The sequence below is a fragment of the Sceloporus occidentalis genome, unplaced genomic scaffold (assembly GCF_023333645.1).
Source record: "Sceloporus occidentalis isolate IW3139 unplaced genomic scaffold, rSceOcc1.0.p SCAF_25, whole genome shotgun sequence".
Classification (NCBI taxonomy): Eukaryota; Metazoa; Chordata; class Lepidosauria; order Squamata; family Phrynosomatidae; genus Sceloporus; species Sceloporus occidentalis.
Window position 1 is genome coordinate 10984737 of NW_028317005.1, and position 122015 is coordinate 11106751.

The 122015-nt window shown below is 41.0% G+C and overlaps 3 protein-coding genes across 4 annotated transcripts; 2 read left to right on the plus strand and 1 right to left on the minus strand.

Annotated features, from left to right (window-relative positions):
- Positions 1–13666: 13666 nt before the first annotated feature.
- Positions 13667–39654, minus strand: LOC149300396 (polyhomeotic-like protein 3). The gene is made up of 15 exons (XM_089485335.1): positions 39582–39654; positions 34328–34458; positions 33503–33661; positions 32294–32368; positions 31286–31444; positions 29932–30033; positions 26956–27196; positions 24373–25229; positions 22994–23150; positions 21127–21371; positions 20357–20516; positions 17986–18100; positions 15848–15995; positions 15540–15768; positions 13667–13821 (listed from the first exon to the last, which is right to left on the minus strand). Exons 1-15 carry the CDS (start codon positions 39652–39654, stop codon positions 13667–13669), a joined length of 3006 nt encoding a protein of 1001 aa, XP_089341461.1.
- Positions 39655–43444: 3790 nt separating this feature from the next.
- Positions 43445–76997, plus strand: LOC149300397 (protein kinase C iota type-like). 2 transcript variants are annotated; one of them, XM_089485308.1, is made up of 18 exons: positions 43445–43524; positions 54196–54317; positions 55328–55417; positions 56815–56865; positions 58279–58364; positions 59598–59735; positions 60974–61028; positions 61810–61868; positions 66840–67016; positions 69709–69806; positions 71200–71286; positions 71565–71700; positions 73639–73726; positions 74068–74193; positions 74546–74625; positions 74740–74829; positions 75646–75761; positions 76910–76997. In XM_089485308.1, exons 1-18 carry the CDS (start codon positions 43445–43447, stop codon positions 76995–76997), a joined length of 1767 nt encoding a protein of 588 aa, XP_089341434.1. The 2 variants fall into 2 exon arrangements, with proteins under 2 accessions (XP_089341434.1, XP_089341435.1); XM_089485309.1 differs by having other exon boundaries at positions 59598–59732.
- An 18113-nt stretch (positions 76998–95110) lies between these two features.
- LOC149300398 (ski-like protein) lies at positions 95111–112851 on the plus strand. Its single transcript, XM_089485392.1, has 6 exons — positions 95111–96157; positions 106469–106548; positions 107150–107382; positions 110517–110650; positions 111293–111517; positions 112690–112851. Exons 1-6 carry the CDS (start codon positions 95111–95113, stop codon positions 112849–112851), a joined length of 1881 nt encoding a protein of 626 aa, XP_089341518.1.
- The last annotated feature ends 9164 nt before the right edge of the window (positions 112852–122015 follow it).

Below are 122015 nucleotides of genomic sequence, written 5' to 3' on the forward strand. Positions count from 1 at the left end.
CTCCTGCAAGTGGTATTCAATGGGTTTGGACGGGCCATAAATCTTGTTGTTGGGACCTGTTCCAGCACATTTTGGACAGGTGGCTGCTATGAAATTGTATGAAAATTGACCAGTGCTAATTAAACAACCAAATCTATACTTTTTAAAAGGCAGTCAGTCATAGGTCATGTTGTCAGTACCTGAATACTTCTCAGGTCAATCACACTAACTGCAGCTAGACTTTAAAGATGTGGGAGTGAGAATACCCATCAATTCAGGACCCCAAAAACTGTGCTGGGGAGGAAAAATTAATGAGAAGCACCCAATAATAACCACCATGACACAGAAGCTCATGATGATAACCCATGTTAAAGCCACGGGGAAAACTCATAGGAGGCTAAAGCCTGTCCCGCCCGGGGGAGGGGCCCTTCCTTCGGCTCAGGTGTTAATGCTGAACACTGTAGTAAGTGGCAGAAGCCCGGGAGTAACAGCCGGCTGTACATGTCGGCAACACGAGAAGGTTTGGTGGTTGTGGAGAGGTAGAGATGACGTCACACTGCTATGCACAGTGTATTTACTCCTGACGTTCCATGAGTCCGTTTATAGGCTGTAAGCGGGGGCTGTAGCCGCGCACGGAGAGACCTGAAGCGGTCTGCTTTAGTAACTCGCTGCTGTTGGCGGAACTCGTTCGGAAACCGAGCTGTAGCTGCGCCCCCTCCCACCCGGGGAGGACTGGGACGGGAGGTCGCAGGGGTGCAGCGCCGGGTAGTGCGGTAAGTAGTGCACAGCGGTGCAGGCAGCTGCCCCAGACCGTGAATGGAGAGAGGCTGTGAGGGGTATTGGGGGGGTTATGGGACACAGGCTGGCCGGGTGCTGCGGACACTAGTGTCAGGAAGTTCGGTAATGTGTGACGCAAGCTGGGGATCATAGGGGGAAGAGAAAGATATAGCTCTGGGAGTTGTGGGGAGTACCCCTGTACCCCAATAAACACTGATTTATACTATAGTGAGGGCAGACAGGCTCACTACTAAAGCCAGTGAGACCAATTCATTGGTTGCTATGGAGACAAGATCATTAAGTTTTTGTGGGTTGTTTTTTGTTGTTGTTGATTTTTGATAGATATATATGGGAATTATTTTTGTTGAGTGTGGTGTGAGTCCACAACTTGTAAAGTTTATAGACCGGATGAATGGCGATCCCTTTGAAGTGTGATGCACTTTTGCCCATGACTTATAGCATAGGACCTGAGCAAATACGCATTATTCGTACACAGAAGCCAGGGAAGCGAAAATAACACAATGCTTCCGTGACACTCACCGTGTTTTATGTGCGTGTTAATTAGGATGACCGCCTGAGTTTAGCGTATTTACGAAACAGGGTGGCTTAGGATGCAGGCGATGGAGTAAACAGGTTAACCATCATCCCAGCGTTAAACGTGTATGAGAAAAATAAACGAGCGATTCCTTGTAAAGTCTTAGAGGATTAACACACCGTGACCAGGGATATTGTACTGTGTAAGGTGTATACAGGTAGCCAAACGGCTTTCCAGCCATTGCTAATTAAGTACTTTGCGGTACCTCTTCGCTAAATCGCTTTACACTCCCTCGATGGTTTTGTTAAATAGCTAATAATTCCATGCTTGCCAGGAATTGACAGATTCTCCTGGGACCCTTTGGTGACATCGCCATCTGTCGCTGACTCCTTATCCATTTACAAGACGTGTCAAAGATGGTAACCAACTTCAGCACAGAGTACATCATAAGTAATGTCGCCTTGGAGTCTTAAAGTTCGGGAATTCTTGAATATTAAATAAAGAATCATTAATGTTGAGCCATCACTGGCCGTGGAACACTCCTTAATGGTGGCACAGAGTCCGTTTCGTCTAGTTTTGTGTAGTCTGGTTGGAGCCAGGGATACGTGAAGTGTCCATTCAAGGACAGCGGTGTCTGTGGCAAGGTTTGTGAAGGTCCATAATATCGTTAAGCATCAGCAAAGTAACGTCGGTTTCACGGTCCCTGCTATTCAAGTCATCGGGGAGAAATTCTGCCAGGTATCTCACCTGTCAGTGGCTTCCTGGCATCCGTAAGGCGCTGGGCATTTGAACCTGCGTTCACGAGCCCCTGTGCTTTACCTGCTTGTGACTGAGCCCAGTGGGGTTTCTTTTGGTTTTGAGTTGTATAGATCCCAGGAAGATGTGCAAGGAAGCAGGCCTCAAAGATCACTGACCCAGGGTATGAATGTTTGGCACGGAGACTAAAGGGATTTCATGGTTCAAAGCATCATCCAGCTACATGCATGGTCTAACAATATACCCTTTGTGTATGTAGAAATACAGTAAATATGTTTATGCATAGAATATGCCAACCTAATAACATAAAGGTAGTGTTTTGTTCAAACAATTATTTTAACAACCCCGTACCCCTCCCCCCACCACCATTTTCTCCATGTTAGCAAATTCCCCATATTTGTACAGAGCGTACAGGTGCTAGCCCAAACGGAGACAAGCCAGGAGCTTTTACATGTGAATGCAAAAGATTTTGGTGTGAAATCATTTATTTTCCTGTCCAATGTAACACAGCCATATTGTCTTTGAGTGTCTGCATGTTTTGGTTATAAATGCTTCTAATGTATGGTTCAGCACCAATTGAGGCATATTCACACAAGTACCGTGCTCTCGCCTCCATGTTCCTGGGCATGGAAATGTTCTTCGTGGCTCTGCTTCATACGATGGTCAGACGGTGGTGTTGCACAACTTGGTGGACGTACAACGTAGAGTTTTGTTTGTTTGGTTTTTTTGTAAAATAATTCCTCTAAGTAATCTTTTGATCTTCCTCAACTGTAATTCTACACCAAGCTCTTCTGCAGAATTAACCGTTAATAACGTCAAATATGGATATTTTGAACTACGTGTTTTTATTTTGACCCTTGTTATGGGACCCTTTTTTGGTTACCCCCTTTTCCCCCATCAACATGTTTAGGTATTGACGTGTGCTCAGATATCTTCAATTTGCCCTGCAAATCCTCCCCAAAAATATATGCATGTGGGATATTTCTGTAGTCCGTGGATGCAGTTGAACGAGTTTGGCTGGATTTTCCTGCCGCAACACATAACCTGTGCAAAACTCCTAAACAAAACACAAGTGTAGGTGGAAGAGATTATTTCCACGGCTACCTTTGGCGGTGACTGGTAGCCAAATGGCTGCACATAAAGTGTCCAAATACTCCTGATGAGATACTCTGGGTTGCCTGCTTTACAAAAACATACTTTTGTGCGTATCTTTTGCTTTTTTCTGTTCGAAATTAGAGTTTTGAAACCGTAATGTACTCCTTTTAATATGTGCCCCATAACTGCTGGGGAAGTATGGAAATTCTATATAACTTATATATTTAACAAATTTTGTGATGATTCAGAGTAGGAAATGTATGACTTCTAGTTTTTACTAAATCATGTTAATCATTCAATTTGGTTATCAAAAGGAACCTCCCACTCTCCTTGTAACCTAATGGAAAACTGCTTCACCTTTAACCCATTCGTAGCCCATAGTGAAACACCACCTCTGAATGAAACGTGTGATTAAACCTATATGTAGACAAATATTTACTTAGAACAACCTGTCCACACCAAAAGCCGTTCCCAGTATGCTCAGTATATTAAGTAATCTGTATATGTGTGTGTGTATATATATATATATCTATATCTCTCTAACCCTGTATGTTTTGTGAATTTGCAGGAGGAACATCTCTAGGAGTTGGCCACGATGACAAAGGACATTGTTTTCATCAGTCTGTCTGAAGACGACATGTCGGAGTTGGATACAATGAATGGACACGAGCTCCTAGAGGGAGACACACAAGTTCTTGAGCCCAGCTGTATATTAATCTTGATCATATCGGGCAAGATTGTCATGAACATGTTTGTGTTCGGTGCAAGGCAAAGGAGCGTGTGTTCCAGCTTCCTGGGATATTTTTGCATATCGCTGGCACTTGTAGACTTCTTACTCTTGGTGATGATCTCCAGCATTCACTATTTCCAGGATTTTGCACTATGGGGTGTTAGGTTTACAAACTTTCACATATGTCTGCTGACGCAGATCGTGTCCCATGTTTATGGGATTTTACATTATCCCGTTGTTGTGTCTGCTGCATTGGATTATTATTTGACTATTTTGAGGTCTGTAAAACTTCCAAGGATCTGCTCTGGCCTCCTCTATCCTGCTCTCGTCCTGCTGTTATGGATGGCAGCCTCTTTCTATGTTCTTAATTCCCCTGTTGGTTACTCCAAACTGGAGGCTGGGATAACAACGTACCAATGCACGTTCTACATCAGCAAACAGAGTTTTTACTTATCGGCTGCTGTAGTAAGCACCATTTTCTTGGTCCTTTTAATCTGCTGTTTTGAAGTTGTTACCTTTGTAAAATCTTTGAAAATAAGCACATACATCCAAAAAACTGTGATCCTCTTTTCATACGGAGCTGAGTGGCCCATCCGAGGGACTAAACGACTAATGACTGTTATCCTTTTTTCATTTTTGGGCACCTGGGCACCATTGGTTATCCTGCAAATGATTATACTAATACTGTGTTCACACATCCCGGGATACATGGACATGAACATCCCTTGGCTGTTCTTTTTGAATAGCTTTCTCCTGGGGATTTTCTATGGGATTAAGTATCCCGACCTACTACTGACAGAGAAGATTATTCTCATGGATCCATTTATTAACTGGAAATATTCTTTTCTAGCTTTTATCGACATTGGACAAAGCAATGGAGATGGTTCCGTCACCGAGCCGTCGCCTAAATGTCTGCTAGTTTAGGACGCGTGTTAAAATGAAATGGCTAGAAAACGGCTAACGTGTCACATCTGTGTCTGATCTTTAAGCGCAGACGTTCTAAAGTTTACACTTGATTCTGGCAGATAGTGAAACTAGCAATAGTCAAAGATTTGCCTTGCCTTTCATATGTTTGTTTTCTCTTTATTATATTGTACATGTTTAAAGCGTATCAATAAAACTGCCCGATGGTTTACAGTATGTGACTTTTAACCTGTGATTTATTTTACAATACTCCTTTTTTTTTTTTTTTATTACATAGTAGGAGTCTCTGTTTTGTAGCCTTGCCCTTTAACACACATAACTATATGTATGATACTGTCAAATCATTAAGCATTCTATAACTTTTTTCAGGTTCAATGCTCTTTGGAGACTCTTGTGTATTTTCTCCTCTCACAGCATGCTTCTGGTGAAGAGGGTACCGCAGCATGCTTCTACTTAAGGTGGAGAGGGTACCGCATCGTGCTCCCACTGAAGGTGGAGAGGGTACCGCAGCATGCTCCCACTGAAGGTAGAGAGGGTACCGCAGCATGCTGCCACTGAAGGTAGAGAGGGTACCGCAGCATGCTGCCACTGAAGGTAGAGAGGGTACCGCAGCGTGCTCCCACTGAAGGTGGAGAGGGTACCGCAGCATGCTTCCACTGAAGGTAGAGAGGGTACCGCAGCATGCTTCCACTGAAGGTGGAGAGGGTACCGCATCGTGCTGCCACTGAAGGTAGAGAGGGTACCGCAGCATGCTCCCACTGAAGGTGGAGAGGGTACCGCAGCGTGCTTCCACTGAAGGTGGAGAGGGTACCACAGCATGCTCCCACTGAAGGTAGAGAGGGTACCGCAGCATGCTTCCGTTGAAGGTAGAGAGGGTACCGCAGCATGCTTCCACTGAAGGTAGAGAGGGTACCGCAGCATGCTCCCACTGAAGGTAGAGAGGGTACCGCAGCATGCTTCCACTGAAGGTGGAGAGGGTACCGCAGCATGCTCCCACTGAAGGTGGAGAGGGTACCGCAGCATGCTTCCACTGAAGGTGGAGAGGGTACCGCAGCGTGCTGCCACTGTAGGTGGAGAGGGTACCACAGCATGCTCCCACTGAAGGTAGAGAGGGTACCGCAGCATGCTTCTACTTAAGGTGGAGAGGGTACCGCAGCATGCTTCCACTGAAGGTAGAGAGGGTACCGCAGCATGCTTCCACTGAAGGTAGAGAGGGTACCGCAGCATGCTTCCACTGAAGGTAGAGAGGGTACCGCAGCATGCTTCCACTGAAGGTAGAGAGGGTACCGCAGCATGCTTCTACTGAAGGTGGAGAGGGTACCGCAGCATGCTCCCACTGAAGGTGGAGAGGGTACCGCAGCATGCTCCCACTGAAGGTAGAGAGGGTACCGCAGCATGCTTCCGTTGAAGGTAGAGAGGGTACCGCAGCATGCTTCCACTGAAGGTAGAGAGGGTACCGCAGCATGCTTCTACTTAAGGTGGAGAGGGTACCGCATCGTGCTGCCACTGAAGGTAGAGAGGGTACCGCAGCATGCTTCCACTGAAGGTGGAGAGGGTACCGCAGCATGCTTCCACTGAAGGTGGAGAGGGTACCGCAGCATGCTTCCACTGAAGGTGGAGAGGGTACCGCAGCGTGCTGCCACTGAAGGTGGAGAGGGTACCGCAGCATGCTCCCACTGAAGGTAGAGAGGGTACCGCAGCATGCTTCCACTGAAGGTAGAGAGGGTACCGCAGCATGCTTCTACTTAAGGTGGAGAGGGTACCGCATCGTGCTGCCACTGAAGGTAGAGAGGGTACCGCAGCATGCTTCTACTTAAGGTGGAGAGGGTACCGCATCGTGCTGCCACTGAAGGTAGAGAGGGTACCGCAGCATGCTTCTACTTAAGGTGGAGAGGGTACCGCATCGTGCTGCCACTGAAGGTAGAGAGGGTACCGCAGCATGCTTCTACTTAAGGTGGAGAGGGTATCGCATCGTGCTGCCACTGAAGGTAGAGAGGGTACCGCAGCATGCTTCTACTTAAGGTGGAGAGGGTACCGCATCGTGCTGCCACTGAAGGTAGAGAGGGTACCGCAGCATGCTTCTTGCACATGCTCAGTAAAATCCCCATTTTAGTCAACTGGAGCTGAGCTGCAACTGAGCTCAGCAGGAGGAGTAGCAGCCAATCACATGGATGCTATCTGAACACAAGCATACTTGCAATTGGCTGCTGCTTCACTGACTTGTGGTGGTACACATGGGCATGGACCGCTGATGGGGTGCCAAGCTCCTGAAAAAACACTTTTTGTTTTTCCTCACTAATACGGTCCATGGTTAAATTTTTCTAGAACCAGCCATGGGCTTGGGCTATAAAAGGCATTTTTTTCTTTTTTTGCTTGTGTATTGTCACTGCCTATATTCTCGTGTACATAATGGAAATACTACAGCGAAACCAGGCCCCTGAAAAATCAGGTTTTTGTCTACATGCTGTGTTGTTCCTGCCTGTCTAACTTGTGCTTTTCTATAAGGGTGCTGTGCTTTAGCTCTTATGCAAATACCTGTATTTGGTCATTATGGATAATATCTTGATTTCTAAGAATGAAAAAGCAGAAGCGACTCAAAGCCAGCACTTAATCTATTTTCCATTACCTGGAAATGCCTACCCTATGTGTGCTGAAATTCGTAAAAAAAAAATACATCGGTAATGTTTTATTCCTTTTTCTGTTTACGCTATCGCGCAAACTCCCTCTTAAGTAGATAAACCACTCTGTCTTGCAGAACTCATGCGCATGTAAACCATTCATTTAGAACAAAATAATAAACAATGAATCTAATGTTAATAAACACACAAAACCACATTAGTGTAATGTTTTTTTATTCATAAATCACTGCATACATGAATTAACATTTCAGTGTATATGGCTACTAACAAGTGTTTAACACAAGTTCAGAAAATAAAGGTACAATCACAGCGCTAAGCCGCAGAATGAATACAAGGTACTAGTATTGCCGTTACTGAAGGTGCTGTTCCACCTACTCCACTTAACCTGAAACTTTCATAACTAAATGGAACGTTAGAAAAGCCATACTTACGGTCCAGTATGATTTGTACCGGTGTGAAAATACAGCAAAAATAATTGTGCCTAATTCATAATATCTCAGGGAAAGCTTGTCATGTGACATCGCTATCTAGGAGAACTTGTGTACAACGAAAAGTGAAATCATAGGATATGCCTCTATCCAAGCTAGTTATGTTATATAGTTATACTACTTGTTATGTCCTGTTTACCCATGTACAGCGCTGGAGAATATGATGGCGCTACATTAAATAAAAATATATTTTATATATTTATTAAAATACCGTTAAAGTTTATTTGCTTAACATGCTAGAGAGTTTGGTTATTGTTTTGTGTACGTGGAACAACACCATTAAAGTGTACAAAAATGGAGATTTGGCTACACATGTCCATGCAATACATAAGAAAATTCTACTGAAACGGTTTTGGATATTGTAAAGTGCATGCTGAAATGTATTCTTTAACTGAAAACATGATTTTCAGATACTTGAGTAATATTAACACACTCAAACATCAAAAAAGTACATTTGTAATTCAGCTGGAAAGCTAGGAGCCCCTAGTTTCATGCCATCACATATACTTTGAGTGGGCAAAAGGCATCCTGAAGGATGGTCTTCGTCATGTTTTTCCTTCCATTAATACAGACTGTCCCCAAGCTGAGTGATCTCTTACTAAAAGGAATTCCAAAAAACACTTTTGTGAAGGTTTTCTTGCAAATATAAACTGTAGCAGCCTACTGAGGAGAGCGCTCCAAATGACACTAAAGATGTAGCTGGCAGAAGGCCAGTCACCACTTGGTCAGTATCGTAACTCCAGCTGCCATAATAAACTAGTATATCAAACCAAACACTCTGGCTGTTGACCATCGAAGATATGTACAATTTAAAACATACTTTTAAATATCATGCAGGTAACATTTTTTATACACATACAGTTAGCTTTCTGACTCTTGTTTGTGTACTTTTTCAGTGATCTAATAGAGAAGCAGACTAGTCGTTCCACATGAGATAAACAAAGCCTGTTTACTCAAAAGTATGATTGGGGAATGCAGTAAACATGTTCTGCTGGATGGTGCTGACTGTGGACTGCTATTCCAAAGCAGGGCTTCTACAACAGTTTGTGACCAAGAACAGGGTCAGACTGGCAAAGGGTGGATGGCTCTGGCACTTTTAGACCAGTGGCCTCCTGATGAGATAAGCGTGACCGGCCGCCGGATACATGCAGCCACGCACTACATTTCTATGGCCACGGGTACGTGGCTTACTAGGCCTGTTTGGGAAGGTATAAGACCCTATGAACAACTGCCTTGCTGTGCCAACATGCCTCACAAGACTAGAGTCTTGACCGGTGAATTATGCGTTCATGTTGACTTGCTAATTTTTTTCTGAAATAAACTTCTATAAGTAAAATATAATAGAATTCTTCTTCATATGTTATATACACATTGCCTTTACTTAAACATATTACTATCCTTTTATTTTTCTTAAAAACAAATTTACCTTCAAAATACATTCATAAAGATCAGCAGGTGCAAACCATAGAAAACGGAGAATGTTCAGTGCTCAGCTAGCATACATGTGGTAATTGTTTAAACAGTAGTGTTACAGCACACGTGCACAAAGCACACTTTGCCCTTTGAGTGCAGGAAGTTGGGACGCATTTTTCCCCCTGTGGGACAGAAGGCCAGTTTTTGTAGCTTTGCTGCACTTATACTTAGGTGGGCTTATAGACAACGTACACTAGATATTGTGCATCCCATCATATCATTGAACAATGCAAAGAAAACACAAAGGTAATTTTTCCTCTATTGTTTCCCATAGGTTCTAAGCTAAATATTACAAGTCATAGAAGCGGAATAAACTTTCTTAAAAAATCCCAATCCTTTTAGCAAAAGTGAGCAATATTTGTGGTTGCACATATAGAGTGAGTAGATTCCCATCAATCCTAAGTGTTCCGTTTTTCATAGGATCAGTGATCAGTAAAAATCAGTGGAAGTACGCAGAGATGGGTGGTCCCACCACAGACCTAGTCCTCCTGTCCCTGGACCCTTCCCCACCTTCAGGCCCATGCCTCCTAACCATCATCCACATCCCCAACACAGTTGTTCCGATTTGGACACCTGGAAACTTGTGGGGTATGGATTCCACATTGTATCCTATGTAAGTACATGTAGTACTGTTCTGTCAGTGTCAGGAGGAGATTGGAAATAAATATTTCCTAGGACTTAATGGTAAGCAGACAATGCAATAAAGTGTCAGGAAAAGCAAGCAGGTTGATAAATGACATCTACTGTCACATCTACTGTTTCTCTCCCCTCCTCAAAGCGATACATATTTAGATCCTTTAGTTTCTAGAACTGTACACAATATTCTAGGTGAGGTCTGACCAGAGATCTGTAAAACGGCAGAACCACCCCCTGCTATTAATGCCTCTGGTAAGCATGCTTTGCACCTTGGACCCCTCCATGCACTATTTTTGTATGCAGTAGCTCCAGCCTTCTAGGCTAGGTGTGCAGTGTATGTGGAGAAATCGTTATCACAGCAGCCTAAGAGGCTGGAGCTTCCTTACGAAGCACTCTTTCTATATATTTTTAACCACGATTGCACAGAGCATGTTTGTTTTGTTTGGGTTTTTTTCGTTTTTGTGCCAGTTTTTATTTTGCTATGAGCATACATGGGAACTCTCTGGGTTTGACCCGGAGATTGCGGCGTGAAGCACCGCTTCTCCGGTTCGAGACCCGCCCATTTTCCCTCTAAATGGAGGTGTTTCCTGCAGAAGTCAGGGGGACCGCCCACTGACGCCAGGGGGACCGCCCACCAAGGTCATGGGACCGCCCACCGAGGTCATGGGACCGCCCACCGAGGTCATGGGACCGCCCGCTGACGTCAGTGGGCAGTCCTGGTCGCGTCCTGCAAGGGAAGGCTCCGGGTAGCTGGAGCTCAGAAGTTCCTAGGTATGGCTATGAGTACTGCGACACAAAACAGAGTATTGGATATGACATAGGACACCCAAGAAGCCATGGTGGAGCCAGGTCCCCCGAAAACTCCCCGCTTTTCTGGTGAGGTGGGGAGATAGGTGGCTCTTTTGAGCGCCCCTCCTCTATTGAAAATCCAGTGGTCTCTACCCCTTGCAGGGAGAGACCAAGAAGATCTGGCCCTCTTGCAGGCCTTTTGGCTGTGGAGGAAAGGGGGCACATCTCTATATGGAGTGAAACTTCATAGAAAAGAAGGAGACCTGGTGTCCTCCGTGGCCTTCTGGCATGATTTGGCACTAGTCACTTTTTTGTCTTTTCACAGTGGAGCCACTGACCTCAGGGCTTCAATAGAAAAAATAAATTGCCCAGTTTGCCAGATGGCCGGTCCAGGTCTGTTATCCTGGAGACATTACATGATCATCAAACCATCATTTGTATCATCAGGTGATGCCCCTGGTTTTCTTTTTCTATTAGGTTTTTTGTACATATACACAAACCACGTGGTATTCATATGGGAAAAAACTATTTAAATGCTAAACTAAACAGAAACAAATAACACAAACAAAAAGTTTTTGAAACACTGCTGCAGACATCTCCGGACCAGGGATGGTCAACAGGTTTCTCTGTTGTGTCACTACAACAACCATGAAAACCACTAGCCTTATCGTTCATCTACTATAAAATAGTATTCATTAACATTTTACATTGTGGCATTAGATTACATGATACAGCTTATCTGCCACGGTATTTAGCAATGCTCAGGTAATGACCTTGGTAAGTTCCAGTTTCTTTACATATAGTAGAGTAAAAGACTCATAGACATGGAGCAAAGTCCCTCAAAACCACTACAAGTAGCACAAACTGAGATAGGGCTGAATGGTTCATTTCTGCCATCAAATGAAATGTTTCTCAACATGAGAAAACAGTAATGAAATCATTTCATATTTTTTAAACACAATTGTTCTGCCACAACACAATATGATTAGCTGATTTTTTCCAAACTATTTTTTTGCTCAAATAATACTGCCTTAAAGATTGCCTTTAATATGTAGTGAATGCACATGGTTGCATATTTACATCCATAGCTAGAAATTGCCTAATGCCCCCCCCAACTTCAACAGCTATTCTGTGCCATGATTGCCACACACTCCCATCTCACCCCACTTGCACAATTACACATCTATGCTCGTAAACACACACAAGTACACATCCATCCATACATATATACATATAACCCACCTACCGCCCCTGCAGCTTTCCCTCTGGCTGCTTGCGCACACTGTGTGAGCAGCCTCGTTTTCACACGTGACCCCAATACGCTCCTGTCTCCCCTTGGCGGTTCACAATAGTTTAGAAAGGGCCCTTCCGAACTGGATCAGCGCGGTCCGGATCAGAACGGCCCTTTTTAAACAATTTTACGCTGGTACAAGGAGACAGGAAGAAGGGGTCGCACCGGGCCCCCTAGAGGCACTACCGCTGTATGCCAGTGTTTACATTAACAGGCTTCAGTACGCAAGCCTGCCCACTCCTCTATACTTTATGAGGGGCGACTCCAGTGAGCCCAACTAACTCTCTATAATGTATAGATAATGTGGGTAGATTTCTCCTTATCAGCTCAGGTATACATCATCATACACCCCCAACTTTACAGGTGCCCAAAATGGGAAAGGGAAAGTGGGGGCAAGTCCTGTTAGTGGGGGAGACAGGGAAGATAAGAAGATCTCACCAAGCAGGCGATGCACCCCACTGCCCACAAAGACAGGACTGTGTGGCAACTACCCAAGACCGAGTTCAGTACCTCCAAACTGATTGTCCCATGAAAACCAGGACTGTTGGAAGGTATGAATTATCAGCCCAGAAGCTCACGGTGCTTGGTCCTTCTTAGTGGACAGTTTTATCAGAAATCGTACTCATCCGCAAACCTGCAGCATAGTAAATAGTATATGACTTTGTACAACCATGTCCAAAAATGGCTGCCATGTTTATCAGGACACATGTAATTTTTACCCATTACTGACCCAGCACAGGTAGAGTGCTGCCCTGCAGTATGTGGGATGTATAAACACATGGAAGGGAAAGCAATTACTTAATGAAGTCATTGTTTCCCTTCTCACACCGTGAGGCTTTCCATTGTGTGTGTCCCAGCACAGTGCTACTGATTCAGTAAACTTCTTCTTTCGATTCTCACCAAGGTGGGAGAGAAACGATATCACTGGGTATCTATGAACTTTTGGCAATATAAGCAATATATCAGCGGTGTAACAAACCCCCTACCCCTAAACGCAACAAACCGTCGCAATGATAAAGTGACCAGAGTGGAAAGATCTGACAGCAGACGACGAAGCCATAACAGCACACATAGTCCCACGACCGATATGCATACCTCTTCCTGGGGCTCGTCTTGTCTTCCTAACCCAGAAACAACCCTTTCCTGCCCCTGAGGGCCAGCCCTAGGAAGTACCCAGTATGCTAATATGTATTTCAATTGAGCAAAACTATAAATCAGTGGAATGTAAATTACCAATAAACTGCTTACCTGTGATCTCTTACTTTTAACACTATTTGTCATAACCGAGACCGCTACGGTTCCGTTAAAATGACATGGATAGGATGAATCTTTTGTTTATGCCAAATTATGCCCAGTCATCTGACCCACTTTTTGATAAACGTATTCTGCTTCACTGGAGACTAAACACCCAAGATCACTGAAGCTGATGAATATGAAATAGCTTTAAACAGTGATGGGTACAAAGTTACAAAACTACGGACTCCTAATGTAACTTACTTGGAAACGACATTACTTATTTATGGTCAGTTTTGTTGTCTACACCTTCACTACCGACTACGTCTCTTTCAGCGAGTTAATCTGGGCGCAGATCTTCAAGGCAGGCCCTAATTTAATATTCATGGTGCTCATAAGATGGTCTTCTTTCAGTAAGAGAAGAGCCTGTCCATCAATCTCCTGTATTCTGAACTCCTCAGCAATATCATGACACCCTACAAAGAAACAAGGAAATTGTTATAGTAATAATAAAAAAAATCTCAAGGCCGTAATTAGTGATTTACTGAGTTTTTCTCCTACACCTGAATCCACGACCAAGAAGCATCTTTACTAAAACTTTTATACTTTTTCTTGTAGTTACCCTTCTGTCAATCTAATATTTTAGCCCTGTTTACGGTGCACTATATTTTTTTTACATTTATTTATTCTTTTGGGCATGGTTAGGGCCTTAGCATGATCGTTTTACTCTCCTCCGCCCCCTGACTAAATGGCCAAGAAGTAGCACAACAGGCCTGCAGGTTGTTGTTTTTTGTTTTTTTTATTATTATTATTTTGTTAGTAGTTTGTGTTAATAATTGGCAGCCCTAGTTTGCCTTTAAAATAAGGAGTGACAGTCAATCTGTCTGTGGCCATCTTTGGAACGTAGGCTATATTGTGAGTGGGTTCAGTTTTATGGCCTATAGATAGCTTACTCCAAGTTAATGCTAATTGGGTGTCACTTTACTCTTTCTTTATCATCTTTTGCATACATAAAAAGAATTAGTGCAAACTGGCAACAGCCATTGACTGGGTGAACTTCACTTTTGCCATTAGCTTGGTTCTGCTCCAGACAGACATTCTCCCGGACCTTCCATGCCTGATCTCAGTCCCTCTCTAGACCCACGCTCCTCCATGCTGGAGCATTTTTGGAAGCCTCTGTAGTCTGTTTCCCCCTTGAATACAGAGTATGTGCAGGTATTTCAGGGCTGTCTCGCGCCTCACACATTAGTAAGCGAGCATTGTGAATATTACATCATATCCTTCAAAGCTAATTCACTAGTATAGAGGTCAAATGGACAGCACCTGCTGCAGCTTGATTTTCTCTGCTTTGCTGCCTTCTTCTCCACCACACCTTTTTTGCAAATCTTTTGTGGTTTTGGGAGTGGGGGCGTATGAAGTGAAAGAAAACCAGAATTTCCAGCTTTAGTGATTTTTTCTGATAGTTTCTTTTTCAAAAACTCCCTTTAGCTTTTCACGTCTCTTTACAAACTGTTTTTCCTTTTTACTTTATTACCGTCTCAGACATGGTGTGCGTCGGTCACTGGCAGAATGTGGAGACAAAAACACCACATATGGATGCCAGGTGGATTACATGTATAAACGTATTTCTTCTGTCACAGAATTCAATGCACATGCTAGGTTCTGTGATAGATTATACGGCATAGTGGGCACGTGTTAACAGCTCACCCAGAGGCCTGAGGCCTGGCATGGAAACTAAAATCTACCCATTTTAATAGAAATTTTCCAGCACTCTTTGTGATAAATGTATATATGGAAGTGTATACTTTACCTAGAGCAGACCACCTTTGTGGTCAACAGACATACCTTAATATCCATAATCCATGGTTTATTGCTAGCTTCATTAACACACTACTAATATAACATTGGGTCACATAGCATACTGTCTTTGATCCTGAGCATCCAAGAAATGCTTTTCATTGTGTAATGATGATGTCCTGGCACCTGGAGAACACTCAAGAGCAGACACAGGTGGTACTGCTTACGGCAAGTGAAGATGGAAAGTGTTTCACACATAAGAAATGCCTTCCAATTACCCCCTAGGAACCAGTCTTCCATGTTCTCAGGGCTTATTTGGTGAAGGGACTGGTGGACACTGACTGGTCGGTCTGTACACCACTTCTAAAAGCCATGCTAAATTTATATTATGACACACCTGGCAAAGAACGTACGAAAGCCCAAACATCTTCAACTGTCCATAGGGATGGCTCGGTTTCTGCGTCTGGTGGCAGCTCAGCGTCGGGTGGTGCGTTTCTTGTCTGAAGGAGACGTAATTCATGTTCTCTCTCACTCTGACGCCGTAGGCGGGTGGTCATAGCGACAGGGACAGAATCTTCTTGGGCATCTGCCATGACTTCATCTGTATGTGAATATGCTGTTGGTAGCTGTGATAAACAAGGTTCAGCTTATTAGTAAAGAGACAGACGTTTTCTGGAATAATGGGGTTCTTTCCTTCTTACGCACCTGTCTTAGGTAGTGCTCTCTGACTAACCCTCCAGTGCTACTAGGACGCCTCCCACGGCGCCCGAGATTCCCTTCCATCTTTCTACTCCACCTACTACTTTTATCGGTCTTGAAGAGTCCAGATCTTTTTGTGCCATTTACATTGTACCTGGGTAGAAATATGCAAGGATTTTTAGTCTGTTTCTTCAAACGCGAGTATTGCAATGACATATATGCATTCAATTTACACTATACATATTTTCCAACAATAATGAAGACAATAAGCCAATTCTTCTACCATTCAAAATGAATACTGTACGTTACTTTAGATCTATGAGGGCGACATTTTATATTTGCTGAAGATTACATTTGGTCAGAAAGCATTGGCTGTGGTCCGATACTCTTAAAGTAATTATGTGATATACGCATGGATGCACATTCACAAGCCACTTCTACAATACACCATCTGCACTCAGGTGTCACAGTAACCTACACCGTTACAACAAACCAGCTGTGCTGGGGTGCCCAAATAACCTACACCGTTACAACAAACCAGCTGTGCTGGGGTACCCAGATAACCTACACCGTTACAATAAACCAGCTATGCTGGGGTACCCAAATGACCTACACCATTACAATAAACCAGCTGTGCTGGGGTACCCAGATAACCTACACCGTTACAACAAACCAGCTGTGCTGGGGTACCCAAATAACCTACACCGTTACAACAAACCAGCTGTGCTGGGGTACCCAGATAACCTACACCGTTACAATAAACCAGCTATGCTGGGGTACCCAAATGACCTACACCATTACAATAAACCAGCTGTGCTGGGGTACCCAGATAACCTACACCGTTACAATAAACCAGCTGTGCTGGGGTACCCAGATAACCTACACCGTTACAACAAACCAGCTGTGCTGGGGTACCCAGATAACCTACACCGTTATAATAAACCAGCTGTGCTGGGGTGCCCAGATAACCTACACCGTTACAACAAACCAGCTGTGCTCAAGTAATTCAGGTAGTAAAAAAACAAACTTGTCTTTCACGTGGGCCTGTCATCCAAAAGAACACATCAGGTAACTGTATCTGTTCTGTTAAAATATACACTTTTGTTGGTTTGTAGGATATACTATCATTTACAGTTTTAAACCACATCCTTGAGGTGATCTTTAAAAGATATTTAGCCCTGCTTACCTGGCAATGTACACCCCACATGGGCTTTGTAAGTGAAACTGACGCACACATTTAATTACGTAGACAAATAGTATTTTGTGCAGGTTATTAATATCAAATCTAAGGAACCACCCAGTTCAGAGGTTATCTTCCATTCTTCTCCCTACGGTTATTATTCAATTAATATTACTATTTATTTTGGTGTGTTGACAGTGTGCTAGAACACAACCCAGCTTTCTGGAAATTATTTTTCAATCTCAGCTGCTTTCCAAGAAGATTGTATTTCAATTTTAGGTGTAGAAGACAAAACCAACGACTACAATAGGAAAAGCAGAAAAGAAAACACCCTCAAACCATACCGCACTCACTTTGCATGGACAGTATTTCAATAGTGTTCCCAGGAGATGGCTGTCTCTGTGTTAACAAACCATGCTGAGATTTTCCATGAAGCTACACCTGTCCACGTTCAAAGTAAATAACGTTGCTAATTACCCTGCTGTTTTGAGTATGAGAAAAGGTTTCAATTATCCTTTAAATCCCCGTCCTGCCGGTTTCTATGCATACATAATAGTCATAGCCAAGCAACTTCTGCGGGGATGAACTGGGGCCAGCGTGCCCATGACAATAATCTCGAGTGCGGAACAGCAAGAGCCCACATAATGTGTCCTCGCGAAGGTTACTTTTATATTTGTACATCTGCTACGTGATGCGAAACCTGGCTAGTGTTCCTATGTTATTCTATGCGGCCTATGTACAAATTTGTGTAACATTTCTCTGTACGGCACAGCAGTGGCAGAATCTACATGGCTATGCATGAAACAGCGGCGTTTATGTATAAGAACGATCCTGCTGCAATGTCTCAAGAGTGATTTCCTCACCGCTGTAACCGACGAGGTTGCGATACAAGCAATTTCATAAACTTTGCATCTACACGTAGCCCTGATTGTTTTACATATATATTTTTTTTCATTCATGTTACCTCTTTGCACATGTCTGAGAACAGAATCTTTTTGATCTCAAGAACTTGTTGGGATATCCAGTCTTCCCACAAAATTCACATTCCAAGAGCTCTCCATCCGGCTCATCCACACCTTCTGCAAACAAAGAAAAATGTCTTAGAACCAGGATAGATTTATATATATTATATAACATACCGTAATAGCATATTAACCATCATTTAGTAAGACGTAGTTTAGCTTATGATAATTTGTAGATATCTAGTGCAACTAAAGAGAAAACACTTCAAAAAAGTCATTGTTGCACACAAATATGGTCCTATCACCACAATATCGGTGGAAATCGATCAACTGTGGGGGGTGACTTGTTGCTATGTTGATAAACACATTTGCAAATGATCACTTTTCATACATAATCCCAAATATCTTCATTTACTTTCTTGAATTTCCTAAATTTTGAGGTATTGGATGTCAACTGCAGGTAGTTAGTGACATTTGCAGTCCTCAGTCCTTGTAATGGTAAGAAAGGTATCATGGCTCATGCGCTTTTACAAATATGTAACATCTGAATGATTAAGAAAATTGAGAATCACTTAAATACAAAGCAAGAATTCAGCAGATTGCTCAGAATCCCAATTACTACCCTAAAAGAAACCAAATCCCATTAACTACTAAAATGAGGTACGTGTCAATAAAGGCAATGTAAAACACAGACCACAGGTTAATAAGCAAAAAGGTTTGATGAACCTCGATCCACCAAATAAACCCCCAATCCAGGGATGTGATATATTTAATCAATGTAGTACACAATACTTCATATGTCACAGTGTTACCTTGAACCTCACCATATTTATTAAATAACGTTAACAGCATTCATCAAACCTAGACCACTTTGTGACATTACAATTAATCATGTTACTATACAGAAACACTGGGGCTTGATCACTGAATTAAGGGTATGTTGGTATTACACAATATTTGTGATTCATTTTGTTAAAATGTTGTCCTATTTTTTCCATGGAATTACATGCTAACCCACGCTTTCTAATGCCAACGGTGGTCTCTTGTTCTCCAAGCTGTTTTTAACCGTATTAAAGCATTAAAACCATGCGTAGTTTTCCTGCCATCAAACAGTGGCAACTGCATCAGTCAGTAGAATAAATAAATGAAATAAAATAGTAATAAATCATAAATCAGTATGTTTGCACCTCTGGCACCTGGATGACAGCTACTGTCAGTGACCAGATTGGACTGACACACATGATACTCGGAAAAGTGAACAAACCTGTCCTAAGGCAACATACCGGTAATTCAGAAGGGCAATGCCGCTTTTAACCTTATCATTGTTGTTATAGATATTTCTGATTGTGGTTCTTGGTAAAGTGTTCTATAACACCATCCATCTTCACAGGCAGTCATCACTTACAGTCAACACTGAACACACAGCCTCATCTCTTTGTGTCCTACCTTTGCCAAAAAATGTATTCAGTGTCTCTGTATTTTTAGTTTCATCGGTTCCATGTACGTTGTTCAGATAGCAGGTTTTATTGTATTTGTAGAAGAAAGTAAATGTGATTATAGCCCAGCGCCTATAGCCAACACCAGAAGCACTCAGTATCATTGTACTTGTGTTGCCACCTCGGTACATAGAGCTCGTACAATAATCCTGTTACACACATCTCCATCTTTGTTGATAAATCTCTTATGGAAATTTCATTTAGCAGGGGTTCCATAATACGTACGCACTGGAATATGAGCTAGACTGAAACAATAATATACGTGTATATCAATTTGTTAGATGAATATTATTTTAAAAGGCCGTGTCCACGGGTAATGATACAGCAAAAGATTGTACTGAAAGCACCCATTTTCTTAGGGATATCATTACCTGCCTGCACCTCACCTGCTAAATTCCACCGTATGATCTTCAGAGTAGTTCTTTGTTCCTGGGTCTGGATTTTGGGACTTCTGTTTGGGGGTACACCAGTAAGACTGGGGTTAGGGAAGGTTTCGGATTAAACTGAGGAAAAAACACTGCCCCAAACATCCATAAGATAACTTAAATAGAACGAATTGTCTGGGAATATAGGCAAACTTTCATGAAACTTGAATCTGTATGCAGTGAACAAAATATTTGTTTTGCTTTATATGTACAATTTAGAAACACGTTAATAAAAGTTGTGGGGCAGCTCCAGGAAGATAGTTTAAAAGAGGCTGAAATTATGAAATGGCTTCAAAAAATGTTGAGTTTTAAAAGGATAACCAGAAACAGAAACTTATCTTCGTAAGAATATTCAGAACTCTCTCCAAATTGTGTCACAGAATCAGGTTTGAAACTACAAAACCTCTTGGCTATCTGTGGAGGTACAGCATTGCCCATCAATGTGTACTAACCCTCAGTGGTCAGGTCTTCCATGTCTGTGTCTGTAGTATTATCAGGAAGCTTAGCCATGCTTTGATTTTCAGGTTCCATGTCGGCGATGTTCATGATGGTCTCATCTGGAGGGGTTTGTCCTTTACAAGTCTGTTCCACCAATAGAGAAGATCGACTTACCTATAGGGCAAACACGGTTTCAGAACAGCATGCAGGTGATACATCCAGTAATGGAGAGAAGTTGTAGGAATTCTAGTCCAAAACACATATAAAAGCTCAAAACTGTAGTTGGAATGGCACAACAGTACGTAAAATTTCTTATGGACTGAATGAATGAAAGGCTAATCCAAAGTATTAAACCCCTAACCATTTAGGTTTTCCCCCAAAGCAAGGAACATACTGCTTGGATCAACCTGAAGGCAGTGAATTCTTTAAGTTATTCATAATATTTAAAAGCATGTGCACAAAAGATACATGAAATCCCAACTAAGGACAGCAGACAAGTTTCTGCTGACAGCGACCTATTGGCTATTGGTAATACTGATGGATTATCATATTGACGTCATGATATTCTAGGATCAAGATTAAAAGAGCTCTGAGAGTTTGGAAAACTTTTATACAATCCCCCCATATGGAAAAAAATTATACATAGAATACTTAATCCATCTGACATAAGCAAATTTATAGGAAAGAAACAACTTAAATCAGTATAGATCAAATCCAAGTAATAACAACCTAAAAAAAAGCACATTTGAAGCACATCATGTATTGATGTCTGTAGGGTACTTACAGGAAATGGTTCTATGCCCTCCTGAATTACAAAACCCTCTATAACGTGGGTCAGGACCTGTGGCCGCACTATGGCCTGGGGAAGTTTGTTGTCTAGGACTGGAATGCTGTTGGGTTTTAAAGCACTATTGGTTCTTGTTGTAGCAGCCGGCAGCAGAAGCGGAGGGGCAGGGATGGAGGCATGGGAAGAGTCAGACGGAGACTTGATTACTGAGGCGCTCGCAGAAGATGCCAAGCTGGGCAGCCCTGTAGGGTTAAAAGAACAAAACTCTACACATCACCTTTAATTTATTCTCTTACTGTAGCTGTTGTCTCATGCAGATCTACTGAAAGCAAGAAAGGCTAGTACAATAGGGTTGAGAAACACAATGCACTTCTATTAATTTTGACTTTGATACCAATGTGGTCATTTTTCTTATATTTTCTTATTTAAAACAGCCACATTGTTAAAGCTGAAAGAGCCAAAATGTATTATTATATATATATATTCTGAAAAGTGTGCAATATTTATAAAAGTATTCATTGAGGTAAATAAACAACAAATTAGCCTGTTTTCAGTACATCTGATAAAAAACATACATACTTTTACTTCAAATATGTTGAACTGGCATTTAACGGTTTAAAAATAATCGTAGTACACACAGTATATATACACGTACATACATACATACATAGACTACATGACCAAAAGTCTGTTGACATTTGACCATCGCACCAATTGAAACGTCTTGAAAATCCCACTCGTCTGAGAAGGCTTTCCACAATTTTTTTGCGTGTGTATAGGAATTTGTGCCCATTTGTGAGGTCAGGCACTGATGTTGGACGAGAAGGCCTGGCTTGCAATCTCTGTTCCAGTCAATCCCAAAGGTGTTTAATGGGGTTGAGGTCAGGGCTCTGTGCAGGCCATTTGAGTTCCTCCACACCAAACTCATCCAACCATGTCTTTATGGACCTTGCTTTGTGGACAGAGACACATTAACGCTGGAACAGGATAGGGCCTTTTCCAAACTGTTGCCACAAAGTTGGAAACATACAATTGTCTAAAATGTCTTTGTACGTTGTAGCATTAACATTACCCATCGATGGAACCATGGGGCCCGAGCCTAGCCCTGAAAAATAGCCCCAGACCATTATCCCTCTTCCAACAAATTTTACAGTAGGCACTTTGTCACTTTGCATTCTGGTTCTCCTGGCATCCAACAATTCCACCGCCATCCATCTGACTTCCAGCTCAGTGCCACTTCATGATTAAGCTGTTGTTACTCCTAGACTTCCACATCACAATAATGGCACTTATAAAGCATTGGGGCAGATCTAGCAGGGCAGAACGTTCAGACCCATTCTACTGTCAATGTTTGATGGCTCCCTATGCGTTTGATTTTATACATCTGTTGGCAATGTGTGTGGCTGAAACACCTAAACTCAGTAATGAGGAGGTCCACATACTTTTGGTCATATAGTGTATATACAGTTTCTTAGCTGGATCACTAAGTCTTCACAAGAAAATCCTGTCGTTTTGGGTCTGTCAAGCATCAGCTGTAAGAGCCAGTGAAACAATGTATTAACCTGTCGCTTTATTTTCAGGTTAAATGAAAAACGCATTTAATTTTTCTACTTTAAAAGAGCCACTTACGCCTTAGTATTTCCAGATGAAAGGAACAGCCTTGAGTGGTTGATGTGTCTCCTGATAATAACTATTATGTACTCCAGATCACCAAGGAATTTGGTGTGTGTGTGTGTGTGTGTGTGTGTGTGTGCGCGCATTACAATGACTGAATTCCATGTAAAGCTGGTTTTACTGGTCCATCCCACTTTTGCTGTGGTGTGTAATTGCAAATTTTTTGTTCGGAATAAAACTTGATTTCTACCTTGCAAAATGTGATCGACTGGAACCTCTTCTCCACTTCCAACAGGAAGGGCTGGTGGAGACATTGTTGGCGGAGTGGGGGTATGTGTAACAACACGGACACACTCTTGCTGAACCATCGGCAATTCGTCCGAGCACACATTCTCTACCTGGTAAACCTAAAAGCAAAAAGATCCCATACAAAAATGTTAGCGATAACCTATTTGAAAAATACTTATTTCCAAACACATATCGCATTCTATGTTTGTACATACACCCTGTAGATCAACTTAAAATACACATTCACTGTCTCCAATAAAACTAAAGTCATGTAAAAATTGATAATTATGGCAAAAACTGTTACATGTCCAAATATGTACAAAACAGTTTTATTTCTATTTTTTTATTTTCATCTTTATTAATAAGTCAATCTACAATATTTTACATGATTGAATTTATGTTCCCCTCTGACGCCCTGCTCAATTCAGGTACAGTAAGTGCATGGTCAGCTCCCTCAGTATAAAGCCATTATATGCAAGGATATAAGAATGATATGCAAATCTTTTTATATATATATATATACATAATGTATCCACAGCATTACAGCAGCTGTAGGAACTTGCCGATTGGAAATTTAACACAGCTAATGCAGGACTATAAGCAGAAAAGAATATTGTTAAATGTTATGGAAAGACTAAGCAGCCCCTCTGTAGTATAATGGTAATGCAATAAAATAAATATACTTATTGTACTGGTGTAACTTCTGCCATTAATTTGTGTTATCTGAACGGTCATCATATGTAACAACTGATATCTATATGAGAGTCAAAATACACAGAAAAGGTTACCATTAAAAAAATATAGCACACAGAAACTCATGGCAGATAAGAACCATTCAGCCCATCTTGTCTGCCTGTTTTTCCCTAATGTAAGACTCAGACCTTGGTCTTGTCTAGAATTTAAGATATCTTTATGCCTATCCCATGCATGTTTAAATTCCCTCTACCACTGATATGAGGATGTTCCACTTATCTACCTCCCTCTTTAGTTTACCCTATGAGCACTCAGACCTCACATAACGCCCGTCTCCTGTACTTCTCCTGTATTTAAATTGTCCTATCACATCCCTTCTCTCTCCTTTTTCTTCCAGGCTGTACTGATAATTTTTATTCTACAAACCATTAGCCATTTTAGTAGATGGAGATGGGGTACAGAACCGTACACAATACTCTAGGTGAGGTCTGAGCAGAGATCGTTAAAGTGGCAGAATATGTCTTAAGCTTTGTATTTTAAAGATGCGTTTTTGTATATACATATAGTTGGAGTCTAATAAAATGTTGTGCTCTCCCTATTGTGTTCTCCTGTTAGTTGTCAGCAGATGTCCGCGCATCAGTTACTTACCACCGGTGCTTCTGGTTGTGCAGGTTCTATGTGTAGGTTTACTGCAACAGTTTGGGGTGGAGGAAGAGCCTGGAATGGCAGCTGAACCAAGGCTTCTGCTGCAGGAAGCTCTTCTTCAGAAAGCAACGCATTCTGCATCAAAACTTGACCAGGTGTTAACATTTCGGGTTGTACTGCTATGGCTTGCATGGTCTGCAGGGGCAATGGTTGCAGCTGGGCAGGAGGGGACGTTGGTAGTTGTGGAGAGGAAGCTCTTGGTGGAGGCTGTTGGAGTGCCGATGGCTGAGATCGTGTCACTGGTGACATTATCTGCTGCCCAGATGACACCATATCTTGCTGAAGTAAAGGTTCACGGTGAGGTCCTGGTGACAGGGCAGGTGTAATGTGTGATGGAAGAGCTAGCTGTGGTGCTGAATGTAATGTGTTCTGAGAATGCTCTCTTGAAGGAAGGGTTGACTGCACCAGTAGAGGTGGCTGAGACTGTATGAGGGCCTGTGGATGAAAAATGATCGAAGGAGACTGACACAGGTTTTGATTTGGTGGTGGAGATACCACCACAGATTGCTGAGCCGACTGAGACAGAGTGGGGGATGGGGGTGGTGGGGTTTGAACTGGGGTACAGTGGTGTGAATGAGCGCTGCTGTGGATGGGCATACTGGCGATTGGTATGCAGTGCTGACCACAATGGGGCTCTGTATTGGGATTATGCAGGGTAATCGTTTGGATTTGATGCCTGTGTTGAATCTGCTGCTGCTGCTGTAATATCATGTGATGATGGGGCAGTTTGGAAGTGTCAGGATGGAGTGGTATTGCTGGATATTTGCCCAGAGAGTGTGGATGAATTGGAGAATATGACACTGTAAGAAAGAATGACAATATTTACCAACAAATCTCTCTTTTCTACAATGCATATGTATTGTCAGCATTAACCCAGAGTTTAGTCTGAATAATTATATGCACCATGATGGAGGAGCAGGTCAGTGAGTGCATATAAGTATTCAGAAAAATATGAGCTTTATTTTAACGCACTTAGCCAGGCTTGGCTCTAGGGCAGGGGTGTCCAAGTTTTTTCTGCAGTGGGCCACTTCATCAGAATTGTATACGTGCGCGGGCCGCACTTATTTTTCACTGTGACAAAAAATATGGCCTTTAATAAAATATGCAGATTAAAATAAAAGTAAAATGACACAAAACCTTTACTCTTCCTCTCACTGATTTCTGGGCCTTGAAAGTTTTGCGACTACAAATTCAGGATTCCCTAGATTTATTCTAGGGATGAACTAAAATGAAAATTCTGGACCCCCACCTTTAAAAATAATAATAAAAACTCACATGTTTAATAAAAGTAGGTAACACACAATTGGACATAATTAGAAATATGACGTGGCATGATAGGAGTGTGATTGCTAACAGCAATCACACTCCTATCATACCCAGGCAACCAGTAAATTCTGGTACCGAGGTATGATGGGACTGTGCTCGCTGTGATTGCTGTTAGCAATCACACTCCTATCATGCCAAGTCAGCCAGTACATGCTGGTACAGGGTGGCTGTAAGTGATGTGCAGACCCCATACTGCTGGCAGCATCAATACACAAGGGGGGCAGCTAGCCAGGTTTCAGCATGTACTGGCTGACTTGGCATGATAGGAGTGTGATTGCTAACAGCAATCACAGTCCCATCATGCCTAGGTTCCAGCACTTACACATCCATCCAGTAAATGCTGGAACCTAGGCATTATGGGACTGTGATTGCTGTTAGCAATCACACTCCTATCATGCCAAGTCAGCCAGTACATGCTGGTACAGGGTGGCTGTAAGTGCAGACCCCATACTGCTGGCAGCATCACTACACAAGGGGGGCAGCTGGCCAGGTTTCAGCATGTACTGGCTGACTTGGCATGATAGGAGTGTGATTGCTAACAGCAATCACAGTCCCATCATGCCTAGGTTCCAGCACTTACACATCCATGCTATCACACACACACACACTCATTTATTCATATAATCATTCATGCACAGATTCATTCCCTCAATCACACACACTCATTCAAACACCCTCCCCACCCCCTTACCTGCACTGCAGCTCCTCGATGCCGCTCACAGACTTCAGCAGGGGGCGCGGCCTCCCTCTGCCTTCTCTGCTAAAGCACAGAGGAAGTAGGATGTCACGTGAACTCCGCTTCCTCTGTGCAGTCCAGAAGACCCTCCCACAAGTAAGTAGCAGGGCTTGAGGTGCGGCTCGCGTAAGATCGGTTGCCCTGGCTGCCGATCTTACGCGGGCCGCACCTTGAGGTCTCGCGGGCCGCATTTGGCCCGCGGGCCGCATGTTGGACGCCCCTGCTCTAGGGTATCTAGTGCCTTAATCGAGCCATGTCAGTGCAGCCCCACTCCTGCATGCACTTGCTTGCGAACATTGGGGAACAACCTGGTGACCTTGACTACAAGCAGCCACCAAGGTCGGTAGGGTGGTCCTGGTGCTAATCACCTACGAGATCAAGCAGCTTCACTATATGCATTACTGGAGACTTTTCCCTGCATATGTACATGTTCAGATATAAAATATTATAGACTTGAAACATGCCTGGCGTTATGAGCTGATGCAAGCCTGCACGGGTTACAGCTGTGCAGCGAGACTCTGGAGCCGGGCTCTCTCCTTTCCGAGTATTCTCAGAAGTCAAGTCTGAGTGGATGGCTTTGGAACTGGTTATGGTGGTTTTGTGACATATAGCGAGCGGCTGGTCAGGGTTGCTGATTTTTGGTGGGCTGCCTTGTGAACAGGACATCTCAATCATCGGTTGGTTTCTTAGTGTCAAATTTTGAACCTATGCAAAGAAAGAAGCATTATTTTTAAATGTTATATCAACCAAATTTCTTTCAGTGTGTGCATTTACCATGGTATGAATTGTCAAATATTCCCCTGCATTCCATATGCTCAGATCTTTCCAGACAACGCTAAATGTACATTTTTCCTCTTGTCTCCAACACACAAAAGCGACCAAACAGGTACAAACACAATGAAACAGATGCTGTGCCATACTTCGAAAAATAAAATCTAAGCAAAAATCAAAATGTGGAGGAGTTAACATGGCAACCCACAGGCTGTCTGTGCTGGCTTGCTCTACTTGCTTTAGAATTGCTCTTTACAGTAATTTGTATCTGTCGTATTCGGTTTCAGTGACACAGTTACATAATGCGTTAGCAGCCTGTTCTCCTAAATCAGAGGTAAGCCTCATTCTCCAATGAACCTCTGCAGGAGATATACTGTTATGTATATATTTATGTGTGTATATATATATATATATATATATATATATATACACACATAAATATATACATATTTCTAGCCCCTTACCGAGTCTCAGATTTAGACCACCATGGGTCGTCATTATTGTTCATAGCATCCTTTGCAAGCCCCTCGTTATGGGCCTGGGCCACGTTTACAAAGACCACCATCCATACCTGGCTCTCAAAGCCCCCCTTGAATCTCAGCACCAATTCAGTTATCATGGGGCAAGTCCCTGCAAAATGCTTTGCCCTGCCCTGAGACTACCAAACAATCTGTGTTAAGTGAACAATATATATATAATACATTTTAAAAAAATACATTACCAAGTGATTTTAATTATTTAATGTAAATATCAAACGCCCAAGTAAGGCAGTGAAATGAGATATTATATAGCAATAGTAACTAGCAGGGTGAGGAGCAGCTAAGGTACCTTCGGTCTTATTGTTTAAACAGCAAACAAAGGCTTAAATTCAAAATGCCTTATACGTATGCGACGGACAAATACACATTGCTTTGTCACTGGGAATTTCTTTTGCAAATCAACTCTCCTGTTATCGGCTAGAAGGCATGTGCTGGGGAAATTATGGTTAATGACTTTGTTTAACTTTGTTGATATTTTATTTGTTTATTACAATGCAGCCACTGATCATTCCACTGGTGCCCAGAAATGGTCTGCCACTTTCAAATGAAGCAGCTCTAGCCTTAGGAATAGAAACATGTGTGAGATCGGCATAAAGCTATCCTGAATCTAAGACAAGTTATTGCAGTCTTCGGTGACTCATTATATAATTAATAATAATAATAATATAGACCCCTTTGTGTCCCTTACTGTATGCCAATTACCGTATTTGCTCGATTATAAGACGACCCCCCAAAATCTGAATATTAACTTAGGAAAAAAAAGAAAAAGCCTGAATATAAGACGACCCTAAAGGAAAAAAGTTTTACCAGTAAATGTTAATTCATTAACTATTTTTTTTTAAAAAAGCTATGATTGAGAAAAATATTTTTTTGGTTTTTATTTCCTTGTATTTTCCAACCTGTCCCCCAGTTACGCACATCTGCCCCCAGGCTTGCCACACCAATATGGCACTGTGGCCCATGATATGCCTTTTAACCCTCTATATGCCACTGTGCCCCATGGTATGCCTTTTGACCCCCTATGTGCCACTCTGCCTCCAGAAATGCCTTATACCCCTATATCCCATTCTGACATTTAGGGGGTTAAAATGCATATTATGGGGCAGAGTGGCATATAGGGAGGTATAAGGCATTCCAGGAGGCAGAGTGGCATTAAGGGAGTTAAAAGGCATTGTATAGAGCACTCTGCCTCCACAAATGCCTTATACCCCTATATGCCACTCTGGCATTTAGGGGGTTAAAAGGCATATTATGGGGCAGAGTGGCATATAGGGAGGTATAATGCATTTCAGGAGGCAGAGTGCTCTATTAAATGCCCCCTTAACGCCACTCTGCCTCCTGAAATGCTTTATACTTCCCTATATGCCACTCTGCCCCATAATATGCCTTTTAACCCCCTAAGTGCCAGAGTGGCATATAGGGGTATAAGGCATTCCAGAAATGCCCTATGCCCCCATTTAACACACACACGCACACACACACTTACCGGTGCTTCCAATTTCCTGCTGTATTGCCGGGGCAGCGGGTTGACGTCTCCTTCCGCTGCTGCCGGAAGGAGGTGGAGTTGGCAGCGGGGGTTGTCTGCGTCCGTCGCGGATACCTTCCCCGGCTGTCAGAGATCAGAGTGCGGCACCGGTGCGGGGAACTCTGATCTCTGACAGTCGGGGAAGGTATCCGCGATGGACGCAGACAAACCCCCGCTGCTAGCCACACCTCCTTCCGGCTGCAACGGACGTTGTCTACGCGGATATACGCGGCAATACAGCAGGAAACACCGGTAAGTGTGTGTGGGGGGGGGGACAGGAGGATCCAGGTCCCCTGCAGCGGTGCGGGGGATCTGGATCTTAGTCTCATAATCAGACCTCTATTTGAGGCCTGATTAGAAGACGACCCTGATTAGAAGACGAGGGGTATTTTTCAGAGCATTTGCTCTGAAAAAAACCTAGTTTTATAATCGAGCAAATACGGTATAAACAATACTGTTAGCCACTTGGCTTAAATGGAGGCAATTTACTTCCAGGGACAAAAATAAACAGCTAGTGCTCCCAACATAAAGGGGAAGTCCTGTGGATTTGCTTTTAATAAAATATTATTATAATTATTAATAATTTACATATTTGATCTTCTCACCTGCGTTGCTGTGGACTGACAGGAAGATGAAGTCGAAGAAGAAGAAATAACGGGAATATCAGACTGGACTGCGGCTACAGTGGCTGTAGGTGTAAATATTAACTGCAATAAAAACAGGATATTGGATTAAAATAAACCCTCTTACATAAGCATCAAACAAGTAGTAGGGAATTGTTTAAAAACATGACTATGTTTTGCCCTTTTTCTTAAGATACAGACTAAATGCCCAATATGCTGACAACGGAAACAATATCTCAATACCAAATTAAGACCCTCAGGGGTCCCTAGGCATGCACACATGGCACGGAGCGGCTACTGCTATGCAGCCAGTGATGGTCTGCTGGCAGGTTTTGCACTATTAATGCACCAGTGGCCCTAGGGCTTGTGGCCTCTGGGCACATGCGTAGTGTGTCTAATAGGTATTCCAACATCTCCCTGGACTTCTCTGCATCACAAACCAAATAGTTATATCGTTCTTTACTTCTTCCCACACACAGAGGTGTTACTCTGCATTAGGACGTGTAAAGCAATGAGCATTTTAAGAAGCATTTACGCAAGGGCTGTTTTCCTTTTATAGGTTTTCAGCATCAATCTGTTCTGGATTAGATAGCATGTGACGTCCAATACTGCTATCCAACTACATCATATGAATATTATAATGTCAGGAAAAAACATCAAAAGCATAATTGAAATGTAAAGGGTTCAAATGCAAATTAAATGTAAACCAATTGTGTTATTGTAGGGTCAATATGATTGTCCTCCTTGAATATAAGTTGGTATAAATGCTACAATCGTAATAAAATCAGTTGGAGAAATATATATATATATATAAATATGCGCACACACAAATGTACATATTACATCCTAAGTGATTATTTGTCTTTTCCCAGCTGTATTTAACCTTACAGCCAGTACAACATGGTGGTTCCAGGCTTCTATTCTGTTCAAGAATGCACTCATATTGCCTTATTACCTTTACATTATAAATAGAGAAAACACTTAGCAATATAATACAAGGAAAGGAGAAATGTTATTTTCCAAATAAACTAGCAAACACAATATATTTGACAAAAAAAAAAAAAGATACTGCCTCTGCTTAGAAAAAAAAGCTTACAATTTAAAAGAATTAGGAATGATACAGATGAATCATGATGTGTGAAGTGGGCCTAGGTTGATCTAGTAACTTAGCTGAAATGAGAAGGTTTATGTAGAGGTGCCCATAGGACACATGGTATGAATATCACAAGTGAAAAGGAAGGGAATATTCCATTTCAAATGCTCTGAAATCCATTGGACTTTGAATGTAGATATTGAATTCCTGGACAATGACCCATATTTTAAATACTGTACTTACCATCTGAGCTCTCAGATACATCTGAGCCTGGCTCGCACTTAGGGTGGGAGAGGTGCTTCCCAATAACATAGTCTTCTGGGTGATAGTGCTACTGGTAGTGCTCGATGTCTGGGAACGACTCATAATTTGAGGTGGTGGAGGAGATGTGGAGAGGTTCAGCTAAAGAAAAGAAAACATAAATAAATAAAGGCTATCTTGTTTAACCCTGCATGCAAAGAAATGCATTTTTGTTACTTTCGCCTGTCTTTGTAAAATGGATTATACTCCCTAGCACCATCCATCGTCATCAGTGCAAGGATTCAAGGGATACTTGCACTTTTATATGATCTAAGAGATCTCACAGCATCATCAGGCTATAGCTTACAAGCAATACAACAATAATGAAAAGCCCCTGGTAAGACTATGTTGCAAATGTATATGGTGTGCTCAAGTCTTTGACTACGCCATCAACTTTCTTCTATTAAAGGAAAGATATGAACAATTGTGAAAACACTATGTTGGTTCACTATTACTTTCACATGTTTCTGACAGCAGTACTTAAAGCACTCTGTGTTCTAAGCAATCCATATTGGGATTCCTCTGCTACAATAACCATAAATACAGCATGCTGGGGCACTGACATACTTCCCAGATTTTATTGATCTCAGGGGAGCAATCTATCTATTAGATGCTCCCAGCATATGTAAATACACAAAAAGCAGCAAGAAAGGGAAAGTAAGATAAACAAGACATTAAAGAGATTTTTTTTACATTCTAGGTAGAGCATTCTTTCACTACAGTATGTGATTTCTCATACTAAACATCATCTCATATCATTAGTTCATTTTCTTCAAGAATGCAGCCAGTTTGTTTCCTTACACAATAGTGTTACAGCCTCATTGATTGCAGAAATAAGTTTTTTTAAACGTATGGTATAACCCCAAAATAAACAATATTATCACATTATTGTCAAAATACAGAGCACAGAGATAAGGGTGATGGGGACATGAGAAATGTTGTAGTACTTACAGACGGCTGGGAAACGTTGGACTGCTGCGTAATAGTAACAGGAGACGCAGAGCGTCTCTCTCCAGATACACTTGCCTGAAATAAAAAAAATAAAAAATGCCCTATAAATTCTAGAAATCGAAACAAACAACTTCCTACAAAAGTTCTTCAAAGCAGAAAACCTAATTACTGTTCAATATTTCATATTTCAAAACAGAATGTATGCATGTTAAGTGTGACCTGAGGAATGCTGAGCAAGATATAATAATTAAGAAAACATTGAGAGAAAAATCTCGAAACAGAGTTACTATTCTTTATGAAATGAAGGCATTTAAGAATCCAATTAACAGAAAAAAAAATGCCCACAAAGGGCCCCGGCGGGCTCATATAGGACTCGTTAGGTGGCTCCATGGTAGTAGTGACATATCAATGTATGCTATATGGTGTTAGCGTGTATTTGTGCATACGATGTAAGCATGTGCGTATGAGCATATGATGGGAGTAAGAGTGTATAGTTTTAGTTCGAGTATGTCAGTTTATGGTGTCAGGGATGAGACTAGGGTAAGTGACCCTGGGAAAGGAAAAAATAGTGTAAGTGTATGGTATTACAATGTGTTAGTATATGGTGTCAGAGTGAGTTCTCTCCAACAAATACTTCACCCAAACACCCCTAACCCTAGGCTCATCCCTGTGCCCACCTCTTATAGGAGTATACTGAATCTCATTTTCCATATGAGGATATAGATGCTTTAAGCCCAGGTATCTACAGAAAATATACTGCTAAGTCAACATTACACATTTTGGAACATACCTCCTATAAATTAATAGATATAAAAATCACTGTAAAATAAAGCTTCATTTAGTAAGGCTGCATGAGAGCTTTTTTATAGCCAGAAGAAAATACAAGCTCGGGTTATTGACTTTTATCACATCCAGATCTCTAGCAAATCCTGACAGCAAAAACGAATAATAGACTAAGGGTTTCATAAATTAGTGCCGGGCGGCAGCTGAACAAGATCCAAAGAACTTAACTATTTGTCAAAAGCTGTATTGCTCAGGTTGATGAATTTCCATCCTATGCCATGCTCTGGAGCAGTGTTTAAAGTAGCAGAAGACATAGGTCCGTAACATAGTGCATGGCATTGTTGGTATTCCCTGGTATGCTACCATGTTAGTTCGACTAAGTTGCACTTAGTCGAGGTGTTCCTAACCCACTCGAGAAGTACCAACCTGCTGAACGGAGGCCAGGCTCTGGAGCTGAGTGCTGCTTAGGTGCTGTTGTTGTAGAGCGGCCGTCTGAAGCATAAGATGTTGTTGTTGGGCTGCGTACATCTGTTGTAGGTACTGCGCTGCCGAACTCGGTGGCCGATTTAACGTCTGCTGGATAACCTACAGCATGTCACGTGTTAAGTTTTTCATTTTTTAACGCTATTGTCAAATTACACATTTTTCCGTGTCGTGAACACCTGAAGCTAAAACCTCTGTTAAAAAAGGCAATATAAAACAAAATACACATTTCGAAATAGCATGTCTCCATAACCAGCATTTAAAATACTTTTGAATGTATCCATAAACTACATGCACCATTATCAGTCATACAAAAGTGTATTTGTATAACATATTGCAGAATTATAGCAAGCTGGAGAATAGGTAGGCATTTAAACACTTAAATGTTTAATTTTCTGTTATTTATCAGTTTGGAAGCTCCATGTTCATTCAGATCAGGGTTATGTCACATTTTAGACCCTTAGCGCTTAAATTCACAAGCAGTTTACTAGCGTGAAAAGTAACTAATTGGCACTCTCTAGTGGAGATATACTGAACACACATTGTGTTGGAGAACACAATTTCATGAAGCCAAAAAAAATGTAGGAAAAAAGCAGCCCTTTTAAGTAACCTGCTGATCTTATTTCTTGTTTTTCCTACGCAGAAGAAAATTCCTTCCAAAATTCCGATACGCTCAAGTTATGCGTGGATCGACCTCACCTGCATTACATATAATAGGTCTCCTGGGATCAGTTAAAAGCCTGCTAAATTTAAAGCAAACAGACGTACCTGAACAGCATGGCGGTCTGAGCTGCTGTACATGGATACTGGCGCTGTGGAAGTGCTCGTTGTGGCAGGTGCAGCGCATGTCGTTCCAACCTGTTCATTCTCCATGGCTCCACAGTGTTCTTCAGAGCCTTCTGAAAAAGCAAAACAACAACACGTCAGAAGGATCATCTACACAAAACATATAAACTACCAGGGTTTTTTTGCAAGTACAGGTGCTATTTTTTGCCATATGTTGGATTATCCATTATTCCCGCTTTTTTGCGAATAGTGAACCCATGTGAATTATATAATGTTAAGGAGAGATATGGTATCAAAAGAAAGCTCTAGCACATGTTCAGTCAAACAATAAGAATTTACAGTGGTGTCTGCAGCAATTATATTTAGGGGCACATGGGGGAAAGAGACAAAAGTAGGGGGCAATTATAAAAGACTCATATATTTGCAAAACATTTATATATTAGAAACCTCTGAAGTGGGCAACGAGTTTTCTGCTTTAGACATCACATTTTAACTATATAATACGTACATATGGACTTGCCCCAGCACCCAGACACACGATTTACCCAGGATCCAGATGAGACCCACAGGATTTACCCCAGCACCCAGATTACACACAGAGACAGGATTTGCCCAGATTACACCCGCAGTGATCTCTTCTCAGTCAGGGCTCCTCTCAGTCTGGCTCACGTGTGCCCTCACATATAAACATCCTAGTTGATATTTGCCCGTGCATCCAAATACATCCCTTTCAAAACACACACCTTTCTCATTATTGCTTTCCTTTCTGCTCATCTCTCCCTTTTCATTTTTCTCCTTACCATTTAGCTCTCCTCTTCTCTTTGATCCTCCATTTCTCTCTATATCTCCAATGTCTCTTTATCACTCTTTGTTATCTTTCTCCACTATTTCTCTTTACCTCATTCTTTTCCCTATCTCTCCCCTTTCTGTTTATCTCCTATTTCTCTTTTTTCTTCCAACCTCTTCCCTTTCTCTTTTTATCTCTTCCACTCCCTTTGATCTACCTCGTTCTTATTATCGCTCCCATTTCTCTTCATCCATCCTCCCTTCTCTTTATCTCTCCCTATTAATGTCTCTTCCAATTTTCTTTATCTCTCCCTTTGTCTCCATCGCTTCCCTTTCTTTTTTTATCTCTCATTGTTCTTTTTCTCTCCTCCTCTCAATTTACCTCACCCTTGTTCCCTATCTCTCTCCCCTTCTACCTCTCCTTTTCCAAATCTCTCCCCTTCCTTGCCACCCCCTTCTTACTATCCCTATCTTGTCCCTTGCTCTCCCATCCTCACTAGCTCTCCTCTTTCTCTCCACCTTAAGTTTGTGGTGCAAACGCGAGGCCTGTTCATACTCATCCTAACTGCTCTGTCTTGGTGCACGCAGTTTCAGTGCCAATCAACATTAATAGATGTCACACTTCGTGAGGAGGCAGGTAGGCAGATGTCTGTATAAATAAACCTCATACTCCTTTCACTTAGGGTGGGTTAGAGGGAGTTCTATGAGCTTCCGAACCCACCCTGACCTGGGCAGGGGGGGCATGAGGTTATGTAGGAGTCTGTGGCCTCCTCTATCTCCCAGCAATGCCACTGGTAATTAAGAACTAGAGAAAATTAGAAACATAAAATGCCCGTAAACCTCAGAGCTGAAGGTATGTTGTTAAGAAGAGTGGGCCAAAATTCCTCCACAACGATGCGAGAGACTGATAAAGTCATTACTTCTTGTTATTGCTGCTAAAGATGTTTCTACAAGCTATTGAATTGTAAGGTGTACTTAGATTTTCACACATGGCTTTTCCATTTTGGCTTTATTTTTGTTGAATAAATCATGACACTGTATAATATGTTGTGTGTTGTGGTTCATCTGAGGTTGTACTTATCTAATTTCTAGACGATTGTTATTTTGTCCTGATATGTAAAACCATAGACGTCAAAGAGGGTGTATATTTTTTTTCACGCAACTGTATTTTTATACACACACACACACACACACGTATATATAACATTGTATTCTTTAACAATGAATGCCATGTACTATTTTGTAATGTATTAAAAAGGCTGCTAATATTTCAGTATAGGCACAGTTATACCTAAGCTCCTTACATTTCTTTTAGATTTGAACTGCAACAATAAAATTTTTAATGTTTAATGTCTACCTGAGCGTTAATCTCCTTGATGATTTAGAAAAGAATGAGCAAGTGATGAGTTGTTTTCATCACTTATATATTTTTCTATATTTCCGAAATGTTAATAGTCATTGTGCACTGTACACACAAATATGAATTCTGTGGCTCTTACGTATGTATCATACATGGATATGTATTCTTCTCTGTGAAATTAAACTAATCCTTGAAAGAAACTTTAAAAAAGGCAAGTTTTCACTTTGTATAAAAACATCCAACAAAGGGGGTAGTTGCCAGCGCTATACGGAATAGTGAAACCAAAGCAACCTTCGGAGAGATGATATAACTGAAAATACTCTCACCATATTGTAACCCGTTATGCAGACCAGTGGGTCCCAACCCAGCCCTCAAGGTACACCAAGAGTGCAATATCTAGTAATCAGCACATCATAGTACCTATCATACAACATTTGTTTTATTATTATTGGTGACATATTTACAAACAGGAGATATATCTGAGATTTGCCAGTTTTCTACAATATAAGCCTATGTGAAAATTTAACAACAATCGGGGGAAAAGAAACTAATGTATCAGATATGCAGGATTGTTTGCATTCAAAGCAATTTTACTGTATGAAATACTGTCAATCGGTGAATGCTGCCCTTTGAGCTGCTGCAGCCCATGCTGGATACACAAAATATCGAATGCAAGGATGTAAGCGGCCTTGATCGTGTCTTATTTGTCATACATCTATAATTAAAGGGCCAGTTTAATGCCCCGATAAGCTATTCCAAAGAATAACACAATAAAGTATGTTCAATCAGCTCCCTGCCTCCTCTGTGATTGAAATCAATTCTGCTGAATCCCCCTACGCGTTTCCAAGGAGTGCACCATGTAAATTTAAAGGGACCTCTCAGCCATCACATGCATCAAAGTACATACAGCGGCTGGAGTCTCCCTATATCCTTAGATTTTTATAAAAGAACAACGCCAATATTCCGAAATAAGTGTATATGTTCTCTTATAGCGAGTGACGCTTGGAAGGCTACACCAGTTTTGCAGTTTTTGGAGCATTAGATGTAAATGATGTCCTAAAAGGTTTTGCAGGAAGTACCAGGAGGTTTGTTTTCTTTTAATTTATTCACCTAAATGTATTTTACCAAAGCAATGGGCTGATGAGAACGTGAAGAGGCAGGAGAATATAGAAATAAGGGGCTCCGATTCTGGGGATGTACCCAACGCTATCCTACAGCAAGCGGGAATACGACAATGATGTGTGGTTCATAAATAGAATTTGGTGGCACAAAACATTATTTTTCCATAGCCTCCCTGCTATATATCTTTGTAGGTATTTTGCATGCTGTCAGTTAACTATTTCTAATAAGCAAAAAAAAAAATGTATTTTGTAACTATTTCTAAATTCCACATTCATATACAGCAGTGTACATCTCCTATACCATCAGTGTACATAAACCAATGCGTTTAGTAAACTATACCCCTATAGCCAAGCATGTCTCCCATATACACACACTTATACCACCTATAAATAATTTCTCTGTATACCCCGGGGGGAGGTCTTCACGATAGAGATTATAATAAGCTCGCCGCCCATTGGCTCCAGCGCAGAACACACATTAACACGTGTATTGATCCATGTAATTGTTCGGCTGCTTGCAGTGTCACGGCGTGCAGGTGAGCCTCATATAACACAACGTATGAGCCCGGCACCTGCTCCAATGCATGCCCGTCATGCGCTTCCCAAAACATCACCGCTACAGACCCCCGATCACTCGCCCTCCCCGTCATGTTTCTGCGCTCCTCCCGAGCCAAGCACATCTCTATCGCGCTAGCCCTCCCCACCCCCGCCCACTAACATCTCAAGGTCCCTCGCACCGCTGGCTCACTCTCTCACTCACTTACTTACTTAGTCACTGGGCTTCCGCCATTTTCTGTATCCGTCACTAGGTGACGCTGCGCATGCGCCGTGAGGCCGTGTGACTGTCAGCTGGTGAGGGCATTTAACCCCGCTGGGCTGCCACGTCTCTGCGGGTACAGACAAGTCGCTGTATTACCGGCGCCCCTGCTCAGCGACAATGGCGCTTTATTACAAATTACCCTGTTTCATATTATTATCGTATCGCTTATTAAATATACCGTTGTCCTGTGACTCATTGATGTACCAGGTGAAATGAAATCTGAATGCTTTTATTATTTGAGTATTATTATTATAGAGATTGGTTTACCTTATGGGTTAATGGATCTATTGTACAGCGCACCTGCTGTTTCTGTAAATCAGATTGTTACACCCGTTGTACAGCGCTGAGGAATATCATGGTGCTATATAAGACAATAGATAAAAATAATGCTATATAAATCCATAAATGCTAATAATCTGTCAAATGGAATACGTGATATTGCAGATAACAGAGACTGTGTAAAAATGATGTCAAAGTTACATAACGATTACTTTGCTTCATATGATATTGTTTGAGGTAGGTAAGCCAGCTGCTGTGAGGCGATGTATGTGTGAGGTGAGCCTGGCCGTCTGTAACACAACGTGTGGCCTTACGAGCATTCCTACGGATCCCAATGAGGGCCAAAGTCTTGACAGAGAGATGGCATCTGGGTTATTTCACTTCCTTCACAAGCTGAGGCTAATACCAGCTCACCCAGCTATACATATTATATCAGAAATAGGGGACACTCCAGTCATCATATGCTTGTCGTCGTCCTCCTATTTTAAGTGCATGTGATATAGTTACCGCTAGTCAGTTCCGGTGATGGCTCGGCAAATGTGTGAAAGGTGCTCCAATTGATCAGTGGCAAGAACTGACAAGCCATGGAGAAGGAGGAGAGCTGCCAGGGCCACCATCAGAGGATACAACCCTTAGAACTGTAAGGGGCCCAGCTGTCCTGGGGGCCTGATCAGGCCTTAAAAAAGATAAGGATGCAAAACATTCACCAATTATAGGAAGCTCGAGGTGAAGCCCACACCGGCAGAGATGTCACGGGATGCCGTCTGCACGCTGGTAACAGATCTTGCAGACCCGAGCATCACACATGGCAGCAAGGAGGTAGAAAAAGCTGCAGATATTTTCTGCCATCTTTATTTCCAAATAGCTTGCCTGTGCCATTTTTGGCCTGGAAGAGCGTGCCTGTGCTTTCTTTGACCCAAACAGCTTGTGTTGTCTGTGCCATCTTTGCCTCCAAACAGCTTTTCTGGGCCATCTTTGCCTCCAAACAGCTTGCCTGTGCCATCTTTGCCTCCAAACAGCTTGCCTGTGCCATCTTTGCCTCCAAACAGCTTGCCTGTGCCATCTTTGCCTCCAAACAGCTTTTCTGGGCCATCTTTGCCTCCAAACAGCTTGCCTGTGCCATCTTTGTCCCCAAACAGCTTGTCAGTGTACACCAACAGCTTGCCCGTGCAATATTTGCCCCCAAAACAGCCTCCCTGTGCCATCTTTGCCACCAAAAAAAAGTTGAGTAAAAGAAAAAAATCCTAGTATTGTGTTTGTGTGTGTGTGTGGAGTCATCTGGGGTAAGTGCTATATATTCTTTCTTGTTGATTTTTTATATGCATTATAACGTACTTATAAAGTACTTTAATATGCATTCCTCTGTCAGTCACTGTCAATGGCATTAAACTGTCAGAAAATTCCATGTTAATTATGAAATGTGTCCAATATGTAACAATTTAAAGCTAATGTCCAACCCTAGGATACTTCAGACACATAAGTAACTAGTGAGAAATAACACTGTATTATGCATCCATCATGCCTTTTTCCAGCAAATTGTAACAGGTCACTGCCGATATTTTGCTTAACAAAGTAAAGCAAGAACTGCTAAATTCTTTGACACGCAAAATGCCAAAATCACTTTTTTTTTTTTTTTACCCACTGCTAACCTATTACTATGAAATTCTACGTCAATCATCTTTTATTCCTTATCATTCATTCTTGAATATAAGCAAAGCAGAAATCAGAATGCAAACCATTTGGCAATTAATTATTATTTTCATTAAGTGACAACACACTATGTTGTAATTACAGTTCAAGAGACTAAAATAAACAGTCATTTTAGTAGCCGTGATTATGTCATCTTAGAGGGGACAGGCACCCAATATTGTTAACCCCTTCAGGATTTTTTGTTTTCATTTTCCCCATATGTTTGTTAAACCATGATTTCCTTTTTTCATATTTGACGAACCTGCACAAATGATAAAAAAATAATAATAAAATTATTTTAAAAATCCTTATACTGAAACAGAATATTTTTTTTTGCAATTTTGCTTAACATTCCTTCTATACTGTAGGTGCAAAGATGGCAGAGGCAGGCTGGGGCAAAGATGGCACATGCTGGCTGTTTGGGGGCAAATTTGGCACAGGCAGTCTGTTTAGGGGCAAGGATGGCATAGGGGCTGTTTGGGAGCAAATATGGAACTGGGAGGCTTTCTATTCTAAGGATCGGCTTGATTATTGTCCCTCGTTACTTTATTTTTCACTTATTTTTCCATTTTTTGACAGGATGAGTGAAGGGGAAGGGACAGAACCTCTGCCACCTATCTAAGCTGCCAACAAGTGAACTTTTAAACTAAATATCTCCAAAACAATGACATTGATTAATCAAGGTACCCAAGCTGTAGATGGCTGCCATGAATGAATGTAGTTCTACTAAAAGCTTTAACTGTATGCATATATGTTTTAATTTATATGGCATTAACAGATAACTTTAGGGGAGGTACAATATGTGAAATTGTATATGATGTACAGTAGTCATATAGACAGTATGATCAAGTTAAAATTAATTTTAAAAAAATTACCAACACGCTGTATTAGACCAAATATAACAGATTAATGAAAACTTTTCTTTCTTGCCACTAGTCCCCGATCACCCAAAGTTTTCACAGTGTCTCTTCCAAAAAATGGGGAACAAAAAGATTTTGGAAAACCAGTGATGCTAATATCTCAAAGAGCTCTCAAGCCATAATTCACTTGGAAAAATGCAAAAACAAAATAGGAAAATATTAAGATGAATCACCAAAATAAAAAATATATATATTCTTTTTTAAAGGTGTTCATTAACCCATGATAACTAAAGAATTAGTAAATTAGTAAAAAAACAAGTTTTTTTTAAAAAACTACCCCAAGCCTCTTAAGCCAATAGTATTAATAAATATGTAACATATGTATCCATGTAAAGCATGGATTTGGCCCTTTTGAACATAAAAACTATATATGTGGGGTATGACTCTAATCAGGATTTTGCTGAACATAAATTGTGGCACTTACACTATAGAAGAAGTTTTAAGAAAAATTGCAAACCTTTTTTTTTATTTTAGTTTACTAACACTAGCAATTATTATGTTTTATGTATTTCTATGATTTTAAAAGAAGGCTCTACTTTTCATGAACAAAATGATGTATAATTTGTGTGGGTTCATCATTTATTGGTAAAGAGAAATCATGGTTTAACAAACATATGGTAAAAATTACAAAAACAAACAAATGGTCCTTGGGTCATAAAAACTTCAGGGTCTGAAGGAGTTAAATAAGCAATGGCAATGTGAGCTCCTTCAGCCATAAAAACTACAAATCCCAGAATGCCCTTGTACCAGCTCACCTCCTGGTGACATAAGCACTTAGGAATGTGGAGACTATCACATGTGAGATGGGAACCTGGGGGAGAGGAGGAAGATTGTTTATTAGTGGACACATCCCAGTGATTTTAAGACCAACAGTCATTTTTAACTCCCTAGTTTCCGGTTTCCCGGAGCTCAGTGATAAAACCACTCTATTTACGTCCATTTATATCTATCTATCTATCTATCTATCTATCTATCTATCTATCTATCTATCTATCTATCGCTTTATAATGACTGCCTACTAATTAATGGGTAGATAGCATAGGTTGTCCTGAATCCATCCTTTGTTAAACCCCTGTTATCATGTGGGGGTTTTACTATAAAAAAAATATCCTTTATTGGCGGATGGAGACTTTGTTTAGTTTGGTGGGGGGTTACAGTGTTTATAATTTATTACACAAAAGAATACATAATTTCTGTTGGGTATGCAGGGCTGGACTGGGGATAACAAGGCGGTCCCGGCACTCTAAAGCTGGCGGCCGCCGGATGGATATGCGCAGTCACGCGTTACGTTTTTATGCTTGCGTAGCATGCGGCTGACATAGGGTGGCCTCACAATACGGCGATCTTCCTTTCACTGGAGGGGCAGATCAGTTGCGGATGGAGTGATGCCCAGTGTGCCAATTGGCCAGCCAGCATTTAGCTGTACAGATAAGGCAAGAATCTGGTCCAAACACACAGATTCATAACTATTTCACTTCACTATTCATTATAAAGGGCCAGCACTGGCAGGTTCCTTCAGCTGGAAGGGCTGAACTGGCCCTGTGTAATGCATAAATGAATAAGGGGACTTTGCATTATACAGGGCCAGCCAAGTTCGTTCTGCAGCCGAAGCTTATTGTGGATAGCCCTTCATAATGTATAGTAAAGTCAGGTAGAAGAAACAACTCTCCTGCCAACTATCCTTTCACAGAATACACCCCTTTAGAGTGTTACTCGTGGAGCAGTTAGCTGAAGCATTCCAAAAGTTTCCATGGCGACTGCTGCACATTTACACATAGCGAGTGACTGGAAGGGTGTTTCTATTGGAGAATGTTCCCCTTTTGCTGCTGTGAGGCGCAGGGTTCGTCTCTGGGCGCCGTGCCTGTGATGTCACTCTCGGTATCGGTGATGCAGTCATGCGTGTGACTGGACCTGCCCTCCCTCTTTCTACCTATCCTGGCGAGAGTGAGTGCAGGGAAGGGCTGTCTCCTCCTCCCCCCCCCGGATGTGTGCGGATTGGTACGGTCTCCCAGGCTCTGCTGGGACTCAGGAGTGGCAGGAGGAAGAAGGTGAGAGGCCGCAGGAGCTACAGTGTTTCCCGGCCGCCTGCCCCGCACCCCAGCCGGATCTGCGAATCCCCAGGACATGCCGACACAGCGGGACAGCAACATGTCCCAGCTAGTAGATCACTCCCACCAGGTCCGGGTAAAGGCTTATTTCAAAGGGTGAGTACTGAGATTCCATCAAATCAACCCCCCCCGTGTATCCGCTTCCGTACCATCAACCACCTCAACTATCATTCAAGGCATGCTGGGACTTGAAGTCCTGCTCTGCTGATCTTTTGAATGGGAAGCACTGCAGGCTCACGGTGCATTATGGGGTATTTGGGGGGTAGATGCAGCATGGAACAAGAAGTTCTCCATGAGCTAGGAATGAAGTGGGAGCTGCTTAGGAGTTAACTCGCACTGGACTGCATTAGTAGAGTCTTTCCTTATTCTTGTACTAAGCAGTGTCTGGACTCCTGTAATACATCCTTTTAAAAGGGGTTCTTGGGCAGAGTAAGAGATACCGGTTTACTCAGAAACCGGAATGGCGACTCTTTGTAAGGCCCTGTTTGTGCTCTTGCTATGGGATATCTCAGAGGTGGACTGTACGAGTTGAGAGGTACACCCTTAAAGAACATTTTAGAACGCAGCTTTTAAAAAAGGGGCCCTAGAGAAACCGTCCCTAATGGGACCTCCAGTCCTGTCGGTAGCTCCTGCCGGCAGGCACGGTGATCCCGCTTCTTTCCTTCCTTCACGCAGTGCGCCGATGACATCATATACACAACGGGGCCCAGAGGGCACCTATTATGGGCCCTTAATCTAAGCCTAGGACTGCTGCGGCCACTTTTGCCCCCTTAGAGTCAAACTTTACTGTTAAGAGTATCTTGTAATATTGTGTGTTGTTTTATTTGCTTTCGTTGCTTCCGCCTTGGACTTGGAGACCATTTCCAGTTGTTGTATAAAATGTCCAGAACAAGGTTTGACGAATATTTGTAAACAATTTAGGGAAAAAATGTATTTGGAAGTCCGAGACGATACAACTTAAAAATCATATGAGAAAACTGTAGGTACCAGCGGAAATTTGTTTGGCCCCCGACATAGGCATTGTATAGCGTAGATGATTTCAGGTCCTTGTGCTGATCCAGGCCAATAAGGAAATGCACAAGGAGCGCGTGAGCACAAGTAATGGGCACGTTGGTGCTAAATAGGTGGTTTATGGGGTACCTGTTATATATATTTTGTCTACTCTCGTTCTGAACTGTTTTTAATGACATTGTGGGACTTTAGAGAGCTTTCTTTTAAATATTTTCCTTTAAAGTTTACTAGTTCCATTCCGGATCATACATTTAAAGCATCTGCCTTGGCAAATGTTTGGGGTTAATCCAATAAAGTGTGAGTTGGCAGTAGAGTGTGTAGGAGAGTTATAGCTTGGTCTCATTGAGTTCACTTTACACCATGAAGGACCGCTCCAAGAAAGCTTCTGATGCGAGGAGACCTTGGCTGCTCCTGCATAAAGCGTCGATTTCATGAGTTCCAGCTCCATCTTTCTTGAAGAAGAGCAGTGCCATGGATGGCCTTCAATGTTGCGTAATGAATCCATGAGTTTAAACCACAAGTTTCCTGCTATCTAGTTCACTGAAGAAACCTATTGGTATCCCTGGAGGTGGACGAACTCTTTACTTCTGTGTACATGTCAGAATATGGTTTTATCTAGTTACGTTAGAAAGGGCAATAGAAAAGCAGTTTAAAATTCTTGGTAGGTCTTTTAAAACCATTTAAAATGTACTTGTCCTTTTCTATTCTGTTTTCCAACAGGAAACCCGATGCCATGAGTTTGAAACATTGTTTGAACACAGTATGCTACTCATTGCTTAAAAGGAAGGGACACTCAAGTTTCCCAGGCAGACCACTAAACAGTTAATTCATATGAAAGTACTTTCGTATACATTCAATTAATTTGCAAAAAATGTTTAGGGAGAAGCTGCAGCTCCTCACCCCCTCTGTGGTCGGATGTTTCATGCAACAGATCAGTCGTATTATTGGTTCTTTTTACTTTATATAAAATGTACTTTTTTTTTTTTTACTGCTGTGCTGTAAACTCACATCCTAAATTGGTGCCTTTCTTTGATATTTCATGCATATGATGCATGGGGGGCTTCTACAGAATCCCCCCCGCATACATTTACCCTTTTCCCACTGCTCACTTAAATGCAGCAAAGAAGATGATGTGTTCGGCCGCAACTTCTCTCCTAGACAGGAGTAATTCCCGTGCTCGGTGAACGCAGCGGGCGGGGGTCTCTTCAGACCCCCACATGTGCTCCCATTGATTTTGTTTTGAAGGTATTAGGAGTGTCAGGGATATCCCCTTTAGGATGGCGTTGTATGTTACTAAATATTCAAGGATAACATATTATTGAATTGAATACTTTGTACCGATATAGCCACAAGCTGTTGCTTTACTAGGAATTGTAGGGTTTTCAGTCACGCCTTAGCAAGACAAAGGCTATTATGGGAGTTATAGTCCGGAAGCAATTAGATTTATACTCTTTTAGGCTAACCAACTAGAGTACAGATTTTGCAACTTATTTACATAGGTTTTACTTATTTTACAAATGGGGAAATTCAGGCCCCCACTTATTAGGCTGAACTGCTGTACTGCGCATGTTCATACTTTGGGAGTTTGCTACCATTCCGTCTTCGCACAGATTGTTTTATATTAAAAGCGGCGGCAGTGAAGGGAAGCTGTTGGTGTCGTATGATAGCTGTGGTCCTTCCATGGTGTCCCGTTTACACATGCATGAAAAGATGCTGCAGAATCCCCCCACCGGCAAGTGTTCTGGGGGGGGGGGTGTAAGACCTCCCTAAGTGCATGTGTAGAAAGCTGAGTTTAGAGCGTCCTGTGCGTAGGCACCCATCGGTTTATACCGTGCTAACCAACTATATCACAAACAACGAGATGTGTTCACCCGAATACATCTCCTCCTGCACATTAAATAGCTAGGGGGTTTGGAAAGGGGCAGTTACTTACAGGGGGATTATACAGAATACCCTCATGCATTTGCAAAAGGAATACCACAAAACTGTAAATGAGCCACGCGGCTATCATATTCATTAACGTTCATATGGTGGCTGGCGTGCCCCTTTACACGATAAAAAAATCTTGTAATGAGAAGTTTTCCTTAAATTTCAACGTTTTGTGTTGATAAAGTGGAAGGTGAATGCTACAATAAGAAAAACATTAATTTCGAAAATGATAATTATCTGTTACGGTATTTATTATTAAATATTCCCCGATATTGTGTTTTAAATGCATGTCAGAGTCCATTTAGTGTGGGCTTTGATTAGTATGTATACTAGCTCCGTAGCGCTCACAACATGTGTGATCAGATAGCATACATGTGATTGGCTGCTTCTACAGTCATTGATTTCATTGGTGGCTCTATTGAGCGTGTGCAAGAAGCATACTGAAGTATGCTTTCTGTTTTTAGTAGAGGCAGCTGGTGGAGGAGTTAAATGAGACAGGTTTCTTCTGTCTCCAGTAAAGATACTGATACGGATGCGGCAAAATGTGTATCACTATGTGTTTAACACTATGTGTGTATACGGATGGGGAGCTCCTTAGAAAGAAACGGTTATTAACACGGACGTTAACTTACCTGTGACAAGAGACATTAATGAATTGGCTTCTGATAAAGACCTTTCACAAATCGGTGTGCCACAATTCTTGTCCTGGTCTATCCTGTGGAACGCCACAATATTTTATAGAATGGTTTTACGGTATTTTATATGAAAGAAATCGCCAAAGCATCAAAGTGAAGATCTTATTTATTATATTTTTTATATGACTGATTTAGAGAGTTTATTTCAGTCTTAAAATGGAACTTTCACTATTGTAACTATAAGAATACAATATGTATTGTTTGTCATCAGGTGTAATTGCTACAAATCTTGGCACAATACTGGAAATGTCTGCTCTTTCCATGGGCTTTCTGTGTCTACAACCTACCGCATCTGTTGGATACAATTACTTAGGGGGGATTTTAAAGAAAATTATCTAGTTTCACACTTTTACTAATTTGGTTTGTCATTTATGCTAAAATTAATTGTGGGGAAAAAATACTTATATATATATATATATAATTGTTTGTTTTTTCCATGATGTTGCGATGTGATGTACAGGTTGCCCTAGACTATGCATTAATGAATAGTATAACCTCTGAAAAATATGTATAGGTTTCCCTGGTCAAAGTGTTAGCTGTCTATAAGGTTTCCCCCTATATATATATATATCTATATCCAAGATATCCCAAACCACAACCCTTAAAAGGGTTACTGACCTGCAGTCAGGGAGGTCCACTTGACGGCATTAGGAGGGTAGTTCATTTACAGGTAAGATGTGATTTGTCACCAGTTTAAAATGAATGGCTGATAGAACCGAGCCCTTAAGTGGCTTTTAGGGAGCCATTGTAAGAGAATTGTCAGCTCTCTAATTATAGATCTAATAATAAATAAGGCAGGTTTGTTTGTGTTGTTTCACACCTTTGTTGGTGTTTATGAGCCTTCACTCACCAGAGGTGTTATGGCTCTGTATAATGCATTTTATGCTTCTGATTTGATGCCATATGCTGACACGCGGATGGATTGTGTTTGGATGAATTTGTATGTTATGGATTAGCACTCTCCCTTTGAACTATATAAAGGACGAACAAGACAAGGTCAGAACTTAAATATCTCGTCCTGAAGGTTCTTATCTGCTGATACGGTCTATGTCCTGGCTTGAGGGCATCTCAGATATTAGCTCCCAGTAACACTCCATGCACCCCCTGATTAGGGCCGAGACATACGACTGGGGTTGTTGCTTCCCTCATTTGCCCTGTTACAGTTCTAGACTGCCGTTGTGTTTGGCATTAGTGTGATAAGCTTCGGAGACTGAAAACTCAAGGCTCTTCACCAGGGGTTCACCGTTGGCGATTGCCTTAACTCGACCTGGGTTAAGAATTTTACTGAACTTGTTTTAAGTTAATTTAAGTTTTGTTAGACCATTTCTCAAAATGTTGATGTATTTTCCTCCTACCCTTTTTTTCTAATTTAAAGTGTGTTTGTGTGGGAGGCTAAATTGTTGTTGAGAAGACCAGAAATCCTCCATTTATGGGCCCAGCCCAGGCTGCTGCTTCTCCGTGCTCTGCCCTTGGAATCCCGACCCTACTTAGTGGAACCCGACCTGACTCATTTAGTGATTTGGCTGATGAGCTGCACCCATTGTGTAATAATGTTTTAATGTGTTTGTGATTAATAATGAGATCACTTAAGATGTCCTGGAAAAAGTAACTACGTTTACTGTTTGGTCTTCCAAATAACCCCTCTACTGTTGGGTTATCAGAAGGGGTATATATCGATTAATTTGGTCATTCTGATGCCGACCACCAAATGTAGCATTGGCGTGATTGTTTCCAAGGAACTCTTCTATCTGTGCATCATGGGTAGGTGTTGGAGTTCTATTTCTTGCTCGTTGTAGTTAACAAGAGATAATCATTCTTGCTGTCTTTAAGATTAAGTTGGATAAGGTCTGGTCTTCCTAACATACTCTCTCTTTTCCTTCTCCTTCCCCCCGCAGATGAAGCAGATACAACAGGAAGGGAGGAGGCAGAATAAAATAATCAAAAAATAATTTTATTTTGGGCATTAAATATGGTGTATTGAACGAAAACGGGGTTATGTTTCATACTTATTTTATCTGTTGACCTGTAGGGCGTCCTTGTTGGCAGCCACTTGATATTTTGTGATATTCCCTACAGAAGCACCATGCTGAGCTCATTCTTTTACACTGAAGACTGATTCCTCGGAATTCCATCCGGGTGATTAAGATTGAGCAATTCTATTGTTTACCACAAGGCGGTATGATAAGGAGGAAGGGTGTTTGACTAGTAGATTCGACTAAGATTACAGAGCTGGAAAACATGCACATGACGTGCGGTTGTCTAAAAACATTGTTTTATGTAAAAAGTAGAATTGGTTTGAAACGGAAAGCAATGCAAAGTTTTTAAAAAGCTGATTTGGTGCTTGCAGTAATACAAGGTTTTTGGGTTTTTTTTGCCAGGTTGCTCACTATTACATCAAATTAGGTTTTAGTAATGTAACAGCTATTCGGAAATGGTTAAACCCCATCACATTTTAGGAATTCTTCCCAGGAATTAAGTGTACCCGGTCTCAGCACGGTATATGCTTGGGTGCAAAGCTTGGCATCTGTATGTGAAGTAGAAGAAGCCAGGTCTTTTTTATTTCAATTTTAAACACCCCCCCACACACACACACACACAGATGTATTAAGTTTCTGTATAATGTACGTATATGAACGTATCACAGGGCCAGTGCTCCCTCCACTGTTCGTTTGCGTGAGATTTCCAGGGGGCTTAACGAGACCTCCTGCATGCGTGTGCTGTACGTGTTCTCACCGATTTTCAATGCTTCCTTGTCAGGACTTACGTGAAAGTAGATAACACAGGGGCAGTTAAGTGCTTCTTGTATTTATTTACAGCTAAAGTACGCACATTAAAAGTTCTTTGATCTGCATTCTTTATCGGTGAGACTGTATGGGACGTTGGGGTTACTACGGTAAATGCTACGTGTTTTCAGTTTATCCCCCCCCACTATGTAATATTTATTATGCAAACTGCTGAATGTACCGGTATCTTTAATTGTTACTGTTATTCTTTAAATCCAGTATTATTCCCACAATGATCTACGAAATATATTGCCATTTACCGTATGTATGTAATGCCACCATGTTTGTTCAAAGGGATGCTCTTTTGAAGGGTGCTGTTTACAGTATACTTGATATACACCGATCAGCCATAACATTATGACCACCTGCCTAATATTGTGTAGGCACCCCCTTTTGTCGCCAAAACCGGCACCAAGACGTTAGCAGCAGATCAGTTGCGAGGTGGGGCCTCTATGGATACATCCTGGTTCCATGTGTTCTCCAGGCAAGCGACTATCCAGGTCATCCACCTGATGTGAAAGAAAATGTCATTCATTAGAGCAGGCGACCTTCTTCCATTACTCATTGGTCCAGTTCTTATGCTCACGTACCCATTGTAGGCACTTTCGGGAATGGACAGGGGTCAGCATGGGCACCCTGACTGGTCTGCTGCGATGCACTGCGTGTTCTGACACCTTTCTATCAGAACCAGCATTAACTTTTTAAGCAATTTAAGTCACGGTAGCTGTTCTGTTGGATTTGAGCACACGGGCCAGCCTTCGCCCCCACGTGCATCATTGAGCCCTGGCCGCCCGATGACCCTGTCGTCGGTTCACAGCTTTTCCTTTCTTGGACCACTTTTGATAGTTACTGATCACTGCAGACTGGAAACTCCCCACAAGAGCTGCAGTCTCTGGCCATCACAATTTGGCCCTTGTTAAAGTCGCTCAGATCTTTCCAATTTTTTCTGCTTCTAACACATCAACTTTGAGGCTGAAATATTCACTTGCTGCCCAATATATCCCACCCACTGACAGGTGCCATGATAACAAGATTATCAATGATATTCACTTCACCTGTCAGTGGTCAAAATGTTATGGCTGATCGGTGTGTGTGTGTATATATATATGTGTGTGTGTGTGTACACATATATAAAATATATATATATATATATATATATATATATATAATGCGTGTGTGAAAAGGGACTTCTTCACCATTGCCATAAAGAATCAACTTGCGTGGTGATTGTGCAGGGAAAGGCACCCAAAATATGACACGACTGACAACAGTAGTAGCCTCCAGGTATGGAAATAAAGGAAGCTGATTGTAACGTGTTTTTGTTAGTCTACATTCTGTATACAGCATTTAATTTAATGATCAATATATTCTTTTCCATTGGCTTTTCACCAAATATTATTGGCTGAATTATTTGGGTTTCAATCACCCAATTTCATGGGCTGTATTATTTATATATTTAGTACTATTTGTCTTGTTTAGTCTTGTTTATGGCAATACTAGAGATGTCCAGCTTGTCCAATATAGTTCTTTAATCCAGGGCTAAAGTCAGTCCTGGAACTTAATGGCAGCAGCCGATAAAATGATGTACATGGTGCTCACTGCAGGATGCACGAGGTCCACATAACACTCTTATACTCTTTTATAAACTTATGGCCGTGTTTATCAAACGGCAGCAGTAAAAATACATAACGGTTTTTTTTAGTCAGTGTAAGTCACTGGGTTATTAAGACTGAGCTGCCCTATTGTTTAGGATGATAAGGACTCGGGGTGTAAAATAGCAACCCTAGAACATGTACAAATTAATAAAATGCAGCTGCCTGCAGTAATTCAGTAACTAGAACTGTTTAGAAAGAAAGGGAACATGGCACAAATTAAGAAATATACATTTTCTTTGCTGTGTGATGGTAGAGAGATTAACGCCATTGACTTGTTCGTTAGCAGCTCTGAGGGTAACGGGACTATCAGTTCTTATGTAGTATTTTGGTGACTCTTAATTCTTTTTCTCAGGAGCCCCTCCGTCTGGATGCTTTAGAGTTGGGATTGTGTAGTACGGTTATGCGAGGGACCTTTGCAATAACGTTTGGAACAGTGTTTCTGGCTCATTCCTTTTCCAGAAGCATAACAGTGACTAATTAATTTTGCCTTCAAAGTCACATATTCTGCAAAGTGAGCATCACTTATAGGATGACACTGGTGGGGGAGTAGAAACTTGTCAAAGCATGCTGCGCTGGTGAGACTCCACCTCTGTTCTCTAATTAGACGTGGGTTAGCTGATGAATTTATTTCTATGTACACACGATGAATTAATGTTCCATAATCTATAACATTATAGACTACTCCTATAAATGGAACGACGGCTACCTGGCTCAGATCTCACCAGGATAAGCTCCCATGTATGCCTCCTCCTTGCCCTTCCCAGCTATCCAAGGAATTCCGACAGCTACTCTCTAGGTCTTGAGAAGAAGGTTGTTTTTCTTGAATGTCCTTTACGACCTCGCATGGCCCCGGCTCCAGAGTACTCTGTTTTTTTCCTCCAGAACACCATCCCACCACCACCACATATGGCTTCATATAAAACGGCACGTCGCTGTCCAGATCTCATTCTTACCTTTAAGGCTTTTCAGTGTTCATCCCCATTTATCTCTGATATCCTGCCATATATCTGCATGCTCTGTACTCTCCATCCACCCAAGTGTCTCTCTGCTTCTTTAACAGCTACTTCACCATATTCTCTAAAAGCCTTCCTTGCTGTCCCTATCTCAGGAACTTGCTACCACTGGGCACGTGCCAAGTTTCAACTCTCCACAACCCCAAAAGCAAACTAAAAGAACATCTTTTAATTGTAGCACTACAGTAACTTCGCTTTGATTAATTCCCTTATGGTATCTGTTTATCCACTAATGGAACCTCCTTTGCCGATGTATTCATACCCGTTATACCCTGATCAGTGCCAGTAGACTGCTGTTCTACCTATGATTGCACCAATTCTCTACCCCCTTTTTATTCTATTGTAAAATGCTCAATAATATTAAAAATATGTATAGTCTATATGCTTTTATGAAAATAAAATGATAGTCCTTCGTTCTTATTCCCTCTAACAATGTATCCATCAACTCTTACCTTGTGTCCACTCCATATACTCCAGAGGTCACGACTGTGTCAAAGCCATACATTTTCTATGTGTTGAGTAGCCTTTTGATTGAACTAGTCTCGGTATGTCTGGGTATTAGCCTGCATTGAAGCAGAAATGGCTATAATATATACAGATCTGTGTACGAGTATCTGTGCCAGAAAGTGTCCTGACCTGCGTAAAAACCTTCGGATGTCTCCGGCTGCAAGTTATCAGAAAACCGTCAACTCTGTCGTCCAGTTTTATCCTTGTTTATGGGGCGTTTTTACATATTTTTTTGCTTTTATTATTATCGTTTTATTTATATAGCGCCAACAGTTACACAGCGCTACTTACAGTACATACGTTCAAAGGGTATGACAAAGCTAGAACTGAAAGACTATTGTAGACCTTGGGGCAATTATTTCCAATTATTTTTCTATATGGTGATTATATACTGTTAGTGGCCACGATTTGAACGTAGCCAATCAGTGCCCTGCCATTAATGCAAATGTGTCATTTCTTCTGTGTCTCACTGCTGGCTTTCTCTAAAGTGCAGAACAGCCCAGCCCCACAGCTGTTATGTGCAAATAAATATGTATAGGCCATGAGCGAAAGTCCGCCTTAATCGGATTTATAGACAGAGGTGTAAAGAGAGATACGCTTGCAAATAAAAATCAGTGCTATCCTAATACCGGCGCATACAATGTAAGCGATGGAGTAATGGCGGCTGGTAATGTGCTGCAATGGTCATTGTTTATTCAATTATTATAAGGTAGAACCCTATTGAGACATTGGCGCAAATCATTTAAAGTGGAACTCTAACCTTACAAAATGTGTTCATTTAAACTGTCTAAAACTTGTAATATATAATATTTTGGGGATGTTCATTTTCTTAACATCAACCTCATGGGAGCTCAGATTGGTAGCTGTCTGTAGCAGGGCCTACATTATCTAATACATCTCCTACTCTGAAACTCTGTTCCTTCTCTTTAACCCACCTTTACAGATTGCACCTTAACAGTAGGGTACAGATACGTAAGTGGGAAGGAATAACAATACAGATCCCTAGAACAGGAAGACTTTGGAATACATGCAGGGTGTTTTTAATGCATATAATTGTTGTACATGTAAACACTGTTAAATGTTTGTAGACGTGCAAAACTTGGGGAAATAAATATTAACTGGCTTTTTCGTCTAAATTCTGTTCTAAATTATAGTGTTTGTTTTCTCTTTCCAGAGACATAATGATCACCCATTTTGACCCCACCATAACCTTTGATGGACTGTGCAATGAGGTTCGGGACATGTGCGCTTTTGACAATGAACAGCTCTTCACCATGAAATGGATTGATGAAGAAGGTAACTGCTTACTTAATGACCCCGTTGAAAGGAATGTGATCCATCTGGGTTATTGGATCACAATCAACGTAGGAAAGTATTTAAAAGTGGAATCATTAAAGGGTTGGTTAATTAAATGGATAATTAAAACTCATGCCTCGTGATGTTTAGTAGTAGGTAGAACATTTTGACCAGCATACAATCTGGAGCATCACATGTTAATGTTATACATTTCCTTTTTTTGATTTTTCCGCACTAAATTAGGCAAAACATGGGGCCTATCTTAAACCTAAAATAATTTCAAAATAAGTAAAAACTAAAATGCTGTGTGGGAAAGGCTAAGATGTGCTTTATGAATAAATGTCACCTATAGTTGGCCATTGGACCACACACTCTGCCTATTCTGTTGTGTGTGTGTGTGTGTGTGTGTGTGTGTGTGTGTGCGTGTGTACACAGTTTGGTGGCGCTTCCGTCTGCTGAATGATGGGTGCGTGTCAGACTCTAGACAGAGAAAGTCGCTGATAATCTACAGAATCATAGGACGGTATTACAGACCTAAAAGGCTTTATTCTCTGTATCAGTCATAGCGATCGGTTTACAGAGATCCGGAGAGCTGGAAATAAAGTTTATTTTTTTATCTCATGATATTTTTTTCTTACTGGAGCCAATCACCACTTTGGGTATGCTATATTTTATTGATTTAGGATAATACTCCATACAGAACTGTGTTGACACTGGCATTAGAGCCTGGCAGGCTTCTCTTTCAGTGTCACTGATGCGTTGGGAGAAACTCATTGGGAGCGGTGGTATATTTACCTTGGGTGCTACCCTAGACCCAGGGCATGTAACCCATAATCCCAAATTTAACTGGTATTTTGATGATTCAGTGCGAAGTTGTAAATACTTAGAGACAGGTTGTTCCCCCTTCTTCTGTATGAGGGTGATTTCAGTTTTGTGAAACTGTGATGTCCCCCTCTGTCCCATTTAATTAATATTTAACCTTGTTTTTCTTCTCTTTATTTTAACCTCAGGAGATCCGTGTACAGTCTCTTCCCAGCTGGAGCTGGAAGAAGCTTTTCGCCTGTATGAATTAAATAAAGATTCAGAACTACTCATTCATGGTAATCGTTCTATTAACAATTATATACTGGGGCTTTCCCAGTGGTAAAAATATATTAGGTGCTTTAATTCTATGTAAAGTACCGTATTTGCTCGATTTATAAGAGAAGATGTTTTTCTGAAAAAAATTATCTGAAAAACGACCTCATCTTACACCCAGACCTCAGATCCGACTAAGCCTAGGGGTCACTCACTCACTCACTCTCTCTAAAGCTCTCATTCGATGTCTCTTATCTTCTCCATCGACTGCTTCAGTGTCCCCGTTGTCTTTTTCTGTAGCTCTGCTAATTCGCTTGCCTCTTCTTGTCCTTTTTCACCCGCTTCTCTGGAATCAGCCCCGTTATTCTGCAACAGGGGGAGTCGCCACACACACACACCCTCTCTCCTGATTGGATAAAAGGAGAGAGGCTGTCCCCACGGTGCACACCTTGGCTCCAACCATTTGCAGAAATACTCCAAGAGGCCAGAATATTGCGGTGGCTCATTTTGTGTTTGGGCCTTTTTTTTTCTTCTTCATTAAGATCTGAAGATTTCTGAGGAAATTTTACTTTCTATGAGCCGTGAGTAGGGATAACAGATATTACCTAAGAAGGAACGGAGACATTAGTTGAGGTTGATGTCTTTTATTGGGTTGACACAGAAATAAGATGTAAAGTTACATAACATTTCAAGAGACCTCTGAGGTCCCAAAGCCTATGTGACTATATATCTTTTTCTATGTTGGCCCAATAAAAGGTATCTACTATGTCAGGGTTAGTGATTTTTTTTTAACATGATAGAATTGCCATTTGCCCAGTGTCAGCAGGCTGATAAATGTAGCCCTTAACAGTGCAAATGTACAGAACAGTAGAGGGTAAAGTAGCAGTCCATCACTATGATCAAGTGCTATCCTTATTTTTCTTGTTTTATATAGTGCTGTCGTATTCCACAGCGCTCTACAATAAATCTACGGTTACAAAATTGTATCCACCTTCTTATTTCCATGTCCACACCCAGAAACGCTTAACTTATTTAGAAATGTAGATTTTCATGTTTGGGAAAGGAAGAGGACTTCAGGGCATTTTGTTTCTAACTCTATATACCAGTGTTTTCTCTATGTACTGAGATATATTATATACTGCCCTGGGTAAAGTCAGGATGATCTTGTCTATACTTTACACTGGCCAGATTACTTGGATATGCATAGATCAAAAGAACTAGACCTTTTGGCTTATATCTCAGTGTCACTGTATTAGTTAAATACACTTACAAATCTTCTGGGTTTTCCCTTTTTCCTTAATTTCTATTTATTCCGTGCCAATGTCTTATCCATGTATAAAAGTGCTCTTTAGCAAATAAATCCTGGAAATGTGAGTAGTACATTCTGTTTCATTAAGGCTATGATTACATGTATTTGCAGTATTCCCTTGTACACCAGAGAGGCCTGGCATGCCTTGCCCTGGAGAGGACAGTAAGTATATTTTATTGCACTGTGTAATTTTCATATTTCTCTAGAGCTACATACTGCTCCTTTTCCTAATCAAAATAATCAAATGTGTAATAAACTGGGTTGGCCAAAATAAGTTCTAGGGCTCTATACACATAGGATCTTCCAGTATCCAGAAGAAGAGGGTTTCTGCTCCCTTCACCCCCACCTAGACTCTACTTACTGTCCTCAGTGTTGGGTGGAAAGGAAAACCTTCACATTAGACACTCTTTCTCCTGGAAGAAACCATGTGTCCAAAGTGTTTTTTTTTCTTCTTCTAGTGCTTGATATAACTTCCTAGAACGTAAAGAAAGATTGTCTACGATTTTCTTCTCCTAGAAACATTTGGCAACCCCAAGGCTAGAATACGATTTGCAAAGCTAGAATGAACATAAATAGCTCTGTCATTAATACAAGCCTGACAGCTAGCATATGTTTATTCCACGCCACGCGATACATTATAAAGACTGTTTTATTATGGCATATTGCAAAACCAGAGCACCCTCTACACACAGATACAATTATAAGTAAACTATTAAGGCAAAAGCTTGAAAAATTGGTACTGCTGGATCCTTTTCAGAGAAAAAATCTTGCAATTAAAAAAATATTCTAATTCACAAGCACCTCAAAGCATAACATCTGTTATTTCAGTGAAAAGATGTAGTTTTTATGTATCAAGGCAATGGAATCTGTCCACGTAACAGCTTTTGTCAGCTGTGAGAACCTCCCATTAGGACTTCTGACACAGAGAACATATCTAGTGAGTTTATATCCCCTCTCTCCTCCGTTGCGTCGGGGGGAAAAGAGAGAAACTACATTGTTCAGAGAACCAGTTGGCATCTTGTATCTGATTCTTCAATCTAACGTTCAGCAGTACCAGCTATATACGCCTTCGCTCTACAGAGGCCAGGCGATCATGTCCAAGGCATTCAGTTGAAGGAGCTGTCAACTATGCTTTCTACGAGTGAATTAAGGACAATACACAACCAGATCACACCCTGAATTCTCTTATATATCCGTGATCTGTGTGCGTATGGTGGGGGCTGGGGACAGGGCTATAAATCCATTAACTGTAAGCTGCAGGTTCCTAAGGAGTGACTCAAACTTGTTACCGTAGAGTGTGGCTATCACGCTACAGTTGTACAAATTGTCAACAAACTAAGGCTGTCAGGATGATCTTTGTCAAAGCTGGAGACACGCTAGACTGCTAATTACCCAATGGATTTCTCACTCCCTCGCATAATGCCAGTGTCACATAAAGTCACACAGTGACAAGAAAATTAGTCATTTTGTCCTTTAATCTATACCTCTAGTTCCTCTGGTTCACTTGTATGTTTGTTTTCTCTAGTTGTGCATTCACTTAAAATCTGATGAGGTATCCTAATTCTTGAATTGTAGAGTCTATCTATCGACGCGGGGCTCGAAGGTGGCGAAAGCTGTACTGTGCAAATGGTCACACTTTCCAGGCCAAAAGATTTAACAGGGTAAGCAAAACATGCTAATAGAAAAGTTGTCACCTCTAAGGGGAGCAGAACCTTCCAGCACTGACATGTTAGCCATATGTGTTAGTGATAGTAGTATATGTGGAAATCCAGAGATGCTGTCCACAGAAAAATCCGTTTAATATTATTATAGTAGCTGGCAGTCTCATTCTGCTTACAGTGATGTACCCTAAACCTTACGATTCCTGTTCTGATCCCAGAGAAGAAGGCTTTGATGCCTTTTAGTGGACCGCTGTTTTTAGAGTAAGATGTGGGGTCACACGACCTTGCAAGCAGGGCCGGCCCGACAATGGAGCCGAGTGGGGCAACCGCTCCAGGCGCCGAGTGGTTTTCGCTTACCAAGCTGTCAGTACCCGCTCGGCTTCCCTCTCTCTCTCCTCTGCAGCGAGTCTCCCTGTTCGGTCTCGGTGCCGGCTTGTAATGCTGAGTGCCGGAAGATTACCTCATTTCTGGCGCTCAGCATTACAAGCCAGCACCGAGACCGAACAGGGAGACTCGCCGCAGGACTGCTGAAAGGTAAGTACAAGGGGGGGGTAAGGGTAGATAATGGGGGGGGGCGGCAGGGACGGAGGGAGAGGAAGGGTAGATAAGGAGGGGGGGCGGCATTTTTAAATTCGCCCCAGGTGGCATTTTGACTTGGGCCGGCCCTGCTTGCAAGGCCTCAGATGTCAATTACTCTGATCTAGTAACATCTAAAGGAAGAACCTTTGAGGTTCTGGAAGCTCTGAAGTCACATCCGCTTCTAGAAGCAGAAGGGATTGAAAGGGGTGCAGTGACACACCTTGCTGCCCCTCGCCCATAGGGCTGGTAGCTTAAACATATTATTCTATGAATGATGGCCAATTAAACGGTATCCTAAATATGGTTTAGATGACCACCATTTCAGCTATTTTAATTCATTTTAAATACCTAAACATAAATCATCTGCAATCTGTTAGTGTGCAGGAAATATAGCTATATTGATCTGGAAGCTATTACAATATACCATGTGCTCAATGGAACATAAAAATATCCATGGTAATGTAATTTAAGCTATTCCTAGTGTTTCGGTATCGGCATACTAGAAAGCATTGGAAGTATTGGGCATCGGTGAAAGTTGTACTGCAGACAATGAGTATTGTGTAGGGATTGCCTGTGTGGGTGGCTGTATAACCGACAATCTGCCGGGATGGAAATGTTTGCGTTTGTGTTAACCCTCTGTTTAATACCTTTCAGCGAGCACATTGTGCCATCTGCACAGATCGGATCTGGGGGCTGGGAAGACAGGGCTATAAATGCATCAACTGTAAGCTCCTGGTTCATAAGAAATGCCACAAACTTGTTACCATAGAGTGTGGACGTCACACTATAGTTGTAAGTAGCGATTGTCACTACAGTATGTATGTCTGGCTGATCTTTCGCACTAGCGGGCTGTGTACACTACACTACATTGCATTAATTGGGCGCTGGATTTCTCACTAGCTCCTCACATCTTTGGTGCAATCTGCGAACCAAGTAATGAAAGGAAACAACGTCTAAAATTAGCACGGCAAACTTTGCATTCTTCCAATGGTCTTTTCTTTTCATTGAATTATATTATGTAGTCTTATACTTCTTTGTGTTGGAGGTAAATCATCACACATTTGTAATCCATGATGCCAGGGTTGGAGGGGAGGGAGGCATGATTTTAATTTACCACTTTTGATGGTGTTTGGTGGGCAAGCTTGTGACATGTGCTAGATTTGGGTGATGTGCCTGCTATGGGGTTCCTCTGTTTATCACACAGAGAACTGGTAGGACACTCATTCAGCCCCCCCCATTCAGCTGCAGTGCCCCCCCCCCCCCCGCATTGTCTGATTTACAGGACACTCTTGGTTGTATCTTAAGACCCCCTGGAACAAGCCAAGGAGCTGGAGGGCAGGACACAATGAAAAAATTCATATAGAACATTTGGCTGAATCCCTACATGCATTCAAGTGCATATGATGGCTGAAGTGTCATTCAACCTTCCATTAACATAACCTTAAGTTATAGAGATTTATTGCATGTTGCCTTGTTGAGCACTAGTTCAATTTGTACTATCAAAAATGAAATGTTATAAATGCATGATTATTTTTATATATATATATATATATATATATATATTCCATCTATTTGCTGTGAACCAGCAGTGTTTCTTCTCCATGGGGAAAAACGGCTGATAACAGTATACAAATACAGGGTGTGTGTCTGATATCGCACTTATTCAGCCCTCAGGTATAACGACATCTGCATTTAGGATTGTGAAAAATCCAGCATCGTGTGATGTAACCTGTGCAATAGCCGGAGGAAATAAACATCTAACATACCTTTTTTATGTTTATCAGGTGTATAAAAGCAACGCGTATAGACCTATACACTAGAGTATACTTACTTAAGTTCACATTAAATTGGACCTTATTTTGTTATACCTTTTAGTGACAGCCCCTCAATGGTCTCCTCCAATTCAGCTCCAAAAGCACATGCTGAAAATACATTGTAGAACGTGCAGTCATATTTCCAAGATCATTTTAAACAGACTACAAACATGTGAAGCGTTAAAGTGTGTAAAAATACATTGTTTGTTATTGCAGGAACCAATACTCCATATGGAACAATCAGGAATTCATCCAGAACACAACACTCCAGGTACAAACATCTAAATAGTCTTTAATGGTGGGAATGTGTAGTTCACAGAAGCTGCGGTTAAACTGGGTTTTCTGGTTAAAGGGACAGTATAATGTTCAGGACATCCTCACTCAAAAAACTAAAATGCATATTGAAGTATCTTTATGAATACTTTCATATGCATTCTTTAAAAATGAAGGAACCTATCTTAGATAGAAGCTGCAGCTCCCCTGCTGGTGGTCTGATTATAGCCACTGATTGTTTGCATGAAGCAAACAATCTTCTGCAGAATCCCATCATGAATGATACAGAATGACAATTTAAAGGGTTTATCAAGTTGGCCATCAAGTGCATAATGGGGCTGGAGTGTCCCTTTAAATATTCGATTTTCACTGACCCTAAGCTTTGTAATTTCATTGAATTATGCCCAAAGTAAGTAAAATATGTTCCTGTCTTATGTTCCGTCCGGCTACCCTGAACATTTTTCCCATCTGAATGTAAAACCACACAGCAATCAAATAAGAACAAATATCGACAATGTCTTAGAGCATTGTAGTAAATCCACTTATCAGTCTGTAAGTGTGAACGAAGCCTGAACGCTCTGAGATTTCAATTTGTAAAGCGTTTATTGTAGAACAGATGGGCATATCTGTAACAGAATTCCTTCTTTTGAAGTATAAAATGGAACCAGTTAATGTCATTCAACTTATCGATCTTTAAGTTTGTTTAGAAGGATTGTGTTACTAAAACAGATACATTTGCGTTCATTCAGCTATTTTACTTTTTTATATTTTATTTGCAGATTTATCTTACCGGCCCAAAAGCCAGGACAGTTTGGACCAACTTGGTGAAGAGAAAGAGGTAAAGTTTCTTAACGTTCTTGACGCTATTTGCAGCCTTGGAACTTGCTAATCGTATAATACATATTCGCATATTCGTGTGTGTGTGTGTATGTATATGTGTATATATATATATATATATAATATAATATATCACACGCATACATACACATATGTGTGAGGGTGTTTGCACATCTGAATTTTAAGGCCCGCTGTGTTCCTTCACATTGCTACACGCGCCCGTAAAGCATGTCAGGCTGGAGTTTTATTTTTGCTTAAGTTCTGCCGGCCGACGGGTTCCCTCCAGAGTTGTGTAATGTTTCCAGGAAAGTAAAACATTTGTTGGACTCGCAAGTAGCATCTTGGCCAGTGACTGTGTGAGCTATTGGTTCTACGGAGTAAAGTCATCTACACATTGATTCCCGCACACGAAAAGCCCTTATCTAAGCGAACTGAGTCCTGTCACTGACCATCATTAGACGTTTGGCAGGGTTGAGAAAGAACTGCAAGAAGCTGTTCGGTAAAGATATGATCGGACAGCTCTAACAAAGCAGCCTTTCCAGATCATATCTGCCCGCAGGTGACAGAAGATAATGAGGGGTATTCACCAACTGACGAACTGACGTTTCCACTCGGGCATCACGATGTATAATGAAGGGCCGGTCTCACTAAGTGTCTCCAGCTAGAAGGTCTGAACTGGCACCGCACAATGTAAAGCTATTGTAGGGAAATTAATTGAAAGTGACGAAATTAACTTAACGTTTTGCAAGACTGACTCAGCTCCCAGATCGGCGCGAAACGCGTTGGGTGGCTTTCTTCATGCCTCCGATGTGAGATGTCGGGGGAGCAGTTAAGGCCTGAATGCCGTGCTCTTTATTAGCAATTTGGCTTATTAACTGGAAACGTCCAGTGTAAATATGAATACATGCGACAGGTTGACAAACCGCAAACCTCTCAACTATAGCCCTAGAAGTGGATCTCTTTCCAGTACCTTTTGGGCTCTTCACAATCACCCACTTTCTGGATAATTGGCATAGGGCGAGATCGTAAACAAAATGTTTACAAGCTTACACTTCGTACCAAGTTCTAAACTAATTCCAACTTTATATGGAGATAATTCAGAGTTTACAACGTATTTAGGGGATTCTTCATTAACCAAGCTAATAGCTGGTTGGCTGGTTGATTTAAATGTCAGTTGTTCAGAACACTAGGTTGACTTTCATTATACTTCTAGGGTTAGAATGACGATTGACATAGTGACGATTCTGATTTTTTTACTGAAAGGCCGGAGTCCCTTTTTATCTTTTATGTTCATCTGCAAATATGACCATTATTTATACATCATCTTTTCTATAGATCAGACCCCCAGATGTACCTGGTCTGTTACCTCATTACCCATGTCTCTTGTTAGATTATTTTTTAAACTTTAAAATTAAGCTAAATATAGAATCAAAGGGGCAGAGTGAATGGCCTTTCAGTAGAGGTAGAACACGTTCATATAGTAAGGTTGGAGGTCACTTTAGCTTAGTGTATTTTCACCTCTTTAACCCCTTGATGACAATTGCCAGTCCGGGCACGTCACGGAAATTCAAGTCGATAACAATCGCCTCCTAAACTTAAATGGTGTCGCTGGAATGCCTCGATCAGGAGGCATCCAGCGACACCAAACACTTACCTGGGGATGGACTGTGACCGCTCCGGAGAGCGGTCACAGCCGCAGCTGCCGGTGATCTTCGCCATCAGCAAGATGGCGGCGGTCCGGGAAAATTCAATAAAGAAAAACAATAAAGTCTAAAAAGTTCGCTAGACGGTCTCCAGACCCTCTAGAGAACTCTGACTCCACTTGCAGGTTGAATACAGGTACTGCATTCAACCATGCAAGTCAATGGAGCTCAGCTTTCTAATCACAGTGTGATTAGAAAAAATAAATTAAAAATAAAATAAAATTAATAATAATTAGAAAAAAAATAGTAAAAAACCAGTAAAATGTAAAAATAATTTCCCACTGATGTCACTATCAGGGGAACCTTTAAGTTGAAAAAAAATGTTAAAAAAATAAAAAAAGGCAAAAAATAAATAAATATATATATATATATATATATATATATATATATATATATATATATAAAAAAAATATATTTTTGTCCTAAAATTAGCATATTAGCTTAAAACAATTCTCGCATGGAAAGAGTTAAAATACTGGCATATTAAATGCCCATGGGGTGTCTACTTTTAAAAAATGTATGATTTGATGGGGTAAATTGAATTGGCTGGGTTCAACAAGGTCCCAATTAACACGGGGGGAAGGATGGCCACACATCTAATTTCCAATTAGAAAAATGCACACGTACCAAATGTGGCCTTTTAGTTCCCCCCAAAAATGACAAACCCATGCATGTGGGGTATCACTGTACTCAGGAGATGTTGCTGAACACATATTGGGGTGTCGTGTGACAGCGGCATATACCAGGAGCTGTAAATTCATACATAAAGTAGGTGTGTGTGTGGGAAAAATACACACACAAAAATACTACTGCAAACTTTGAAAAAATGCTGGTGGTAAAATGTGTGCATGCAAAGAGTTAAAATACCAGCATTTAAAATACCCTGGGGTGTCTAGTTTTCAAAAATATATGGTTTTGTTGGGCACACTGAAATGGCCCCGGCTCAAAGATGTACCAAATAGGGCATGGGCAGTGGATCCCCAAATGCCAAAGTTCAACATTGAAAAATGTGCATGCCCCAAATGTGGCCCTTTTGCCCCCGAACAGCCAGGCAAAATCATTCATGTGGGGTATCACTGCGCTCAGGAGATGTTGCTGAACACATATTGGGGTGTTTTGTGATAGTGACATATGCGAGAACTTTTTAATTCATACCTGAAGTAAAATGTGTGTGACAAAACAAATGCAAAAAAATGACTATCACAAAGTTTGACAAAGACTGGTGGTAGATATGGTGCATGGAAAGAGTTAAAATACTAGCATTTGAAATACCCTGGGGTGTCTAGTTTTCAAAAATATATAGCTTTATTGGGCACACTGAAATGGCCCGGCTCAAAGATGTACCAAATAGGGCATGGGCAGTGGATCCCCAAATGCCAAAGTTCAACATTGAAAAATGTGCATGCCCCAAATGTGGCCCTTTTGCCCCCAAACAGCCAGGCAAAATCATTCATGTGAGGTATCGCTGTACTCAGGAGATGTTGCTAAACACATATTGGGGTGTTTTTTGATAGCGACATATACCAGAACCTGTTTATTCATACCTAAAGTAAAATGTGTGTGAAAAAACAAATGCAAAAAAATTACTACCATAAAGTTTGACAAAGGCTGATGGTAGAATTAGTGCTTGGAAAGGGTTAAAATACCAGAATTTGGAATACCCTGGGCTGTCTAGTTTTCAAAAATATATGATTTGATGGGGTAAATTGCATTGGCCGGCTTCAAAGATACCCGAAATGGCACATGGGGGGAAGAATTACCAGATTTGGAAAAAATGGCTTTGAAATAGCAAAACGCTACCTGTACTTATTGCTCCATAACGTGCAGAAAATAGCAAAAAAACATAAAAACATTGGGTATTTCTAAACTCAGGACAAATAGTAGAATCTATTTAGCAGGTTTTTTTATTACCTTTTATAGATGAGTAAAAGATTTTTCAACTAAAAGTTAGAAACAGTCATTTTTTTCTAAATTTTTCACCATATTTTATACTTTTTTTAATAGTAAATAATATGATACAATCAAAACAATGTCATCTAAAGAAAGCCCTTCTTGTCCTGAAAAAAACAATATCTAATGTGTGTGGGTTCAGTAAACGGGAAAGAAGAAAATTACAGCTAAACACGAGCAGCGCAGAAATGTTAAAACGGCCATTGTCACGAAAGGTCCAAAAAGTAAAATCAGCCTTTGTCACGAAGGGGTTAAAGGATCATGTCTAGAACATAAACATTTGTCTAGAAGGACTGTTATCTCCTTTCCTACACAGCAGTGTGCATTCTCGGCCTCACAAGTTGTATAGGAAATACTATTAATGTACACTTTGATATTTCCGATGGCTATGGGAGAGACTGAATTTAAGGGGAATGACTGTGGAAGATTCTATAGTAAAAAAAAAAGTCTTTAATCGTTCCAGCGGCTTAAATTTACCATTTCAACTGTAAATATCCCCGAACCACAAGAGACGGCCGGCTGATCGATGTGCCCCAGGAGTAATAAACCTTCTAATTGAAGTCTGATGTAATCATACTCTTGCTAATCTTCTCAGTACAAACATATGTGCCTAGCCGCAATACCGTGATTGGGCATACATAGTCAGAGAGAATAACGGACCTGAATCTGCAAAAGAGCAAAACGCTACTCATATACGCATTAATTTCATAAATGAACAGGGAGCGGGTTGAAATTTCTTACCAGCATGTTACGAGAAAGAGATAGGCACACAACTTGGGACTGTCTCTTACCATACTTAAGACAGCTGGCATATACATATATGTGTGAAAAACACTGAATCCTGCTAATTACCATGGTTCTGGCCGCCATTTCCCTTACTCTGATACCAGTCACCTGGGGTACCAAAGCTTGCCCATCTCTCATGTGATAGACGTGCGAGGACAATAACAGCAGAGGGTCTACGTATTGGGCTTCTAAATAAAGATCTACGGCTATAGCGAGGAATTCCTTTTACCTTCATACCAGTTACATGGTCGTTTAATTCTAGAAAGAAGGTAATGTCCACCGGGGCCTCCTGCTGCGTACAAAGCTCTTCTATCCAGCTGACTGAATGCAGTAGATATCGATTGCCGGAGCATGCCATCGTCTAATGCCGTCAAACTTTCTACAGGAACACTTTTTTCATGTCGTTATTCCTGAATCCAACGTCCCATTTCTCCGGCAGCTTGGACGCAAACTCAATAGCCGGAGCGCAGCTTTTCAGACACATTAATAGGAAAGCGTCTTCATTCATTTCTTTGAACTGTCCCCTTTTGTAGGCAACGAACAGCACGGAGAGCGGCAAGTCCCCCTCCAGCTTGGGCCTGCAGGACTTTGATCTGCTGCGCGTTATCGGAAGGGGCAGTTATGCTAAAGTTCTTCTGGTGCGGCTGAAGAAAACCGAACGCATATATGCCATGAAAGTGGTTAAAAAGGAGCTGGTTAACGATGATGAGGCAAGTGCCAATGTTAACTTTTTTGTTAGCGTGTGCTACACTCATTAATGTGGCTGTATAGCTCAGAATAGTGCAAATGTAGCCTCATGGCTTTAGCAGGAGGGCAACTCCCATCAATCTTAGCCATGAACAGTTCAGTTTTGTCAGTCAAGCAGTGGTTTAAATATTTCCATCCTTTAGCTCATACTTTTTCGTATTGTTAGATGGGATATGTTGCCCATTTAATTCTTTAAAAGTTTGAGTGGTAGCTCTTTGGTATAATTTTTTTTATTATAATTTATATTACATAAAATATATGAAATGTGTTTTAGCATTGTAGTCTGTAGCATGCGTATGCGCGCTGATCCCCCTTTTCTGCTACTTGTAACTACTGACCTCTTCAACAGCTCCCCATTTATAATGTGCTTCAAGGAGATGGGCTTACCTATTGGTGTCGTGTGTGTGTGTGTGTGTGTGTGTGTGTGTGTGTATATAAATCATCTAACCAGGCAACTGTCTCCACACCGCGAGAGCCTTCATGGTAATCAATACAGCTATATAATACAGCTAGATAGAATATGCTATATAGCGGCACATTTTGACTATAGGCATATTTACATGGCTTCATTACACTCGTGTGCTTGTGACACCTTTTTTGTTCTGTGTTTATGTAGAAATATTTATTATACAAGTATGATTTATTTTTATTTTTAATCGGGTTTCTGTCATCCCAGCTTAAAAGTTCTGATTTTGTTTTTAAATAGGGGTGACATATTGTCAATTATGGAACAACAGTATGGAAGGTGTTGCATAGCAGAGCCTTTTTATCTGCTTCACAGCGTGATTACACCCTTTGGAATGTTTTTTTTAGTGTATACTAAAACATCTCCCTGCAATGCAGTTTCAGCGTATATATATATATATATATATATATATATATATATATATATATATATATATATATATATATATATATATATATATATATATATATATATATATATATATATATATACTACCTGGCAAAAAAAGTGAAAGACGAACGTTAAATATAAAAGCCCGTTTCTGCCTAGGCGTGCGAGAAATTATATATATATATATATATATATATATATATTATTATCCTTTATTTATATAGCGCCAACAGTTTACGCAGCGCTTAATACAATACATAAATTAAAGGGATATGACAAGACAAGAATTGACAGACTAAGACAAACCGATACATTTGGTGGAGAGAGCCCTGCTCGCAAGCTTACAATCTAGAGGGAAATGGGGTGACAAACATAAGGCATAGAGAAAGGGTGAGAGGTATTGTGGGGGTTGTATCAATGACAAGGAAGTTCTAGCAGCTAAGATGGTATGCTTCTCTGAAGAAGTGGGTTTTTAGATGTTTCTTGAAAGTTGGGAGGGAGGGAGAATGCTGAAGGTTCCTTGGGAGAAGATTCCAGAGATATGGGGCAGCTCGAGTGAAATCTTGTAGACGGGAAAAGGAAGAGGTGATGAGTGAGGAGGAGAGCCTTAGCCCATGGGAGGAACGTAGGGATCGAGTAGGAGAGTATTTGCTAATGAGGTCAGAAATGTACGGAGGAGCAGTATTATGGATGGCCTTATATGTCAGTACCAGGATCTTAAATTTAATTCTAAAGGTAATTGGGAGCCAGTGGAGGGTTTCACAGAGGGGGGAAGCAGAAGAGGAGCGACGTGCAAGGAAGATGAGCCTAGCAGCCGCATTAAGGATAGACTGTAGAGGAGAGAGTCGAGACAGTGGAGTGCCAACCAGAAGAGTGTTGCAGTAGTCAAGACGGGAAATGATAAGGGAATGAACGAGTGTTTTTGTGGATTCTTGGGTGAGGAACGGGCGGATACGAGAGATGTTTTTTAGGTGCAAGCGGCAGGATTTGGCGAGGGACTGAATGTGAGGGATGAAGGAGAGGTTTGAGTCAAGGATGACCCCAAGGCATTGGGCCTGGTTAGTAGGAGAGATAGTCGTGTTGTTAATGGTGATAGAGAATTCAGGTAGTGGAGTGGAGATGGAGGGAGGGAAGATAATGAGTTCAGTTTTAGAAAGATTAAGTTTCAGGTAGTGTTGTGACATCCATGAAGAAATATATATATATATTTCTCGCACGCCTAGGCAGAAACAGGCTTTTATATTTAACGTTCGTCTTTCACTTTTTTTGCCAGGTAGTCCTAGTTCTGGTAACAGATGCCTTTTTAATTGGCCTTTTTAATTTATGGATGTCCAAGTGATGAACCCACTCATCGGTCCTCCACAAAAGCATTCAAGTGGCTCTTGATAGAGTGACGTAAACCCCAACAGGAGTTTAGTTCCAGAATAATACAACTTGTCTACTTAGCCCTCTAATAGCTCAAAATAGCATAAGAATAACATTTGGAGCACCTCAGCCGGCACATTTAAATTAAAATAGGCAAACAGGCCTGCCTGTGATAGCATATATCCTGCCGTTCAGTGATGAGGTTCCCGCTGTTATCTTTATAAATGATGCTGTAATGTGATAGTGTTTTTTGGTTTTTTTTTGCTATCTTTTCCATGATTCTTCTGGAAATGGTAAACATGGATTTTTCCAGATTTCTACAATTATATATTTCTTCAAGATACCAGGTGTTGAATTTTCATGGCCTGCGCCTGCGAATCTTTACTCGGTTCTTCGTTCTTACTTCTGCCTTTCCCCCTCCTCTTGATGTGTAGGATATTGATTGGGTTCAGACAGAGAAGCATGTGTTTGAACAGGCTTCAAACCACCCATTCCTTGTTGGATTACACTCTTGCTTCCAAACAGAAAGCAGGTAAGATTTACTGCTTAGTATGGATTTTTTACTTTTGTCCATGATGACCTACCAACTTGAAAGAACAGCGATATCCCGTCTGTTGATGGGTCCCTAGGTTGCTGGATCAGACTTTATACAAAGTTAGCTAGTTTAGATGAAACATGACACAAGCTCCTCTATGCTCAACATTTTCAAGATATTCACATTTTATCGACCAAGAAGAAGGTCCGGGAAGGCCTCTTCATGTACCTAGAGAAGCTAATTATTTCTATGTTTTGTTAACGCAGTGAAAACAGATTCTACAGGGACTTACAAATAGAGTTATACAAAGTAATGCCATATTTAACCTGTTCACTACCCTATGGATGTACAGTGAACAAAAGGTGTGGCAAGATTACCCTCAGGACGTACTTGTATGTCTCACTTTTTCACATTGGCAGGGACACCAGGCTGTTTATTGACTCCCAACTAGAGGACTGCATTGGGAGGCGGGTCCCGCGGGACCCGCCAAAAAACTTGCGGGCGCGGGCGGTCTTGCTGGGGCTGCGGGCGGTCAGACACTGTACCTGCGGGTCCCGGTAATCCCACGCAGTCCCGCAAGGCTGCCTTCTTGCTGCTCCCTTAGTGTCTCCTAGTTTGCTCCGCCCAGGAACAAAACGGAGTCACGTGATGTGACATCACTTCCTGTGACTCCGCCTTGTTCCTCGGCGGAGCAAGAGAAGAGACGCCGTGAGGGAACAATTTTTTTTTTAAATTACATCCCATTACCCTAGCACTTAATGTAAAATGTATAAACCCCCACCCCTGTTCACTACCCCCAAACCCCTTAACAAGAAGTATCAAAATACTACCCTATAGGGTTCTATGTAATGGATGGATGGGTCCCTCTAGAACATCTTTCTGTGTTTTCAAATTGAAGCAATAATTTGTGTATAATTTGTGTGGGTACATCAAACAGAGAAAATGGGAATCTTAATTAAACCAACAATGGGGAAAAAATTGGTTACGTAGGGTGCTAAACAAACACTCCCCAGAGCTTACAGCATGTGGCGTCAAAATGACACTGTCTGCACTCACATCTTATAAATGGCAAACGTAGCTCTAAGTGAGGGCGATGTGATGGAGGCAGATATGTCGGAGCTGGAAGAATACCGTTAAAAAATGGAACAATTGGTATGAATAATAATAAAATCATCAACGTTTTCAGTGCTGGATTCAGCTTTGATTGCATCTCCGATGCGACAGTTTCGCTGTCAGTAGCCAGCCCTGCCCTAACAGGCATAGTAAATCATTTTGTGTTTAGTGGGATTACCGTCATCGGGTGATAGATGGGGTGTTGTGTGATGGTGATACCGTGCCGCGGGTCTACATTCATCCTTCCCTCCTTTTTTTTTTTTTTTTTGTCTTTCAGGCTGTTTTTTGTCATTGAGTATGTCAACGGCGGGGACCTGATGTTCCACATGCAACGTCAAAGAAAACTTCCAGAGGAGCACGCAAGGTCTGTTTTAATTGGGAGCAGCGCAAATAACAAGCTGCCTTTATTAATGTTGGTTTAGTAAGGCGCTTCATCCGTTTCATTCCCGCACTCTGCCTGTGAAATTACGAAATGATTGAAATGGAAATGGCATCGTGATAAAAGAATCCATTCGGAGTAACGAAGCTCGTGTAATAGAGAGATACTTTGTAGCATGCAAACAGGATTTATTCGGCAAATATGTCACGCGTTGGTTGTTAACGGTGCTTCTGTGTAATAGACTTGTGATTTTCTGCCCCTAGGTTTTATTCTGCAGAAATCAGTCTGGCATTAAACTACCTTCACGAGCGGGGGATTATTTATAGGGATTTAAAGCTGGACAATGTCTTATTGGATTCTGAAGGCCACATAAAGCTTACCGACTATGGCATGTGCAAGGTGAGGAAATGCTTTATGCCTCCTGTCAACTCTACTGGTTTTCGGACCCTTCAATTCCGACAACGTAATAAAGAAAATGCCCTCCTTTATCAAGTTTACGCGTTCAAATCAAAAAGAAATTGACCCCTACATTACTGCGTCCAAAATTAAGATTTCAATAACCAAGCGCTGTGTTTTTGTGTAGCCCAATGTATCAAGGTTTTCTGTGAAACTTCTGAGTTTCTTGGGAACAGTGAAAAATCTTAACTTTTCAAATTGACCCCTGGTGTCTTATGGCCCCCGACATTTTCTTTCTTAATTCTGTCAATGCAAGATGGAGGACAGTGTGTCAAAAACCATGGCTACCTGGAGTTTTGTCCATTTCAGATATACTATAACCAAGCCGCACTGAAATCCTTAATTCAAATATTATTGATAAAATAATAATTTGGTGGCGTCTTAAAATGAATCGCCACATGTGGTAGGATGCTGCTGTTCCCTGCTACATACTAGAAAATATAAACGTTCCATAAAACGTATTTTATTATTTAGAAGAAAAAGGCATTTTGCCTATGTGTTAGCGTGTGTGTGTGTGTGTGTGTATATACCGTATTTGCTCGATTATAAGACGACCCTGATTATAAGACGACCCCCCAAATCTGAATATTAATTTAGGAAAAAAAGAAAAAGCCTGAATATAAGACGACCCTATAGGAAAAAAGTTTTACCAGTAAATGTTAATTATCTAAACTATTTTTTTTTAATACAAGCTATGATTGAGAAAAATATATTTTGGTTTTATTTCCTTCTGTTTTCCAACCTGCCCCCCAGTTATGCACATCTGCCCCAGAAATGCCTTATACCCCCTATATGCCACTGTGCCCCATGATATGCCTTTTAACCCTATATGCCACTGTGCCCCATGATATGTCTTTTGACCCCCTATGTGCCACTCTGCCTCCAGAAATGTCTTATACCCCTATATGCCACTCTGGCATTTAGAGGGTTAAAAGGCATATTATGGGGAAGAGTGGCATATAGGGAGGTTTAAGGCATTCAGGAGGTAGAGTGGCGTATAGAGAGTTAAAAAGGCATTTCTGGAGGCAGAGTGGCATTAAGGGGGTTAAAAGGCATTTCACAGAGCACTCTGCCTCCAGAAATGCCTTATGCCCCCCATTTAACACTCCCCCGACCCCCCCCCCGACCCCCCCCCCAACTTACCGGTGCTTCTGACTTCCCTGTCATGTAGCCGGGGCAGCGTGTAGATCCCACGCACTTACGCTGCAGCCGGCTGTCAGAGATCAGAGTTCCCCGCACCGGTGCGGGGAACTCTGATCTCTGACAGCCGGGGAAGGTCTGCGCGATGGACGCAGACAACCCCCACTGCTAGCCACACCTCCTTCCTGCTGCAGCGGAAGTTGTCTATGCGAATCTCGTAGACATCTACACTCTGCCCCAGCTACACACCCGGGACTCAGAAGTAGCAGTAAGTGGTCCGGGGGAGGGGGGGGGAGACAGGAGGATCCGGTCTCATAGTCAGACCTGTTTGAGGTCTGATTATAAGACGACCCCGATTATAAGACAAGGGGTATTTTTCAGAGCATTTGCTCTGAAAAAAACCTTGTCTTATAATCGAGCAAATACGGTATATATAATATAATATATATCATATGTATTATTGAGAGACTTCCCAGGGATATACTGTTTATGCCCAGTAGGGAAGTTGCTGATTACTCCTAAATTTTCAGCAGTAAAAACAAATTGAAAGTTTTATATTCATTTATTTATGCACTGTATGTGTTTATGGGGAAATCTTCATGATTGCCATGCAGTCTACTTGGGATTTCGAAAGGTCACAACGAATTGATGTAACATATTGGGTCTCGTCCAGCTAAATATGTTATGGGAATGCTCAGAACGTTAAGGCTTCTCAATGTAATTGTTTTATTTGTTTTTAAGGAAGGGCTGCGGCCAGGAGATACAACCAGCACGTTCTGTGGGACACCAAATTATATAGCTCCAGAAATCTTACGAGGGGAAGATTATGGTAATCATCCAGTCTGGCTCTTTGTAGTTTTAATGCCCTCACGGCTACAGGCATGTTCTGCGGAGTTCTGCCATAGATGAAGTCCATCAGCACTCATGTTCTCTTGTGTTTATTACATACACACGGCATACAATTATTTCAAAGCAGATAAAATGAACACAGCTAACAGGAATCTGTATTCCAGCTCCACGGGTGAAATTTAGACGTGTTATTGCTGTTGTTTAGTTGATGATGGCAAAGAGTTCATGTTTATTAAGGCATATCTCTCCTTTGTTGTCAAAGCGGAATGAATCTGCTCTTTAGACTGGTGTTTTAGTGATTTGCTTTTCTGTGTGATGAAGGTTTCAGTGTGGACTGGTGGGCTCTGGGGGTCCTGATGTTCGAAATGATGGCTGGAAGGTCTCCATTTGATATTGTTGGCAGCACGGATAATCCTGACCAAAACACAGAGGATTTTCTTTTCCAAGGTAACGATTCTCCCTTTTTCCGGAGGAGTAATCTCTCGTACAATGTGTAGTTCGCTAAACCGCGCTGCATACAGAAGTGCTACTGCGTTTGGTTTCAATACTAATTCTGGGGGAAAAAAATCACAATTATATATATATATATATATATATATATATGTATATCTCTATCATATATTATAGATGTGTGTGTGTGTGTGTTTTCTACTCACCCATTGGTATAGATTCCGTGGATGATTTGTGGTTGTGCAGTGTTGTTGACCCATTGGATTTGAATATTATATTTTTTACCAATTATTTTTCTAAAATTGTGTATGTAGAAATACTTTGATTACATTTTGTTTTTATTCTCTAGTTATTCTGGAAAAGCAAATCCGTATTCCAAGATCTCTCTCTGTTAAAGCAGCCAGTGTATTAAAGAGCTTTCTTAACAAGGTAAGCGGCAGAACGTGTTTTGTTTTCTTGTAATGTCTGTTTATCGCATGCTGCCGATATGCTTTATTGCAGTGTTTTTTATTATAGATAATTTGTTGTTGTTAAACCTTTTAGGAACCCAAAGACCGCCTTGGCTGTCATCCACAGACAGGATTTGCTGACATTCAGAATCACCAGTTTTTCCGAAATGTTGACTGGGACCATGTGAGTAACGTTGCCTATCATTAGTATTACTTATTGTTTTATATAGCGCTGTCAGATTCCGCAGAGCTGTACAAAGGGTAGACAGGACATAACAAGTTATATATGAAATAACAAGATGGCATACGGTAACAGGTGAGGAGGGCCCTGCTCAAATGAGCTTACGATCTAAAGGTTGCACAATAAGTGACTCTTAACCACTGTGTGACATGGGCCAATCCTAGACCTGTCAATATAAAACCTCACATGATACATTAATGTTCCCACAAATCCCACAAAATCCCAATATTCCCAGTTTAATCATCGGCTGGCTGTGTCCTTTGAGGTACAAGGGCTATAACAAACTACTGGTTTAATGTGCCGTGCTACACCCAGTGCTTATACGGCAGTTCTCTGCTTACGTGAAAGCCCCCTGTTGCTCCCTTAGTTACCATATTGTTTGCCCCAGTGATTCTGGATGCTTCACCCCGACAGTTTCTTCTAGCTCCTCGTGCTGTAGGATATGAGGGAGCAACAGGGATGTCCTCTATCACCGCGTGATAGAGCTGTTTGGACATCCAGGGAACCCAAAGAGCTCCGTTTCCATTATTCTAATTACAGGTTGATAAATGTATTTGTTTATTATACGGCTCTCGCTGAACAAGGTGACCTTGTTTTCTGCGCCTGAAATGTCAGGCCATAAATTACCGGGAAATAAAGCCTTACACCCTGCCTCATTAATTGAAGCATGAGGCCTCCTCGTTCTTTGCGATGTCCCGGTGGCCACACAAAAACCCTGCGACTTCTTATATGACGGTTTCTTCTATTTCTTTGTTTCAGATGGAGCAAAGGCAAGTCGTTCCTCCCTTTAAGCCCAACATATGCGGGGAATTCGGATTGGATAACTTTGACGCGCAGTTCACGAATGAGCCTGTCCAGCTCACTCCCGATGATGAGTATGTGATCTTATGTTTTAACAAGTGTCGTTTTTCCAGAGTTTTACCTGCTTTTATTTTTAAGCGTGGATGCTGGGGATGTGTTCTGGAGAGTCATTACCATAAGGTGACAAGCCAGGCTTGTGTATCGGGATTTCATTAACATTTAGATGTGTTGCTGCGTGACTCTTGGTGATGACATGTAGGGTATTAGTTAAAGGGACAGTAAAATGATTCGGTTTTAAATACCATAGAGTTGTTCTCGGATCAATTTATAACTATATATTGTCATGTCGTGGTAGCCTTTAAAAATTGCTTGTGTGTGCGCATGCATACAAAGTATACCTCTGCCAATAGAGACTTTATTTAACTGCTCGCCATAATCTATAGAATCCTGTTGTGTAAACGTCTTATGAAAATATATGGGCCTTGACTTCTGCATCATTACGTTGCAGATGGCTCACATTTTAGATAAAAATCTTTGATGAGAATGGTCCTTTCCCAGGGGTTGCATGAGCTGCCTTGGAATTAAGGCATATTTTATTTGGGCATCAGGTTTATGGGAAAACCTTCGTTTTCTGTACAGTGGACTTCGAGTGGCCGCGGTGTCTTGGTCTCCTTCCACTATGGTCATTTTATTCCAGACATTATTCCAGTGCATGGTCCCCATATGGTGACTGATGCGTCATGTTGGCAAAGTTAATAATAACCGTTGGTGCCTGGTGTCCAGAACCATTTTTGCAGAATTTTGTATGTTTTAGTTTAGTATTTTAGGGCACCTTTTATACAGTTCAAGAAATTCTGACATTCTAGAAAAACATTAATATAATGGGGTTGCTGAAACTAAAAGATGCAACTTGCCTAAAATCAATCAGAAATCTAATATTTTTTCCCCCCGATGAATTGAAAACACGACGTTAACCTTGACGTACTGACACCTCACATCTATGGATCTGCTTTTGTTCTAAAAGCACATTCCTAGATCCCAGAATATCCTTTACACATCAATCTATGGCGTGATTCTTTCTTCTAAAACCTGACGATCGCCATTGCGTTTGATCCTGGTAACAGGCCCCCTACGTGGGGAGATTATTAACCGTTTAACACTTTGAGTTTGCGGCTCATTAAAGGTATTCATCATTTTTTCTCCTTTTTCTTACTTTAAACAGTGATGTTGTGAGGAAGATTGACCAGTCTGAATTTGAAGGCTTTGAATATATCAACCCTCTCTTGATGTCTGCTGAGGAGTGTGTATGATTCATTGCACATTGACCGAGCCGGCGACGGGGTCATTCCACCGCACGGTTGTCTGTTCTTCAATACCATCCAGGAATTCACACCGTTCCATACTGTTCTGCCACTGCGTCTTAATGTATATGTGCCATTCATCCGAATCAATGAAAGGGGATCTGTTTGATGCCTGGACCTACTACTGTTAAACACATGCCTTTTTATGATTGTAACTATATTAGCAGGAGGAGGCTGTTGAGCGGCTGCTGTATGTAGATGTAATAGAAGTTGTGCGGCTATCAGGGAACAGGCCAAATCACATTCATTTTTATTTTGGGTAAGACCGGGGTTTGTTTTCTAACTCTTTAGTAGCTGAGTAGGTTTGGGTGCCTTGGGTTTGGGTAAAGTGTCTGTCTGTACAACAGGAGTGCCCTTTAGTCTCACAGGTCAGCCTTAGTAAGCCACATATGCTAATGTAACAAAACTCCGTCATGTTTGGAGCATGTGGGACGGTTAGTGTTGTATACAGATTTCAGTGGTACCCAGTTTTCCAGTCCAGGCAAAGAATGGACGTATACTTTTTTTTTTTAAATTTAATTTTTCTCCACCAGGAGGGCTTTCATATAAATGAGCAATGTGTCGTCGATGTGCCGATGCATGCTGGTGATGAGTTTTTGTCTGTGCCGGCTACACTGCATGACTTCCCAGGCTTGCCTTGTAAGCTAAAAGAACCCGAAATCTCCCCATAATGTGCACAGTAGGGTATTTCTGGCGCGCATGCAATGCCTGCAGCACCGCTGCTTATTAATCCTCAAATCCCAGTTGTTTACAGCTGTGAAATGAGTCAATTTGGAAACACTAGATCTTCGTGCCATAACACAATGGATATGGAATCACGGCGTTTAACGGCCACGTTAACCCCTACCCACTAAATAAACCCATATGCGTGTTTTGGGGTTTTTTTCTTTTTTTGCTCGCCTTTAATAACCTTTTGTAGGCGGTTGCACACTACCCCTTCTGTTCTCAAGGGTTCAAAGCAATTACGGTAACATTGGACGGTGGAATGCAGCAAAGGAATGAACTATATTGACTTTATTTTCTTCCTTCAGTCCAAAACGCAGTATATTTAAATATATCCCTTTCTAGTACAGTTAGCACATTCACAGCCAAAGAGACTGCTTTCCTCGGAGCGTTAATGTGTTGCAAAGACACGCTGGTGTCACATGATGTTCAGCTGGCGGAGCACATGCCTGGAATACGGGTTATTTACCTGGCATTTGCGCCTTAAAATTTTTTATTTTATGTACAGGCTGTTTGGTACACCTTAAAAAAAATACATTGTGTTTCTACCATGTAAAAAAATGCCACTATTTTCCTCTATATGAAAAACAATTGAATGCTACTGATTCACCGTATGGTCAGACACACAGCGACGATAACCGGAGAGTGACATCCATCGCCTGGCTGGATGAGGGTTTTGGGAGTTGTAAATGATTGCTGTTTGCCTGACCTTTATAACGATCATACTAGAGATAAAACCCCCGCGGCATATCTCCCTCAATGTATAAATGTACCCTAGAAAATAAGATACCTATGGCTTCCTAAGGTGTTTGTCGGGGGGTGGGGGGTGGATTTTTTCCCATCGTTGATGAACTTGCTGCTTTAGAAGCCGTCATATTTCCAGCAGACGTGTTAATGAGTTTCCCTAAATAAGTGTCACGGTTCCTTGACAGAGAGCGGAATACTAACTATAATAATACAACATTAATAATGTTCCTTTTTCAATCTCGATTGGCCACATTGGTATAACCAGGGCAGAAACACGAAAGAGACGCAGCCTCCGTGTAACTTGGCGATGAGAGCCGCCATTATAACGCATCGCCACGTATTCTACCTGGTTGTGTTTAATGGGCAGTCACACGGGATGCGCCCGTTATAAAAGCAAGCCTTTATGGTCATCTGTTGCCCTATATAGTCGTCCTATATGTTATAATATGTATAAGCCCTTACACTGCATCTATTAAGTAGGGTAGTCTGTATAATATGTCTGATAATGTTACACGGCTTCAAGGGTTAATTTAGCATACATCGAGGAGGGATAGGGCCGCACACGCTATCTATAAAGGCCAGGACGTCAAATATTTCATTTCAGCCGTTAACGTTGTACTGAAGATAGCTTTGTGTCACTGAGCACAAGAATAATCCACTGGATCTTTATCTGTAAGCAGCCAGGAGTCTCGAAACCCGCAGGCAATCACCAGCCGGTGCCTGTCCTGTTATTCCTCTTTAGAATGGATATAAGTTACTTGTTTTATTCTTTTTTAAGTGTCTCTATCTGTAGGGTCTTTCGTATTATTTTTTTGGGCTATGTTTATATGCTTTTTTTTTTTTTATACTGGTTACTTTGCACAAATACTTTTATTTTATTTTTTATATGTTTGATGATTTATCTTACATTGCGGTTCCAGATTCACTAAGATGCTTGTACTTATGTCCGCCTTAATGTCTGTGCTAGAAAGCAACGAGGAAGGGTGGTGTTCATGAGTAAAGGATCATTCATGGAATACAGAACCCTAGCAGCCCAGAGCCGGCTGTGATAAGGAAGAACGTTTTGTTAACCATTTCTCCTCTGTACAATACGCATGCCTTTAATTGGATCGGAACCAAGTATTGCAATCAGTGTATTTATAAAGTGGAAATAATACAACATGACTGTGGTATGTCAATGGGTCATTTTATGTAAATTATATACTTTTAGCCAGTGCCAATAAACTTTTTACATGGTACATTTGCCTTTTATATGCCGAGTTTTATCTTGTATTGCACATTTAGGCAGCCGATTCCTGATGATATGGTCAATTTATGTTTTTTATTTTAATGTTACAAACTTGATATCACTATTCAGATGCTTACCAAGATTCAATGTTTAAACACTAGTAAGGGACGGAAACCCCTAAGCTCTTACTCTACAAAAGGTTTGACCCTTTTTTATTACATGCTTTAAAAACATGACCTCTTGTATAGTTTAAAAGAATAAATTCTTAAGAATCAAAAAAGAATGTGATGCCAATGGGTTGGAGAAAGAGAGCAAGCAGGAATGAGTATCAATTTATTATATATATATATATATATTTTTTTTTTATGTACCATTGTCATAATGAGTTCATTCACAAAGCTCACTGATCCATGTTTATTTTTTTTTTTTCATTTTAATAAAATGTTTATATGAACATTGATGCGATCGGTAGAACATATATGACATCAGCATACTTATATACTTGTAAATAGTTTTTGTTATTGCAGCGTGGGTAGCTGGGAGTAGATAGTGTGCTCTTTAATTTTTGGGTTTTTTTAACCTTTTGAGTGTCCGGTGGTAATTTAGCCTTTACTCACACTCTGTGCCACATGCACATTATTTGCGTTTAGTGACATTTCGTATATAAAGGGATCGCTTACTATGTGATTTTTCGTTTTATGGATTAAAAGTTATATTTTACAATACTTCAGGGTTCTTTTCAAGTTCTCTCTCCTCTTTTTTGGTTTTGGTGTGATGTATTTCTGTTCATTTGTCCATCGCATGGGACGGGCATCAGGATTGTGGCTTCTTGAGTGTGTATGTATGTATATGTGTATATATATATATATATATATAATTAGAAGAATGAACTGAACTCTAGGTTAAGGAGTCACATGAAGCCATGGTAGAAAGCAAGATAATGTGGCAGGTGACCCAAAAGCATCACCGTAAGAGAAAATGGCAAGAAGTGATGGCTTTGAGTGCTCGGAGTCAGGAAGCATTTAATCATTGTGAACCTGGGGCAATTTTTCTACCTTTACTACAGTTCTAATTGGAAGAGAACCTTATAAATGTAATCTTAATCTTACACTTTTTAATTTTTTTTTAAGAATGGTTAAGCTATTCATGGATGTATAGTTAAAGGAAATCTGCTCATCAAATGACATAATAATAATAATACTACAAATGCAAAAACGCCTGCCAAAGCATTATTTCCCTTATGGCTAAGTAGCTGTGAAACCAGATATACAATATTTCCTGAAAAGGCCAAACCCCTCTTAGTGAATGTAGCATATGGATGTAGATTGTGCATGATACCCGTGTCAGTGGCAAGACACAGCTTAGACACCCACACAACCCAGATTACATACCATGATTATACTAGAGAGTCAAAATATCAACAAACATTTCCACCCTATTCACTCCGGTGCACCTGTTTATGTAAATTAAAGCTCAGATGACCCTCATCATCATCATCATCATCATCATTATGGCACATACAGTGCATATTTCCCTTTTTATTTCTTCTTAATGTTTTGACATGTTTATATATAGCAAAAAAGTTAGCCCAAAGAACAGGAACTCTCTGGTCTTGTGCAAAAATACCCTTAAATTACTGTGACATACAAAAAGTGGTGGTCAATGTTCCAGCTAATCTATTTCAGCTGTGTATGCATGTATGTGTATATATAATATACTGGTATATATATATATTATATACACACACACGTACGTTGCGAGGTGGGGCCTCCATAGATGCATCCTGGTTCCATGTGTTCTCCAGGTAAGCGATGCACCCGGCCGTCCTCGTGATGTAAAAGAAAACATGATTCCTCAGATCGGGCCCCCTTCTTCCATTTGTCCGTGGTCCGGTTCTTATGCTCACGTGCCCATTGTAGGAGCTTTCAGCGGTAAGCAGTGGACATGTCAGGTGTCCCAGTACTGTTGTCCATATAGTGTGTGTATGTATATATAAATATATGTATGTATATATGAATAATATATTTGGGTTGAGGGGACTTGGGAATATGTTGAGCATCCAAGTTAACACAGGAGATCCCTGTATAACAGAAGATGGGAAGTCCAGCGTATAAGAGAGAGCTGCTGATCCCCCGCATAACTGAATTCCTCCCAGTGAGGACTCCCACCATGCATGAGATACATGTTTGGTCAGCATATTTTGCCAAATATAGCTTCTTAAAGGTGCGCTTAAGCCGTGATGTGACTTAAATGCATAGGATAGCTGCATAATCCCTTTAACTCTTCATGTGGCTGTTTTGCAAACGCGTGGGGTATTCTACAGAATCTCACTAAATGCCCTGCAGGATGCGTCTGACCGAACACATCTCCCTGCACGTGATGTACGACGTACTCCAATCAGCTCTGGCGGAGCGCGCATGTATGTGTAAAGTCCTCCAATGGATTTCAATAAGAACACTTTACTGCCACTGATTGAGAGCTTTGAGCAGCCAATCAGTGGCAAGACATTTTAGATGATGGAGGAAGAGGGCTTTATTTTTCTTTTTTGTTTTAGAAATTGCATAATAAATTACTCGCAGAGTATGACTATAGACGACTGTCCCTTTAAGTCTAAATATAAAACCCATTACGCAGCAGTAAGATCTGCTCTATTTCCCTTTTTTTCCAGCATAAATGTAAATATTTTGCTTTCCTTCACTTGCCAACTTCGTTTTCCAACCTGCTAAGCAAAGCTGTGATTGAGACGAGAGCTGTAGCTCACCGCAGCTTGGGCACCAAGAAACATCGGTGACTCAGGGACACAGATACTTAATACCTACAAATGATTTCATTATGAAATAGACACCAAGATCGAGTCAAAACATGGCCTGTGTGAAAACTAAATAGCCAGAACCTTGTTTTTCAGGGACAAGGAGGTACCAAGAGAAGAAAGCTTTTGGAGACCAGGGACTTCTATCTCCGCTGTGTATTCCAGATTATACATAGGGAATAGTCATATTACATCAGTCATATAGACAATGTATGTTGTGTTTTACAATCGACATGTGTGTGATCTTTTTATACATGTAGAAATGAGTTACAATAGTGATGTCATTAATTTGGTGCGCTGTATGCACCTTTAAACCTATTCAACTGGTAAACCGCCTGGATTTTGGGACGATACCCATCTGTGTTGTATGTATAATAAAGACATTACAACATTACATTATAACATAACATTACATCACACCATCTACCCCAAAGGTAAATGTATACGATAAAATATAAATGATTAATCCTGGCGTTTAATGATACGCTCAAAATACTTTCCTTTATTGCTAAATTCAATATTTGGAGCGTATAATTTGGCGCCAGAGTTAATGAAGGATTTAGGGTGCGCAATTAAATTGGGGTCAAACTGCTAATGCAATGGTAGACTGTAGGAGAGCTCCCGCGCTTGGCCAAATTATGCCTGATAAACATTTAAAATATCTGTTTGAGGCCAGGTTAAGGAGTTTGGGGCCCTGGAGTACTTGTTCAAAAAAGGACCACTTGTTTCTTGTGCCACATCATTGATTTTCCACAAATAAGCCATTATTAATGCTTCACTACCTGGGTTCCTTGATACACTTAGTACATTTTTTTTGCCATTTTTACCTATGTTTATTTAATTCCCGAGCTTGATGTACCCACACAATTATATTTGTTCTTCAGAAAAAATAAGGCTTTTGTGCGAAACCATAGAAAAATGCAAAAAAATTATAATTTTGAGCACTACTATGTACAAACCTATACAAAATGATGTAGCAATTTTGCTTTGAATTTCTCCTACCACTGATGAACAATAATCCACTTTATATTCGGCAACAACCCCCGATTACATACATACCCCATATTGATATATATATTGTTATATATAGATAGGGATCTCCTGTACATTTTATGTATGCCTGTGATGTCACAATAGCATCACTGAGCTCACTGTATTGGGTTTTTTTTTATTTTAATTCCTATTTCATTTAAAAAATGACAGTTTTTTTTTTTACTTTTTCCCTGTGTGGTAAGAGAGAAACATTTCTCACTTTCTTCCCTCCGATCTCCCCTGCACGGGTCGCGCTTTCATCAGTGTCTTGGCACAGCTTTTAAGGAGGTAGAGGTATGTCCATACAGTCTCGAAGGGGTTAAGCTTTGGTATCACATTATGTCCCACCTAATCTATGGCACTGGTCACTGCGTGTGTGCAGACAATGACCAATCTGTTGTGACATTGGACAGGGCTGTTGGAAAGTGGCATATAACTCCTGGCCCTATTCATATCAGGACAACTGGCCAAAAATATAATGTAAACATAATATTCCATATAGCACACCACACATATGTGGAGGAAACTATTGCAGTTGAAGACATGTCCTTGTTGTCTGTGGCTGCAATCCTCTCCGCAGCATGGTAAGAGCTCCTGCGCACAAGCCCCTGTAGAGACTGAACAGCCAATCAGAACACGCTGTGGGACCTAAAGCCCTCCCACTCCTCCTACGTGGTCACAGATGGACCCGGGGAGAGAGGAGCCGGCTCCGCACTCAATTAATCCGGTAATATACATGCCTGCCGTAGAGATGGCTCCTGTCTGCTAGTGTCGGCGCACACGTTATGGCAGAAGTGGAGTAGCCCCGGCTACTACAGATTAAGTAAATCCAATACAGGATGGGGCTCGGGGGTCTCTACCACTCCAGGTTCCTGGAGCAATTGCTCACCTAGAGTATTGTGAACCATTCTGGAAGCCCCATCTCCAGAAGGATATTGACATGTTGGTGAGAGTTCAGAGGATGGTGACTAAAATGGCTAAAAAAATATCAGGAAAGAATAAGCGATCTTAATATGTAGAATGTGGAGGAAAGACGAGAACAAGGAGACGTGAGAGAAACATTTAAATACTTAAAGGGATTTAACACAGGAGAACAGGGGGAAGGTTGTTGTAACGGAGGAGAAATGTTAGAAAAAGAGGCCATAAGAGAGTCAGAAGTTTAGATATAATGTAAGGTAGTGTTTAATTTGCTAAGAAGGTGATAGATAAATGGAACAGCCTCCCATCAGAAGGGGTTGAGGCTAATACTTGCTTGGGATAGGAATAAACAATTTAAGACAAGATCAAGGATTGGTTAAGATCTGAGTCTTGCATCAGAAAAAAATGGGCAGATTAGATGGGCTGAACGGTTCTTATCTTCCGTCAGATTCTATCCTACTAGCTGCATTATAAGGTTTTTATCTCATCAGGAGTAAGATTGGGGTTACTGCACAATCTAACTATAACAGTAACTCTATAGCCGTATTTTACATGCTATGTCAAATCCACCTACACAAATTGAAGTTTGGTTAGAGGAAGAGCACTCATACACACATGGGGAATGTCTCTGGCAAAGTCTGATCACTGAATATGTGTATCTCCTACGCTAAGTATGCCAGCTGGGCTCAGTGCCACCTCAATCCCAAGGAGACCAGGCCTGTCTGAACTACATTCAGCTTCACAAAATCTGCATTGTGAGGATATTTACAAAGCTATGGATTCTGGCATGAAATCAGATCTACCATTTAATGTGTCTGTTTACCGACAGACTAATCCTCGCCGTTGTTGATTGTATCATGTCTGACCTTGCAGATACTTTTGTTAGGCTTGTTTTCTCAGACAAAAAGCCAGGAGGAATCCTCTAGGTGGTCTGAAGGAATACATGCAATAACAAGCTTGGCTACTACTAGAGTTCCGCACAATCACTGAAGATACTGGTTAATCCTGTGGTGAAGCTGTCCAAAGCGCCTTGTTTTTAGGAGCTATGGTCCTGCGAGTGAGACAAAGGGGCTAAAGAGCTATGGATCGAGTAAAAAGTGCACCACCCCCCAGCATGCACTTGCTTGTGAACAATAGATGAACAAAATATAATATTAAACCACACAGCCTAATAACTTTATTATCTTACCTTTAAACAAATCTTTTAAATAAAGCAACGGTCAGGTATGAACTCGTAGGCTACTTTATTAGCTCCACCTGTCTAGCGCCTTGATCTTCTGCTGCTGTAGACCATCCACCTTCAGATTTCAATGAGATGCTGTCCTACACACAACTCTGTTAATGACGTGCTAATTCTTGTTATATGGTTACATCAGTAGTTGCCTAAAAATGCTTAAGAAAGCACAAATTGCCTCCACTGCCCCAGCCACATATCCTACAACAGTGGCTCTTTTTATAGCCGATTGAAATATTTGTAGGGTGTCAACCTTCTGAACAGCCGACAGGTTCAGAATGATCAAATGTTAAAAATACTGCACTTGGTGTTTTACATGTATACAACCTTTTTAAAATATTACATTCTGACCAGAAACCAAAAATCAATACATATGGCCCATAAAAACATATATCTGCATTACTCCATTGGGCCTACAGTAAAATAAATAAAAAAGCATAAATGTGGCAGCAATTCCCACCTTCGCCTGCTGTGATTGATGAAATAGGGGACTGGTGATTGCTTTGGCACAGCTCATGCATGACTTCATTTTACAACAGGAGAAGACAGCGTAAGGCGTTGTAAAAGAATTAATGATGAGAGGCATACATCACTGGATTTCATGTGAGAGGGGTATGTAACAGAAAGCAAAGGCTCCTTTCCTTAGTACAGCTTGCAGACATCCTTTGAAATATTTACAAAACCAAATGTAATTCTATGAACACAGTCAAAAGAATCTATACGTTCTCCGTTTTCTCCGTTGGTTGAGCGTCCTCGGGAGTGTTGGAACCTCAAACATTCAGAAGATGGTGAATAATACTGACTTTGATTTCATAATAGAACAGGCACTTGATGTTGATATAACTGTTCCAGGTTCCTCCTGGGGTAATCTCTTTACATATTTTACATACAAGGTTGAATTTATAGGAATAATAAATTATAGTAATACAATATGAAATAAAGAATATCTATCCAGTGGAAATATGATGTCTTGTTTTTCCTGCATGGAGGTTTAATTGCAGGAATGTAGTACGGTTATATTTGAGAAGGTCCAACATCCATCCATGTCAAAGGGGTCAGGTGTAGAAGTGTCTAGTCAAAGACCTTTTTACTATATCCCCATTCTTTTTTTTTTAACATGTCTTTTATCTAATGTGTCATGGCTGAGAAATCTTAATACATTCTTCAGTATCTTCTGTTAAAGGGTCTGTTGAATTCTAATTAAATCTGTGGACTTGGGATGCTTATTGCAATGGTCAATGTCTTCTAGAAATGTATATATCTTTTTATTATATTAAAAAATGCTCTACAACTGAAGATGCTACATTAGCGTAAACTGCGCCATTAACTTTTGCAGGAAATCTGAATGATTAGGATTGAGGAGAAAGTCTCTTGCACAGCTGAGGGATGTGGAGTCTTGAGGGAGTGGAGCCAAGGCTATAGTCAACTGTCTCCAAGGTACATAAGGGTTTTCTACCCCACAGATTAATGCCCATGGCTCCTGATTAGTGAAACTCAGTTCAGTGCTGTTCAAGGATGCTTCTTGGAAAGACGCGATTCATCATAATCTCTCAGGTGTTGGCATGTAAGAAACGTAGTATTCCTTTTAACAAGCAAGTAGGAAGCACTGTAGGAACCATGACGTTACTCGATAGCTTCAATCCCGAATTCTATGGAATTGTTATGCTATGTACTTCTTGTTACGTGTCCTGTTTACCCATTGTACAGCTCTGCGGAATATGATGGCGCTACATAAATCAATAAATAGTAATAATAAATATTTTGAATAATGATACCACGCAGGCGAATAAGGATAATGTTCAAACTTCATTTCATTTGAGCTCTCACAAAACAGGAAAGGGAACAAGAAGAAAAATGCTCACAAAAAAGGCACTTCCTGATAGACTAAATAAAAGCTTGCTCGCTCCCATCTAGTGCTGGCTCAGAGTTCCAAGTGGTCTAACAACACCCCCACTCTACTTGACGCGGAGAGGGCACTCCCATTGTTTTTAATGGGAACACTTTCCTGCCACTGAACCACAAAAGGGGCGAAGAGGTAAAGACAGATAAACGCTATATCAGTTTCACTTTATTTGTTATAGAAAACCGGCACACATCATTTTTAATTAACTAACCGAATAAGAACAATATGCATACATATAGGTAGGACGCACATACTGGACATTTTAAGGGTATGCAGGATTTTAGAGGTGCTGTTCCACCTGCTTAATATTTGTAACAGATTACAGCATTAGACACTTTGGTGTTAGTACTGTTGAAAGCATAAATAATTATCAGGTGATGCTTTGTCTCATTCTGGACATGACTCATGAAGTGTCACGCGTTCATAGTTTGTTGGTATAAAAAATTAAAAATCTTATTAAAAAGTGAGTGTTGTTTAAATGCTAATCATTAATTTAGTATAACTGGATAACATAGAATAAAAGTAAAGCACATCTTCTGCCGATACAAGTCTACAGCTAAACATTAATCACTGCTCAAGGGTAAGCAAGATGGAGACCCATCCACAGTAGCCATACATTTCAGCCCCCCATGCGGAGGGTAACATATGCATTATAAAGGGAAGGGAGAGTTCCCATATTAACCAGGTGGTGGGCATCAGACTCGCCTTATTACATTTCTAGCTTTTATTGCATGTCTAGCACCATCTTGAAGCTTTCTCCTATGAGCAACCAAGTGCATTTGGAGGAGACATCAGAGATATAGTTTGCCTACGGCACTGGAAACCCTTGGGCTAGCCCTGGGTTGTCATACATCTACAAGACAACAAGCAGGTAGCAGAGAGGGGCAAGTCTCTACAAGTGTTTACCCTCATAAGCCCCTTGGGAAGTGTGTAGCTATAGCACTGCTCTCGCCAGGCTTACGTAGCTGCTGGCTGCCTCTATAGATTGCCTGTTTGGCTTCTCTTAGCCACATCATATCCTTCAGAGGCTGAAATGGTCTGAGGTTTTCTACTTGCTGCTATATTATTTCTAAACACTACATGGCCAGCCACCTTCCTTTTCTCAATAGATATTTTCTTTCCAATTTGGAGAGTGCTTTGGTACTCTCACGTTTTGAATGATTATCACCTAAGCGGGGGTTCTGTTGGTGGATCATGTCACGGCTTAACAAACTTGACACTCATACACATGTCAGTCGGGGGTTATTAACAGCTCTAAACAAAAATATTTAGAACTCACACAAGATGGGAATGTTTATACACAAAATATTAGACATTGGGATTTCAGTTCACTGAAGTGGCATAGTATTCACATAAATCTGTATGACACCTCAAAAAGGTCCATGTCACACCTCTAGTGGAGTCCTACAGATCAATGGGGCACGAAGATATCCATACAGCACATCCTTCTATTCACTCGTAGCTCTGCCTGTAAGGTCCACTTCACTGTATCCATGCCAGGACTGGGCAAACATATTGGAACAATTGTGGCAGTGAGCCAGATCAGAAAACACGCAGCACATGGGATGTCCTCTCTAGATGACAGCTGGCTTCATCCCACAATGGTCCCTTTTCTCCATTGTACCTACTATGACAAGACAGAGGACCAGCGGCCCAGTGAGTGACATGGTATGTCCAACCATTATACAGCCATGAATGAGGAGTGCTGCAGCTCTGTGTATAAGGGGTTAGCTATACCAATAAAAAGCTAATTATTTAGCAAATATTAATTATTAATTAGAAAATTTTTGTTCAAGTCTTGTTGTATTGTGCTCCTTGAAAAGTCCACACCGTCTTTTTCCTGAGTAGCCTGTATTTCTCCTGAGGTTACCTGTGGGTTTTGTACCCTGAACAATTCTTCTTGCATTTGTGGCTGAAATCTTTCTTGGTCTACCTGACCTTGATTGAACAGTACTGACTGGCACTGACAATGCCGGGTCTACCCAGTGACTAGCGCCCACAAACTGCAATATAATTTTCCTTCTGTGGTATATGGGAGGGATCCCCTTAGCTCATTCATGTACAGCCGCGGTGAACAATGCGCTTCAGAGTGGTTTTCCGGACTTGTTTTGCATCTATATAGAATGATGTTTTCATTGCACAACCAATGGCCTTAAGGAAATGACCACAAGATGCTTTTACATGTACTGACTGGCACTGACAATGCCGGGTCTACCCAGTGACTAGCGCCCACAAACTGCAATATAATTACATTTTCCTTCTGTGGTATATGGGACGGATCCCTTTAGCTCATTCACGTACACCCACGGTGCGCTTCAGAGTGGTTTTCCAGACTTGTTTTGCATCTGTATAGAATGATGTTTACATTTCACAACCAATGGCCTTAAGATGCTTTTACCTGTCCAGGAGAATACCGAGTGTTACGCGTGGACTGTATGTACAGGGAATACAGACGTGTTAACACATAATCCATATAAGTGATATAAGCCATGTTTTAGTTAAATACAACATATTTTATTCAAACTCCTTAAACTAATCATGCCAATTATTACATTTTCTGCTGCTTTTTAGTTCTTTTTTGACGGCTATAACATTAGATATATAGGTACAGGGCTGGCTTTTGTCTATGTCGGCACCTTTTGTATACAGACACTGGTATACATGTCACCCCGTGAAACGTGCCATTGATGATATCCTGGGAACATGTAAACAATGAAGTCTGAGATAAACCAATTAAACTGATGTCTTGTTTATTCAACCTTTTCTTTGGGATTCAATTTGGCTGCCGTGTCTTAATACACATATTTTACTGTCTCGTCTTCATGCAAAAGAAGGACGCTGGTTGTGTGCGCCGGGCCACCCCGCTGCTTCTGTTTGTTCTTTTTCTATCCTCCGACGTATTGTTTGTCATTGTGTCTGTATTTGCCTACGTGCTTGTCACTCTTTGTTTGCATTTATTTTGGCCTTAGCGCTTGCACCTTTTGTCTCCCAACCGGGAATGTCAGTCATTGTACACTAAGAGGTCGCTCTGTCATTATGTGTCCATCTGTTTGCGGTTAAATCCCGTGGGCTCGTTCGCCAACAAACATAAGCTGTGTGCTGTCGCGTCTGTAGCCCTTTAATTCGTTTATACGGTTCTTGCTCGGTGACGTCCTCGTGTTCCAGGATGTCGAGTGTCTAGATCGGCCTGTGTGTTTGTTATCTGCTTGTATCTGGGTTACTCATCGGCTGGGCGAGGGCACGCGCTTGTGTATGTCGCTCTCAGATACCAAAAGGGCAGACAAAGGGGACAAAGGCTTACACATGCACAGTCACACACAACACAAACAACAAAAGAGACACAACAAAGGCTGCGGAGAAGACAAAGCAGCTGGAGTTAAAAGGTCTGTTTAGGCAGATGCCAGACAGACACACCTTTGGGGAAAGATCTCAGATAGACGCTTAAGCACTTATTTCACCCCTTCTTTCATCTGCTCTGTATTACTCACCCCTTGGGTGGTGACAGGTAGACAGAGTGTAATAATTATTTGAATATCTTTTGCTTATTGTCTAATACTTTTTATACGGCCTATATATTTAGTGGCAAGAAAGCCAACTTTGGTTTCCTAACGGTAGAGGTGAAGATATTATGGTGGAAGTTCACAGATCCATCTTGGAGTTTGGGGAGGGCATCTGTGATTAGCGGGGTACGGTTCTGTGGTCCTGAAAAAGAGTGATGATATGGCAACACCGCATCAAGCAGTGGTGTATTCTGGCCTAGGCTCTCCTGGCCGATCAGGCACCACCGTTCAGAGGGCCGGCTAAAAGGGAGGTCACTGGTCTCCCCAACTGGCCCACTAACACTATGGGACAGTCCTCCACAGTTGGTTTCTGCCAAGCGCGTCCTTAAACGGCAGAGTGCTGAGATATGATGTCATAGCCTGGGCTCACAGGTAAGGAAGGCAGCACCGGGTGTGGGCACTGCCCTGGGCTCGGCTGAACATACGCCACTGACCACAAGAGGTCACGTACAGTACATAAATACATATAGCCAGCCGAAAGCCACAATTCTAATCACCATAGTAATCTATCACTCGGTCCTCTTGGTGGCCCAGCTGGGCTTGGCTGCTGTGTGCCGGAGCGGACCCCCACATTCCCCATTGCTAACTATTATGTCTTCCTTGTTGCTGCCCATCAGTGAGATAACAAGTGGAAGCCTCATAAACATTTTCTCCCAGACTGCGAATAAGTCAAAGGTTTCTCTATATAACCATAAAACTATTCATACGGCATATTTTCCATTCTAAAAAGAAAACCAACCGCAGAACCATCATCATTTATTTAGGAGAGTTTAGGGAAGAACGACGACTTTTATTAGTAAATAATTACAATCAAATATCGGACGGGAGGTAAAGACGCAATGTGAAGCTGCGTTCTCTTTGTTGATGAGACGCAACAGGCATTAAAGAAAATACTGGGATAGCCGAGGCAGTAGGGTGATATCCGCGGCACGGCGATGTAAAAGCATCAGCACAAATTGTATTTAATTATTAATATTAATAATTATTCATTAATTCCTGATGTAAAGGCTCAAACCTTAATAGGTCCTTATTCTAGTGTTAGATTCAGGATAGCTTAATGTCTGTCCCCCGCTGAGTTAACCTTTACCACCTCTGCTCGGAAGCTGTTCCATTTATCTACCACCCTCTGAGAGTTTCCTATAAGCACAGCTAAATGGAAAACCCAGTCCATATGAAGCCTTTTACTACTAGTGACTTTTAAATAATAGTAATTGGGGTCGCTGTACTGGGAAAGTCCATGATGTCTGTGCCTCCCCCAGACATTTATCGCGGCAGCGCTCGGCTCCCTGACACTTCCAATCACAGAGACGAAGCCATACACGTCACGTGACAGACCCGTCTGCCCTCTGCTCACCCCTCCCCCTCTCCGCCCCCTCCGAGCGACGTCACTGCTTCCTGCGCACCGTAGCCCCGCAGACAGAGCCGACAGACGGCAGGAGGGAGGCGGCTCGTGTGCAGCGGTGACGTCACGGGCCGTGTACAGGGAGGCTGGGGGGTGGGACGCTGGCTGACACCGAGCCAGAACGGCATCGGGAACGAGGGGAGAGCAGTCTGACTCGAAATGCAAGGTAAATTACGTCTACGGGGCTCTACAGTTTGATTGCGGGGCAATAAGGCTCTTGGGAGATGGGTATAGATCATTGGGGGTAACTAAAGGACCCCGTGTTTGCTGCCATGCCTCTTACCTTGGCACTAGGCATCGGTCCAGAGAGTTCAGGTGTTGGGCAAGATACCTCAGATGGCCACCAGCAAGGGGCAGAAAGAAGCCTATGGCAGGTGGTTAGAAGGGAGTGAGGGGCAGGTGAGTGGACACTTGCTGTGATGTCAGTGAGATGTCACCAGCAGGGTGGGTACACGTAAGGCACTTGTGGCACTGATAAATGGGAGGGCACGGGGTAATGGTGCGAGGACACTGATCAGGCTTGGAGTGCCAGGCTTGTGGGGTTACCCCAGTCCCCGGGCGTCTTGGGGGGTATGGACAAGTTAATCCAGTGGGGTTTGTCGCACGGATATTTCTCGCGGGTAGAATCACACCGCGGAGCTGGCGTAGCCACTGGCTTACAACGAGGAGATTAATAAGGGCACCAGCTGTGTTATTAGTAGCTGGAAGGCACAGACCATTGATGATGGCATGAGCCATATGCAGATTCCCGGGCATTAACCAACACCAGGCTACGAGGACGGCTCCGTCGGTCAGAAACAGAAAGAAGGAGCCCCTCAACTGTCTGCCCAGTGAGGGGCTTCTGCGTTTTGTTCCTCCCCTGTAAGGGCGATCTCCATTAACGAAATGCCAGTGATAATGGGGATTCCCTCGTCCCATTGTTCCCTTGTCTTATTAATGACACAGTGCGTGCTGCAAGCATCCTCGCCGCTCCTGTTCAGCGCTGTTATGCCAAGATGTCAATTTTGTGCGTTGCTCGTGACCACCAAACGAGACCGTTTTGCTCAGTAAGGATAATATTAATGAAGCACTGAATTTAGATTTGAGGTGAATAACGGCCGGTCAGCATCGCTTGCCTTTGTTTTTGTGTATAGCTTAGCGGCACCCCTTAAGCAGCCGTGTTTAGATTGACTGTATGTTTCTGCCGTAGCAGTAATAATAAACATATCTTCTAACCCCTGGATGCTGCCGTTACTCCAGAAAGGTGTGATGCGCATGCATAGCCTGGGATCATCTGCAGCGTTGGCAATTAATGTGAATTATTTTAACTAATAAATGGCATTTTTTTCCTTAAATCAGCCTTTGCAGGGCAGAAGCAGATCCTTAAAGATTATTCGTATCCGTTGTGTTCGGAGGCTCTCGTGGGTATTTGGAGCGCTTCGAGCACGCGAATGGTTAACAGCCTTGGGGGTAGTAGAGGCAGGGTGATGTTTACAGTTGCGCTGTCAGGCAGGGATAGCGGAAGCTTCTGGGGTCAGGCAGTCGTTGTGTCTCTAGCTGAGTTATCAGCCTCCTGCTGGACTGCAGTGAACTGTTAGCTGTCTACACAAAGATTATCACATGACGGCCTTCAGGGAGATTTCCGCGTATTCTCTCGCTCTCCCTCCTCCGTTATTGGGGTTTTTCCAAGTATCTACGCTTGATATTCTGCCATTAAAAGCAAGTTTTATTGCATCCTGGCGATCGATTATGCGGCGCCCATAGTGATGCACAGCATGGCTTCGATTACCAAAAAAACGGAGGCTTGGCATATGACTTGATGATGTGTAGATAATGTAAGCTTATCACAAAGGAGATATGTCATGACCTTCTATAACAACAACGTCTTAACATATTTTTAACCCGTGAACCCGTGATGTGCGGCTGACTGTGAAAACGGCAGCAGGCTTCTTTCTGCATCACGTGTGTTCGGTGGTACCCATAAAAAGCATGTTTAAAGGTAGACGTCTTATGTTATAACGGTTTGACCTTGAGCAAAATCAGGAATATTATCATTGTATTTTTTATTTTTTTTTTATTTTACAGATAAGCAAATGGCAGACTGGATTGTAACGTACCACGAGAAGCCGAGCGCTGGTTTATCTTCCTTCCGCATGTAACTCACGTTAGCCGGTGCTTGAAAACATATTTCCTGAAAACACAGTCGCCATTGAAAGATCCTTTTTTTCTACCGGCTTCGTTCTGCTCGCTGTATATATTAACGTGGATGCAAGTTCGTAACATTGTGACCAAAAAAAAAGCCGCTACGCTTCAGATCAAAGGAGAATTAACTGTACCTGGGCACTTTGTAATATATGCACACCGTACTCTTCCATTATTATAAGCCTAATATCTATTAGTTGCAATGTAGTTCCATAAACGGGAAAAAAAATTTTTTTTGGCTAGTTGTATTGTCGCTCCTTGAACGCAAAAGGGGCCATAAACCATTTTCTTTGGATTTTTTTGGGGTTTGTAAAGAAATTTAAGCATGGGGGAAGACGGGAGTCCCCCGTTGAAGAAGCTGGCTAAGGACATGGACATCAGCACTGACGTTCCCAATGTTGTAAGTAAGGTTCTGACTATAAAGATGGAGGTAGACGATTATAAAGAAACGCCAGGGGAGGAGAATCGGGACAGTGTTAAATCAAGCGGTCTCCCTGTTTATGCAGCTTCTGAGCTGAACCCCGGACTCAAGCACACGTTGGCACAGTTTAATTTAAGCAGTCGAAGCTCGTTAGGTGGACCTGCTGCTTTTTCTGCCCGGTTTTCACAAGAGAACATGTCCCCTACGGTGTTCCTGCCCCTTCCATCCCCTCAGATTCATCCTGGACCCCTCCTGATTCCATCAGACAGCTCGACGGAACTCACGCAGACGGAACTAGAGGGGGAATCGATCTCCTGTTTTATGGTGGGAGGAGAAAAAAGACTCTGCCTACCTCAAGTCTTAAATTCAGTTCTCCGGGACTTCTCACTTCAGCAGATTAACATTGTCTGCGATGAAATGTACATCTATTGCTCGCGGTGTACTTCCGACCAGCTCCACATATTAAAAGTTTTGGGAATCCTTCCATTTAATGCACCCTCCTGTGGATTGATAACCCTGACTGACGCTCAGAGACTATGCAACGCTCTTTTACGGCCACATACTTTTCCACAAAATGGTAGCTTGCTGCCCGCAAAAAACTCTTTGGCGCAATTGAAGGAGACAGGTAGTGCCTTTGAAGTAGAACACGATTGTTTGGGGAAGTGCCAAGGTTTATTTGCACCTCAGTTGTATACCCAGCCGGACGCCCCTTGTATTCAGTGTCTGGAGTGTTACGGAATGTTCTCCACCCAGACGTTTGTCATGCACTCTCATCGATCTCCAGACAAGAGGACCTGCCACTGGGGGTTTGACTCTGCCAAGTGGCACTGTTACGTTCATTTGAGTTCGAAGCACCTGGACTCGCAGGATGTGAAAAAGATGAAGCTTCTATTAAAGGAAATGAAAGAGAAATTTAGCAGGAAAAATCAACCTAAGAGGATCCAGCCCAAAGTAAGTCTTGACCCACTTTTGTATTTGCCATGTTTGTCAATACACAGTAATGATGCAACGTATGAATGTAAAAAAAACAAAAAAATCTTGGCAATGTTTTGGATCTGTTGACACAAGCGGTGGTGTATCTGTACAAGGCTTTTGTTCTCAAATTTTAATTAAAAAAGTAGCTTGTAAAAATGTAACATAGCTCAGCTTTGGGCGTTCTAGAGCAGGGGAGGGCTGACAGCCTAAGGCCTGGGGGGCAAGTCTAGCCCATTGCGCCACCAAAGCGGCTGCGAGCGATATTGAAAGCGGCTGTCGTGCGGCAGTCACTCCACCGGCGCCTAATGAAATCAAAGCGGCCGGCGTGCACGCACCGCACCGCCCAATGGCCGTGCCTCAGCTCTTCATCCCACCCCTTTTAAGACGTGGGACAAAGAGCTGAGGCACAGCCATTGGGTCTGACTGCCACATGATGCAGGGGTGTACCGAGGGTATTTGGCACCTGTGGCATATACTGTATGTGCCCCCCCACACACACACACACTTTAAAACTGCATAGTTTCTATGGTTAGGCAAACATTGACAGGGGTACAGCATAACTATTATATACTGAGGCACACATTGACGTCAATGCGTGCCTATCACTTTGAGCCAGACACTGACAATACTGCACTACAACCCCTATCACTATATACTAAGCCAAACATTGATGTGGTGTAGGCCTACCACGTCAGTGACTGGCTTAGTATATAGTAGGGATGCACCGAAATGAAAATTCTGGACCTAAACTGAAAATTCAGCATTCACTTGGCCAAAAACAAAAAACTTTAAAATACTTTATTAAAAGTAACTCACCACAATTAGACTAAAAAAAAATCAACAACAAAATTAATTATATATATATATATATATATATATATATATATATATATATATATATATATATATATATATATATATATATATATATATAATTAACAGCAATCACAATCCTATCATGCCCAGGTTCATATATAATTGTGTATATATATAATTATTCTGTCCAATAAAAGTGTTCTTAACACACCAAAGTTGGACCAAAAAAATAATCGATAACAGCAATCACACTCCTATCATGCCTAGGCAGCCAGGATATGCTGGAATCTGGGCATGAAAGGAATGTGATTACAGCCTCCCTATGCCATGCTATCACCCAACACTTACACATCCATGCTATCTGAAACCCTCATTCACAAACATTCAGCATAACACCCATCACTCTCACACACTATCCACTCTCCCTGAATCTTGTCCTACCTTTCTTCTGTTACTGTCACTTTTCCTCCTCCTCTTCGTTCTTCCTCTTCTTCTGTGTCCTGTCCTTCCGGTGCGGAAGATGGTGGGCGTGGCTTCAGTGCACAAGTCCTGACGCACAGCCACAGTTGCCGCGCCTGCACCCCTCAGATGAGCAGAACCCGGGGCGCACCACCCCCCGCCAGGTACGCTAACGGCACGACGGCTGCATTTAATCCAGCCGCAAACTAAGCGGCTGCGTTGAATATCCGTCTGCCGGCCATCCGGCCCAGCCCGCCCCTGTTCTAGAGCAAGTATGGACTGGAACCGGGTGATTGCCTGGTGGGCTGTTGCCTCTCCTGGGCCAACAGTGTGTGCCCACTGGCTAGATATGCCAGGCCATACACACCCTGAGAATAAAACCGTGGCACACGACCTGTCAGGTGCCCTGAGATAACTGGCGGCTGCCAGCCTTAAAGTGCCAGGGCAGCCTCATCGTCTCCAGTCTGGCCCTGTTCTAGAGTTCTATGTGGCTGGTCATTCAGTGGTCAGTGGCTGTGATTTGAAGAACTTTACCTTATGACCTGTGTTTCATGGGCCATTATCGAGGACAAGAATGTCACTGGGGTTTGTGCTTCCAACTTCAAAGTTAATGGAATATCATGGTGCTATATAAATAAAATTAATAATTATATTAATAATAATATCATGTGTTAAAGTCTAACTGCAACTAACCTTTTAGTAAATAAATCTGTTGTTTGTCAAGTTACCCAATTTAAGGGTTCTAGTAAATAAAGTGGTGTTCTACTCATCACACAGAATTTGAGTACATTTTAATTAAGCGTCTTGGACAATAATTATTATTCAATCCCTACTTTCTTCTCCCCCCCCCCCCCTACTTTGAGTAATGTTATCATTGGTTTAACTGACATTTATCTGGACAGATCTTATAAATATGAAATGTGCAACCACCAACCCATATGTAAGTGTTACGAATGATTTACATTTATCTTCAGGGTTTCGCTTTACATCCAAGGTATTCCGTTGTTGATTTGTTTTGAATAAAACCATAGCAGACTATAATCTGTCACAGGGTTTCTATGTGTATTACTAATGCAAGATCTTGTCACATGCGGATTGTAAATTTGCAAGCAAAGCCCTTTTTAATCGTGTAAGCGGTGTGTCTCTGTCAATTTGAGTCTGCCGTACCCCCTCGCTGTAAGTTCTTGGTGCTATATAAATACATCATCAGAATAATAATGTAACCCGTGGCAGCACGATGTTTAATTAATGCCCTCGCTCTGTGTCAGAGCACAAATGTATTCTACTTTGTTTAGGGATGCATCCTGGAAAGAATCGTATAGCCTCTTGGGAATATCTTGCTGCTGTTCCCATTTATTTTCGCTCTATACGGTAGTTAATTAAAATTGTATTTTTATATTTTTTCCTGGAAAGTTCGGAAAATGAACTAAAAAAAATATGAAGTGGCTATTTCTATGTTGTGTCTTATTGTAAAGCCATGGAACTATATTTTGGGGGGTATCATCTTAACCAAAGCCCATGATGCTATTGCTGCTAATCCATCGGGCAGTGGCTTCCCAGTATGGTGGTTCCTCAGAGGTGGTGCTACTATAGAAGAAGAGTAAGCAGCCTCCTGGGTCCCACACTGGATCAGGTCCACAAATGTGACATATACATTATCTAACTAATAATAATAATTAAAAAAAAATAGGTAATTAGTATTACACTCATCAGTATATATATTTTGTTGCTGGTCACATCTTTGCCATTCAATGTGTGAAATTCTCCATTGTTCTTTCTGGTAGGATAGCATGTAGACCCTTCTGAATGCTATCTTAAAATTCAATATTTTGCTACTTATGGATACGACTGTGGTTTATCGTTAAGACTTAGAACAGCTAGCAGCATCTTGATTTTATAGGATTCTCTTGAAATTAAGGAGATTCCTTTTGTATCCATAAGGATGAGGGTTTCCACACTGGACGCGTTGACAGCTGGCCAGCATGTTGAGTTCAGGGGCTTCACAGAGATATGAAAGTAAATGCTGATGGCCTCCATGTGGAGGGTTACTTGCTACGTTGACTACAAGTTGGGAGAAGGAGCTGAGGCAACATTTCCCAGGGATGAGCTACGCATGGTGGGCTTGTGGTTATTTTCGTAAACAACCAATAATATCACATCTTGGGTCTACCCTCCATAAATTCAACATTTGCTAAATAAACTTGATGGTTTTTCAAACATTTATTATAACCATGCGCTAGGAGCAAAGCATACCTTTAGGCGTTGGTGAACTACATATCCCATGATGCACAGCTTGCCAAGCATCCTGGGGAAAGTAGTTCAAGTGCTAGAGGGCCACTCTTTGCTAACCCCACTCATGTTAAATGTGTGTATCAGCGCAGTATATAAACTTATCAAAGTGGAACAGTAGACCATGGAGGTTTCAATACCATAATACCATCTATCAAGTTTTATTATTTAAAGGGCTTTTGAAAGCCAGTCTGTAAGTGTTTGCATATAATATAAATGCAGGGTATGTGGTGTGTTTATATGTATGCACCACTCTGCCATCACCCGGCCCAAGTAAAGCGGGCAGGGAGCTGATAATGTGCAGCTAGAAAGCTTGGATGCGTTGGTTTGATTGATGAACGCTGGCCATAGGCTTCTTCTGTGGAAACTGGATTAGAAGAAAGGAAGAATAACCGCCATTGGTATCATAAAATGTTACATTACATTTATTTATATAGTGCCAGCAGATTCTGTAGTGCTGTTGCAACAGAGTCAGTAAAATAAATCAAAATCACAAGCTGTAACAAACTGGTACAAAAGCAGAAGAGGGCCCTGCTCTTGTGAGCTTACAATCTAGTTGGTGGTTGAGTGGGAAGTGAAAGAGTAGGAGAGAGGACTGCTTGGATGGGGGTGGGTTGGCCGAATCAGGATGATCTGTAGAGGTTGGTGGTCGTTTGGATGGCTTGATTAGTATGATTATAGAATAGATCACACAATGTTTTTTACCCATTTGCAATACGCATTATTAAAATAAGTTCAATATTTCTACAAAAAATTAGGAAACGAATGTCTGAGTAAAGACACTAACGGGCCTGAAAGTAACTTCCAGGAATTCACGGATGGCTTTTGTCGTGGACTGATGCCAGCTTTAGACCCGCATGTTTATGTTAAACAAGAATATTGGGTCTGGTACTGGCTATTCATTAATGAGTAATAATTAAAAAGAGATAAAATTAATAATGTTTTTCTTGTATCGGCATGTATTAAATCCCTTCGTTGTATTGGAGAGGGCCTTTAAAAGAATCCATGCTGAAATGTGTCTCAACCCGCTAAAAATACATACATGTACTTCTTATAATCGTTAATCTACCAATACAGCCGAGGTACGCACGCAGCCAGCCTCTTTTACGCGCGTTATTTCTATGAATGTATGAGATCGCGGGCCTCTGTCTATGTACATTCTTACCAACACTTCCAAGGGCAGTCCGGCTGATTTCTGTGACATTGCTGTAAGTCACGGGATATGCACGAGATCTTTTGCGGAAAAAACCCATGCCCTTGTGTGACAGAACAGATCGTACTGTACGCAAACGTTAGGACAAATAGCAGCGTGTCTATATATGTGTGTGTGTGTGTGTGTGTATATATGTGTATATATATATATATATCTCTATATCTAATTAACGTTGTGCTGGGCTTCCTCCCGTGTATCGGATGTCGATGTGTGTTGAGAGTTCAGTCCCGAGGTCTTGACTTGGTGCCAAGATATACTTTGCATGCTTGTGTTTGGTCTCGGGACAGCTTCGTTCTCTTTGAAAGGCTACCACCACATCAAAGCAGAGCTGCTTATATAAAATAGTTTATATAATCGGTGCGTGAGGATAATCTACTGTCTGTACACTTTACTTTAAGGTAACAGTGTGTGTCCTTCACTTAAGTGACCCATATGATTATATTTGTTTATATATATATACTGTGCCAGGAACACTGGCTATTGCCATAGAAACGGAAAAGGCATCTTTGTACGTGTTTAAACCTTCCGATCTGCTTAGATGTATTACATGGCTTACCATAAATAGAGTGCGATTATTGAAAAAACCCTGTGAAAATAGCACAGGGTTACATGTGGTTGTTGGGGAGATAGTTAGGCTGTAAGGGTTAACTTGAAGGGGTCATATAAAGGACACCTTATGTAAGCATTTGTTGCGCTCGCGCCGCTTAGTTTTACCGCCTTTTTATGTGGAATGCGCTCGCGACTAGCTCGCGCCGCTTAGTCCGCATGCGCCTTTGCACTTACCTTGCGCTCGAGGACAGCTCGCGCTGGGTTTTGGGCGGGATTTGCACCTATAAAAGGAAGGCTCCTGAGGTGTTTATTTTCACTTACCCTGGCTGCGTTAACCGACTGCACTGACCGTAGAGTCTGGTGAGCGGCGGTTTTCAGCAAGAGCCACGGGGAGCAGCATGGAAGAGCTGCTGAATTGTCGCCCGCCCTCCCTCCCAAATTTTGTTATGGTTTATATGTATATGTATATGTATATGTATAAAAAAAAAAAAAAAATAATAATAAAAAATAAAAATAATAAAAAAATAAAATAATAATATATATATATATATAATAATAATTAATAATTTTGTTTTACTTTGTCGTGGCTTTTATTGGGGTTAAGTTGCTCTCTGCAAAGGGAGTGAACAATTGGGGGTTTTTGAAAGTGTTGGGCTAACAGGCTTTGGGGCAGTTGGCCTTGTTTAAAGTATTTGGTAGCTCTGTGGTTTAGGCCAAGAGCTTTTCTGTTTGTTTGTTACGTGTGGTTACAATTGGTTTAAATGGTTATTATGGTTTATAAGCTAAATAAAAGACCACGGCCTTTTCATCCAATTTTGGTTTCAGTTGTCATTTATTTATTTGTTGTTGGTTACAACATTGCACCATACAACCACATGTTCTGTCTAAGTGGAATAGCACCTTTAGGTCAAGACAAAGCTGGAAGGTAAACATCCTCATGTTTGCGGCGCCTAGAACGTAAAGGGACATCTCCAGCCATCTCATGGACTTTAATGCAAATTACATTACATTTATTTATATAGCGCCAGCAGATTCCGTAGCACTGTACAATTCAGCAACCCCCCCCCCATATGTATTTTTCCTTTTCTCCACCCTCTAGCTAAATACCATACGACTGATTTGTTCGACCAAACACATTTATGTTATATGCTTCCCAAAGGGTCAGCTTCGGCACTGGCTTGATGAATGCTCCCAACAGGGTTCTGTTTAGACCCCGGAGTGCATGCATAGAGAGGGTTGTTCCTTTGACTTTATGTATTTTGGCATGATCAAAAAAGGGGTGTTTTTTTAGGGGTTTTTTTGTCCGGATGGGGGTGTTTGAGAATCTGTTGTGTTCAAATGGGGTCTTCCATTTGTCTGTACTGGATTTGTAAATGATGATTAAGAAATGTGGCAGTGCAGGGCGCGTCACCCGCGTTCCTACACAACACAAGCAGCCTGGGGCTAATATTTGAGGCTTTAGTAATATCTTGTGGCATTAGAGGCTTTGTAATCAAACCCTGTGACAGTTTATGCTCCCCCCCCCCAAAAAAAAAAATATAGAATGGCTGACAGTATTTTTTTTAAATTATTTTTTACTTTTATAGACTGTTTCAGCCACGGTGTTTTTAATAAACCCAGGTATCGATCGGAAACATCTAACGGTAATTTCTGTGGTCTCTATAAAGAGTTTAGCCCGCAGACAACTGGCTAAACCTTGTCTGAGCTTTCCCAGTGATTTAAGTAATTGCTTTGCCAGGCTTGACACAAATAGACTCTCATTTAGATCTTATTTTATTTAAATCCCCAGATCATCAGGCTCGTGAGACTAGAACATTATTTAATAGTTTTATCCCAGACAAACCTTACCAAGACCATAACTGCTGAAAGCAATATTTATTTGAATTAAAACCTTGACCTTTACGTTATTTCTCCGTGCCCGACTCACACCGGCTCCCCTCACTGTTAAATAGGACAACCTAACATAGGTCCAAAACATAAAAGTAACGTTCAAATCCTATACTCTAAAAAGGACTATACTCTTCTTGTTGATGGCAGAAACATAGCTGGTTTCCTTTTATCTCCCGTTGTCGGATCTTTTTGTTGAGGTACGGGAAGTAGTCGAATCATGGAAGTGCTGGTTTAATGCGTCCCCGAAGGTGGCGTCCGTTACTGTTACGCGGCCCGGTGTATAGAGCTGTCGGGCAGGATCGCTACCCTGTTCACTTCTGGATATTGATTTAGACCTTGCCAGTTTAATTGTGTAATAAAGAACAAGGTGCTTACAAAGGTTACTAGTTAAGCAAGATTCTAACTAATCTACGTAATCACATCTGATTGTCCGCATGTAATCCTACTCATAAATTAGAGATGTTTCGGACATTTACAGACAACCATATAGGCTGTCCGGCAAACGCATTTGCTTCCATTCATCATTTGGCTGGGCATAAAGAGACCTTTTAAGACCTTTTGGTCATCTGCATCTGTAAGGTTGTGCTAGGATTTTTTTGTCCTTTTCTGTTAACTGTATCTTCATTACATCCAAAAGTTGAAAAAATGATTTTAACGTTAAAATAAAGCACTAAGAGATAATGGAACTTAACATTCCTTAAGTAGTGCACATAAAGTGAAGATTGCAGCTTTCTTCACTTCACCAACTTCTATATTAATATGCTGATAAAAGATGACAGCAGAATAAATATTAGGCAAGGATAAATGATCATCGGTTGAACAGTAGGATAACTTCTGGGGCTTCTGAATAACACCTGCAGTTAATCCCTCATCAATAATGCAGCATTTGGAAGAATGGCAACTTATCTTGGTTTTATGATTGTTCTCTGAACCAAGAAGCCTTTAGCTAATCATTTTGGGAGGGAGTTTAGAATCTATATGCTGTTTGGTTCTCCATCTTCCATGGAAGGAACACTTCCGCCACTTGATTGTCCTCTGTCCAGTTTATTTCTCTTTGTACCAAACAAGACCCGATTTGTCTCTGGTCTCTTGAGTTGGATGTTGGGTTCTTAGACACTTCTCAATTCTGCCACCTTGGAAGCTCCAATCTTTATTAGCAAACTGCTTCTTTCCTGCATCGAGTCATCTGAAATCTTAGCCTGTTATCCTTCAATTTTGTGAGATAAATGGCGAAACTAGGATTTCCACCCAAAAGATGTTCACTGTCCTGAATACTGACACTGGCTTAAGTAGAGACCCGTAACAGCCTATTCTGATACCGCTGGGACACATATATTAATGTTTGAAAACAAGAGATTCTCTGGCCCATCTTGTTATACCCATAATTGGGTAACTGTAATTGATTTTGTAGTGGCACATTGTTGTCTTATTGTTCCAATTGCTGCAATTTAATAGAATAAATCCCACTATTGAGATCGTGGATGCACAAGCAGTATGGACCATGTAGTGCAAGCCACATGGCAGGTACACTATTAATCATGGTATACTATAGTGTATGGTGGCAGAGGCAAAGTAGACAACTGTAAGTCTATGATATAATCTAGCACTGATGTATAATGTACAGTTTGTAAACATTTTTACTATGATGTACACACTGCAAATTAGTCAACGACTGCAAAGATGATATAAAGGGAGAAAAAGGCCAACATTTTGACCCAGTAGGTTCTTCATGATAAAAAATGCAGGCTTGTCTTTATTTTTTTTTATTTTTTTAAGCTAGTGTAGATGAACCCAAAGACCTCTGTCTAATAGGCACAGTAGGTACTTTAAAACCTCCAAGTGGATGTCGTCAATTAAATCCTTTCATTATTAAGTAGGGTGTCCAACACTACAGAAAAATATGTAATTATATACCAAGGGGTATTATTTGGAAGGGGCTCTTCCATTAGTGATATTTCATTGGGACTTCACTAGCTATTGGGTCCTTGGACCAGCTAAAAAAAAGCATGGTTCTTTTTACCTAAACTGTAAGAGGTAGCTGTCAATTTGATTATTTGTTAGAATAACAAATATTTTTCTTTTCATAAGGTCTTATTGATTTAAAACGGTCACAGGTTTAAACAGACTCGCATGTTAGACAGCACAAATGTCTGGTCAGATTCCCGCGTAGACCTTTGTTGACCTTAGAAAATCCATTTGATCTCCGGGAGCGTGCAGAATGCAAATTGCACGGCGCAATAGTCAGTAGTAACGTAATAAAGCTTGGTGGCAATAATGTCACATGTAGTTGCATTGGAATCGTGGGCACGGGGAGAATCTGGGAAGGCTATTTTGTCTGACAGGTGTTATATTTCCAAGATGCTGAATGATCGATGCTGTAATATCTGGCAGAATTAAAATAAAAATAAATATATATATATATATATATATATATATATATATATATTGTATTTAATTCATTATGGGTGCATAACTGACTGTTCTGTAATGAGTGTTTTTATTAATTAAAAGGATAATTTCCAGCTTCCCCAAACATGGATACATATTCAAGTGGGGCACAAGGCTAACGGCTGGGGGAGATGCAAGGGGTACGCGTCTCCGATTCTGCTGAGTGCGTCCATGCATTTGCATACAGAAAAAAGTAAATTTAAACCATCCGCTCAGCTATCATGTGCGTGTGAGTGCTGGAGTGTATCTATAATTGCCGGGGAGATTATAAAACTCATTTAAAAACTCCAGAGACTGGTTCTTATGTCATTACTAATGTGCTCAAAGATAAAGTGCCTTAATCTGCATATTTTGATGGCTTTTGGATTGGCAAAAAGAGTCACACGTTGGTCAGCTGATGCCTGGTGTCACCTCAATCTAAATTCTTCATAACAAGAATTCTCCTCTCCAGTTTAGTACTGTCAGGGGGTCTTCCAGTAGAACCCATGGTGTACCACATCGAGTGAGACATGCCATCAGGTTCTATATAAGCTTAAAGCCAATGTCTACTGATTAAATGGAAGCATGGAGTAAGTGCCATGTTTGACGCTATACTACTATTATTGCAGGTTGAGCATGTGCAGACTTTGGAATTGCCATCCTGGTACCCAGTCATTAAACAAGAAGATGATGTGACAGGCCGACGGCAAATGCTGCATCCAAGGTAACAGAATGATTTTTCGGACTATGTATATACCCTCTATACTGTGATATTATCAGGGTGGGTACCAGATGTGGAGTGTTAGTGTGCTTTTGTATTTGTAGGTGTGGATACGCTCTGAAAGACATTAATAAGCCATAGATTCTGATAATGCTGAATTGGTGTATTACACAACCCAATGATAAAAATAGCATCACGTGTCTCACTTTGGCCTTTATTATGTTAAATTATTTGTTAGTAAGTGCGATAACACTTAATTTTTCAGCTGCCACACGCACAGTTATGCCATTTTGACTGCACTACACAAATGTTTCGGGAATACAATATTATATCGGTTACACCTGCTCATTTGCAGAAATAATCCAAAATGAATTCTTAGAAATAAGAATTTGAACCTCGGGGAAATAGAAATGAAATCGGGATCCAGATATATATTCCACTTTTGCTTAGTAGCTTCAAATTCCGTGGCTAGTTGCATAAGCTGCAAAATCACATTTCGTAATCAAGGTTCTGAGCCCCGAGGGATGCATGCTTTGCTTTCATAAATGATTTTAAATCCTTCCACTGCAGGATGTGAATGCTTATATGCGTTTTATGTTTCCAGTTACTATCTCTACATGTATGATAAAGTGGTTGCACCAAATGTGTCCCTCTCTGCTGCTGTAACACAATGCAAAGAGGCGAAAGCAGACAGAAAAGAGACGGATGCCAATAAGTCTTTGCCTGCCGAGTCAGGGAAGCAGACTCGGAGTAGCAAACCCAAATCGGCTAGCTCGTATCCTGACCTTTCTTTAGAGGAGCAAGAGAAGGTGGATCTAAAGCTGGGTATACGCGGCAGTAACAGACCACGTAAGTACACCTTCTGATGAACTGTTTTCCCAGGATTAACTTGTTGATATATGCAAATCTCTTTCTAAATGTTGGGGCTTCTGCTTCACATTGGGGTGAATCGTGGTGTATATGAGCATATGTGGACTCCCAATCTCCTATTTTCTTTTTCATTGTGGTTCTGATGGTACTTTTAAACTATATACTGTATGTTACCCATTGCTTGTCTGCCTACTGACTAAGCTCACCTGTGATTTTTGAGCCACTTGGTATTGGGGCACCCGGGTTTGCTCCACATGTTGATGTGGTGTGAATAAGTGCACATTGATGACTTGGGTTTCCTGTTTGCCTTGCGCTTTTAACTTGTTATTCGTCCTACTTAAATATGCCCCGGTGATGAGAGAGGGCCATGAGCTGGGGCCTAAATTGGGACAAAATCACTTCACCTTTGGGTTGCATGTGGTTTTGATTTTTGGTCACTGATGTGTTTGAGACACATTGAAAATGGCACGGCGGAGCTGGGTTCCCAAAGACCTGATCTTCCTGTGGCCCTAACCCTTGGAGCACTTTGTCACTTTTCTTCACATTGGAAAATTGTAGCATGGAATCATGAGCTTCAAGAAGAGAAAAAAATAAATCTATATTTGTATATAAGTCCATGCCTTCCTCATAGTCTCTCATTCATAGAAATAATACTTCCTTTTTTAAGATGGCAGAAAAAAATAAATAAAGCTTGGTGTGCTCTTATCCTGTCTCAAAATTCTGAATGGCAGCATCGCCAATTAGAAGTTTGATCTAAATGGAACATGTCCATGCTAACTCCAAAAAAAATCTATTTCAAGTTTCATGATGCTGAGAAAATTCCAGATCATGGGTTGGATGAGATCAAAGTATAATTATCAATGAAAAAATATAAGACCGTATCAAGCAGCCCAACATGCATTCTCAGTACAACACATCCTTCTGCCGGGGCACGCAGGTCATTCACAGTGACATCATGTAAAGCTAGTGTTGTTTTGTACCCCTTCGCCTGGGAATATGTGCATTTGATGATATATTTCATCGTAGACTGTTGCCTCTGATTTTTTTTCTTTTTAATAGAGGATAAGATGTTCTTTTGTGCAGCCATCAAACACAAGTTTTTGATGAGAATCTCCTGTTCTTGACGCATGAATTTCACATCTTAGATGTTTTGAGACATGGTGCAGGTGTCTCTGAATATATTGCCTGAGGAAGAACGTGGAAAGTGTTGCAGAAGGAAAAAAAAATCACCAGGCTTAGGAAGAAAAAACATTCACTTAATATTCTTTTGAAACATTTATATAGCGCCAGCAGATTCTCTATTGCTGTTATAGCAGGTTACATCAAAAGTAATTAAGACAATTTAAATATCATTAACCAATATTAAAAATGCTGGTAGAGAAGAAGGGGGCCTTACTTTGTGAGTTTACAATCTATTTGGTGGTAGAGCGGGAAGTATGTGGTTAATCTTGCAGGTAGACGTGGCAGATTGTTTCTTTGGCATGCTGGTTGAGGGTATTGGGAGGGAAGGTTCTATGCTTCTCGGAATAGGTGGGAAGGTCTGATGGCACGAGGTAGGCAGTTTCAAAAAAATGGTACAGCACGTGAAAAGAGAGACGTTGGAGGAACGAAGCAGGTGAGTGGAGAGATATAGGGTGCCCTATGGGTCAGGGTCAGTGTACAGCGAGCCGACGGAGTGATTGACACCATGGGGCAGCAGATGAAAAAGGGTGGAAAAATAAAATGAATCTAGCTATTGCAGGACTGCTGGCTGGCTGGCTGGCTAAGCATTTAAGAGTTGTGGTAACACAAGACCAAGCGATGAGTTGTAGCTTTGGGCTACTCACACTGCAGCAGTAAAAGATAAACTGCTTTCTCCTAGTATTTGCCTTTTTACTGTTCACTCTATAGTCTTTGGCATAAATTTGAAAAAGATTTAAGCAATCATAGATCATAAAAGATGCAGAGGATATATTACTCCGAGCATTTCCACTTTATTGCATTTCCAATATCCCCTTTCCAGGCAGAACTATGGTTTAAATTGCAATCCTAGCTCATGGTGAGCTCTGAATTATAAAACCGAGTAGAACTAAACCAAATAAAATCTGTAGGGTCTATTCTTTGCCTGTTACAATTAAATTACATTTTTTTGCTTAGCAAATGATCGGTTGGGCATTTTGGCTTGTGATTTTCCCATTCATTGTGTTAGAGTTAATGTCAAAATGTGTTCATCCATCCATGTGTTTCATCATAATGCATCAGTATTTACATGTTAATTGTGATCTTTGCACTCTTCTTAATATTGGAATCTGTCAGGGGGGGGTCTTCTATATAAACCAGCGCTTGAAATAGAAGGTCCACAAATTCCTCTGTTTAGTGCGCTGCTTGAATGATTAATGCTCGGCATCTGTTTAATTGTCTCAGTCTCGGTCACCCTTAGGGACTCTCTGACTAATGAAAGCCTATGGCGGAAAGGTCTGCATTAGAGAAGCGAGACTTTATTATCATTGCCATGATGAATCAGCTCGGTGACTTATCAGGAAAAGTCACCCAAATACCCCATGCCTCAATGATTAGAGCTACAATACACGTTTCACAAGTACCTTGGAAGCTGAGTAACTTGACATAAATGGGTAGAAACCTACCATTTAAACCGCTATCTATTAACATTATACTTGTACACGAGCAATGAATGCTACATGGTGATGCGGGCTCTAAGGCTCCAGAGCACCCCTCTACAGTAAAATGTATTATTATTGTTTTATATAGCGCCGTCAAATTCCGTAGCGCTGTACAATGGGTAGACAGGACATAACAAGTAGTATGTAACAAAACAAATTGACTTACAGAGACAACAGGTGAGCATTATGTTTATGCCAGCCTATTTTAAACAGATGGTTGTAATAGAGAAGTCAGAATTGTGTTTTAGCACCCAAGACATGATATAGTGCACTGCTTCTCTAATCCCAGACACCTCTGGGGCATTCATGTGTTCTTAAGAGATCTGCTTAGCTGCTGTTAACGTTGATGCCTTTGAAGTCGCGTGAAGCGATGTGTGAAATCCAGCTTTCAGTGTAATCTTGATCTTGTTGCAGAGCAAAGTTCTCCAGATGGAGAGAAAGATGGACCGACTGGCAATAAAGATGGTGCGTGCGAGGATGACAAGGGTCACATTTTGGAAGAAGTGGTGAAAACATTCCTGAAACAACAAGAAAAACTCAACTACATTCTCCAGAAGAAACAGCAGATTCAGATGGTATGTGTGCAGGAAACCGTCTGCCATTCTGAGATTACAGACCAACATTTCATTTATTTAGTTAAGCATGACATGTAGCAGATCCTTAAAATTAGCCTTGCCAAGGTCTTGAGTATCCACAGACTTCTTATTGAGTCTCCTCCAAGCTTCCCCAAGGTTGCGTAATTTGGGTATAATGTCTTTGCAGCGCAACCCACAGAAGGTTTCTCTTGTGGACCTCAACAATAGAGTAAAATTAAAATTATCACTTTGGCATAACAGCGCACCAGAAGTTTTATATAGTTATATCAAAACGAATTCATTGTTTACTTGACACCGGACATAGTCACTGTCGGGCAAGGCTCATACTAGACCTTAATAGCAAAGTGAAACGCGGTCCATAACTTTTTTTTTAAGATGCTAAGGTTTTTTGGGGCCTTACATTGTTGGTAATCATATGTTACATGGGTGTCATGGACCAAAACCCAATGCAATGGCATTATATTATCATAGAGCAAATAAAAAAAACATTTACCTGTTTTTTTTCCAGTGTTTATTACTGTTTTTAATTCCCAGATCTAGGATCTGGATGACTAGCTGCAGTTTTTTGATAATTTTGCATTATTGTGTTTTATAATAAGAAAAAACTTCTCTCTCTGGCAGGAAGTGGAAATGCTGAGCAGCTCAAAAACGATGAAGGAGATGTCTGCGGAGCAGCAGAGCTTGCATAGGGAGTTTGAGTCCTTGCAGACAGAACATATGCAGAAAATGGAGGAGTTGTATGACGAACAGAGGGACCTGGAGGAGAAGCTGAAACAAGTGAAAAAACAGAAATGCCTGTGCGATTCTACCACAGACCAGGACAAAGAGACACAATACGCAAACCAGGTGGGTGGCAAACACACCGGAGGACATGCTGCTTTAATGCTTACTTAATCTGTGGGAACAGGCCATTCAGTTTGTGCGTCAGCCATTTTTCCATATTGGCGGCCATTTATCATGGAAGCCATCGGTACAGTTATTTTTAAGCTATTGGAGTTAGGAAAAAAAGAGACTTATGTTGCTCAACTCCTCCCCAGCTGCTTTTTCCTAAAGTGGGGAACATACCCCCGTATGCTTCTTGCACATGCTCAGTAGAACTGAAATGTCAGTGTAGATATTTCGCTAGCATTCACGCATTGTCTGCTGCTTCGTTGGAGTCCATGCCAAATCATGCGTTCAAAATAAAATTACAATTTGGAAACAATTTTTTTTAAATTACTTGCAAGAAATCAAAGGCTACATGTCTGATATCACACGCGTGCATACTATACAAAACACTGATAAAGACACAGTCTTGGGTTACAGCACAGTTCCAAAGTACAAGTGTGTTGGAAACCTGCTTTCCTCAGGGCAGCCATTTTCTCAATTTTATATACTGTCGATTAGTGTTATATTTCGGTCCGACAAACCTTGAGCAGCCATGTTTAAATTGAGCTATATTGGATTTCGCTGGACCACATTGGGTTAGAAAGACTAGGTCATTGGGGCAAATGAACCACTGTGTGGTATATTGATAATAGAAAGCCACTGTGTGACTTGTCACCCTCATGGTTGCGTTATGCATTTATATACATAAACACATAGCGTATATATTCATTTTTGTACTTTTTCTTGGTAACCCGGTATATGATAAGTGAAATGTTTACGTTCACGGAATGGAAAGCATTTCATAGGACGTTGTAATAAGATCCTTGCGGTGTTGGATTAATACCTGCTTAGTTGGTTTTCTTAATATGGATAGTGGATGATGAATTTTCTATGCTTTTCACATTTCATGTTCTTGCTAAAAAGCGATGTCGTTGCGTTTGTTTATGAGAGCATGGAGTAAATCCGTATTTTACGCTGCCTGCTTCCACCGCGTAATCCTTTAACATGTCCTTTTGTCATTGTTGTGGAAACACCTACATTATCCCAATAATGCAGCGAGCCCATTGCCACCACAATTAACTTGTCACTTGCGACGATGTGATTTTCTGCTCCGTAACCAGCGTGCCTTGTGTGTTTTCACGTTGATACAGCTGACAGAACTGCGGCAGAGACTGGATCAGGCCGAGGCAGACAGGAGGGAGCTGCAGGACGAGCTCGGGAGAGAGCGGGAAGCCCGAGAAAAGCTGGAGCTGATGATTAAAGAGCTAAAGCTTCAAATTTTAAAATCGACCAAGGCTGGTGACGGTGAATAGAAGACGAGTTCTTCTTCTGCCAGGGCCTGGGATGGTTCGGTGGCTTGGACTAAAACGGGAGCCGACCTTCCGGCTGCGTGATAATGTTACGTGATAACATCTGTAAAAGGTGGTGAGAAGATGATGTGCAATTTGTGATACCTTTTGCTGCTGAGGCATCTATCAATGTTTTAATACTTCCAGTTAATAGCTGAAGGAATTTTTTTTTTTTATCTTCATCCAACCCTTCTTCATCACACGTATGAAACACGCCACTACTCGCCAACCCACCTCACATGAGCAGTCTATCCATGGGTTCATGGTTTGCAGTGGGCCCTCTCTTCTTCAGTTCCATGTCTTCACTGCACTTCTTGGTCCCGTCTTATTTTACTATAATAAATATTATATATAATGTTGCTTTTCAATGCCCATCATTTTTTTTTCCACATGATGCTGCTATGACATTTTTTTCCTTTTATTTTTTTTTATTCTGGGGTGTGGAAACGAGGTATTAACACAATCTCTCCTTAAAACCATATATACGGAAGGATTACGCCTTCATTGTATGATAATCAATTTGAAGACGAATTGGATTCAAATTCAAAATAAATAAAAAATCCTCTGCAAGTGAAAACAGAGGTGTCTGGAAATTCATGAACACAGTGAGAATCTCCCAGTATTTTATGTTTTTTTTCTTCTATTATTGTTTTCCCATTTTATCACCCAAACTGAATTAATGTCCGAAGCAGCTATTATCTGCGTCCTGAGATACTGGTTTAATTTTTTTTTTTCACTTCCAGAAACTTTCCATTAAATATCCTTTAAGATTTTCTCCCGGCTTTATGAATTATTGAACTGGACATCAAATCAGTATGGATCGGTGAAGGAGATACGCATTGCATATATATATATATATATGTATGTAGTCCATGTCATCTTTTCCGTAAGGAGTAAATTCTGCTGCGGACTAAGCAGTAAATCAGGGGCCGTGATATTTAGATCACTGCTATTACTTGTCTGCTGTACATGTCCTCTGTGTATAATTTACTAGGTAATCTGATAAACAGGATTTGTAAGAGAGGACACGTCTGAGCGCATAAATAGACATGAAGAACAATGACAGAGAATGTGCCTCATTAACCCTTTTGAGTACCGTTGTGTTGTCGCAGTACACCTTTCTTCACGTATGCCGCTGGATCATTCTGGAACTTATGTTTGTAACGTGAGAGAAACCGGTGGTAAAAACCAACATTACACGGCGGGCAGTACAGCAGACAAGGCATGTTTGGTGTGGCATCTCTCTGACCCGGTCATAGGTCTATATAGTTCACTATTTACCAAGTCATCTGGCTCTCTAGCAGCAAAAGGTATTCTACTTTTCCTTTGTATCCCTATGTATTTCTTACTAATTTATACTTCAGTCAGATTAACGAGATATTTGTTATTCTGAATAAGGAGTCCGAGGTGTCCCCTTTCCCCCCCCCCCCCTGCAATTTAGTTTTCATTATTTCCTTTTCTAGCATACTGAATTGCTTTGAAATCGAAGCCATGTTTGGAACCGGATGTCATTTTTCACATTTACGAAGATTGACGAGAAAATAGTTGCATTTAACAAGCGTTCTTGAAGGTTTTGGCTCTTCAGTGGCCAACGTTCTGTGCTTCTGAGATGTATAAAGAGCAGAAAAGCGAGTACCCCGTTGGTTGGTTCAATATCGAATCCTTGGGTTTATTTTACCGGAATATCATGCGAATGTTTAATTATATATGCACAAATAGTATAAAGTAATGGTTAAACACTTTAATCATGTACTTAAGGTTTTCTGAACTATTCCTTCGTTTTCTGCCTTATCAAGCATCCTGCCTCAACTTTATCATATCATATATATATATATTCCTGCCATACACAGGACACTTGCAATACTGCATATATATATATACGAACCACAGGGTCTCTGTAGCTTTGGACTGTGTCAGTCCCTATAATGCAATTTTCACATTCGAACGTCGCGTTCAATATAGTTTATCAAGTATCGTTCTGCGCCACTGTTTTACGTCTGAAACGTCAAAGTTCCTATCGCAGAAAAGCAATTTTTTTCCCATTGATTTAACGTTTAATTTTTTATTTATTACTATATGTTGTCGTGACACCCCGCATTTGTGTTTGTTTGTAAATACAGAAATATTTTAAGTTGTAATAGATGATCTGCATAAAACTTATATGCGTTGTTTTATTTTCTACGTATCCATCTGTTAAATCTAGCTAGTATTGCCATAATTTAATTTTAAACTCATCTTTTTGGGGGGTTTAAACTTGTATATATATATTGTAAAGCTGAATCAATGTCACCAAGCTTCTCATACCATTGCAGTGATGGCTAATGTGTGCATCCGACATCTTTTACATACCACTTGTAAAGACAATATTTAGATATTGTTACGTGGTGTATTTGTAAATGCATGCCTATTTTGTAAATTTAGTGAACGTTGAGATGCTATGTTCAGCTTTTTTGATACTGCCGCGATTTTTTTTAACTTTTTTTTTTTGTATACTTGTGAAGACCATCTTGTTTCTGTTTTTTAAATTGATTTCACAAAGAAAAATCACAGTTAAAAATCCCAAGCCTTCTGCTAAAAGTGACAGATGCAGTACCATGGAGAAATCAGTGGTATGGGGATACATGTTGGATACTGATAGGAAGCTTTAGGCTGCTTAAAATATACTATATGTATATGTTTATATGACAAACCATGGGACACATGTGCCATGAGTTAGGGTAAAGCCAAACGAAATGATAACCTCTCCTACAAAGATCCTGCTTACCAAGGTTTTGGTAGACCTGTTTGAGCAAAACCAAGCAAGCTAGAGAACGGGTCCCCCATCAGAAGTCTTGGGGTCCCTGTGTCCTGCCCCTTGCTTCTCCCACTGCCCCCTTGCTTGCCCAAGGCCCGTATATAGATACTGGTCATACCCCCCTGATGGCTGCCCTGCTAGAAAATGTAGATGATGTTTTCTTTCTTCTAAAGACTTTTATTTATCTTTTTTTTTTTTTTTTTTTTAATGGTTGCTAAATGGTATCTTTTCTGGCTGCTTCTTAACCCCTTCATGACAAAGCCCATATATGTATGGGCTCACAATGCATTGTTTTTAATATGTTTAAGGACAACCCATTGTCCTTAAGGGGTTAAAGGCATGGAAAAGGACTTCACCAATCCCTCCACCCCTTCCTGGGTGAATTTGTGATTGATCTGTGAAGGTATACGGATGCTCCTACAGAATATTAGGATGGCCGAGGTAGCTGCAATGGCAATAAGGAACTGCAGGGATGGGTTACTAGAATGCTGGCCAAACTGCAGTGTGCAAAGGCTGACTTACTCAGGGATGCAGGAGCCAAGCACTTTGATAAGTACGTGCATCCAAAACACAGCCCCTTGAGGCGTAATATATTATGACTATGATGCAGGCGGAACATAATGTGTATTAAATGGCAAAATCTCCTATTTTTGTACAATTTGGTAAGCTATTTCTTGCTAGGTGTAGGTTTAGAGGTGTAATGTGTCTTAAGAAAGAGGATGAGAGATACAGTTTAGCCATAGCCACCTTTTAAGAAGAGTAAAGGCATTTTTAGTAAAAAAAATAAATAAAAATAAAAAGTCTTGTGTGTAATTAACCCTATAGTTCTTGCTAAGAGTGTCTGATAAACATTTTAGTGCAGCGATATATTGCACGTCCCTCAAAGGGTTAACATAAATCTGGCTTCACCTTTTTATTTTCTAAACCTCTCGTTTATATGCTGTACTGAATTAAAATACATACATACTGGATTTAGAGTCTTGCGCTTCTTAATAATTCCACTTCGTTCCCAGTGCTTTAAATGCAAACTTATGCAGAATATTTGGGGGGGGGGGGGGAATCCCCTTTCGGTATTCAGCGGTAACTGAATCCCCATATCTGTTGGCATTACAGCCACTTCGGTTCTGTGATATCAATGCAATGGAACTCATAGCCAGTATGGTTTTTAAAGTGACTTGGCAATCATTTTGGGTTTATACTTCATTATTTATTAATAAGTCTCCTTAAGTGAATCGATGATCAGTTAATTAAGCAAAATAGCATTGGCTATTAATATAAATACGGTGTAGCCGATCAGTGGAATAAAAACTAAACATGTGAATAATACGAGGTTACTTATTGGCACAATGGGTCATTTAAATAGGGGCTTTCTGACCCCCCCCCCCCAGCGGTTGTAGGAAGCATTCTGTCACTTACAGATTGGCTGAGGATCATGGGAGTTGAGTAATAACTGGTTAGGATGGCACGGATTGTTGCCATGAGGTCACCATAGTTCCAACACAGTGAGTTTGTTAGTAGGTGAGCTCAGTCGCCTCTTATGGCCACAGGGCTACTACAAAAAGAGTTTTGTTAAAGGAACGGTCAAAACCTGGACACAAATTTCTATTTATACCTTTAAGGACCAAAATATAAGGATATTAATGTTTGAATCGAGGTGAAGTGGTTAATCCAGCATTATGAATATTGGGTTAATATTCATTCTAGATTTTAAACACCATTACATTACATCAGACAGCCCAAAACAATATATTAATTAGTAATTATTGATAAATCTTAAAGCCATAAATATTCCAGTATTTTTTTTGCTTGATTAAGGAACCGTTCTTTTTATACTAGAGCACACGTTATTCATATGAGCCATGGAAGAGATACAGAATTCAGTGCCCATAGAGCTTTGGAAGTTTGGGTGAATTACACGCAATATGATTTTTTATTTTTTTTTACCAATTATATTTTCACAATATTTGGCCATTAATCCTTTGCTTTCTAAATTTGTCCTCTGTTTTGCCTCCATAATTTGAAATTACGCTTAAAAAAAATAAAACCCATCACAAAGCACTTTCTTAATAGATGGGACGCAAAACCCGCAGGACAGCACTAAGACCGTCATGCTTACTCGTAAACGCTAATGTGAAGGCCATAAAGTGGAAAATATGGGGGGGGGGGATTTAATAATTTAAAGCTATATCAGATATTTATTTATATTAAAACTATTCATGTCATTTTGAAATGAAGAATTTCAGTCCTTCAACATTTTGTGTGTCACACAACTTGTGTTATTTTTTATATATATATATAGAAATATTTAAAATTTTACAGTGCAAATCAAATTAGCCAGATGACATTCTATTTATTTGCTCACTTTATGAGGCTTTTATCAGTTCCCTTCGAGACTGAGCATTGAGAAAAGTTTTCTTGGTAATAAGATGGTTCTGACACTTTTCTGCTTACCAGCGCACAGGATGTAATGCAAAAGGGCACGGGGGCAATGTTTTAGCGTAATAAGATGTTCTCGGGCAGTGTTGGCAATGAAGATATCCCCATCCAAGATCTTGTCTTTCGAAACAATGAATATCAATGTAATTGCATTCGGGCAGATAATCGTACATCTGAAGAGGCACTTTATAGCAACGCTCCCTTATACGCCATATTTGTGTTGTTATTCTGAAGACCTCGTTTTAATGAGCAAGTAGATGCAGAACAGACTATAGACTTCAAGATAACAACCCGATTGTTTGTATCTCTTTTTGGAAACGATTGGTTCAAAGAAAAATAGGTTTATTATAATCCTTAAAACCAGAATATCTCCAACCATGATTTCAGTGGTTGAGTGTTTTTGTCGGATATGTTCTTTACCAGGAACTATAACATAGACACCGATGGGTTATTCTCCTTGTTGTTGACCACGCTGTAGGTCTGGTCTTGCATGTAGTCATGTTTTTTGCTACCAAGAATATCCTGAAGCCTCCAGGCACCTCTTCTACAGCAGCTTTTGTTCTGAGACCTCATTAGATGCTAGACTCTTGGCATACTACTGCAAGAGTACATAAGGTCCCTTTCTTTAAAACATATGCAAACCTTATCCATTAGCAAGTATAACATGCATTTACCCGTATATTTATATGTACAAAGGCAAATCGCCTAAGTACAGTGCACATTTTCTCTAGTCAGTAACCAGCATTGCAACAAAAATATTACAATGTGAGTCGATAAAAACCAGCATTACATGGTACTTGCTTTTCAGGATCCGGAATTTGTAACACTATTATAATGTATTTATACATTGTGCAGCTATCTACAATTCAGGTGTAATGACACTAGACACAAGTGACCCAGAAATCACATTGCACCCAACACCAGACGTGGCTACGGTTTTTAACAAAGTAAAAAAAAAATATATAAAGAAATAAATAATGCTAAAAACCCCATATTGAAAGCCATAATTTAGATTAGTGAAGAACCAATATTCTATGTGCTTTTTTATTATTCCTTCTTTATCGCAATCTTTTTTAACATAACTCGATTTATAGTCCTTTTTTCCCCTCTTGCACATTCAACCAAGTGGATTAATTGTTTTTTTGTGTTGTGATTGCCACCCATCAGTCACATTAAGGATGTACAGATGCTTTATGCAGTCGTGCTGAAATACGCTTGCGGTGATAGTGTCGTTTTTTACATTTTCTTTTGTACATTTTGCTTGCCCGGCAGCGCATGAATATTGTCTACTGCTGCTTCCTCACCTTGATTTAAAGCCCCCCATAACCTGCAGTTTTAATGCAAATTTGCACAAGTAGTTGGCTATTAGGAAAGAGAGCTCTTTCGGAAATATCCTTGTTACTGGGGGCGTGTGGTGGGGTAAAAAAAAAACAAAAACTTATTTTTCAGCTGGAGTGATATTCCATTCTCATGCATATTCACGCAAAAAGTTCTTTATGTCGCATGGTAACATACTTTATAATGTGAAATATTGAATAACGAGCATGTGCAAAGTGTGCAGACTTTTGTAAAAAAATAAATAAAAAAAGAAGTTATTATACATGGAATACACAGGACACTGAGATCTCTTTAGTTGCAATTATTTACCAAAAGGTGTCTCAGTGCCACGATATTTGTGCAGATCATATTTTTAACCTTTTGCGTGCTAGAAAGGAGTGAACAGTGCTTTCCTCGTCCGTCTGGCACCCAAAGGGTTAAGCGAACTGTGATTGTGAATAACACGACTCAAAACTGTCCTCTACCTCACAAGAAACGAACAGGTGTTTTTTATAGGGTTTGAAACAAAACAAAATGCATATATCTGGTCAATCAGTTTACAAAATGTGGAATAATATATATATATATAGATATATATTGCAACATTACATACTGTGCTTTCTGCTTATACCTCAAAATGTATTTTTGTGCTGTTCTTCATTGTCATTTCTTGTAAATAACCAATACAGATGGTGGATTAAAATCTTAATAAAATATATAACGTGGTGACTTTCTGATGTGTTTTTTTTTTTTTTTTTTATTACGCCCCAATAAGGCACAAGCAAGATTCCCCTGTGTATAAGGTTTATGTGCCCTTGTTCTGTGTGATGCCAGATGTAATTCTGCCAAATGCCCCTTTTTAGTATAGATAGTGATAGAAACGTCTAACATGTTTTTATTGATTAGACAAGTAGGTCAAAATTCTGTCCCAGAGGACGCAGACAATCTGGATAGTACTTGCAGTGTTTCTTAGCTATGCAAAGTGTTAATTGTTTGTGTTAATTGGAGAAATATCTGGAAGGCCTGTTTTCCCCACGCCTTTTAACAAGAGTATACCGGAATCCATGTCGGTGGGAAGAGACGGGAATCTGATGGAAAAAAACAAGTTTTCTACGATAGACATTTTAGTAATATAATACGCGTGCTAATAATAGTAATATAATGTGCCGTGCTAATAGTCTAATAAACTAACTGCATAGAGCTATAGGCGAAGCTGAGAATTTGGAGACACCGCTGGTCCACAGTAATTGACAACATTGAGAGTATTGACAGTACTTTCCAATTGTTTAAAATAACGCTGTTGTAACATTTCTTGTATGTGGGTAATGTTTTCAGACAGCTGCGTATTAGCCATATGAAATATTACACATATAAACATCTTAGCTCAATCTGTTGGACAAACTTCCCCACTCCCTATGATTGTGCATTGCTGTTAAGTAATAGAAAAGCTCAGTCCCATTCACCCAGCCTGGCGCTCTGACTAGCAAAGTCTGTTGAAGAGCGTATTTAATTGGACAAGCAGGTCTTAATTAGCGTTGCCATAAAAAATCAACTCCGCGTGGTGATTGTGTAGGGAAAGTCACCCGCAAAATGACACGGCTCAAAACAATGGCAACTTCCAGGTCTGCAGATAAAGGACGTTTAATTGAACTGGATGAAACAAACCCAAAATGTCTTCACTGCATGCTCTTGGGGTATTTATGAATGCTTATGCTGCCCTCTTGTGGCTATAACTGGTATTACATTATATGTCCCATTCCCTAATCGCATTAACTTTGCGTCTACGTGTTGTTTTTACACAGGCAAGTTTCTCCAGCAAAATATAATGCATAAGTCAAAGAATGAAGAAATCTCACTCATATAACTATACATTATAATGCACCTCATACCCCAGAGGCTGATTGGGCGCTGCAGTGTGCGGTCAGCGGCTGGATAAGCCTGTTTGCACGCTATGTGAGAATAAAAAGGTAGTGTGCGGCTGCATGTATCCAACCGCTGCCACACCTAGGTCATCAGGTGGCCGCCTCAACATTCACAGTCCGGCCCTATATATATATATACATATATACAGTATACACATACATACAGATACGTGACTGCATCTGCTCGAAATCTGCTCAAGCGGTGCACGCGAAATCAAACAATGTTTTAGGAAGGAAAAAAACATTGCAACAAAACCAGGCTGAAATGTGATTAAAGTGTTGCTTTGGCTCATGCTCAGAATCGTGTCGTTGCATTACTACTAATGGCCACTAGTGGTCACTGTTTGTACGTTTATTATTAACACCATTAACCAGCTAAAACCAAGATCCGCTCTTAGATCATGATATTCTTTTTGCTTTTTAATTAGAAAAGCAACTTTTATTTCCAATAATACATTTTAAGCATTAGCTACAGAGTAAATAGTTTCTGGTCCAGCATAATCATGTGTTCTTTGAAATCGTAAATAGACATTTTACTACGTTTTTGTTTTAATAATGTGACAAATACCAGTTTTTCTAGATTGCTTCTTCCCACTGCAATTAATATCATGGTGGTGGAGTGGCCTCCTAGGATCTAATCTCAGTGAGTCTGCTCCCTA

Excerpts from the sequence above, each read along its gene's own strand:
- LOC149300396 (XM_089485335.1), bottom strand. The coding sequence starts at position 39,654 with ATGGCACAGACAACACAAGCTGTTTGGGTCAAAGAAAGCACAGGCACG. Across the intron at positions 25,230-26,955 it reads GCATCAGCTCATAACGCCAG|TGTCATATTCTCCAATTCAT; the intron begins GCATGTTTCAAG and ends TCTTTCTTACAG. Across the intron at positions 20,517-21,126 it reads AGGGCATAGAACCATTTCCT|GTAAGTCGATCTTCTCTATT; the intron begins GTAAGTACCCTA and ends TTTGCCCTATAG.
- LOC149300397 (XM_089485308.1), top strand. The coding sequence starts at position 43,445 with ATGCCGACACAGCGGGACAGCAACATGTCCCAGCTAGTAGATCACTCC. Across the intron at positions 74,830-75,645 it reads GAAATGTTGACTGGGACCAT|ATGGAGCAAAGGCAAGTCGT; the intron begins GTGAGTAACGTT and ends TCTTTGTTTCAG. Across the intron at positions 75,762-76,909 it reads CAGCTCACTCCCGATGATGA|TGATGTTGTGAGGAAGATTG; the intron begins GTATGTGATCTT and ends TACTTTAAACAG.
- LOC149300398 (XM_089485392.1), top strand. The coding sequence starts at position 95,111 with ATGGGGGAAGACGGGAGTCCCCCGTTGAAGAAGCTGGCTAAGGACATG. Across the intron at positions 106,549-107,149 it reads CGGCAAATGCTGCATCCAAG|TTACTATCTCTACATGTATG; the intron begins GTAACAGAATGA and ends TTATGTTTCCAG. Across the intron at positions 107,383-110,516 it reads AAAGCTGGGTATACGCGGCA|ATGGACCGACTGGCAATAAA; the intron begins GTAACAGACCAC and ends ATGGAGAGAAAG.